The sequence below is a fragment of the Colias croceus genome, chromosome 6 (assembly GCF_905220415.1).
Source record: "Colias croceus chromosome 6, ilColCroc2.1".
Classification (NCBI taxonomy): domain Eukaryota; kingdom Metazoa; phylum Arthropoda; class Insecta; order Lepidoptera; family Pieridae; genus Colias; species Colias croceus.
Genome location: NC_059542.1, coordinates 1 through 115,704, shown reverse-complemented (window position 1 = coordinate 115,704; position 115,704 = coordinate 1). Strand labels below are relative to the sequence as shown.

Below are 115,704 nucleotides of genomic sequence, written 5' to 3'. Positions count from 1 at the left end.
GTTTAAGTAAAGCGCGACGTTTATCCAGTCTTAATTTCTTCAAGCGTGTGTTAAGAAGATGCGATGTTTTTCTACAATAAGCCCATAGTCCTAGGTCCACGTTCAACACCATTTTAACTGTGGTACTGCTAAGGCCCATCTGCAGTGCTAACTGTTTTCGATTTCGGACCGGACTTTTCCTTATTAGCACCTTTATTGCATTTATCACTGCCGTCATCCAAATCGTACGACATAGACCACTTCTATTCCTATCTTCTACTCTTGAATCTTACTGAAATCGTTTTATACTGCAATAAAAAAATATCTGTGTTATTTGTAAATTTTAAAGCAAACTGAAAATTTCTCTTGGCGCGTAGCCGCTACGATGCAGAGCGAGAACAGCGACTCCTGTCTTCTTTTTGCGTCCACTACATTGTAACAAATACGTTATTCTAATAAAATGTGTCGTTTTTTAACGCGTCAAATAATAAAAAATCATACGTGAAAAAGAAATTTGCGGTAAACATTAAAAATTAGAAAATATAACATGATGACGGAACTTATGACCAGACTAGTTATATATATTTTAAATATCTCAATTTATATTCATATACGAGCTATGTTTTAAATTCCCGTTTGACTCAATTGGTACTATAAAATCCAGTATTATTGTACGAAGAAATAATCGCAAAGATTATTTACCTATATACGGGTAACAAATCGTTCCTGGAACAACTAAACATAATTTTTATTTTCGGTAAGATGTACCGAACTTCTTTCTGCGAACTACTTTTCACGGCAGAGATAATTATTCACAACATCACAACATCAAACATATTACAGGCATAATATGCCTACTAATTTTATCTTCATTTTCTTGTTTATAGAAACATACCCTATACCTACATTATAAAATATGAGTTATTGCATATATGTGTTAACAGTTAAAATAGATAAGATAAAGTTGAAAGGCATGTGGCAATGTGCTATGGGCAATGTGGCATGTGCCCACGATTCGTGTAAGTAGAAAAGGAATGAATATAAAATTCTAAGATAAATTCTTCAGCCACGTGTCCTTATTTGCAAATAACTTAAAACGACCCCGTTTAATATTCCTCCACAAATTGTTCTTCGACCTAAGGAACAACAAGAAAAGGAAAATAATTATAAGTCAGGCTTTGGTTCGCAATCAGAACAAGGCGTAGGCGCGGGAAAATGAAGCCCGAATACTTACCAACAAATATGTACCTACTTCTTCCTAGGATTTTTTTTGTTCAACTTCAACTTTGTATTTGGAATAAAAACAAACCAGAAAGCTATCTAGCTAAACGTAGACCTTTATAAGAAAAAATTCTACAAAAAGATTCGGTCAATAGTCGTTAACATTAACGATGATTCTTGTGAATTCTTGTGATGATGATTTAAAATAATCAATATTAATTTTAATATAACTGCGAACGCAGAACGAGTGATTTTGCTATTGTGGGTAACAAAAATAAAATTTATTAGAGTTTAACCAAGAATCTATCACATACTAATTCAGAGCAAATTAAGAACGCTAATTGAGGTTTTATTTATTGGCTCTATCTCACTTTGCGGAGTATGTATACTTTTCACGTAGGTATATAATAAAAAAGCCTTAAATCCAATTACATAATAATATGTTAAAGAGATGTATATGTATATTAATATACACTGAATCAAAAAATAATAATAACAACGTAAAATTAAACCTATCTACATATTTTTGTGAATTTAAGTGGGTAAGAAATATCGGCAGAAAACTTTTGAATATCACGTACGGTACATGGTACTGTGGTGGTACACTGGTACTACGTATAAGGCCAGATTAGCATATAAATATGTAGTTTTATAAGTTGAAAGATTTTTTAAATTATCTAACTTCTGCTAACTAATATTCGGTGCAAAGAATTTGAAGACTCACTGTAAAATGTCTGTGGCGATGTTACCTATTCTTGGTACCTTTATTGAACTCATAAACACAAAGCCCTTTCAAAGCTTTTCTAAAGGAAATCTACAATCAGCCACATAGAGCTGCAGGACCATCAGATAAATTACGTCACTTATTCCATTCCGGTTCGCTCGCACTCTCGCCGTCTCAACACATTAGGTTCAATTTATTTGGATTTTGTGTTTTTTAATCGTTTTTGTACGGTTTACGTATTACATCGAAAGTGGACTGTATTTAGGTCGCTATAAATGCTGCTAATGATGCTATGATATTATGGGACAACTGGGAACACTTTAATGGCTGCTAATAATTATATACGATTTACGCGGATTCGAGCGGATAGAGCACTCGGGCGCTGCTAAGGGTGAACTGCGCTTTTCGGCCGGCTCGGCCGTCGCACGATAATACTGCTGAGGCAGCTTGACCTCATTTACGTTATTGCTCAATTATTGTAATATGTAATGTAACTATGGATAATAAGTAATTTAAAATAAAATATTTGTTCGCTGCTCGAACATGCTCCCGAGGCCCACAGAAGATATATATTAATTTTTTATAAGTCTTGAAATGTTTATAATGCTTAGAGATTATATTTCCACCACCGAGTCACTTATTATAGCAGAGCGTTTGTTAGCTATTGGCGATGTCGACCTATCGCTCCTTTTAAAACGCGCACTTGCCCATCGTCTGAGTCTGTTTTGTTCACATGACGCTACTTCACTGGTACACTCTCCCCGCTCGGGTAAGGGAGACGCACGAACACTAGTAACACTTTTTTGATGCACGCACACACTAGAATCGACACACTCTTGGGGTATGGTCCGGGACTGAATAGTTTGTTGCGCTGCTGGGACGCTCTGCTGTTGGGCTCCTGGGAAGCTCTGCTGTGGAGTCGCTCGACTCCTTCGCCACCACACGAAGAAAAAGATGCTTGCTAATATTGTTAATGCTAGTGTTCCATATGATACGGCATATTGGTGTAGGTCGTGTTGCGAAATACCTAAGGTATCCGTTTCATCGACAGCGTTTTTCATAATTCTTATTTTCTCCCCAAGAGATTTTAATGATGTATTGATTTCTTCGTTGTCAGAGTAGTTTGTGATAGGCAGAGCAGAGTTAATCAGATTGTGGATGGGATTTAATTTGGTTTCTAATATGTCCGGTTTCAGATATAGCTTGTTTTCAAGTTGCTTAAATGAGTATAGAGTGATATCATGTCCCTTTATTATGCATTGTTTACTCAGTGATATAAGTCCGGCCTTGCTGACTTGGCGCGACTGTATGTCATTATCACATAGAATACGTATGTGTGCAGTATCGCATTGAAAATATAAATATGTAGTTAGATCATGTAATTGTATCCAATTACTTTTACAGCTGTTTATATTGTATTCACATTTGTTATTTTTTATTTCGCAAAAACGTTCATTGTTGCTAAAACTTATTATGGGACCATGCAATTGGCAAAAATAAATATCATTTTGGTTTTGACATGCTTGTAGTTCGGCTAGGGTTAATGTTATGTAGGCATCTCTCTTTATGTTTATAGAAATATATTCCGCTATTGGTTTTATGCTTATCATATTGCTGTTAACTTGCTTGGGTATGGGTATCAGTCTGTATAGTTGGAAATTGTCCCGGCTAATCAATGGTATGAGGATTTCAAATATAAAAAAGTTTTCGGTAATTCTAGCTTTTACTTTTATTAATTTATAGATTTTATATAGGTCTGTATGGATGTTTTCTATTGGTAACGTCACGTCCTTGGATATTTGGCTGGATATAATTTGCAGCTCGTCGCGCAATTGTTTCGGTGACAATAAGTGTACATTTATCTGGCCGTGGTAAATTTCAGTGGTAGTGTCTAATAAAGTATCTTGAATTCTACGTAAGTTCTGAATTAAATTGTTGCACGCTATTGCTGATAAGGTTACTTCCTGAATGGTTTCAATTTCAGATTGGATTATATTTGTTTTGTTGTTTAAGATATTTAAATGTCTGTTAAACATTTTGTACTGGGTTTCTATGGTTTTTTCTGTTCGCTTTAAGATGTTAAATTCGGCTTCTAGGACCGATGTTTGGTTCTTCCAAAGTTGAGTTATATGATTTGCGTTATTTTGAATTAGCTCGATTTCCTGTTCATATTTCTCAGCAAAGCTTTGATCAAGTACTCCAAATAATGAATTAGCCACTGAGCCGACCGCATTGAAAAGACCGCGCCGGGTTCTTGACCGCGCGTCGAAATGCTGATTCAGTAACAGCTGGTTGTAGTATTGGAGTTCATTGTAATCGTGACGTATTTGTAACAAGATAGTCTGGCAGTGATTTGATTCATTCATGTTAGTGCAGGTTTTTTCTAAGTAATCCGATAAAAGTTCCGCTGCTTTGTTCCCTTGCCAATATGGAGACATGTCAAAATATGCAACTATCTTCCATTTGTCTCTAGCTAGTTGCATTTCACCCATCGAGTCAAAGTATATGGATAGATTGCTTTCAAGCAGTTTTAACTTATATTCCGCTGTAGAGTAGGATAAAATGCTCATAAAAAATATTAATGATAGTACGACGCTTACAAGTTTTGAAGGAATATTTTGTCTGATTCGACATTTCTTTCTTTCGCTTTTCAATTCGCTGCTGCTGTTTTGAATGATTGGACTTTCCTTTCTTTCGCTTTTCAATTCGCTGCTGTTGTTTTGAATGGACATATTATTATTTTGCTGATAATTGCTTTTTTCTTCGAGTGGTAATAATGATAACTTTACTACTGGCCGCTTTAAGATCCCATTTTTTGTTTTTAATGTAACGACTCTTACCAACCCGTCGCTTCCTGGATGGGTTTCTACTACTCGGCCCACTGGCCACTTCCCGGCTGGCATAATATCATCGTGAATGGTCACTAAATCCCCTATTTTAAGGTTCCTTTGAGGTTCTAACCATTTGCTTCGAACGGTCAACTGGCTGAGATATTCATTTTTCCAACGTTTCCAAATATCATTAAAAGTTTTATTTACTAAGTACCATCTAGTCCTGGCATCATGTGCTGTTTCTATTAGAGTATTCTCCGCTCGCTGATTTAAAAAATGTGAAGGTGTTAAGAAATCTAAATCTTCTACATCTTCCGTAATTGAACATAAAGGCCTTGAATTAAGGCATCCTTCTATCTGTGCAAGGATTGTGCTGTATTCTTCAAAGGTTAAAGCTTGCTCTCCCACTACTCTTTTTATATGCTGTTTTAGGCTTCTTATCGATCTTTCCCAAATTCCTCCTGCGCTAGGCCACGATGGACAATTCCAGTGCCATTCTATCTCCATTTCAGTGATTTCTTTGTAAAAACTATCGCTAAAATTGCTTATTAATTCATTATATTCTTGTTGTATAATTTTATTTGCACCGACAAAGTTCGTGCCATTATCTGAATATATATGCTTTGGGGTTCCGCGTCGTGCTGCCATGCGTCGCAGAGCCGCTATGAAAGTTGTGCTGCTGAGGTCGGAAACTATCTCTATATGTACTGCTTTCGTAACCATGCATATGAATAACGCTATGTAACCTTTTGTGGTTTTTACTCCTCGACCTTTATTAATCTTGACGTTGACGAATCCCGTAAAATCAACTCCTGTATGATAAAACGGAGGAGCTGGATTGACACGATAGCTAGGCATATCTCCCATTAGTTGATGTAATTTTGTAGGTTCTCGCTTCTTACATGTGATACAGGTCCGAAGTGTCTTTTTTGTTGCTCGATATCCTTTGATTATCCAGTACTTTTGCCTTAAAATTGAAATAGTAATTTTTGCTCCACCGTGAAAAGAAAGTTCGTGTGCTTCATTTATAAGTAGTTCCGTTAAACGCCCGCTATATGGAATAATTATTGGATGTTTCATATCTTCGCTGATGTTTGAATTTTTTAAACGTCCTCCAACTCTTAAAATACCATTTTCATCTAAAAATGGATTTAAGCTTAATAATGCACTATTAGATCGTAATTTATTGTCCTTTTTTAATTGCTCTAAATCAGCTGAGAATTCAGTCGATTGAACATATTTAATAATTGCTGTTTTAGCTTTTCTCACGTCTTGTAATGTGAGATACGTCGGCCTTTGTTTTAATGACGGTGTAATCGCTCGTAATATCCATGCTAATACTCGTACTAATTTTAATAATGAACTATATTTGTATAATAAATGATCTATTATGCTTGATGTGTATTCTTTTTGAATAATATTAACTTGTTTTCTTATTTCTAAATTTGTCGTATAATTAGTGTGCTGCTGCTTATTTTTAAAATCTGAACTTAATAACCATCGCCACCATAATAAGTTTTCTTTTAATTGTAATGCTGTTTGACCTCGACTCGCTGCGTCAGCTGGATTTTCCTTCGTTTTTACATAGCGCCATGATTGAGGTTGCATTGTTTCGTGAATTTTCTTTACCCGATTTGCTACAAAGGGCTTCCAACGGTCGGGGTTTCCGTTGATCCAACCAAGGGCTACCATTGAATCGCTCCAACCATAAATTTCAACTTTTGTGCTGCTGATGCTATTTTTTATTTTATTCATTAACTTTGTTAATAACTCCATGGCACATAATTCTAATCTAGGTAACGATACTTCTTTTTTATTCGGTACTAATCTGGATTTTGCTGCTATTATTATAGTTGAGATTGAGCTATTTTTTACGACTCTGGCATATACGACGCATGCATAGGCTTTTATTGAGGCATCGCAGAACCCATGTAATTCAATTGTGCTATTCTCCTCACATTTATACCATCTGGGAATTTTAATACATTTTAACGTATTTAGCTCCTTTTTTATTTTTATCCATTCGCTTTTTATATCTTGGGAGACTGGATCACGCCATTCAAGATCTGCTTGTAACCATACTTTTTGAAATAAAATCTTAATTTTTGTTGTAAGTGGCGTCAACCATCCTAATGGGTCAAATAGCTTAGACATTTCCGATAATAATTCTCTTTTCGTTAACTTTGCTGAGTATTCATTTATTACGCTATCATAGTCAAATACAAATACGTCACTAATCGGGTCCCATCGTAGGCCTAAGGTTTTCGGCGTGTTTTCCGTTTTAAACATAAATGTTGATTGCTCGTCTCGTTCTTCGCTGATAATGTTTTCAATAAGGCTCTTATCGTTTGCAATCCATTTTCTCAAAAGGAACCCTGCTCCGCTAAGTACATGATTCACCTCCGCTATTTTTTGCTGACCTTCGCTAATTGTGTGTGCTCCCGAGATGTAGTCATCCATATAAAACTCTTCTTTAATGCTTTTTGCTGCTTTTGGGAAATTATTTTGCTCATCTTGTGCTAGCTGATTCAACGTCATAATTGCTAAGAAAGGTGCTGCTTTCGTTCCGTAAGTGATAGTTGTTAATTGATATGCTTTTATAGGCTGGTCCGGGCTTGATCTCCACCATATCTGTTGAAGTTTTTGGTCTTCTTCTTTTACTAATATTTGTCGATACATTTTTTCAATATCAGATGTATAGGCGTAACGGTATAGTCTCCAATTGATAATGATACTTTGTAAATCCTTTTGCATATTGGGTCCCTTGTGCATAAGGTCGTTTAAGCTGTAGCCTGTCGTGGTTTTAGCTGATCCATTAAATACGACTCGTAGTTTAGTGGTGCTGGATGCTGCTCGCTGTACCCCATGATGTGGTAAAAAACATTGTACGCTTGAATTTAATGCTGCTATTTTCATGTGTCCCAGTTGTATATATTCGCTCATAAATTGCTTGTATTGCTCTGATAATTCATGCTGCTTATTAAGTTTATTTTCTAAATTCATAAATTGTGCTAATGCAAGTTTTTCAGACGATCCCAATTTTTGTAACGCTTGATCCTCCATAGGTATGCTTACTTCATAACGCCCGTTTTTTAATCGCTTTGTAGTTGCTAAGTAATAATCTAAACATTGCTTATCTTTCGCTGACATATCATTTTGCTCCTGTATATCCTCTATTTTCCAAAAATCTTGAATCTCTTGTATGTGATTCAAAATAACGTTGCAATGGAAGGTATTTATGCTGCCTCCACATAATAACCAACCCAATTGCGTCTGCTGTGCTAGTGGTTGTGAGATTTCGCGGCCTCGAATGATCCCATCTAACATAATGTATGAATAAATATCTGCTCCAAATAAAATATCTACTGCTCGGCTTTTGTTAAATTCTGGATCTGCTAAGTTTAAGTGCGCTATACATTTCGACCAGCCGGGTTTTTCAAACGATCTATTAGGTAGATTTTTTATAAGATTAGTCATGATGAATGTATCGACGTTGAAGGTAAAATTGTTATATATAGATTGGCAATTAATCTTGAGTTTTCCACGACAGTTGTTTTCTTGGCCCCCTACACCAAGGACGATCCCTTTGCTTTGTTGGCGTTTTAAGCCCAGTTGCTGTGCTGCTCGTTCGGTTATGATGCTAATTTGAGACCCTTGGTCGATCAGTGCTCGCATTATGTGCTGTTTGCCATCTTCAGCTGTTACCTTTACCAATGCGGTGGCTAAAAGTACTTCAGAATCATCTTGTTGAGACGTATTCGCTTGATTTTTGGGGCTGTAATACACCTGTCTTTGGGTGTTGCTACTCATCAATTTTTTATTTCTAAAATTCTCGCTAGCTTGCTGCTTAAAACATTCGTGTAATAACGTGTGATGTGGGCCTGCACACACATGACACCGTTTATTCGAAGTACATTGATTCCCATTGTGATCAAAAATGCAATTAATGCAGAAACGTAATTGCTTAACCGTTTGAAGTTTATTCATAAAAGGTAATTTAATAAATTGTGGACAGTTAGTGAGCGCGTGTTCGAAATTGCATAAGGGGCATTTTTTCGCTGAGGTGTGCATTGACGTCAGTGACCTCTTTACTTGGCTATTAATATTAATTCTATTAGAATTAATATGTATAGGTTGTCTGTTCGTTGCTAATAATTGGTTTGATGTTCTGTAATATCTTTGTTCTGATGCTGAATTTTGGTTTCTTCGTGATGATTCAAGCGATGTAAATTTGTTCTCAAGGAAATCCAAAAATTCTTGTAGTATAGGGAGCTCTCGAGTACTTTTTAATGATTCTACGTATTCAGAATAAGTTTCGCTGTCTAATTTTTGTGATAATAAATGTACCAATAGCGGATCCCAAGTAGTTATATCTACGCCTAGGTTCTTTATAGCGTGTAAGCTTTCTAATGTGACGTCATGTAATTTCTTGATTGCTATATATGATTGCTGTTGTATATTGGGTAAATTGAGAAATATGTTAACGTGCGATGTAAAAATTAGCTTCTTGTTATTAAATCGATGATTTAGGATGTTCCAACAAACTAAATAATTGTCGGAGCTGATAGGCAAATGCTGTATAAGGCGCTCGGCTTCCCCGCTTACTTTAGCTTTCAAAAATTGCATTTTTTGCGCGTTCGATATTGATGTATTTTTATGTATAGTTTCATTAAAAAGGTCTTTGAATGATACCCACTGATGATAATTGCCAGAAAATGTCGGTATATCCATCTGCGGAGTTGATTTATCTCTATGACTTGTTGCACACATTTTCGAATTTATAGCTCTCTTTGTATTGATATATATTTTTTCATGCTTAGTAAAATTAATTTCGTACGCTTCATCTTCCTCTCCAAGTTCACCAACTATCTCCCAATGTAGATTTTCCACCGCTGTCCATCGATTGTGGAGAATACGAAGAGAGTCTTCATATTCCCACTTCTCCTCCAAATTATTCACATCAATATTGCTCACTGCTCTGATGAATGCTTTAAAATTGACTTCCTGCTTCCGTGATAAGTCATCTAATTTGCTGTTGGTCCCCCGTGATTGAAATGTTGTAGACTTAGGCGTCGCTTGCGCTTCTAAAGCGGATCCTCCCGCTTTCGGCTCTAGATGGGCTTGCTTTTGTAATAAAAAATTATCATATGCTTCACTGATTGCTTCCTTTGTTCTAATATAAATGTCGTGAATGTTAATAAATTCTTCCCGCATAAAATATTGATGCTGTGTCGATTCATATTTTAAAAGCTTTTCATGATTTTTCTGGCATTCATCCCATAAAGATTCTAATATATCTAAACGCTGTCTGCAATAGTCGATACTCTTACGCTCTGCACTATCTTTTTTAAAATTCGCTAATAACCTCTTTATTTTGTCCTTGATCTCTAGTTGGACCGTATATAAAGCTTCCATTTTAATATAAAATAATCAAACGGTAGAAATAAAAAATAAAATGGAAAATTCTTACTTGGCTGTCTCGGATACGGTCGACGTGGCTACGTCCCCGGATACCTTAGGTTGCTTGCTGCTGCTGGCTGACGTGGCGGTTGACGCGTGGCGGCACGTGCTGGTGACGTAAGCAGCTGGCTTACGTCTCGCTGGTTGTTGATTCCTTGTTGCTAATTGCTGATGGCTATTTGCTGCTTGCTGATTGCTAGATGCTAATTTTCGGTCGCTGCTTGTCTGTTGCTAATTGATAGTTGCTGATTGCTAGATGCTGATTGCTGAATGCTCGATGCCAATTGCTGGTCGCTTAATGCTGATTGCTAGATGGTGATTGCTGGATGCTAGATGCCTGATACTAAATGCTAGTTGCTGGTCGCTTATTGTTGATTGCTAGATGCTTGATGCTAGATGCTAGATGCCAGGTGCTAGATGCTAGATGCTAATTGCTGGTTGCTAGATGCTAGTTGCTAGATGCCTTTTGCAGTTCACGGATGCTGATTGCTACTTGCTATACGCTGGTCGCTGAATGATGATTGCTGATTGCTACTTGCTGTATGCTGGTCGCTGATAGATAATTGCTAATTCTGCTATTCTGTTAATTTCTATCCCGCTCGAATGCTGCTGCTAGATATTCTGGTAGGGGTTTTGCTGCTGGATGGCTGTACTTTGCTCGGGGCGATATACGTGGCGACACGTGGAGCTGACGCAAGCTCTTTTATAGCTTGAAAATGCTGGATTTTGTCTCGTAAAAATGCTAATTTTGGCTGCTGTTGAATTATATGCTGCTTGCTTGTTGCTAGTATGCTAGTTATAAGATCATATGCTGAATAAATATCACGGGGGAAGAAGGGACACGTGGATTTCCGGTTCCACGTCACACTTTACACTCGCGACGCGGCACACTTTTTATACGGTAATCCGGCTCGAAAATGTACGGTTTACGTATTACATCGAAAGTGGACTGTATTTAGGTCGCTATAAATGCTGCTAATGATGCTATGATATTATGGGACAACTGGGAACACTTTAATGGCTGCTAATAATTATATACGATTTACGCGGATTCGAGCGGATAGAGCACTCGGGCGCTGCTAAGGGTGAACTGCGCTTTTCGGCCGGCTCGGCCGTCGCACGATAATACTGCTGAGGCAGCTTGACCTCATTTACGTTATTGCTCAATTATTGTAATATGTAATGTAACTATGGATAATAAGTAATTTAAAATAAAATATTTGTTCGCTGCTCGAACATGCTCCCGAGGCCCACAGAAGATATATATTAATTTTTTATAAGTCTTGAAATGTTTATAATGCTTAGAGATTATATTTCCACCACCGAGTCACTTATTATAGCAGAGCGTTTGTTAGCTATTGGCGATGTCGACCTGAATAAATATCACGGGGGAAGAAGGGACACGTGGATTTCCGGTTCCACGTCACACTTTACACTCGCGACGCGGCACACTTTTTATACGGTAATCCGGCTCGAAAATGTACGGTTTACGTATTACATCGAAAGTGGACTGTATTTAGGTCGCTATAAATGCTGCTAATGATGCTATGATATTATGGGACAACTGGGAACACTTTAATGGCTGCTAATAATTATATACGATTTACGCGGATTCGAGCGGATAGAGCACTCGGGCGCTGCTAAGGGTGAACTGCGCTTTTCGGCCGGCTCGGCCGTCGCACGATAATACTGCTGAGGCAGCTTGACCTCATTTACGTTATTGCTCAATTATTGTAATATGTAATGTAACTATGGATAATAAGTAATTTAAAATAAAATATTTGTTCGCTGCTCGAACAGTTTTTATGCAAGGGTTGGATATTTTTATTGGTCAGCGATCGCGCATCTGATTTATGAGTATCGTAAATTGTATTATTTTATATCGGCACCTACCTTTGTGGTAAGTCTGGAGTTCAAGGTTTACCAGAAGCTACAATAGCTATTAAATTACAAGTGGGTACGTAAAATTTTTTACTAAGTTTTAACTATATATGTATTGATATCTTCTGTTGACCTATAGATAAGTATGTACCTATATTTAAATTCAATAAGCGTGAAAACTTAAACAGACTCCCTTGTCAGTAAGTATTGCATGTATATTTGAAGCAGGCTACCTGCCGAAGGGGCGGTTGGACGGCGCGGCGATCGGAGCAATTTCAGCTGATATCTAAATTGCCCCTACTTGCATATACACGTAACAATTATTAAGGAGCCAATTATGGGTTCAATTCCAATATTACCCCTGCGGCAGGTGGGTGGGTAGCAGGCCTTATGCAGCATTAAAACATTAATTGAGGATGTAAATAAATAAAAACCACTTAGTTACATCAGAAAATAGTTTTTAATCTCATTCATTCACATTAGTAAAACATTTATAACAACAAATATAAATAACTTCGAGATACATAAAAGCTACAAAATTCCACGCAGTAATCACACGAATCACGATTTATATAAATTTCATGAATAGATTCAAAATATACTTTCGGTGCCGTTTGTCCGAGAAAGCCACTTTTCGCGGTACCGAAATAGTGAACAAAAATTCAGCGTTATTTAAAGCTAATGGCTATTGCTATATTTTTGTGTAAACGATTATTTTATCCCATTCGATAAAAACAATCAAATCGAAAAACAACTATAGTTGAACAAAACAATTAAAAATCATAAATATCAGATAATTCGTAACTACTGCAGTACACTATAGTCGTTAGTTCACTTAAATGGCACAATAAAAATTTTTAGTGTAGATTATTAAAGCGAGACATGAACTCTATATTTTTTTTTATATATTTTACATACCTCTATCAGTTCTTGTTAAAATTTAACCCTATGATATTTTGAATTAATTTACATGTATGGTATCTCCAATGAATATTTATATTCTGTACCATATTATAAATTTATCTAAAAATGACTATTAATTATTAATATTCTCTCTCTCTCTCTGTCTCCAGCTTTTCTCCGCCCACTGTTGGGCATAGGCTTCTCCTAAGGTACGCCATTTAGATCGGTTAAAATTGTCTAATTAATTATTAAATTAATATTGTCTAAGGTTAATCACGAAATATTATTGTACCAATATAAAATCGGAAGTTTACATTCTATTCAAGTATCGGAGATCGCCTAGGGGGACCTGAGAACTATCAGGCCTCGAAAATGAATATCATTTCTTTCCCAATAAGTCATCGAGAAGATCTTGATTACTCATATTCGCATCGCCCAGTAAATTACTTCTGCTTTCAACTCTGGAGTTGCGGCGACCGGAAACTGAACGTTTTCTCGTGGACGGTACAGATTCTGTAAACACGTGATCGGTTAATAATTTAAAATTGTTATTCAATTCCGACAGAGCCTCGTCCGGTATGTCGCCTCGAGCGTTGACCAACTCGTTCATCTTATCGACCGCGTGTAGCTGCTCCACTAGTTTGTCGCTGTCGAACCTCGATTGACTCAATCGCTTCATGTGGACGTCGATGACCTTCGAACTCTTTTCTATGTCCTGAAAGATGTCTTTACAATATTTATCGACAGATTTTCCAGACAGCTTCCGTTCCGCGGCGCCACTCTCGCGTCTCGGCCTGAACTCGTCCACGTCGTCCCCGGGGCCACGATCGCTCGTCCCGCCCGAAATCGTCGCCGCATTCGACGTCTCAAAAAATGAAACCGTCGAATTCCTCCTGCCCCTAGATTTGGGACGCTCGATATCCTCCACGACGCGCTCCTCGATGGCCTCATCGGTCGACTTTCTCCTTAATGCGCTCGGTTTACGCGACGGCGGCTGCTCGTTCTTTATAATTTGATTCATTAGTTGCGTTTTCATCAGCTCCATTTTCTTCTGCACGTCTTCCGGAGGAGCGCTCGCGAGGTCTACGTCGTCGACGATGGCGAGGTCGGCCATGCCGTCCTGCACGGTCTTGGCGAGCTCGAGGATGTCGGGCGAGCGGGCGGTGTGTGCGGGGGGCGCGGGGGGCGAGCTGCGCGAGCTGGCCGTGAGCGCGCGGGAGGACGCGAGGCGCGAGCGCGGCTCGGGGGACGAGCCCGTGTCGTCGTCCTGCGACAGCGCGCTGCTCACCGTGCGCGAGCCCTCGCACAGCTTCGCCAGGAGGCTTTGATCCATCTGTTGACAACCGACGATTGTATTGAAAATATAGTACGGGAGCTAGCAACGTTTAAAAAAAAGTCATTTTAGTATAGTTGGGTTTTTGATATACTGTTTCTCTTGCTATTTCGGTTAGAGTCCGGGCTGTCTGGCTGGCCGCAGTGGTTGCGTTTATTAGTGCGCATCTTATCTGCACAGGAAAATATCCTTAATTTAAAGTCATTTTTTAACGCGTAATTTTTAATCTTTTGCCTTTAGATAGATCCATCAGACATAATTTTTTTATTGCAAGACGTTTTTTTCGTTGTAAAATAGGTGCCATACGCAATTTTTATTTCAAAATAACTAAAATGTCATCAAAATAAGTGAAATTACATCAACATAAGTCCGCTTAAAAGGTAAGTAATAACTTTATTATTTATATTATATTATCCTTTTTTAATACTTATATTGAATAATTAGTAAACTAATATTTTTAATAGATGGTTTCATATTTATTACACTTTTGGGTATAAATATGAATTTGATGATATTTGTATTTTCTAGTGTTTGATTTTACGCGAGTATTATACATTTTGAAATTAAAGACTTGGGAAAATAATACAATGAATAAATCGCGTTTAAAATCCGTTAAAAAGTCTTTAATTTCTTGGTGATATTTGGTTTTTATCAAGTTTACATTAACGTCCTATTTGAGGTTCGTTGGGAAAAAGGAGGCGATATGGTAGATTGTTGCAAAAAAACTGTAAATAGTAAAATGAATATTATATATAGTATAAGTAACACAGTGATTACTTATCCTTCACTGGGACTCATGTTGATGGAATTTCACTTATTTCGATGATATTTTAATTATTTTGAAATAAAAATTGCGTCTGGCACCTATTTAACAACGCAAAAAACGTCTTGCAATAAAAAATGTATGTCTAATGGATCTATCTAAAGGCAAACGATTAAAAATTACGCGTTAAAAAATGACTTTAAATTAAGGATATTTTCCTGTGCAGATAAGATGCGCACTAATAAACGCAACCACTGCGGCCAGCCAGACAGCCCGGACTCTAACCGAAATAGCAAGAGGAACAGCATATCAAAGAACCAACTATACTAAAATGCTCACTTGTCAACGTTGCTACCTCCTAGAATAATATTGAATAAATCTATACATATAATAAATCTGTAGAAGGGTCAATTCTGTACATTGAAAATATTGAAAAAATAACTAGCAGGGGGTGTTACTGGATCGATACCAAACCCAAATATGTGATTAAAAAAATTTTTGTCTGTCTGTCTGTCTGTCTGTCTGTCTGTCTGTCTGTATGTATGTGAAGACATCACGTGAAAACTACCGGTTCGATTTCGATGAAACTTGGTATAATTATACCTTATTATCCTGGGCGTAAAATAGGATACTTTTTATCCTGGAAAAATACGTAGAAAAAAAATTAATCTCAATTTTTCAGTTATCCATAGACGTTGTTCTGTAGTAGGTACCGCGAACACACGTTGCGTATTATTATAGACCTAGACGTATTTGTGTCCAATAGATATTTATAAGATGTCATTGTCCGAGTTACTCAAAATGGAGAAATAAACCATCCACGCAAAGACCGACATCCGCGCGGACGGAGTCGCGGGCGGAAGCTAGTATTGAATAAATGTGTACGATGTTAGTATTTCTTTTTTAATTCAATCTTTTGTATAATGAAACGAATTTTCTTTACGGCCACCAGATATCATACATTAGATATAATGACAACTCGAATAAGATATAAAAGATATAGGAATTTCTCGTAAATTCCCATAATTATTATTTCCCGTATTTACCATTAACGAATAGATGGAATACAATAAGTTTTAGATAACCAGAAAGCACAACAAAACCTGGTAACGCAAAATGCTTCTTTGATACTTACGCTCCTGTCGTCGTTAGTTCTATTGCTACCTTCTTTTGAAGGCTTGCTCAGAGGTCTAGCGAACTGAGGAATAGCCGTCATTTTAGTTGGGGACTTACTGCCGCCCCCACGACTTGCAACTGTACTGATCATTTTTTCTTTCATCTGAAAATTTATTTTTATTCGTAAATTAAATATATCTACAATTATTTTAATTGTTACACAAACATAGCAAATATAAACACACCTCAATTATAGTCGATAGCTTATCAGCGTTGCTTATGGCAAGGTCGAGATCGTGTCTTGTGTCTTTATGTTTATTGATCTCGTTCTGAAGTTGGTGCTTAAAATTCTTCGCCTCGAGTGCGATGCGTCGCTGCAACATGCTGATGGTCTCATTCTGCTGTTGGACCTTCGCCGTCAGGTCTGCCACTTGATTTTGGAGTTTCTCACGTTCGAGAAGATTTCTAAAAATGAAGTCATAAAGTTGAAAATAAATGTGGTGTTGTTTCCTATGCAATAATGCTTCCTCCTAATGCAATAATTTGATGTGCAGTGTATTTAAATTTTAAATGTATCAGCAACGTAGACGCACTTGTCCTTGCTGAGGTCGAGCAAGTGCTGGTGCTCGTCGCGCAGCTGCTGCAGCTGCAGGTCGCGCTCCTTGAGGCGCGCGCTCGCGTCGCGGAACTGCGCCTTGAGCTGCTTGTACCTGGCGTGCTGCACGCGCAGCTCCTCGCTGTGCGCGTTCAGCACCTGCGGCAACTCCGCATTCGAGTTCTCGTATCTAAAAACCGAGCGTTAATAGCGTTAACTTCAGCATTATTTTAAGCACGTTCCTGTTGCCGAACCGTAAGCCCTATTAAAAAATTTACATCTCTAAGACGATTCCTGCCAGACGTATATTATGTAAAAAGAAATAAAAGCGATAGTTAGTATTGAAAATATCATATAACAACACAAAATCACCTTTGTAAAGCTATTTCCTGTTTCTTCTGAAGAGCGCGCAGAATTTTATTTTCGTTGCTTAGCTCCTGTAACATATTAACATTACGTATTATAATAGGTAGTAGATAAGTATATTAATTAAGATAAATCATAGTTATATCTTAGGTATCTCATGATGCTAGTAGTATCAAGTATGTAGGTATTAAAAGCCATAAGATGAATTGAAACTCTATGATAATTATGTGAATCATGAATGCGTTTGGATGAGATCTGGAGCGATATTACACAAGTGTATGGCGCGCACCTGCAGGTGGTAGTGCGCGTCGGCGAGCTGGTTCTGCAGCTGCTTGACGCGGTGCGTCTTGGCGGAGAGCACGCGCTGCGCCACGAAGCGGTCGCGCGCGGCCATGTCGCCGGCCCCAGCTCCCCCCGCTCGCCCCGCTCCCCCCACACCGCCCGCTCCCGCACGCTTGCGCTTCGCCAGCAGCGTCAGGCGCGAGCTGCTGCTGTACACACTCTCCACCGAGCCCCTTCAACCAACCGCGCACGTACTTCAATGTTCTGATGCGTTACTATTTCATCTATCTAGGTACTACAAATGGACATGCGCATAAAAAAGAGCGTGAGTGTCAGAAGTGAAACTTCTTTTTGTAAAATGTACAACATACTATAACACTGCCAAAGGCTACAGAATAACACTAGTGAATATATTCTTCATTTTAGTATGTGTCTACTTAGTTCAACATTAATTGATTATATACAGACCGTATGGTGTTTCACAGCTTCAGTATATATTTTGTTTAGCTTTAGCTAAAGCTATGAGTTAAAATTACAAAAATGATGTATGATAATGTGCGTCAAATTAATGTAATAAATAAGTCCTAAGCTAAAGGCTCAAGTAGGTATCAAAAACATTATCAGTTAATGATGAAATCGGCTGTTTTTCAAAATGATAAATAAGGATACTAATTTTGAAGTAATGATAACAATTTCTTACGCAAAAAAATTCTATGTAACTAACTATATGTATGTAATTAATATTTTGTATAAATTTAATACCTATCAATAAAAATAGCTAACCTTTGGTTTCGTTTCTCTTCTGGCACTAAACTTAACACTGACATATTGTATATCTTATCAGTTCCTCATTTTCTACGTTATTAGAAAAATCCTATCAGAAAGTTTGCAAAAGCTTGGTGTTGTGCTTGCGTTGCTATGGTAACCAATAACACGTCAAATCGTTGCTGACAGTTGTTCAAAAGTGTTTTCCTCGACGTCTCTATGCCTCACCCACTTATTGGTGGCTTTGTTCGCAAAAAGGTCATCTCTGTCATCTGTGGTCATCTCGCATGAAAATATATAACAGCACTACCAATCTATACTAATATTATAAATCCGTAGAGTTTGTTTGTTTGTTAGAACTACACATCTCAGGAACTACTACTAGTCCTATTTGAAAAGTTATTTTGGTGTTAGATAGCCCATTTATCGATCATCAATCATCATCACGCTAAGATCAACAGGAGCGGAATAATGCGGGTAAAACCGCGGTGCACAGACAGCTATTTAAAAATTTTAAAATTACTCTTCAGATCCTCAATAATAGATAGTAGAAAAAATTTAATGTACCACCCTATTTTTTAAATACAAGCTAAATACCTGTGCTCTAAGCCTGTGCTAAATACGAATTATGAATATCAGGTTGATACCAGGATAAATTATTTATATTACAAGAAGTTATTCTTTTCATCTACAGTAGTGAAATAAATATAAATTTTGGAGGAAATATTTAATATTTCATAAAATCCTGATGAGAGAAATTCTTGGTCGTCTGAATTCTAATAGTTTTTCTTGAAATCGTTCCAGTAATCCAGTAATTTAAGAGTTTGTTTCATATAAAAAATCAAATCTTTCCTCTATAAAACCGGGTGATATTCGATATTCAATATGTCTATACGTAATATACTATACACTCTGTGGGGTGCCTTTCAAAGTCTCCGAGTATGTTATGTTCAATGTGCACATACCTAATATGACGTAATTTTGTGATCATAGGTCTCACAGACTGGTAATATGAATACAGGTGCAGTTGGAAATAATTTAAGGATATGAAATAAAAACACAATATTGGTAACAAAATAATATACTTAACATCAGACTGTACAGGTTACTTTTATTTACATTTTTTTACATTGCTTTTTAAACAGGCTATTGAAACAAACCGAACTTTTATTCTATTACATAATATATCTAATATATAAAAATCAATGCCACTTTTCGTTGTAATTCCATAACTCGAGAACGGCTGAACCGATTTCGATAATTCTTTTTTTATTATATTCCTTGAAGTACGAGGATGGTTCTTATGTAGAGAAAACGTAAACATGTACCACGGGCGAAGCCGGGGCGGACCGCTAGTTATATTATATAATTGCTGTTAAAAAAAAACTATAGCTCAAATCATTAATCATGCAATGTACAAAATTCTTAATTACATACAGTAATCCAAAATTAATAATGCGCATGCAAATCTTCGCTAATTGTCGTATTTCCGAAAACACTCGAATCATTGAATCGTAAGAGCCCTAAACAACGAACTTGCATTTTACACCTTGTTCAAAAGAAATAGCCAATTCACGGTCATACACAATCAAAAACAAATCGGGCGGTAGGTGACGATAGCCTGTCAGTCAAAAAACTCAAAAATCCGTCAGATGTCTTTAAAATATTGGTGGTGACTGCACGTGTTCTCTCTGTGTGGAATTATATAGAGCTGCTATTACGTACCCTTCTTGGTTTTGTTTTTAAAGGTGAATTGAATTAATCGATGAAATGATTTACACAGGTGATGGCAGTAAGGAAAGTGAAAATGAAGAAGAGTTCCGATGTATCTAAAATGTCAGAAATAAAGATAACCCCTGATTTTGATTGTTTTTATTTATTTTTTTGTAATTGTCATAATATTGAAGAATGATAAGTACTGTAAATACTTTTGAACTGAGATTTTAATGATAAGATTTACATATATTATATAGTTTAATTAATATAAACCTGTGTTTGAAAACCATACTTTATACAATATAAATTTTGAGTTATTTTAACTTTCTTTTCTTCCATCATTAGGTACACCAGCTTCAGTAAGACACTTTAAAAGTACTATACAATTTTCCAAGTAAATCAATCCAACAAAGATAATATATTCGCAATCGTGGGGTTATACTCGCTATTTACTTACAAGGAATTATCGAAACAAAATCGTCACTTACCTACAAATACATGTTAATCTCTTTTAGCACAAAACATATAATTTGACTAAATTATGCATGAAGAAAATGCATTTAACCGCTCTATATAGATATCATCTTCGGACGCTCCGAGAATATGACAGCTGCCGAACAGTGACGAAGATTTCTATGTGCATTATTACTTTTGGAGTACTGTACATCCTATATTATGTACATCTAATTATTTAAATTTTTATGACATCAAAATAATGTTTAAACAAGGATAATAATTCAATATAATTATTATTAAAATATTATAATGTTTAGCTTGATAAAGTAATACATAAACATAAAACGGTCTTTTTAAAAGCCATAACTTAATTAAAACAATGCAGTATGAGGGTTATAATATTAACTAATTTCAGCAATCAATCTAGTCTAAATATAGTTTTGAAGGCCGGGGTTGGATTGTCCATGTACATGGAATTTGTTCCATTGTTCTATGTTTTTAATCAGTTAAGATACCAAAAAACCAAAGTATACTAAAAATATACATAAATCGTCGTTAATCTTAACTTTTGTCGGTCAGCGATCTGACGTAGACTACATATCACTTTGTACAGTGTTTAAACACTGAAATATCAGAATGGAATGGTTTTCAGATTCTATTTTACATTTAAGTGGTCTATTGGCAGGTACATGATAATCGTGTGAGCGGGAAATGTAATGTATTATTGCAATTTCCACGCCGTTCCGCTCTCTATAAGAAAACGGCGATTTGGAGATTTGAACGAGATTACCGAACAGAAAAAGAGCGACCGCACTATAGAGTTATAGACCAGGGTTTAAAAATGATAAAAAGTGAAAAAATCGCAGTAGGATGTAACCCATTAGAAAAGGAGGAAAATATGATAAAAATGTAAGGAAAAATAAATTACGGTGAATTCGAGTTCGGGAAGTGGGAGGGGGGAAGCTTTTTAAGAGAAAAAAATGGTCTCTCTCGATTTCCGACAAAACTACAAGTCCTACGGAAAAATTTTCAATGGTAAAGTTGTAGGTAATAAAAAGATGTACAACTTTTGTATTAGCAATTTTTTCACATAACCTCAAAATTTAGGTGAAAAATTCAAAAACTAAGTTTTTGGTTTTTTATTTTTATCTACTTCAAAATTTTTTTTTTTTTTCTACGAAATTTGGTGGAGACTTACTTTATTGTGTCCCAAATACACTGTAATTTATTTGATGGGTTTGATGGGTGGGACACTAATGGGTTTCATCCTACTGCGATTTTTTTTTTGTTTCAAAAATTATCAGCACTACTAGAAGAATACGTATGAATTTGTTATTTAAGTACTATTTTTTTTTAATTTTAGGGCGCTAGGCCGCGGGCGGGTCGGGCAGCTGGTTCTGCTGGCGCCACAGGCGCGCGTACAGCGAGGCGGGGTCGGCCAGCAGCGCGCGGTGCGAGCCGCGCTCGGCCACGGCGCCGCGCCGCAGCACCAGGATGAGGTCGGCGTCGGCCACCGTGGCCAGCCGGTGCGCGATGCAGATGGACGTGCGCCCCGCCGTGGCCGCGCGCAGCGCCTGCAGGATCGCCTGCACACCACACGGCGGCTACAGTACACAGCGAGGGGAGCGGGGAGGGCGGGGCGGGAGGGGGCGGGGCGGTACTCACGTGCTCGGTGAGGCTGTCGAGGCTGGAGGTGGCCTCGTCGAACACGATGAAGGGCGCGTCCTTGAGGATGGCGCGCGCGATGGCCACGCGCTGCTTCTCGCCGCCCGACAGCTTCAGCCCGCGCTCGCCCACCTGCGTCTCGTACCCCTGCCCGCCGCGAACGTCGCGTTACGGGTCATATTATGTTATAGACTACAAGCCCGCATAGGAAAAAAATATGGGTCAATTGAACCACCAGGGGACATATCTAGAACGATAGAAGAGCATAAAATAATAAGATTCTTCCACTATGCCGTCACTTGTAAGCTGTCCAACTGAGTGCAGATGAGAATTCAAAAGTACAGGTAGACTCGGTAAATTTTGGTCATATATTTTTGTACGGCATTCTTAACCATCGATAGATCCATTAAAAATAATAAGAAACCACTCAGTGCCGTACAAAAATGGTGGTCTACAAAGTCGAAATTTTTATTTAATTTCCGAGAGTTACCGGGGGTAAATTTGGCCATGTACGGCATCTGTGTCATACTATTTCAATACTGCTTTTAATCCATTACTCCGCAACGCCGGACAAAAATCATGGAGACAAGGGGAAAAAATCGAGAGTTGCAATCCCCTCTCTTTCACCACTCCAGGGGGTCATTTGACACAACACGAAATAAATTTATTTTTAAAGTATTTTATCGTCGTCGTTCGACGAAATAAATTTATTTTTAAAGTATTTTATGCATAGATAATATTTTTTCATGTGCCGTACATTTTCGTTGGTTCAAAGGGGAAAAATCTGAAAAAGAAAAAAATCCGTATAACGAAATGTTTGCTTTATATTTTGACTAGCTGCTCCGCGCGGTTTCACCCCCGTGGCCCCACTTCTGTTGGTCGTAGCGCGATGATATATAGCCTATAACCTTCCTCGATAAATGGGCTATCTAACACCGAAAGAATTTTTGAAATCGGACCAGTAGTTCCCGAGATTAGCGCGTTCAAACAAACAAACAAACTCTTCAGCTTTATAATATTAGTATAGATAATAAAATATAAATATACATTAATATTAAGAAGCTCGAGGTGGTTAATTATCACCTTGGAAAGTCGGAGTCAGGTGGAATGGACTCCGTTAAATTGATGAACTAATAAAGAAGCTATGAACGAAAATATGTGAATTATATGCAATCAGCCCATGAATACAGGTAAAGTCACAAGCAAATGCTAGTAATATATACATAATTACGTAGGCAGATTGTTGGCGGCGAACCTCAACTCAAGGCCAGACTGAAAATCAGCGCTGTAGTACTCTCGAGTCAAATAGCATAGCTGAGTCTGGGCCTTTTGTCACAAAAACACGTTTTTTTTATTTTCTTGTTTTTTTTTTTATTATTTTTTTTTTTTCAATTTTGTTAATATTAGGTTAAGTAGATTTTAAGTTTCTTTGTATCCAAATTATTGTGGCAATAAATACATTCATTTCATTTCATTTCATTTCACATATTCAAAATGTACAAGTAAAGGGCTTTCAAATGATACCAAACACGGCATATTTATCTTAACTTTAATTTTTTACTCTGTATGTTCTGTCCGCTAGAGGGCGCCACATTAGATTTTGTGAAACCCCATATAGCCTTTAGCTAGCTGGTCGCTGGTTATCCAGTGAACAATTCAGACGCTTCTAATGATATGTCATTTGTCGAATTCTGATAAGTAGTTTAGAAGTTACGAGGGAATAGATGAACATACATACATGACCTGTCAAAATCATAACCCTCCTTTTGCTTTGCCGAAGTTGGGTAAAAATATGTTAATGCCGTACTGTATCAAATGGCCATATAGCACACTTAAAATTGTAGCTTTCGTCGCTTTCATCAGCCTAAAAGATGTGGTCTGCACAAAAATGTACGGCATCATTTTTTCCTAATTTATCTATGTTAATACTATATTATAAAACAACGAATAAAGTGTAGTTCATTAATCTACGATGTTTAAACTTTTACAAAATTTCTGTTTTTGCATTTCTCTATAACTTTTTTTAGAACGGTTTCTTTTGAACGGCAATACTATAGTCTAGGGTTGTTGAGGATTCCTCCTCCGCTTCCTCATAATGCGGAAGTTCCGCAATATTTTGGGTTCCTCTTCCGTTACCGCATCCTCAAAATTTAAATAAAAAAATTCCTCTTCCGCTATCGCTTCCTCAAAATTGAGAGGAAATTAATGAGGATGCCGTATCTACGACAACGCACTCGCTGCAGCGCGATGCCGGGCCGCGATCCGATCGGGCGGAGACTCTATTCGACTAGGTTTTATTCGTATGTAATGTATGAAAATCCATAATTTACAATAGATTTTATTTTCATCTCAAACCTCTGTTTGACCCCTGTCAACACGGTTTTCTTCCAGGGCGTTCAACCATGTCTAACCTTTTGGAATACGTCAGCGACATCAATGAAGAGCTCGAAAAACAAAATGAAATTCATGCTATCTACACAGATTTCTCCAAGGCATTTGACATGGTTGATCATAGCCTTCTTGTCCAAAAGTTGTACCACGCAGGTATTTGCGGCTCTCTGCTCAGATGGTGCGAATCATATCTTCGTAATAGGTCCCAATTAGTTATACTCAGAGGTTACAAGTCAGTCGCTCGACCAGTACCCTCAGGTGTACCTCAAGGCTCTCACCTCGGTCCTCTCTTTTTTTTACTATACGTTAACGACCTAGGTGCCAACATTACGTCTAAGTACCAAATGTTCGCCGACGATCTCAAATTGTATAGGGTAATAAAAAACCATGAAGATACTTTAGCATTACAAAACGATATCAACAGCATTACATTATGGTGCGCAAAAAATAACATGTTCCTTAACGTATCTAAGTGTTATCATATGAAATTCACAAGGAAACGAAATCCACTTCATGTAACTTACTCTATTGATAACATTCCAATCGGTGAAGTCACGAACATCCGCGATCTCGGTGTTGTGGTGGACAGAAAAGTCGACTTTCGCGAGCACATAGACTCGGTAGCAACAAGGGCCGCACGCCTTTCGGGATTCATCATTAGACAGACCAAATTCTTTAATGACTCTGAAGTACCAGTATTGCTTTTTAATTACTACGTACGATCTCTCCTCGAATACTGTAGCCCTGTGTGGAATCCTACTTATGCCGTACACATACAGCGGTTGGAACGGATACAGAAACAATTCCTGTACCACCTAACTTTCGCTCACAACCTTTGCCGTAACCTAACGTCTTATTCTTCTAGACTTATGCATTTTAAAATGAAATCGCTTGAAAGCAGACGGACCCTTTCTGATATCGTGTTTCTATACAAAATTATAAATGGTAAAATAGATAATTCTCAATTATTGGGAAAAATTAGCATACATGTACCAAGGCCATTCAGCCGTCCCACTAACATGAAAACGTTTAGTCTTCCCTTTTGTCGTACAAACTACGCTCAACACTCGTCATTGCACCGCATGTGTTCAGCTTACAACGAAATAGTATGTAATAACGTCGATATATTTAGCGCATCCCTAAATTTATTTAAAAAATTAGTTTCCAAAATTACATAAATATTGTATTTAAATTGTTCCATAATGTTATTTTTCTAAATTATGTTAATATTGTAATAATGTAATTATATGTATTCGCGTACATTATTGCAGGCTGTGTTCACCTCTAGAAGGTCTAGCACCTATTACTTGTGATGTATCATAGAATAACCATATCTATTATTTTTGTAGTGCTATGTCCAGTTTGGTGGACCTATTAAAAAAAAAAAAAAAAAAAAAAAAAAAAAAAATATCTCGACAAAATCTAATCGATTTGAGTCACTTTTTTTTACTGAGATAGATTAGGTTTTGTCGAGTAATATGCCTAAGTAAACAAAATCATATCTGAGTCCGACTCGTGACTCTAAATAGTATGGTATAGGCTAGGCTTTGTAAATTCGCGATCGGGCGAGCGAGACCATGCCACCCGCGCTGTTACTTGCCTGTTTTTGCATATAATATTTTTTTTCCAATTAATAAGCTCGAAAACTGATGGACCAATTAATATTTTTATTGAATATGAATATTGAATATTGAGTAAGATGCTTTTTTATGACAAAGGGGCAATTTTCCTAGTAGTTAAAATATCAATATTCAATAATATGTACATACAGGAGAGTGGCTTTTGTTCTAATTTTTTAATTTTTAATTTTAATTATAATTTCCTATCATCCTCGTCCTCATCCGCTTCCTCTTCCGCTTCCTCATCCGCATCCTCTTCCTCAAAAAAATATCCTCATCCTCATCCGCATCCCCTAAATTTGCGCGTGAAAATTCCTCTTCCTCCTCCTCTTCCTCATAATCACTTCCTCAACAACCCAATACTATACAACAATTGAATTTTACAATATCATGTTTAAAAAAAAGTTCCCGTACAGGGTCAAATGACCTTACAGCTCTTTATATCAAGAATTCGATGAAATTAAGATGATTATTGGTATACATTTAAAAGAACAATTATTTTTTGACGGCATTGCTTTTAATAGTACTTTTGAGTGCTTAGATAATGTTTTGGAACCGAAGCCGTACTTCTACTTAGTCAAATGACCCCCTGGAGTGGGGAAAGAGAGGGGATTGCAACTCTCGATTTTTTCCCCTTGTCCCCATGATTTTTGTATGGCGTTGCGGAATAATGGATTAAAAGCAGTATTGAAATAGTATGACACAGATGCCGTACATGGTCAAATGACCAAATTTACCCCCGGTAACTCTCGGAAATTAAATAAAAATTCCGACTTTGTGGACCACCATTTTTGTACGGCACTGAGCGGTTTCTTATTATTTTTAATGGATCTGTTGATGGTTAAGAATGCCGTACAAAAATATATGACCAAAATTTACCGAGTCTACCTGTACTTTTGAATTCTCATCTGCACTCAGTTGGACAGCTTACAAGTGACGGCATAGTGATGAATCTTATTATTTTATGCTCTTCTATCGTTCTAGATATGTCCCCTGGTGGTTCAAATGACCCATATTTTTTTCCTATGCGGGCTTGTAGTCTATTATTCATAAAAAAAAATATGTTATAAGAAAACAAGAATTTTTTTTTTGAAGTTATACTTCTTTTGGCGCGATGAAGAAAAATGATGAGAGTGAATTTTTACGATGCGCGCGCACACCGACACCTAAATTTAACAGCATGAAGTTAGTTCTAGGTCGTATGAAAATTGATAACTATGTTCAAATTGTATATTCTAGTATTTTTCTTCCATACGCCAAAGAAGTATAACTTCTAACGCGTCTACATAAGTAAAACGCAGTTCATTAAAGAAACGAATCTTCAATGGCGGCGCTTATCATTCCCTCTCGCTTACACACGGCCGTACGGCATGCAAAAAAAAAAGGGAAAAGTAAAATCACTAAAATTTATTTGATTTTCCCTATAATAGTTTTTATCATGAATTTACAATGACAATTATGTATTTGCGAAAGTAAATAATGTTTTATTGGAATTTGACAAAATAATATGTTCTTTGGGAAAAGTTGTTCAGTTTTATGGGCTCATTACAAGTATTATGGGGATTTTGTTACATTCTGTGTACGTAAATATGATAATTCATATAAATACACAAATACCATAACAAAAAAGTTTGTCAACAAACAATTTGAAATAATTAATAAAATAATTATCCATTTACGTTATTTTTATTTTCTTTTTTGCTGACCTTAACATATGTCAGTGTCAGCTTTGGCCGCCATTGAAGATTCGTTTCTTTAATGAAACGCGTTATACACACACTCTTTTTGAAGTTATACTTCTTTTGGCGCGATGGAGAAAAATGATGAGAGTGAATTTTTACGATGCGCGCGCACACCGACACCTAAATTTAACAGCATGAAGTTAGTTCTAGATGGTATGTAACTATGTTCAAGTTGTATATTCTAGTATTTTTTCCATACGCCAAAGAAGTATAACTTCTGAATAAAAAACTCCCATTTGTGTATCGCTTTGAGTTTAATTCCTTCCAACAAACGTTAAGATGACACAATACGCAATGAGCAAGTTAAGTACACATTACTTTCTTTAGCACAGGTATTATATTATTAATTACAACACATATTTTAATATTAGATGTGTTCAATACTCAGACGCTAAGATGACACAATGACAATGCATATTACAATTCGCGTGAACAAAAATATAAAATAAAGTGACGGTAGGTCGTAAACATACAGCCCACCAAGGACAAATTTTCACAATTTTCCTTAATACAACTATACCATACAAACGTAAATACTTACGAACATCTTAGCGAATTTAACATCAAAACCAAAAATACAAAATAAAATATTACCACATACATAACTAGTAAGAAATTACTAATATTCGTATTAGTTTCTATAAAGAACAAAGTATGAGGCTTAAGACAGACAACAGAAAAAAAATTATCATTAGTTGCTAACTGGCAAAAAACACAATTTAGAAACAGGGCGTTTAATTACATTGTTTTTACATTTTAAACTGACAACTCGCGTAATTCCGTCCAATCCGGGATGTTTTTCAACTATAATACCATATAACCATCTTCCAGGTGCAAGATCATCCTCTACCACTAATACTAAATCTCCAATTTTCTCATTCTTTTAATTAGTCTTTTACAGAGTGCAGTAACGCGGAGTAGTCTTCTCAAAGATGAAAAGCGTGAGTATATTTCTTCTTCGGGATCTGCTTCATCACTGTGAGTATTAATTAAACAAATTTTCATTTTTCTTTCTTCTAGATCTGTATCTTCTATTCGACCTCTTGTAAAATTTATATCCTTTTCTTGCAGCCACTTCGGCCCTTCCTTCCAGAGTTGAACATCCCATTGCGTACTGCCACGCGATGCACAATCTGCAGGATTATCCTTGGTAGATACGTGTTGCCATTGCTGCGGTTCCAGCGAAGTAATAATCTCCGACACACGGTTGGCGACAAAGGTTTTCCAACGACTAGGTTGTCCTTGAAGCCAAGCGAGCACAATTTGTGAGTCGGTCCACGCATGAATAGAAGATTTCTCCATACCCATGGCTTGAGACACTTCAAGTAGCAGTCTTGTGAGTAGTACAGCTCCACAAAGTTCCAATCTCGGAATCGAAACTTGTTTAATGGGCGCTACCTTTGTTTTGGAAGCAATTAATGCAACATTACTTTCCCCATTGGAATTAACTACTCGCAAGTACACAACTGCCGCAAATGCAACATTTGAAGCATCGCAGAAGCCATGCAATTCGCGAACTTTATCATCATTATTGATGTTGATCCAGCGTGGGATACTAAATTTGGTAAGTGTATCTAATTCACTTCTATACTTGAGCCAGTCCTTCAGTAATTGTGGAGGAAGTTCATCATCCCACTCAATTCCCGAGAGCCATAATTTCTGTATAAAAACTTTGGCTGAAATTATTACTGGCGCAAGCCAACCAACAGGATCAAATAATCGAGAAATTTCTGAAATAACTTTTCTTTTTGTTACAGGAGGAGAGAGTTGTGGAAGTTTTACTACGTATTCAAATTCATCGGTTCTTCTGTTCCAGGTAAGTCCTAAAATTTTCATGATTTCATCTATTTTTAGTTTCAGGTTTTCTGCTTGATCTTCAACATCTTCGTTAATTTCTTTAATTATTTCTTCGCTATTACTGCTCCATTTTTGCAAGACAAATCCACCTCCTTGTAGAAGTTGTGTTATTTCCTTATAAATTTGCTTACCTTCTTCCACAGAAAAGCAACCCGACATAAAATCGTCCATATAAAATTCACGAAGTACTCTTTCAGCAGCCAGCGGATACTTCACCCCATCGTCGTGTGCAACTTGCTGTAATGATTTCACAGCTAGATAAGGTGCTGAAGCCGTACCAAAGGTAACTCGTAAGAGGCGCAGATGCTGCAATCTTTGATCTGGATCTTCACGCCAAACAAAACGTTGAAAATTTGTATGTAATTCAGATATTTTCACCTGTCTGTACATTTTTATAATGTCAGCGACAAGACAAATTGGATATTGACGCCAACGCATTATAATGTGACGTAAGTCAGGTTGTAGTGATGGGCCTACCATAAGTTCGTCATTCAATGTGATGCCATTGGTTCCTGGACAAGAAGCGTTGAAGACAACTCAGACCTTGGTAGTATCCTTATCCTCTCGGATCACTGCATGGTGAGGTAAGTATACAGCATCAGCCGAATCTTCTTCATGAGATGGCACAGTTTCCACGTGACCTAAATTTTTATATTCTTTTATGACAGCAGCATACTCAGCCTTAAGTTTAGGATTCTTTAATAAACTATTCTCGAGCCGATTAAATTGTTTTATTGCAATAGCCTTTGAATTACCATATTTGCAATTCGGATCATCGGTTCGAAATGGTAAATGTACTATATAGCGTCCTGAACTATCTCTCCTAGTAGTTGATGAGTATATATTCTCACATTTAATTTCTTCCTCCGTAAGAAGTGATTTATCAGAGGCAAATTGATCCGATTCAAGCTCCCAAAACTTCTTCATAAGTTCGTATTCATCATTTTGATGAATATGATTGCACCAAATAGTGCTGGAACTCGATCTGGATTGAATTGGACCCGATAGAATCCAACCCAGCTGTGTATTTTGCGCGATTAATGCACTGGGTGAATTCTTGATCAGACCTTCAAGCAAAATCTGACCATAAACATCTGCTCCAAGGAGCATGTCAATTTTATTTGGTGTTGAAAAGAAAGGATCTGCTAAAACTAATTTAGATACTTCAGGACTAAGATTAACAACAGCATTCCTTTCCGGAAGTACTGAGGTGAGCTTATTGAGCACAAAAGCTTGGACGCAAATTTTAAAGTTGCAATGGCGTGATTCAATCTCAATTTCTACCCTCGCTTTAGAGGCAACAGAACTTGAGTGGTCACTACCCAAACCAATAATGGAGCTTTTGTGTGGAATCTTTCTTAGCCCGAGAAGTTGAACAGCGGCTTCAGTCAAAAATGAAGCCTGCGATCCTTGATCAATGAGACATCTTAACGTGATCAATGAGCCTGTGTGTGACCTGGCATTAACTAATGCGGTGGCAAGTAAAACTTGTCCACTGAAACGTGAAAAGCAGGCTCTGATATTATTAATATTTTTTACCTGTGTTGATGTAGATGCTGTTGCTTCCTTAGCATCTGGTTCTGCCTCACTCATTTGAGGCACCGATGGGAGCGATACATTTTTGGGATGTAGTAAAGAATGATGTTTCTTCTTGCAAATACGACACCTGGAAGACTGGCGACACGAATATACATTGTGACCTGCACCAAGACAATTAAAACAAAGATTTTGTGATTGGACAAAATTCCGTCGAGTATCAGTTATTTCTCTTGAAAAACTTTTACAATTTTGCAAATGATGATCATCAGAACAATAAATACATTTTAAATTTGAAATATGAAACGCTTTCGGAGTAACATTAGTTCTATATTGTTGACTATTTTGTTTAGCTACCTTAGGATCAATAAATTCTAATGAACGTGAACGGATTTCTAAAAATTCTATAAATTCTTTATATGTTGGTAATAAATTACAATTTTTACTACTTTGCAGTTCCCACTGCTTACGGGACTCGGAATCTAATTTTAAACTTACAATATAAATAACAATAGTGTCCCAAGTACTTACAACTATTGACAAATTTTTAAGTGCAAACATACATTCATTAGTAGTATCTAAAATTTTGCGTAACGCTGTAGCCGATTCAGTTGTCACAGTTTTTTGATTCATAAATTTCTTTAAGATACAATTGGCAAGATACTTTTTGTTGCTGTACCGATCCTCAAGCTGTTTCCAACATAACTTATAATTTTCTGCAGTTATTGGTATGTGTCGCAAGAACTGTTCCGCTTCTCCAGTGAGTTGACATTTTAAATAATGTAAGCGTTGAACGTCATCCAATGTAGGGTTACTATGTACCAATGACAAAAACAGGTCTCGAAAGCTCGTCCATTCTGCATATTTCCCGGAGAAATGTGGGATAGCAATCTTTGGTAATTTAAAACCTTGTTGATTCGAATCTGTAGCTGTGGTGCTGCCATCTGCCGCATGATGTACATAGGTTGATTTAACAGTTAAATTAGCTCGAGCTTCCCGCAACTCATACTTATAATCGATATATTGTTCTTCACAATTGCCATATGTATCAGCTTTGACATAAGTAGTAGCATTCAATTTATCACTTTCCGAAACTTGAATAATTTGCGTGTGAGTTTGCAAAAACTGAGAATAAAGTTCCTCAAGCGCATCCAATCTTGTCGATAAATACGCATCATTCGCTAAACGTTCTTTAGGCGATTTCTTAAAATTAGATCTAGCTTTTGTAATTCGATCATATATATTGTTTTGCACTTTAATATAAGATTCCATCTTTTACAATAAACAAAATTAATATATAAAAAACTTTATAAAAATCTCAACGTGAAATACCTATTTGAAATATGTAATCTAATAAATCAAATATATTTACTATATAAAATCCGAAATAGTTTTATAAATTCAATGTTCATAAAGTGACAATTACTTATTCACAAATTATAATATTTAAGTACATAATTATTTAACTATTTACTTAATGATCTAAGATAATTGTTTTTTAGATTCAGCTAAACACGTAACCTTGAACTATCTAACAAGTTCACATTAGGTACATCAATCTTTAAAGTACATATCAATTATTTTGTAATAGCAATTAGCAAGTTTTATATACGATTTACACTTAAAGTCCCAATATATTAAAGTCCAATTATTACGATATTATCTCGAATGTACTCACGGTTTGTCCACTTATTTACTCACTCACAGCACTTATACACAGAATAACCTCCAGGTGCAGATGTGAAGACACGAAACACGATGATAGAACACCCAACTCGATGTCACGTAGTCGTAATCCACCAACCATTACTTCGATATTGCCGTAACTCCAAAGCCAGTATTCTCCAGTATCGTTATATATTATATCTTATATCATTATATCCGGCTCGAAGGACCATGAATAAAAAACTCCCATTTGTGTATCGCTTTGAGTTTAATTCCTTCCAACAAACGTTAAGATCACACAATACACAATGAGCAATAATTTAAGTAACACATTACTTTCTTTAGCACAGGTTTATATTAATTACAACACATATTTTAATATTAGATGTGTTCAATACTCAGACGCTAAGATGACACAATGACAATGCATATTACAATTCGCGTGAACAAAAATATAAAATAAAGTGACGGTAGGTCGTAAACAACTTCTAACGCGTGTACATAAGTACACACACTCTTTTTTTATTATTTGTATAAGAACATAACAATCATACATGATTTAATATAACAAAGTTCTAAAATTCATTACGACGCGACCACACAACATGTTCTATTATTAAAAAAAGAAAAAAAACTACGTGTGGCACTCGGGGACTGCCGCGGTAAAGCTATTGCATGCTATGCCTTCAAGCCACACCTCCGCCCGTCGGAGTGGGGAGCGTGAGGTTTTTTCGTTACGGAATTTCTCGATTCGGTCCCCGCGCTCAAGGCCCGCTATAGAAGCTATGCAATAGCTTAAAACAGCATATAAAAAAGAAAACAAGCCTCACGCAAATGAACTAACTAATCTTAATCTCAAAATAATAAATAAAGCCCACATTCCATTATAAACTTAGAAAACTAAATAATTTAAATTATACATAAGTTACACAATAGCTACATAAAATGATATTTCTATAAGAATAATAATAATCAATTAATTAGGTAGTGTCAATTGTCATGCAAATTCATTATCTGTACCTTAGGCCACGTGACGACGGAATCGTGCAGCTCGGCCATCTTGCTGGCGCGGTACACCTCCTCCGCCGACTTGCTGAGGTCGCCGTAGTGCAGGTTGTGGAATATCGTGTCGTGGAACAGCACGCAGTCCTGCCATTTATTTTTAATATGTAATTGTTATAAACACAGTTCTTATGTATTTTGTTTTTAACAATAATACGAAAGCGACGTACAGTCGCCAAGTGAATTATAAACGTATCGCAAAGCTGACAACCGATAAGACAAACCTGCGGCACGATGGCGATGCTGCGGCGCAGCGAGGCCAGCTCCACGCGGCGGATGTCCTGCCCGCCCACCAGGATCTGCCCCGACTGCGGCTCGAAGAAGCGGTACAGCAGCCGCACCAGCGTCGACTTGCTGCAACACACCGACGGGATCAACGACACAAGTACGAATCGCAGCCAATCCGGCTCCGAAGATTTTTCGCATACATTAGAGACAAAAAATACGTAATGTGAACATTAGGCGAACGAATAGAGGCAAAAGCGTTACCCGCTACCGGAGCTGCCGACGATGCCGATCTTCTGGCCGGCGGGGATGGTGAGGCTGAGGTTGTTGAGGATGGGCTGCCCGTTCACGTACTTGAAGCTCACGTCGCGGAACTCGATGCTGGAGTCCGCCTCCACGCGCAGCGGCGGGGCCTTATCCACCTCCTGGGATATACAATTTTTATTTTGTATAATATGTACATGTATGTATGGAGGTTTGAGAAATTTGAAGAAAAAGTCTGCAATGAAATCCAGCGTGAATTTTTAATTGTTCAAATCTCGTGTGATGTGTGGGGGGGGAGGCGAGTGACGTGTGTTGCGGCGTGTCACGTGGGGTAAGGCGTGTGACGTGTGGTGACGCGAGTGACGTGTGGTGACGCGAGTGACGCGTGTGAAGTCACTGACCAAACTTAAAATGTGTTTAGTTTAGTATAAGAAATGTGATCGAATGAAATAAACGTGCGAGTCCGTACCCGCACGCGCGACTGCACGGTCATGAGCGTGAACATGGTCTGCATGTCGACGAGCGCCTGGCGCACCTCGCGGTACACGGAGCCCAGGAAGCCCAGCGGCACCGACAGCTGGAACACCAGCCCGTTCACCATCACCAGGTCGCCCACCGTCATGCGCCCTGCACACACCGCCCTCTCAGTGCCGAGCTCGACAAAAATTACACGTCACACTTTTACACGTTTTACTCGTTAGTAATGAGCTAGCCGCGTCCCGCGTTTTCGTTTTCGCTGAAAATCGATGAACATCAGTTCAAAATTCGTTCAAATAAAGAGAGATCGGCGAGAACGAATAAACAGAGAGACAAAAATTATAAGAAATGTTTTTTCACTGTATGTATCGTTTGTAGGTCCGCGTGCATTCAGTAAAGCGAGGGTATCTCAGTGTGACAAGGCGTCGGACCGTGCGCGATCTCGTTGGCGGCGAGCAGCATGATGGCGCTGAGGCCGGCGCTGAAGATGGCGTGCTGGCCGAAGTTGAGCAGCGCCAGGCTCGTGGCCGTCTTCAGCGACGCCGCCTCGTAGCGCTGCAGGCTCTCGTCGTACTTCTGCAGCTCGTACTTCTCGTTGCTGAAGTACTGTGCGCACACGTAACTCGATAAATATCATTTATAACTGTGCAAAATACACACACATAGGCCGGCGCAGATATGGCGGAGCGCAGCGCAGCGCATTATTCATTGTCAAACTACTATCGATAATAATACATATTATTTTAGGTACGTTTTAAGCGAAAGGTAGGACGCTGAGCTTTTGAATATTGTTCAAAAGCACAGTTACCTTTTTTGAGGACAATGTCGATAATAGTTTTGACAATGAAAAATGCATTGCGCTACGCTCCGCCATATCCTTACGGATAATACACCTCTTTCAAAAAGAATACAATACTAAAATGTAAGTAAGAATGTAAATTGATATGCAATTCGTTCACGTACACGACTTTGTTATATGTTTCGTTTACCTACATAATGCTATGGTCTAGTGCCGGAGCAGCACACGGGGCGGGCCTCACCTTGACGGTCTCGTAGTTGATGAGCGAGTCGACGGCCTTGTTGCCGGCGTCGTTCTCGGCGCGGTTCATGTGCACGCGGAACTGCGTGCGCCACTGCGTCACGGCCAGCGTGAAGGCCGCGTACACGCCCACGCAGCCCAGCGCCACGCCCGCGAACGCCAGCCCGCCCTTCAGGCCCAGGATGGACGACACCAGCGCCAGCTCGAACGCCGTCGGCACGACGTTGAACACCATGGCCGACAGCACGAAGTTGATGGCGCGCGACCCGCGGTCGATCGTCTGCGCCGGGCGTCGAAAGCATTAGCATTCGGTGGGATACATGAGTGTACACTAGAACGTGCGCAAGCGGTACGGCGCACCTTGGATAGCGCGCCGGTCTGGCGGCCCAGGTGGAAGGCCAGGTCGAGGCTGTGCAGGTGCGTGAACACGTTGCAGGCGAGCCGCCGGATGGAGTGCTGCGCCACCTTGGCGAACACGGCGTTGCGCAGCTCGTTGAAGCCCGCCGCCGTCGCGCGCGCTATGCCGTCTGACGGACGTTATTAATTCGACGTTATTTAAAAAAAAACAATCGCATCGAACGCAAATAAAACTTTTCAATTAGAAGAGTGATTCGATTCAAATAGCACGTGACGTGTGCTATCCCGCCTCTGCCGTATGCGGCGGGAGGAATTGTCTAGGTGATGGGACTTTAATGAACTTACACCCGACCAACAAGCTGATGACGCTGGTGGATATGGCCTCGGGAACCGTAGACACGCCTAGGAGATTAACTTCGTCGACTGCATACTTGAACAGGAAGGGCACCATCACATTCATCACCTTGGCTCCGAAAAGCAGCGAAAGTGATATCATCACCCTGTTTCTTATCATTGCGTTGTCCTGTGACCACATGTAAACGTACAACATAACTTTATTGTCAACCAAAGAAGTTCCAATAATATTCATAGAAACAAACAATCTGATAACGGATTATACTATGAATGATATATCTTAATATATATATAAATCTCATGTCACAATGTTTGTCCTCTTCGCACACCATGTGCAGTTCGATCCAACTTGAGAGATAGGATAGTAAACATGTAGGTACCACGGGCGAAGCCGGGGCGGACCACTAGTGGTAATGTTAAATACAATATGAGCCATGTTTGTTTCTTGCTAATGCGATAATGGCATATGAATAACTTATAAAAGATTATGAAAATATTGTAATTAATTGCAATCTCTGTATAATCACAGTCAAAAATTGTTTACTTTAATTTACATATTAATTGCACCAATACTTTGCTATTAACAGGACATGTTCTATAATATAGTTTGTAAAGAACAAGTTTACCTTTGGCCACACATATTCCATCATCCCCCGCACCATATCCATCCCCGTGACCGGCTTGGCATCTCCCAGGTTGATGTCTTCTCGAGACAAAACAGAAGCACCTGGATGAAAGCAGTCTCTCTTTTGGATACCTAGGGATGGGATACCACATCAGGACTCCTTTAGGAACTGGATTCAATCAACATTGAAGGAAGGAAAAGCGGGCAAACTAATGTGAGGGGATGCAGGAGGAGATCTGCTCAACCAGGCATTAATAACAATACACATGAAATGATTAGAAATGCAAAAAACAAACTATTCAAGCAATACCAAACTAACATTTCAAATGATTATAAAACTACAGAATATACCTACTTAGCTTGATAATTATTACAACAATCAATACATCACTTGAAGTAAGAACTTATATGAGAGTGATGGCAGTTCTACTGTCTACTCTGGACTCTGTACTATTGTCTGAAGTCGGTTTAAAATGCTATAAATATTCATTGGTTCAGACAAAAACAATGAAGCGTGAATTCACAAATAATTCATCTTTATTTTCAATATACAGTTTTCACTATTCCAAAATAGTTCAAACATTAAAAAATCTTTTTAATACAGTATAGTTTCAATATAAATAAAAAATTGATAATATGAACACAATTTTGGAACAGTAATTTCAATATTAAAATGATAATTGGTATTCAAATATTGACTTGGTTATTTTAACATGTAATAAATATTTACAAGGTCAAGTTGGATTGCGCAATAGTAGGTCAAGCTAGTGATTTAAAAGTGAATAAACATACAGGAACCTTAAAACATACAGAAGTTAAATGCAAATCATATTTTTTAATGTTTTCTTACCAACTGGAATTTTCCCAGTTTTAGGCTTATTGGCGAGAACCGCTGCCAGCACATTTTTGGCTGTATCTTGTCCACCTGCATTACTTGGAGGTGATGAAGAATAGTACTAAAACCGAAAAAAAAATCCACTGCTAATTTTCATAAAAATAGTTAATAATTTAATTGAAAGAAGACTTTATCCACTGTTTTATTCACAACGTACCCTATAATAACTTGAGGCGACACATTGTTTACAAACTATATTTAATTGCGGCTTATTATATATCAACAATCTAGTGCTTGAAAAAGCTTTTATAAATTTTTTGTGATTTTTCAAAATTTTATCAAACCTCCGATTTGACAGCAATGCAGCCGCCATGGTTGCAGGCTGCTGGCTGACAAATACTGACAAATGACATTAGAACTGCGTAGGTAGGTAGGTACCAAGGTAGGTACCAAGAAGCTTATATCTAATACACGTAGGTACCTATTTTTCATTTTGGTAGGTACTTGACGTACTTGAATATTGTTGCCTGATTAGTTAATTTTTTTTGTAAGATAAAAAAATAAAAGAATTCTAGTGAGATTACTTCTTAGATCATTAAGTAATGGATAACACTCGTAGGCGTTTCCCCTTTTGCCGAGGTATAAGATTATTTGAATCGAAAATAATGCTTTCATAAAAACTACTTGCGTAATCGATTTACGATTACAAACACTCTGCGTATTCGTAAAACATCGAAAGAACGTCTGCGAGTGCTCCGCTAAAAATGCCGTTTTGTGCTGTCAAGTCTTGCAGAAATAAGTCAAACACATCAAATATTTAAAAAGATGGAATAACCTTTCATTTGTAAGTATTTTTTTATTTTTTTTTACGTAAATATCTATTTAAATGCAATTTCTAATAATCGTCGATGTATAGTTGAGAGATATGATCAAGACAAATAATCGAGTCATATTTACTCGATAGTTATGTGACAACCCTACGCTATATGTAATGTGAAGCGCTGACGGTGTGCTTTCGTTCGTGAGAACGTTTTATTCCTTTAAATTATAATATTAGAATAAAAACATATTGTGAAGCATCGTGCTCATAATAACACGTATAATGTAATTTTACTTTTTAATTAAAATCATTTAAGAAATATGATTCTTTTTATTAATTCACTGGAAAGTGAATTTAACTGGCGCAGTCGGTAGGATACTCGGGTCGCCCGGCGGGAAGATATCCGAAATAAATATCGGTTCCGAGGCCCCGCGCGGCCGACCGGTTTTTTTTAAAAACCCAAGCGAGTATCCAGAACATCAGCAGTATCCAGCCATCGATACAGAAACCATGTTAATGTGAGTTGCACAGAATTATTTTATTGTGTTGCTTTCCTATATTATATTCCTATATTAATTTTAGAATAAACCTTCACGATTTTCCATCCTAGGAAATCCCGGGGTACCGAGGCTGTTAATACCCAACAGTCCTCGAGAAATAGTTTAGTTGATAGTATTAGAAGTATTGATAGTTTTAATATGTCGTTTGACACGGAGGAAATTTTTAAATGCTTAAGGGTGGTCCCAGATTTTGATGGTAACCCCCATGTATTAACAAAATTCATTAAAATATGCGACCAATTAGTTATTATAACCGTACATTATTACTATATAAAATTAGGGTTCAACATTTAAACGAAAAATTGGATAAGGCATCGTCCTTGTTAGAAGCTTTGTAAAACGTAGATTGATAAATGGTTTAGGTTCTATACAGAATTAGCGCAATTCCTAGACTCCTTAGACGATAATATTAATGATTTACTTTTAGTAATAAGAAATATAGAGGATAGTTTAGCTTTTATGCGTACATCGCGAGCGCACCATGTTATGTTAGGGATAGATATATTAAGTATTATATTAGTTACTTTACGTTCCTTTTACGATTCAGAACAAATTATTAATGTAGATCTCCGCGAATAATTCACACTGGATCATACTTTAGTAAAAATAGGATAGTAATTATATTAAGATTCCCCATTATAACTCCTCACACTTTAATCGTACAAATCATATCATCATACCTCCCTATCCCTATATAGCAACCAATAAAGATATTTATGTGCACATAGAGGCTGAATGCCCGAAGTTCAATCGAAGAGCAATCGGTTTCTATGTGAAGTCGACCCTAAATCATCATACAAGAAGTTCACCCGACTGTATTGCAAAACTCATCACCACGCAAGAGATATCCAGCGACTGTGAATCCACCTGCCTAACATTAACTAAGCCAGCAATGGAGAAATTGGACGACAGTCACTACATCATTATTTTTCCTCATCTCACAAAGGTTAAATTATCCTGCAAGCGTAAGGAATAGCTTCATCTCCAAGGCAGTTTCATAGCAACGTTACCTACAAACTGCTCTCTACGTACTGACGACCTCACTATTACAAATATTAATAATGAAATTAAAGATACACCTACAAACATTTTAATTGCACCAATCAGTAATATTCCGACGAGAACGCTAAAAAACCTTGGGACTGCACTCCATCTACCATACGACAATACCACTTTACATCTTTAGCTACTGAGCGCAGCGGCCACTTCAATGTTCCTGTGCTATCGTCGCTACAAATCAAAGAAAATGAATATTCAGAAAACACAGAAAACATCAGCCCCAGAAGTTGATCCTGCCGCAACATTTTCACTCAATGTCCTAAAATAGTTGCGGATCTGCGGGGGGAGGAGTTATGTGACAACCCTACGCTATATGTAATGTGAAGCGCTGACGGTGTGCTTTCGTTCGTGAGAACGTTTTATTCCTTTAAATTATAATATTAGAATAAAAACATATTGTGAAGCATCGTGCTCATAATAACACGTATAATGTAATTTTACTTTTTAATTAAAATCATTTAAGAAATATGATTCTTTTTATTAATTCACTGGAAAGTGAATTTAACTCGATCATTGATGCGGCCCCACGAGACTATTATGGAAAGAAAATATACAAATTTAATCTTTATGAATTAAGAGATAAGGTTGAATTTAAAACGCGATAATGAACCGCATTCTTTGCGAGACTATCTTGTAAAGAAATACAAATTTAATCTTTATGAACTAAGGGATAAAGTTGAATGTAGAATGCGACATTGAACCGCACTCCCCACGAGACTATCTTGGAATGAAATACAAATTTAATCTTTATGAACTGAGTGATAGAGTTGAATTTAAAAACTTGTCGCTTAAAAGGTCGTAAATTTTTACGACTTTCGTGACACAAATTATTTTTGTGAATGTATGATTGTGTTTCATAGTGTGAGTTACCCTCCCCGCACCAAAATCAGCAGAAAGTTTAGTTAGAACATTTGCCAGCGTACTCCATCCATTACTTAATGATCTAAGTGAGATTACCACATCATTACAGACGGGCATAGAGCCTATTTTCCAATTACAGAGCGTAATGCGACTCAGTGGCGCACAATGCCGAATTATGCTGATGCTTAATTGGAACGCGAATTGCACCAGCAGGTTGCGCTAAGTTCAGTGTTGAAAAAAAAAATATTCATAGCCTCGTAACGCCCAGATACCTATTAAAAGGCATGCAGCTCGATAGTGGTACCGGCCCAAGCTGTTATCCAACTTTATGACATAAACGCCCACGGTACCTTTTTAAAGGTATCTGACAGTATCTGATTTGAAAACGCCATAACATTTTAAATTACGCGCCAAATCTAATAACTGTTTTTTATCCGGCTACTGGAAAGTATGTTTTTGTCTATGGTTAAGCAATAGTGCCAATAGAAAAATAAAATATATGTAATTTCCGGCGAAAAGTCTGGCCATCTTGACTGACTAGAGGACGTGGTAAGTTCAATCCATGATTATTGATGCAATCTTAGGTTTTTAACTGAGAGTATCTTACTCTGCTTGTTGACAAATAAGTAAATATTATAATTACATTTAGATTTACGCGAAAATAAAGACTATGCGTGTAAAATCTGTGCCTCCAGTGAATAAGGGAATAACTCAAAAACAGCACTTTTCAGGAGAGACAAAAAACTATATATCAACACTAAATCTTTATAACTTCAAATTTTTAAGCTTGTATGGGTAAGATATGATGTTAGACTTTAGTTTTACATATAAACAGATATTGTAACAACCCCATAAATATACTTTTTTCGTGATTTTTTGTAGTTGTGGCCTTATGAACGAGTACTTCATGGAATAACTCAATGTATTCACATAATTTTTTTTTTGCTCTTTGCAATATAACGACTTATGCCCTAATGTACTATGTTCATAATCACATAACACGACTTATATTATTGCCAGCTTTGGTTTTATAGAAATGATGCGACTTATTATGCTTGAAATTTGTGTACTTTATGACTCAATTGAGGCCTTTTAGTGGAACAACCATGCACATAGCTTGAAAAACGAATAAAATCAACGGATTTTTTATCGTTATTAGATATAATAAAAACAAAATAACATTTAGGTGTTTATATGCATTTAACCCTAGAAGTCCAATCTACGTAAATTTGACGTACACCGCGGCGAAATATCTTTGTCTTTTCTATATTTACCATCGAATCGCTTCGAAATCCAGAACCAACTCATTAGCCGTCGAGACCTAGCAGTACATAGTTGGCTCATCCCGGTAAATTCCCCTATTTTGTAGTAAAGAGGATGTTGTACGTCATTTTGACGTATAATTGGGCTTTTCGTATTTTTTACGATTGTTTCAAATTTTTTATTTTGTGATTTATTTGAATATTTTTATTCCAAGTCACGTTTTACATGATATAGTATTATATACTATATATTGAGTATAAAATAGGATCCAGAAAACTTTAATACTAGGACGAAAAACATTCAATTTTAGTAAATGACGATTATTGTCCTCCGCTGGATATTTGGACTCCAAGCAAGAGAATTGGGTGGCTGAAGATGTTGTCCGGAGAAAAACCGAATATGTATGTCATGGTGGTTATACATTGAGGATACAAGCACTATAAAGAGATAAGAGAAGCTCGAAAACCATATATTCCTGTATGTTCAGTTACCTTACAGGGAAAGTTATAGGTGGTCAGTGGCGATATTTTACGGCATGATATTATGGAATTTCAACAATTTCTATATCATATAATATCAAAATAATATAGATAAATAAAGAAAATACAATGAGCCGCAAAGATTTTATGAAAAAATTAAGCACAGATTTGAAGGTGCCTTGGATCAATACGAGTGCAAGTGGCACGCACTTTGAAGTATCTTGACAAATACAAGACTAGAATTTTGACAATATCCCAATTTTTTCAAAATATGTGGTACCAGAGTATCCATATTATGTTAACGATAATGCAGGGCCAAAAAAGTATCGATATTGCGGATTTTTTTTCCTATAAAAAAGGCAAATCACCAAATTACAATGGCTAAAACGCAATATTCATAATAATTGTCAAGACCGGTTATAAATTTTTTTTCTATACGACTATAATTATATTATTATTGTAGTTAGATTAAATTAAAAAAAAAGATTAAAGACTAGTTATCTATATATATAAAAGAAAGTCGTGTTAGTTACTCCACTTATAACTCAAGAACGGCTGAACCGATTTAGCTGAAAATTGGCAGGGAGGTAGTTTAGAGCCAGGAGAAGGATATAGGATACTAAATACGTACCACGGGCGAAGCCGGGGCGGACCACTAGTATTTTATAAAACTTACCCAAATATAAGAAGAAAATGTAAGTTTAACATTTTTGTTGGCTTTTTTTAGATGATTCAATTATCGTTCTGTATTTATATAAACAAAGAGTATAATATTAGCACTTAATGTGTTAATTAAAACTGTATTTTTAATATCTATTGCAAAAAATAGTTAATTTCCATAGAAATATTATTAGTATCCCAAGTTAACTGATAAATAAAAAAAAGATTGAAAAATATTATTAAGCAAAAAGGAATAGTGTCCGTTGTTTCCGTGCAGTATTCAAATAGACCAATAGCAACACGGCCTTAATGCGAAACTGTCTCATGTCGTCACTTGAACCAATGACACTAAGAGTTGTTCCTTTATGCTCATGTTAGAAAAATGACACATCTGCGTTTATACTAAAATAGTGTTAGCACGGATGGAACAAAATGAATTAAGTCTTTATTCAAAAAGTATAACTACACATATGTCTTTGTGTTCGTGGGTTATTTTGACTCGAGACGAATAGTTCCTTTGCGATTGCCTAAAATGATGGATAAGGTAACTTATACCGTTTATCACACCCTACTTATACCGTTTGGGTCATTCGAAAAACTGGGTTAGGATGCAGCTAGAGATATGACCTTTTGATATGTTGTGTATTTTGACGAGCTGAATCCAATGGTGCAATAAAAACCAAAGGGAATAACTCGTCTTACTCCCTTATTCACTGGAGGCACAGAAATAACCTCGTAAAATCTGGATACCTTTTAGAAGGTATAAGAGTATTAACATATTATTGGATTTTAAAAGGTATAAGGGAATAAACCACTAATCAATTTGATTTGCCTTTGCAACTTATGATTTAGACCGTTTTCTCCTTCATAATATAAAGTAAATTATTTAGTCTGTTACAGAATCTTTTAGTACCTATCCTTTTCAGGTAACCCAAAGAGAGATGAGCAAATAGATGAAGCTTAAATCAGTCAGATATAGAAAAGTATGAACTATTTGGAGATGAGGATTACAACATAAACCAAAACCAAGAAAGCTCTTCCAGTTCTGAAGAATCTGAAAATAATAGTTTTTTTTATTAAAAACCAACTCTTATTTCCAAAATTAAGTATTTAAAAGTTCTATAGAAATATTATGTCAATTTACCTACTATCATTCTGATTTTAAAAGGTATATGGGTTGCTATTATATAGTGTTTTTGGGTCCAATTTAGAAACTTGTTAATTTTTGCTTCTGTCATCTGTTGGAAGTGGATTTCTTCTGATAGAAATCGTAAAACACGTGATAAACTAGCCTTTAAAAATAATAAGTACAGAAAATAATGATCATATTGTTCAAAAATTGATATTTTTTTCTCAGATTGTAAGTGTGAGATATATAAATTTATAAAGAATAGAAAAAATTCGATCACGAGGCGGGACTCGAACCCGCATCCTTCGCGCCATTCCGGGGCGGATGCCTAACCAACTCAGCCACTCGTGACCCGCCCGAGTAATCGAATTTATTCTATCCTTTCAGTTTTATGTGTCCGGGACACACCGCGCGCCATCTATTGAGAGATTTAACAACCATCTCAACCAATATGAAGCACTTTTCAGTGAATACAATATTGTAACGATGGAACACGACCTTTTTCTTGAATTTATATTTTTTGGTTTTTATGGCATTCAAATGCTTTATAAATATAAATTTATAAAGAATAGAAAAAATTCGATCACGAGGCGGGACTCGAACCCGCATCCTTCGCGCCATTCCGGGGCGGATGCCTAACCAACTCAGCCACTCGTGACCCGCCCGAGTAATCGAATTTATTCTATCCTTTCAGTTTTATGTGTCCGGGACACACCGCGCGCCATCTATTGAGAGATTTAACAACCATCTCAACCAATATGAAGCACTTTTCAGTGAATACAATATTGTAACGATGGAACACGACCTTTTTCTTGAATTTATATTTTTTGGTTTTTATGGCATTCAAATGCTTTATAAATATAAATTTATAAAGAATAGAAAAAATTCGATCACGAGGCGGGACTCGAACCCGCATCCTTCGCGCCATTCCGGGGCGGATGCCTAACCAACTCAGCCACTCGTGACCCGCCCGAGTAATCGAATTTATTCTATCCTTTCAGTTTTATGTGTCCGGGACACACCGCGCGCCATCTATTGAGAGATTTAACAACCATCTCAACCAATATGAAGCACTTTTCAGTGAATACAATATTGTAACGATGGAACACGACCTTTTTCTTGAATTTATATTTTTTGGTTTTTATGGCATTCAAATGCTTTATAAATATAAATTTATAAAGAATAGAAAAAATTCGATCACGAGGCGGGACTCGAACCCGCATCCTTCGCGCCATTCCGGGGCGGATGCCTAACCAACTCAGCCACTCGTGACCCGCCCGAGTAATCGAATTTATTCTATCCTTTCAGTTTTATGTGTCCGGGACACACCGCGCGCCATCTATTGAGAGATTTAACAACCATCTCAACCAATATGAAGCACTTTTCAGTGAATACAATATTGTAACGATGGAACACGACCTTTTTCTTGAATTTATATTTTTTGGTTTTTATGGCATTCAAATGCTTTATAAATATAAATTTATAAAGTTTTATCGAGTCCCGCCTCGTGATCGAATTTTTTCTATTCTTTATAAATTTATATTTATAAAGCATTTGAATGCCATAAAAACCAAAAAATATAAATTCAGTGTGAGATATGTTTTTGGTCATTAAAATTTTGGAAGACATGTATTAATCCAAATATTTATGTTCATTGTTTTTTGTAATATAAAATAAACCCTATATTGTCTACCGCTAATCAATAATTTCAAAAATACGAATTTTGCGAAATCGGGTTTTGTAATACATTAAAGCCCATATGCCTAAATAAAGAATAACGAATTTGGGGTTATTTAGTGTCTCAAAACCTTCCACTGACATACAAATACATGCAGAAAAAATCCCACGCTCATACGGAAATAATAAGGCACTTTTTTTAGATTTCATCACCTCTGGGTCCGCACCATGTGAACCTTTTAAAAGGTACTTGGGCTGCAAGCCAATGTTTGGTAAAAATAGCCTGGGCGTTACGAGGATAGAGTTAGCAATAACCTCATTAATGTGTAAATAAAGTGGTATGTATAATAATTGGTTGAAAACTATTTACGGTTATTTTAAGTAATTTGGATTTTGATTAATTCATTAACATTTTTTTCAATGTTTGTACCTTCATCCATACTTATATTTATTTTTTTAACACAATTTGAATTAACTTTGATTATATAGAAAAAACTACAATAAAACGAAAGCTTTAAAATTTTTTTCCAACAATTAATTATTTATTAGTTAAATCGATTGCACGCATCAATTCTTACTTTTAAGTGTGCTCGATTTTGCGAAGCGTTGCTGTAGTTGAAACATTCAACGTTAGTTAGTAGATCACGAATATAATATAGCATACTATATACATTTCGATTACACTTTCTCTAAGATTTTTTTGAAAATTTACGAAAATGGTCCATTTTTGAGTTAACTTTAAACCACTATAGATTGAAAACTCATGAATATATTTTTTAAATTATTATTTTAAATAATTAACAATAGTCCTGTAGGGCGATAGACCCAGTGGTGGGCTGCGTGGCTAGTGTTGGAGGGATTTTGTTATAAAATCAAACTAAAATGAACACTAATTAATTTATTGCTAAAATCTCTGCTATTACACTTTCACTTGTTACTTAATTGTTACTGTTATTGTTAATTGTTATATTATATGTTAATTATTATGTTATATGTTTAATGTTACTGTTAATGTTAATGTTACGCGTCGCGACGGTAATATATTATTTTGTGGACTGTTGATTGTGGACTGACTTAAATTTATGTTAAACGCCGCCCGCGATACCTAGTATTGCTGACTAGGGTGTTTTGGTGGTCATTGCACCGAACATGCTCCCGGGCGACAAAGATGAGTGTGAGATGAACATGTTAGAAAATGGTACAAGGGTTTAAATGATTCAATGATAAGAGATATTAAGGACTTTACAAATCGAAGTAAAGTTAAAAAAAACATAGCAATAAAAATAAGCTCAATTATCAAGTCGTGTCAGTTTACTCATAATTTCGCCGCTTCGCGCATTTCGATGTGTGTGTGAGCCGTGCACGTGTAGTAGTAAGACTCAATACCTAAAATTGATGCGCGTCAATTTGTAAATACGTCCTTAAATATGTTACTAATTATTCATGTTTGCTTAATCTAAAGTAAAGTGTAAAATATGAAATCTTAAAATCCTAAATGTATATAAGTTAGATCTAAAAATGGAATGTTAAATTCTTAGAGTCAAATATAAAGACTTAAAAATCCTAAATGCATGTTAATTAAATCTAAAAGTGCAATTTTAAATTCTTAGAGTCCCTAAGCACACACTAACACTATCACTAACACTTTCTTCACAAAATAGTCTCATCGTCTGTTTATTGTTTTATGTTGCTTGGCTATAAGGTCTTCGGTCCGTTGCAAAAGGTTATATTGTGCTTCAATTACAGATGTCTGATTTTTTAATAATTCATGTACATGTCTATTGTTTGCGTGTATTTATTCTATGTCCATTCTATTATATTGTTCCGCGAATCGCTCGTCCAATACGCCGAATAGAGTGTTTGCAACATAACCCACACCATTGATAAGGCCGCGCCGCTGTCTCGCGTGCCTGTCGCGTGCGCCTGGCTCACGTGCCTGATTCAGCAAGACGTCGTTGTAATACAATAACTCCACCTGTTCATGATGTAATTGTGCTAGATTTATATGACATCGTGCATTATTGTCCATACTATCACATGATTTTTGTAAATGGTACTTTGTAAACTTTTCGGATGCTTCCACACCTTCCCAGTAGGGTGACTTGTTGTAATACGCTACCATGGTCCATTTATCTTAAATTATTTACGTATCAGCCACAGAATCGAAATATAGTGACTGATTATTTTTAAATGCTGATGTTGTATAATTTGCACTTGCGGCAGTTAAGATATTTAAAAATAATAAAAATGAAATTGTTAGGGATAGGAAACTTTGTGAACCTTTTCGTGAGCTGTTTTTAAATTTGTTGATGTTGATCTTTGTCTTCTGTTATTTGTTTTTCCGAGCTTACCGGTAAAAGTGATATTTTATTGCAGGGTCTTTTTATTAACCCATTTTTTGTTTTTAGCGTTACTACTCTAACTAACCCATCGCCACCTGGATGTAACTCGACCACTCTTCCCATAGCCCATTTTCCTGCTGGTAAATTATCGTCATGAATTATCACTATATCATCAATTTGTATGTTATTTTGTTGTTTTTGCCACTTTGCTCTTGCCGATAATTGAATGAGGTATTCTGACTTCCATCTTTTCCAGATATCATTCGAAAGTTTTGTTACCAGTTGCCATCTCGTTCTAGCGCCTTCTGCTGTTTCAATGACCGTAGTACCAGCTCGCCCGTGAAGAAAGTGTGCTGGTGTAAGGCAATCTATGTCTTCCACACTCTCAGTTAGCGCGCAAAGCGGACGAGAATTTAAACACGATTCTATACGAGCTAAAAGCGTGCTGTACTCCTCAAATGTTAATTTTTGATCGCCGATTACTCTCTTCAAATGATACTTGACACTACGTACTGCTCTTTCCCACAAACCTCCAGCTGTAGGCCAGGCTGGTGCGTTAAAATGCCACTCAATTTTCATATCGGTTATTTCTCTGTAGAAACTGTTGTTGAATATAGATTGCAGCTGTTCGTATTCCTCTGACATGATGCGGTTAGTTTTTACGAAATTTGTACCGTTGTCGCTGTAAATATGTTTAGGTGTTCCTCTTCTAGCAGCCATTCGGCGTAGGGCTGATAAAAATGCGGAGCTTGTGAGCTCCGACACGATTTCTAAATGTATGGCTTTTGTTACCATGCATACAAATACTACTATATAGCCCTTTGTTGTTCGTACAGATCTCCCTTGGCTGGCCTTCACGTCCACAAATCCTGTATAATCCACCCCTGTATGGTAGAATGGAAGGGCGGGGTTACAGCGTGAATCTGGTAGATCTCCCATAAGTTGGTTTTTTAACTCCGGATTCTGTTTACGACACGTTACACAGCTTCTTATTTGTTTCTTCGTTGTTTTGTATCCCCCCAAAATCCAAAATTTTCTTTTTAATGTAAGTATATAATGTTAATTTAGCGCCTCCATGGAATGTAAGACGATGAGCTTGATCAATTAATAAATATATTAATCTATGATTATGCGGGATGATTATCGGATGTTTAGTGTCGTAAGGTATAATGCTATTCCTCAACCTTCCCCCAACACGTAGAATGTTGTCCTTATCTAAAAATGGATTAAAACTTAATAATTTGCTAGTTGAACTTAAGCGATTATTTATCTGTAAATTATGTAGATCATTATAAAATTCAGTTTGTTGTACGTGACGTATTATTCGTAATTTTGCTGCATTGCAATGTAATATGTTTACATGTAGGTCGATGCTTGCTTTTCGGTGTCAATGCTCTCTGTAACCATGCTAAAATTCTTGTTATTTTATTAATTGAATTATATTTTTCTAATAACTTGTCAATTATGCTTTCTTGAATTGTTGTTATAGGTACCGATACGTATGTTTTTGTTTCATGGTTGGTTTCGTAATTGTTTTTACTAACTATATTTTCCAGATAATTATGTTGCGATAGCCACGATGGACCCTTCCACCATAGAGATTTATCCTTTAATTGTGCAACTGTTAGGCCTCTACACGCCGCATCAGCTGGGTTCTCTGCACTTTTCACATAACGCCAGCACTCAGGCAACATTACTTCTTTAATTTTCTTTACACGATTCGATACAAACGTATTCCAACGAGCTTCATCCCCATATATCCATCCTAAAACGACCATAGAATCACACCATCCATACATCTTAATATTATTTTCATTATAACATGAAATAACTTTTAACATTAGCTTTGAAAGTAGCTGAGCTCCGCATAATTCGAGTCGCGGTAGTGATACGGACTTGTTGTGTGGTACAAGTTTTGTTTTCGAAGCGATTAAAACAGTTGAATAATTATTTGTTCCCTTTTGAATCCTTCCATAAATTGTTGCTGCGTAAGCCTTTATTGATGCGTCACAGAAACCATGCAATTCGATGAGACCACCCTTCGAACAGCCTATCCGACGTGGTATATTAATACTGTTGATGTTTTCAATATCCGCTTTTAACTTAAACCATTCACGTTGTATATAAGTTGGTATGACGTCATCCCAATTGAGCTTTTCTTGCCATACGGATTGAAATAATAATTTTAATTTCGTGACTACTGGGGCTAACCAGCCTAATGGGTCAAAAATTTTTGAAATTTCAGCCAGGAGTATTCTCTTCGTGATTTTATTTGTGTTATTGAATTTAATGTTGCAATTGAATGTAAACATGTCTTCTGACGAGTCCCATTGTAATCCTAACGTTTTAGTGATCGCTTCGGCTTTAAAACTAAAAATGTTTGTGTCAGCATTTTGTTCGTTATTCAGACTACTTAATAATTCAGATTCATTCGATGACCATTTCCTTAACGTAAATCCACCTGATTTCAACAACTAATTTAATTGGTAAATTTGTTTTGACCCTCTTCAATAGTGTGTGACCCATGGAGCAGGTCATCCATGTAAAAGGACTCCATAACTATATCTGTTACTTCTGGAAATGATAACTTTTCATCCGTTGCTAACTTCCTTAACGTCATCATAGCCAAGAAAGGTGCTGATTTTGTGCCATATGTGACTGTTGTTAGTTGATGTTCTTGTAAACTTTGCTCCGATGAATCTCTCCATATATTTTTTTGAAATCGTTGATCTTCTTCGTGAATTTTGATTTGCCGGTACATTTTTTCGATGTCAGCAGTGTATGCGTATCGAAATTGACGCCATTTTAATATTAGTTTTTGTAAATCTTGTTGTAAATTGGGCCCCTTACACATAATATCATTTAAGCTTTTCCCTGTTGTTGTTTTCGCTGAAGCATTGAATACCACCCGAAGTTTTGTTGTGGTGGATTCTTGTCGTAAAACTGAGTGATGTGGTAAAAATATTTCACTTGGTAAATTACTTGTTGATCGACGCATATGATTTAATTGTTGATATTCATGAATAAAATCTCTGTATTGTTGTGCTAGCTCCGGTTGTTTGTTGAACTTCTTCTCTAAATTTTTGAATTGTGCTACTGCTAATTCCTTTGTTGACCCCAATTCTTGTTCATACTGTTCAATAAATGGGATTCTTACTTCATATCTTCCATCTGTTAATCTTCTCGTTGTTTTGTTGTAGAAATCTATACATTTCTGATCTTCTGTTGATAATTCTTCTGTTTCCGTGATTTCCTCAATTTCCCAAAATTGTTTAATGTTGTCCATGTTTGTTAACACAATGTTGCATTGAAAAGTATGCACGTTACCACATAAAATCCACCCTAAATGTGTTTGTTGAGCGAGTGGTTGTGTTGTGCAGTCACCTCTGATGATCCCTTCTAAAGCGATTGTTGAGTAAATATCTGCTCCAAGCAATAAGTCCACTGGTCTGCTTATATTAAAGTCCGGATCTGCTAAATTTATTTTCTTTATGTAGTTCCATGCTGGTTTTTCAAATGTTAAACTTGGTAAATTTTTGATTAAATTGTTCATTATATATGCTTCTGTGTTGAATTCAAAATTGTTGTGTATCGACGCGCATTTAATGTTAATTTTTCCCTTGCAATTGTTTTTGTTTTGTCCAACCCCGAATATAACCCCATGACATGCTTCCCGTTTCAACCCCAATTGTTGTGCACCGTTTTCTGTTATTAGTGATATTTGTGAGCCCTGATCTATGAGTGCTCGCATAGTTATATATGTACCATTGCTGCTCCGTACTCTTAACATTGCTGTTGAAAGTAAAATTTCTGACACATCATTTTGCGACACGTGTGACATGCCGGCCCCGTTTTTATTCGAAGAATTATTGTTTAGTGTTTTGTACATTACCGGCCGTTTTGAGGTCGACGATCGCTGACTTATTGCATCATGCAAAATCGTATTATGCGCTCGGTTGCATATCCGACACCGATGAAATGATGAGCAAGGCTTTCCATTATGAGAAAATAGACAATTTATACAAATGTTGAATCTATTCAATGTTTTAAATTTAATTTCATTCGGTTGATCTAAAAATGTCTTGCATTTGTATAATCCATGTTCTAAATTACAGAGAGGGCAAGTTATGTTAATCTTAGATGATAAGTGATATGTTTTCATAATGGGTTTTGGAGAGTGGCGATTTCCAGAGTAGTTGTGCTGGTTGACTTGATAGTTGTTATTTCTCACATAATTTGGTAGACGATTAACTTCCTGAGAATATGTTGGATAGAAATTGGGCTTTATATACGAAGGTTTTTGACTGACAGGTTCTTGAATTTATATTTTTTGGTTTTTATGGCATTCAAATGCTTTATAAATATAAATTTATAAAGGATAGAAAAAATTCGATCACGAGGCGGGACTTGAACCCGCATCCTTCGCGCCATTCCGGGGCGGATGCCTAACCAACTCAGCCACTCGTGACCCGCCTGAGCAATCGAATTTATTCTATCCTTTCAGTTTTATGTGTCTTAAGGGACACACCGCGCGCCATCTATTGAGATGATTTAACAACCATTTCAACTAATATGAAGCACTTTTCAGTGAATACAATATTGTAACGATGGAACACGACCTTTTCTTGATCTTTCTATCAAGAAAAGGTCGTGTTCCATCGTTACAATATTGTATTCACTGAAAAGTGCTTCATATTAGTTGAAATGGTTGTTAAATCATCTCAATAGATGGCGCGCGGTGTGTCCCTTAAGACACATAAAACTGAAAGGATAGAATAAATTCGATTGCTCAGGCGGGTCACGAGTGGCTGAGTTGGTTAGGCATCCGCCCCGGAATGGCGCGAAGGATGCGGGTTCAAGTCCCGCCTCGTGATCGAATTTTTTCTATCCTTTATAAATTTATATTGACAGGTTCTTGTTTTCTTCTAGATTGTTCTAACATTGTAAATTTACTCTCTAAATAATCCAAAAAATCTTGTAGGACCGGTAGCTCTCTCGGTTGTTTTAATGATTCCACATAATCGGCATGAAATTGGTTGTCTAATTTGAGCGCTAAAATATGTACTATAATGGGGTCCCAAGAGCTTATGTCGACATCTAGGTTTTTAATTGCATTTAAGCTCTCCTTTGTGGCATCATACATTTTCTTAAGTTGTATTAGCGATTGAATTTGCATGTTTGGCAGGCCTAAAATCATATTCATATGTGATGCAAATATTAGTTTTTTGTTTTCATATCTATGATTCAAAATGTCCCAACAGGTTATATAATTCTCCGAACTTATTTGTAGGTGCTGAATCAGGCGTTCAGCATCGCCCTTGATTTTGCTCTTTAAATATTGCATTTTCTGTGCATTAGATAAGGTGGGGTTGACGTGTACTATTTCATAAAATAAATTTTTAAAGGAAACCCATTGTTGATAGTTGCCCGTGAATATTGGTATGTCAACTTGAGGTGTAATATGTTCTCTGTGGGATACAGACCACAGCTTGGTGTTGATTGCTTCTTTGAGGCGGTCAAAAATACCTTCGTGATGAGTGAAGGCATTTTCATACTCATGGTCTTGCCCATCCAAAATACTATCAATCTCCCAGTGCAGAGAGTCTATTACGCCCCATCGCGAGTTCAATTGCTGTAGTACATCCTCAAATTTCCACTTAGTTGTTATTTTTTCTAAATCAATGCTGTTCACTGTTCTCATTAAAGCTTTAAAATTAACCGCTTGCTTATGCAACATCTCTTGCAATTTTCTTGACTTTGAAACGGGTGCGGGAGAAATTGCACCTTGTTCAGCCTGTTTATTTGTTTTGTAAATGCCCTCCATGATGTTGTTAGTTAAAAAAATAATGGAACGAACTCACTTGTTCTGGAACTCTCAACAGCTTTACAACTTACACCCACTTAATTATTGTTCACTCACTGTTACTCACAACACTAGCGCGTCAGCCCGGCGGCGCTGACTCTCAACGAGATACGAGAGGCGTAAATTCCCGAATCCCGTGATCCCGCTACGATAGCTCGAAGGACCAAAATGTAGGGCGATAGACCCAGTGGTGGGCTGCGTGGCTAGTGTTGGAGGGATTTTGTTATAAAATCAAACTAAAATGAACACTAATTAATTTATTGCTAAAATCTCTGCTATTACACTTTCACTTGTTACTTAATTGTTACTGTTATTGTTAATTGTTATATTATATGTTAATTATTATGTTATATGTTTAATGTTACTGTTAATGTTAATGTTACGCGTCGCGACGGTAATATATTATTTTGTGGACTGTTGATTGTGGACTGACTTAAATTTATGTTAAACGCCGCCCGCGATACCTAGTATTGCTGACTAGGGTGTTCGGTGGTCATTGCACCGAACAAGTCCATTGTTTACGATTCAATAGTTCGTACAGTGAAATAGTTGCATGGGGGAGTGGAGGGAGTATTCAAAGATGGCGAGTTTCGATATTTCAATATATTATGTATTTCTTAAAATTTCGGACTCAGTGGATCTATATAATATATATCAGAAGTCAGATTGAGGTCCGCAATTTTTGCAAACGTCTCCACTGCTATATAGTATGCTATATATTCGTGATCTACTCAATAAGCTCTTTCATTTGATACCCCACACGGCATGTTTTGGAAATTTTTATTTTTTTCTTTGTATGCCATATTTAATTACCGGGGTGCGGGCAGGGGGACCACAAAACTGGTTGGCAACATCTGTCTATAAGATGTCTGGAATTTATACAATATATATCAGAAGTCAGATTTAGGTCCGCTATTTTTGCAAACGAAACTCCACTGCCCTCTATATTACTATACTCTTTGCTCCACTGAGAGTCCGGTCTACTAGAGGTAGTGCGCTCGGGGACTAACTCTTACTTTTTTCGAAATCGGTTAGTTAATATAAAGTAATATCACAGTATTACAATATTATTTCCTACAGTAAGGAAACGCCTTTGATGCCGCGCGATGCCGCCGCGGCCGCCAGCTTAGGTACTTACGCTGCCACACGAAAATATGCTAGGGTTGCAACAAATGGGAAATAAAACAATTGTGATTATTAATATTATGTTCATTTTTTCATAATTCATATATTCAAAATAATTGCGATTATTAAATCTGATGTAATTATTTGTTCATAAATATATAATTACATATAATGCACTATTAAATATTTACGTGGACACTTTATTTTTGGATGTTCTTAATTGTCTAATATTATAATATAACATTTAACTAAGTAATGCATTCGCATTGGGATGTACAATCTGACAAGACAAGAATGAGAACAACATATACACAGCTTTGATTAAAATTCTATAGATACAAATACAATCTATCTTAATATCTAAATAACTTCTGGGATTTCGATGTAGATTTACATCAATTATTATGCCACTCCGTTTCTCTGTGCAAGTACATTCGTCGCCATACTGTAGGAAATATTGTAATACTGTGGTAATATTATATTGACAAAAAAAAGTGTGACATCCTTAGAGCGTTTTCACATTATCCGATCCGATATCGGTATCGGACGCCGATACCCGATATCCGATACAATTTGCTCTTTCACATTATCCGCTAAAATCGTTCCGATATCATCATGAGTGTTGCCAGAAATTTTAGAGAAAACTAAACAAAATTGCCGTATTGTACATTTTTTTTTTATTAAAAAGGTATGATTAAAAAAATTCAATTGATAGATCGTAGTTAGTAGATACAGTAAAAATTTAAAATAACTACGTTAAAACGACTTCAAAAACGGAAAAGTAAAATATAAAAAAGATTTGATATTATTTATTACTGCATATTATTTAGCTGATGTGCTATTTACTAAATAGTTTTAATATCGGTACCAATCCTCCTCCTTTTTTGAAGTCGGTTAAAAACAAAGCACTCAATCGGTGACCCAATGACAACAATACAATAAACAGCACAACCAAAGCACAACCAACACCCGAGTAGGAGGAGGAGCGAGGTAAAATGAGTAAATAAAGATGATAGACACTAATGTCTTGAAGATACGGTTGAATTTAAGAACGTAATATATTTTTGTTTACTTCAGTTCAGCCAATTGCCGTTTATTTTAATACGGTATTAGAACAGCTGCCCTATAAATCGTATTTTTAATACCTTTAAAATATACTTAAATGTATGTTTTCTTAGTAAAGGTTTAAATTAAAGTAAAGGATTTTTTTTACATTTTTTTAGCGTCCAATGAAAATACACAAACTAGTGCTTTTTTGCTGTTGGTTTAATGCCTTTTCGAAAATTGAGTTGGCAACACTGAACATTATCGTCCGACAGCTCACGGGCGACCGATTAGCGCTGGCATATCGGTGTCGGCTCTGATAATTGATATCGGACCGGACAAGGACATCCACACGCTGGCTGTTTGTCACAAACACCGCAAACAGCAAACGAAGTCCCAAACACCAGCCACAATCACCCAACACAAACAGCCATCCACACGCTTGGCGAACGTTCATAACATTCCAAATCGGCAAACATGGCGGACGACGACCTTGTGGCAGCAATTACTTTCGGGTTGACATATTTTTATTATAAATTAAAGTAAGAGAAAGAAAAAAGGAAAAAAAGAATGCATCATTAACCTTTTGCCGATTTTTGTGATCGGCATCTTTGGAATTCCAGAGACATGGCTCATTTTGATAAGCCTCCAAAAATGTCAGAATCGTAGGTGCTGACCAATCAGATATTTTTTAGGCTTTGCGCGCCAACGAAAAAGTGTAGCAAGTAAATACGTCCGCCTCCCGCAAGCTGGCGCGCATACTGATCGCTGCCAAACGTGTGGATACGTAGCAAACTGTTTGCCAAACATCCTTTGATCTGGCAAGATAAACCGACACCGATGCCGAACACGTTTGTCGTTGTTTGTGTTTGTGTTGGGCACAACACAAACACAAACAACGACCTTTAAAAAACGACCTTCAACGACCTTTAGAACCTCACAAAATATAAACAGTACCTATGTAAAACTAGCCTCATGAAATTATGGGGTTCAATAGGTCATTAGTTGTTTGCTTTGTGAAAATAATTATATTATTCAAATTAAAAAAGTTATATTTTTGGAATAAACATTGTTCTATAAGGGAAAATAAAACAATTAAGTTTTCAGTCAACCTAAGAACTTAATACATCTTTGTAAATAAATTTCTGGACTGTCTGCAGAACTTGGCACACATTTAGATCTCATTTCTTTTTTTGGCAAATTAAGTCAACGATTGAACTCGGCTCCAATTTTTACATTTATGTTTTTGGTGGGATATCATTACTTTTGTCTTTTTGTACAGAAAATTACTCTGCAAATTTGATTTACTGAATAAGTATAATACTTTTTATATACGATTTTTTTTTATTTTTTTCTTGCGGTTTCTCTGTATGGTTTGTTTAGTATTCATCATCATCATCATCATCATCAGCCCATATACGTTCCCACTGCTGGGACACGGGCCTCCTATGAGGGTACAGGCCATAATCCACCGCGCTGGCCAAGTGCGGGTTGGCGGATGACACATGTCGTCGAACTTTTTAATTCTTCGACATGTCGGTTTCCTCACGATGTTTTCCTTCACCGTTCGAGCAGTGGTGATGTTACAACATGCGCAGATAAATTGAAAAATCAATTTATTTCCTGCGCGCTCGCCTGGTCTCGAACCACGGACTTATCGATTCGAAGTCCGAGGTCTCACCACTGAGCCACCACTGCTCTTGTTTAGTATTATTTTCTATATTTTCTTGTATGTTAAGAATGTCAGCGCACATTTTTTTTTTTGCCCCGTCATTATCTGCAATTTTTTAAACTCGTTTTCTGTTTAAAAGATTACATGATTTTCTAAACATCCAGCGTGAATTTGTACAGGTACACACACTATTACCAAGATGCAAAGATTGTTGTAGAAGAATCGTCGCCTAAAAGGCCCTACTCACGGTTCAACACAACCAACAATCTGCTGAAACAATTTGTTGCAGTCGCGATTGAGCGTTCTCTACTCACGATTCATCCAACCCTCAATCTGATGACACAATTTCATTCCGCGATTGCTTGCCACAACGTGTACACGTCACGTTGATGCCTGGCCTGATGCTAAACCTCAACGCAATAATACGCATTATTAATGGATCTACTAATTTATGAAATATAAGATAATTATCTTTGTAAAGCTTGTATTTTTTCCAATTTTATTGATAGATTTCAAGGGCTATAAAGTATAAACGGCTATAAAATATAAACATCTTCCTCAAATATGTAAAAATGTCTTTCCCGCGTTTATCTCAAAACCGCCATTTTGCGATTACTGCGCAGCGCGATTGAGTCGAGATTGGAGCAATCACAATACTCACGTTTCAACACGCACACAATCTGCTGAGACAATTTGTCGGGTTGCTTCCGCGCCGATCCAGTACGCAACATGTTGGGTTACGCCCCCAACGTGCCCTCAACTATACTATTCACGACACAATCTGTCAGCTCACTGCAGATTGTGTCAACAGATTGTTACTGAAATTGAATCGTGAGTAGGCTACTTTAGCCTACTCACGATTCAATTTCAGTAACAATCTGTTGACACCACAGTTGACACAATCCGCAGTGAGCTGACAGATTGTGTCGTGAATAGTGTAGTTGAGGGCACGTTGGGGGCGTAACCCAACATGTTGTGTATTGGATCGGCGCGGAAGCAACCCGACAAATTGTCTCAGCAGATTGTGTGCGTGTTGAAACGTGAGTATTGTGATTGCTCCAATCTCGGCTCAATCGCGCTGCCGTTACGGTATTGCCATAACGCGATCTTGAAATTTTACTCTAAACGCGCCTAAAGATGTTTCACTTATATATTAATATTACGCAAATTAAATCATTTCGACCTTCGACGAAGCCTTCTTCCATTACACTGAAATTAAAACTAAACTAAACACTCATAAATAAAGAATAAATAAATGTGAATATGTAGGTAAAATTATATATTATTTTAACTGTTTAAATTTTTTATTAGAACTTTCTTTTATTTTACGTTTAATAACAGTTTTGAATAAAGAAATCATGCAATCGAAGTAGGTACCTAATCCGCCCTAGCGATACTAGCGCGAGTGAGTGACGAGTGTGATGTCAGAGGCGCATCGAATCTACAGATCAAAGAATATACCTACTCTCTAACGAGAGCTACAGATGTTTCGTGCTAAAATATGTAACTTCAATCAATGACCTATTATACTAGTAGACGCGGCATACGCCAACATCATTGCACTAAAAAACAGCGTAATTAATACATACCTACTTACTAACGCATTATCACCAATACAGTTGTTCTCTCTTTCACTCTCACGCACGAGACATACATGTAAGTACTTCGTAATAACAACTGCCGATTAAAATACAAAAAGAACGTCCAGCCACGACGCTGAATGGTGCGTGACTAAGTGAAACTCGGGCACTTACCTGAGTTTTTTCTTGCCAAAATAGAGAGCGGGTAACGTATCTACTCTTTTATATATCATAGACTTCAATAATCTATATCTCAGTCATTTATTGATGGATTTCATAATTTTTTTCGGCCACTGATTAGTTTTGATCTATTTTTTAAGACTAGTAAGGTGAATATAATATTTTCTATTTTTATAAGTAAACTTTTCCATTTTTCCAAACAAACAAAATTAATGTCATTGAAAAAAAAAATTAAATACCTACAGATAAATTTAGTATTTTCTGATTTTTTCCTTTGTACACTCACTATTACCTAGTTGATTACAAAATTTGAACTTTCTAGGTCATCTGGAAGTGGGTTAGGTTTTGTATATAGGATCTATGAGTCAGTCAGTCTTAAAAATTGCGATTTTTGGATATTAATATCTACGCAACTGTTTAATCTGTATTTATGAAATTTAAGATTCTTGTTTATCTTGAGGTCTTCTTGATATGTACCAAATTTGGTTTATTTAACTTAAATAGTTTTCGAGTTATAAGGGGGTGAAAAGTGGCTCGAAATGGTTCGTGTAAATATACAGTATACACACGGCTGCTGCTCGCCAGTTCTCTTCGCTTGAACTCGGCTTGACACGCTGCCGCGTGTCTAGATCTCTGTACCAAATTTCATGCAAATTGGTTCAGTAGATAAGGCGTGATTGAGTAACAGACAGACAGACAGAGTTACTTTCGCATTTATAATATTAGTATGGATGGGAGTCATACATCATACATGTATGACTCCCATACATCTTTCAGTTGTGCCAACTGCCAATCTGTGGTGCCCCGTGCCTATCGTAAAGGATTAAAACGAAAAACTCAATCACGCGCGGATGAAACCGCGGATCGCAGCTAGTACAATGATTATACAATAGGATTTAGATAGTAGTATAAATAAAATTTGCTGCCTACCAGTACCAATACAATATCTGCCAGGGAAACCATTTTAAATTAATCTAATGTTTAAGAGATATACTAAAACAGTCAGAAAGAGAATGAAGTAAAGTGTTTCAATAGGTGGTGTTTTGTAGCACTACCCTCTTTCAATTTATTTATTTGTACAGATTTCATACTAAAGGAAAATAAATGAAATTGACTATATTTCTATTTACATATCTAACTTTTAATAAACTTTTCTAAAATTCTAACATATTGACACATAAGTTGTATACAGTTATTGAGTATATTACACTCATCAAAATTCTGTAATTTATCTAAAGCATACTCCATATCAACTAATTTATTTTTCACAAATGGTTTGATGAAATCAATTAAAACTCTATCATAAGAACAGATAGCTGCAGAATACAACAACCTACTCACATTAACATCTTCATTATAAAAATATTTAACGACTAAAAGTAAACCGTAAAAATTGAAACTCAAACCCCTTCCATCGATATACAAATCCTTATTGAGACCATGATTGCACATAAAATTACACTGTTCTTGTGAAAGCTTTATATCTCTAGAGCTGCAGAATAATTTAATTTTTTCAAATTCAAATTCAACATAATCCAAATCATTTGAAGGTAAATAAAAACCATACTCAGTAATAAGTTTCAAATTATAGCTATCCCCGTAACATATAAACACTTGGGAATATGCTTGGAAGTCATTCTTAGTGTATATTGAAAAGCGCACATCTGAAAATATATCCTCTTTTAAATTGACTAAAGGTATGTTTTCTATTTCCTTATTGACTAATAGTCTAGTTTCATTTATACAATTGGCACTATGATTTATCATATCTAAGAACGGACACAGTGAGATCCTGGTGTTATCATTTATAATGGATAAAATAGTATTTTCCTTATTCGTTAAATTAATCAACTTTGATAAATCCATGTAAACACATCTAGTGTTGACGGTAAAATATGCCCATTCATAATTAGATTTTGTAAAACAGTTTGAAAATTTTTGAACATTTTTCTTAGTACTTTTGGTGTTAACCAATATGTTCACAAAAATATCAAACGATCCATTTATTACACTTTTTTGGTTTTCAATTACTGTTAAAATTTCAGGATTTAAAAAATTCTGTACATTTTGCTTCAAAAAATATGGTACTGTATAAGTATGTGGTAAACTTCTTAAATAGGTATGCCACTTTGAATTGCTATCTTGCGACTTTATAAACAGTAAATAAAATGCTAATAACGACTGAAATGTTACACATTGCCTATATTCCACTAAACATTGCTTATCATTATCCAAAAATATACTATTAAAATCTACATCAATTAACAAAGTTGTAACATTAATAGTGAGGTTCAGAGGTAGATTAACTATTTCTTCTCCTGCCTTAATTTTCTTCTTTGTCAGCACTCCACGATCGCTGTCTTTGAACACTGCTAAACTAAGATTTTTACTTCGCTGAATGCCACATTGTGCCAGCCAAGAATTTAATGATATCACTTCCCTGTTTTCGTTGCACGTATGGAAGTTGTATTCTCGTTTATGTTTTCTCCAACGACCAGTTCTACCCATCACTACTGTTAATTACTCTTAGTAACTTCCACTTGAAAATGCCTTTTTGGTGAAAATAAAACTCCATCGAAATCTTTATGCCGATTACCGATTAACAACATACATATTATCATTAGAGAATGAGAAAATAATAACTCATCATATTATTTTTTCTTCATTCGATGCTATGAATAAATTAGAAGTTAGAACTAGGACGTATCATTAAACGGGGATCAACGGGGATGTAATTTGGTTGGTAAATGGCAAAAATGGGATGTAGGTACTTGTTTTAATTATTTATTAAACGCTCTACAGAAAATAACGCTAACGAAAGTCGAAACATTCCTGTCGTGTTCCTGTCATTGAACGAAACCTACGTTAACTGTCAAGTGTCAAATAGTTGTCGTTGACAGCGACCCTACCAGCCTCAGAGCAATAAACCTAATCAAAAGTTAATTCAAATTGTGTTAAAAAAATAAATATAAGTATGGATTTAGGTACAAACATTGAAAAAAATGTTAATGAAATAATCAAAATACAAATTACTTATAATAACCGTAAATAGTTTTCAACCAATTATTATGTATATTGCTCTGAGTGTATGTATATTAGTCAGTTCAATAAAGAAACGAATCTTCAATGGCGGCCAAAGCTGACTTTGACAGATGGTAGGATCAGCAAAAAAGAAAATAAAAATAACGTAAATTGATAATTATTTTATTAATTATTTCAAATTGTTTGTTGACATACTTTTTTGTTATTGTATTTGTGTATTTATATGAATTATCATATTTACGTATACAGAATGTAATAAAATCCCCATAATACTTGTAATAAGCCCATAAAACTGAACAACTTTTCCCAAAGAACATATTTTGTCAAATTCCAATAAAACATTATTTACTTTCGCAAATGCATAATTGTCATTGTATGATAAAAACTAATATAGGGAAAATCAAATACATTTTAGTGATTTTATTTTTCCCTTTTTTTTGCATACTGTACGGCCGTGTGTGAGCGAGAGGGAATGATAAGCGCCGCCATTGAAGATTCGTTTCTTTAAAGAACTGACTAATACCACTTTATTTACATATTAATGAGGTTATTGCTTCTTCTTTGTCGATTCACTCTTGGCAGAGTGGTCGTGGTCACGTTGAGACGTCCACATCGGTGGTAGAGGCGTACACAGCTTTCCGCACGATCTCCCGCCATCTCTTCCTGTTACTAGACTGTCTGGCGCAGTCTGATACGCGAATTCCTACAGCAGATTTCACTTGATCGGTCCAGCGCATTGGTGACCTGCCGCGCGATCTGATTCCTGCCACCTTTCCTTGTACTACTAGCCGCTCAATGGAGTTGTTATCTCGCCTAGACACGTGTCCAAAGTATTGCAGTATGCGCGATTGTACTACGGTCGATAAACGCTGTTTGATGCCGAGCTCTTGGAGTATGGACTCGTTGGTGCGAAACTCTGTCCACGATATCCCTAGCATCTTCCTCCAGCACCACATTTCTAGAGCGTTTATCTTCTCTTTTTCCAACTCGCGCACTGTCCACGTTTCTGCCGCGTAAAGAAAAATGGGGAATACGAGTGTTTGTACGAGCTTGACTTTTGTGGCTTTGGTGATATTACGATTCCTCCACACTTTTCTCAACTTCTCCATCGCAGTTCTAGTTATGGCCATACGTCTTTTTACTTCATCTACGCAGCCGCCGTTGTTTGAGATCAAAGCACCAAGGTATACATAGGTCGGAACCACGTTGCAGTTCGCAATCTTTGTCACTTCGGGCGAATTGTCGTTGGCGCGGTCTACAATCATAATTTTGGTCTTAGAACGGTTTATCTTTAACCCAAACGTACGGCATACGCGCTCCATTTTGAGAAGCAATTCCTTCATACGGGTTATTGCTAACTCTATGAATATTTTTTTTTTTCAACACTGAACTTAGCGCAACCTGCTGGTGCGTTTCACGTTCCAATTAAGCATCAGCATAATTCGGCATTGTGCGCCACTGAGTCGCATTATGCTCTGTAATTGGAAAACAGCCACTACTATAAATACTGTAAGTCTAAAGTACCAACCCTAGCGTTATCACCACGTTTCTACTCTGTACAAATGTCTAATGCTAGTGTGAGTGTCCAAAACGATAATTTATTTTGTATGGAGTGTCCGGGGGGCGGGGTGTGCTATTACGGTACAATTTAAGTAGGTACACTATGTTTTTGCATTGAGCTATTATTACTACGTAGAGTAGACACCACGAAGAAAATCTGTGCGTAATGCATATGCGTAACAAAAACAAGATGGAGTAACTTTCTATAGTAATTTTCCGATTTTTAAAAATTCGTAACTCAAAAACTAAAAGTTTCCTCAGTGTGAAATTTCAGAATTAGGTTCCATAGGACAATAGCTAACCACAATAAAATTTACGACTCTCAACTCCACGCCCTATAATGTACAGTTTTACCCTAACGGCTTCCCTTTCAGCACACAAATCTCTATCAGCAGAGACTATTTTATTGTTTCTTACTTTTTAGTGTGTTTTAGTTTTTAAACTTTCTTTTTATTTATTTTATTTGGTGTTTTCTTTAAACCTGCCAGTATATGAAACATAATTTATATAATAACAAAAAGATAACAAATTAACTTAGTTTGTTATATATCAATGGATTCTATTCTATTTCAAAGTGTGTTCATCAAAAGCTCGCAGACGTCTTGTCTTTTCTATAACATCTCCTATAATATGTTGTTCTTAGCCAGTGTGTACATATGCTTAAAAAACAGAAATAAAGACATTCTTCAAGAACTACTCTACTTTTTTAAGATTGATGTAAAAATAGAAGTATTAAAGATCTAAGCACACACAATATAGTGACAGACTTATATACACAGCTTATATATATATAAAAATAGATACACTGTAATAAATTATTATATTCCATATTACTTTGAACTGCAGCAGTTAACTTGGTTCCTTTGAGTTAATTTAAAATAGTATCTATATAATACATAAACAACTATAAAAGGTCAATATTCATTTATTTAACAACACAGCGTCAATATCACTGTTAACTTTGAAAAACCTTCATGCACCAGGAAACTTGATTGATATGATCAATAATAATTTTTGGATTTGTTCACCTAAAGCATTCAGGATGTTCTTTCATTTCTATAGCTATGCCTTTTTCAACAAGTGGGGCTGTAAAGCGATCAAAGGTTTGTCCACAACACACATACACTGGGCGCTGCAGTTTAGTGGCAAGGCGTCGAGCCAGACCCGCGGCACTGCTCTCTTCTCCCAGGAGTGTAGTCACCAGCGAACCGCGCTCCTGCGGCATTCCTAGAGCCATTTCAGTTAGCACTGCCTTGTCACCGCCAACCCACACCAAAAGTGATCCTTCCATGCATAGCACTGCTACTTTACATATAAGTTCGCCGCTCCATACTTCAAAATCATGTACTTTCCATTTGCTTTTACAATACTCAATTTGGTGTTTTGAAGTTGTTATGAGTGGCGATATCGTTTGCATACCTACTGCTTAAAAAAACTTTGTAAATAATACCGTAAAACTATGAAGTATGAGAATTATTATTTATTCAAATTCTATTCCTGTCAGTGTCATGGGCATCTCGATGACATTTAAAGATTCGCAATTCATATTTTTTTAAAGACACGCATACCTACCAATGAAAACTTAGCACCCCATCAATGGAATTTTGGGTCGAAAATAACCTTGATCTATAGGTAATAGGTCTCCGTTAGGTCCTTTAAGGTCCCACAATTTTTTCGTTAGGTCCCCTTTAGTTTTTTTTTAAATATTTTTTTAAATTTTGGGTATTAAAAAAAATACACTTTAGCACCCCATCCATAGAATTTTGGGTCAAAAATGACCTTAATCGATAGGTCTCCGTTAGGTCCTTTAAGGTCCCACAATTTTTTCGTCAGGTCCCCTTTAGTTTTTTTTTAAATATTTTTTTTTTATTTTGGGTATAAAAAAAATAACACTTTAGCACCTCATCCATTGCACAATTGGCGAATTTTATCAAAATCGTATTCTTTACCGTTAGGTCCGTATAGGTCCATCATTGAAATTGTTAAATCATTTATTTTATTAAAAATAGGTGAAAAGGACTATAATTATTATTTTATAATTTTAAAAATTATATAATTTAACAATTTCAATGATGGACCTGACGGTTTAGAATACGATTTTGATAAAATTCGCCAATTTTGCTATGGATGAGGTGCTAAAGTGCAATTTTTTTATACCCAAAATTTAAAAAATTATTAAAAAAAAACTAAACGGGACCTAACGAAAAAATTGTGCCAAAGGGTTAAAGTGTGATACAGATTATAAATGACCAATGAGTCATGACGTTTCCAAGCCGCCCGCGCCATGACCTTTTGACGTTACTACTTTTTATTTCTCTAACCAATCAGGTTGAGACATTTGTATTTCATTCTGTCCTATTCGTTACAATTCTTGTCGTGTTTATGAGCTATTGGTAAATATGAAAAACTTATTCATGTACTATCCAATAAGCTACGAGTTCATCGGATAAAGAAACTGGAAATATAGCATACAAAACGTATAACCAGCGTCAATTTCTGAAGTTTTCGTCGTGTGCGACGTGCGTTCAACGTTTGCGGTGACTGGGTCGCCGGCTTTTATAATTGCATGAAAATTAATAAATAATATTTAGATAGTAAGTTTTTAAAATGAAGTACTTTCTTTTGCTCGCAGTGGGCGTCCTGTTATTAGCAGGTAAGTTATCATCATTTAAAAATTATACAGTTAGAAAATTGTCGACGTTGATCATTATTATAATAGCTACACAAATTTTCTACAGATCTTTGTAGCGATTTGGTTAAATTGATAAGTTTAATGAATAAAGGATCTAAATTAATTGTAACTCTCAGCAATTATTATAATAAACTGATTAAACTTTCACATTTTTGTAAAGATTTAGTTCACTAGAACATTCCTGAATCGTAGGGATGGTTTTATCGTCGTCTAAATTAAATGTGTACAAATACGATGTCTGTCTGTGTGTATAGGATGGTCCCATGGGCAAGAGGATGGTATTGGGGTGGGCACCGTGGAGGAGGTTACTGTCGATGCCGATCTCGGCGCCTCGAGAGAAGGATCCAGAACTGGTTAGTTCTTATTGTTATAACTATAATTTGTATACTTATTATTTATTATATTATATGACTTTCTATACACAACATTACATTCTTTAAAACATACATATAACAATCATTGTTAATATTTATGTATTGTTGGTGAAAAATCATTTAATTTAATTTTATTTTTAATAAAACTTATGAAAAACCGATTGAATGTAGGTCAAAAGTTCCAAAATTTGAAGAAATACCAATTTCGTGATAATTGCTTATCAGGTTTATAGAGTATATCTGTATCTATCAGGATTATAGAGATTTATATAATAACAATATCATAAAATGATATATTGTGGTTTGATAAAACTCAAAAACATTGTTTTAGAAATTAAAATTCTGAAAATGATTGAAGGTTCTTATAGTTGTTGTTTTAGAAATTAAAATTCTGAAAATGATTGAAGGTTCTTATAGTTGTAGCATTCAACTTATAAATTGAGTGCAAAGAAATGATACATTTTTTTTCTCTAAAATCAATCAATAGTTAATAGATGGATAGTATATCATTAAAATAAATCATCAAAAACTTGAATTTAATAGTCAAGATAAGGTTATCCTTATTCAAAAAATGATTTGTATTTTAAGTTAACATCGCTTATAGCTGGCATCTGCAGCCAACACTCTAAGCCTTTCCTTGAGCCAGGCGGAGTCGCAGATGTGATGGTGAAGCCAACTGGACTCATGCCAGCGCCCACCGTGCTCACACCACCACCCGTACCTGCATGAATAGTTCATTGTTATCTCTAAACCAATCCATACTAGCCTTCATTTAGATTACATTTAATGTGTTGTATCAGTATGAGTGTTTTGCAATGGTATCTAAAGCAATTAAAATGTGTAATTACCTAAAAACAAAAAGAATATGAACTACGTACATTCTTGAATTTTTATATTGACTCATTAAACAGTTTAAATAAATATATTGTATTGTATATATGTATGTACATATCTGCTTATCTGTATTATTTCATATACTTAAAAAAAATGGATTGTAAATTTCTTCAAGTTAGTCTCAGTCAGTATGTTATTTATTTTTGTTGCGTTTTGTGTGCAAAAGGAAAAGTAATATGGACAAACTCGTGTGATGAAACATGCGACATGGGGTACTTGTCCCTTGGTCCCAAGCGGAACATGTCGGACACGCGAACGAGCGCGCGCGCCTCCCGCGCCGCGCACTCCTCGCCCTCCGCGCGCCGCTGCAGCTTGCCCGTCACCGTAGCCGCTGAAACGACAATATTATATCCTTTGCCATCGCTCTTTTGTTTTTCAATTATTATTCATAATATGCGGCAATTTTTTTTTTGGTCTCATTATTTGCATTTTTCTTCTTTTAATCCCTTAAATATTATAATTTTTTTTAGTGAAATTTGATTGGTAGGAAAAAATTAATAAAATTAAACAGAACAGACTGACGGTTTCTGAGATATTTCCGTTTAGAAGTTGAACTCACGTAAAGCGAGGGGTTTAACGGCCGAAATGTGAGATCGGCCGAGTTCACGCTGTGCAGCAAACCGCAGCTTGAAAGAGCGCGGGTGCAGCGGGGGCGCGGGGGACGGGGCCGCGCCGTGCACCGCCTCGCTCGCCTCCCTCGACATCGCGACTGACGAGCCCCACGCGACCGACCGACGATACATTGCTTTCGTTTGATCGATAACTTTTTAAGATTAGTCTCCATGACGACATATCTACATTTATGAAAACAAATATTCTTGTATATTATCTTTTTTATTTAAATAAACACATTGCATTGCAATTAAATGAAGTTAAATGTGGATTATTTATTGCAGATGCGGAAGCCGTGCTTCGGGAGGAGGAGGCGATTTCGCCGGACACGCTGAGCGTCGCGCAGCAGAGAGAGATGCGTGAGCGCGCTCAGAACTTCACTTTCCAGACTGAAGTCAACCGTATGATGAAGCTCATCATCAATTCGCTTTATAGAAATAAGGAGGTAATAATCTTTTTACTAAATTATTTTTTCTCAAACCGACGCTTTCCCTCACTGTGCATTCACTCAGTTTATAATATTTTTCAGATTTTCCTGAGAGAATTGATCTCGAACGGCTCGGACGCGTTGGATAAGATCCGTCTTCTGTCGCTGACTAACCGCGACGTGCTGGACGCTACGAACGACCTCAGCATCCGCATCAAGGCGGAGCCCGAGAAGCGCCTGCTGCACATCATAGACACGGGCGTCGGCATGACCAAGAACGACCTCGTGCAGAACCTCGGCACGATCGCCAAGTCCGGCACGGCCGACTTCCTGTCCAAGATGCAGGACAACGAGAAGCAGAGCAACAGCCAGGAGATGAACGACATGATCGGCCAGTTCGGCGTGGGCTTCTACTCGGCGTTCCTGGTGGCGGAGCGCGTGACCGTGGTGTCGAAGCACAACGACGACCGCCAGCACGTGTGGGAGTCCGACGCCAGCGCCTTCAGCGTGGCCGAGGACCCGCGCGGCGACACGCTCAAGCGCGGCACGCACATCACGTACGTTTCTGTTATATGTTAATACTATCTATAATAGAAAACACGTTTGTTTTATTTTTTTCAGTCCGCTAACTGGACGTTCCAACATTTTGTGAAAATAGGTACAATCATAATCTTAATGACATTTAGTTGGACGGCCTACTAGGAGCGAACACAACATGCAAACAATTATAAACCTACACTTGTAACAATAAAAATTGTTGTAGGTATATTCGAAAAAAAAAACACGTCTATTGTATGGGGACCCCCCTAAATATAATATAGTTTGTTATAGCGTTGTTATAGCGGCAAGGGAAATACATCATTTGTGAAAATTTCAGCTTTCTAGCTTACACGGCTTATGACATGAACATTGAACACGCAAGTCACAAATGTGCCACCCCTAAAGCGTTAACATACATTTGCACTCTGTACAAATGTCTAATGCCAGTGCTACTGTCAAAACTATAATTTTGTATGGAGTGACCGGGGTTGCAGAGGCTTAGTAATGCCCGTTTTACCCTTTGGGAACGGGACCCTAATTATGTGTTTTCGCTTGTTCTTTCTTTGCCTTTGCACTCAAAACTGTTTCTGGCTAAGGGAGGCGGCCAAAATCACTTGCCTAAAAGGTATTTGGCCTATTAGTATTCGTTGAGATCGATCGCGTATCGGTAATGTGCAATGGTATAACCGTCAGGCTGCACCTGAAGGAAGAGGCCGCAGACTACCTGCAGCCGGACACCATCCGCGGGCTGGTGAAGAAGTACTCGCAGTTCATCAACTTCCCCATCTACCTGTGGGCCTCGCGCACCGAGACCGTGGAGGAGCCCGAGCCCGAAGCGCCCGCCGACGGAACGGACGCCGATGAAGACGCGCAGGTTCTTATCTTCTAACTTATTCTACTCTGCTTTATAGAATAATCCTATCTTATCCTTCTAATATTATAAATGCGAAAGTTTGTCTCTGTTTATCTCCGATCCATGTATGTATGTTTGTTACTCTTTCACGCAAATTCTACTGAACCGATTACAATTAAATTTAGCACACATATAGAGGGTAACTTGAATTAATGCATGGTTTTATCCCGGAAATCCCACGGGAACGAGAACTATGCGGGTTTTTCTTTGAAAAGGCGGGCGAAGCCGCGGGCGGAAAGCAAGTAGTTAATAAAATTACTGATAATAGAATATAATATAAAAACTCAATTATGAAGGCAAAATATTATGTTAAGTATGTATTTAAGTCTTAACTAACATCAAATAACTATGGAACATACGCATATTACCTTCTCAATCTGCCATTATCATTTCGTCGCATGTCACGTAGGGCGGCTACTATTTTAGTGATAAATACTAACTCATTCATATATTCACGTGCAGGTGGAAGACGCCACCGAGGAGAAGAGCGAGCCCAAGAAGACGGAGAAGACGGTGTGGGACTGGGAGCTCATGAACGACAACAAGCCCATCTGGACGCGCAAGCCGGCCGAGGTCGCGGAGGACGAGTACGCGCAGTTCTACAAGAGCCTGACCAAGGACTCGGCCGCGCCGCTGGCCCGCGCGCACTTCGTGGCGGAGGGCGAGGTGACCTTCCGCGCGCTGCTGTTCGTGCCGCGCGCGCAGCCCGCCGACTCCTTCAACCGCTACGGCACCAAGACCGACCACATCAAGCTCTACGTGCGCCGCGTCTTCATCACGGACGAGTTCAACGAGCTCATGCCCAACTACCTGGCCTTCATCCAGGGCATCGTCGACTCGGACGACCTGCCGCTCAACGTGTCGCGCGAGACGCTGCAGCAGCACAAGCTCGTCAAGATCATCAAGAAGAAGCTCGTGCGCAAGGCGCTCGACATGCTCAAGAAGATCCCCGACGACGAGTACGAGCACTTCTGGAAGGAGTACTCGACCAAGTGAGTGCCGCCGACCGGCCCGAAAATTATTCACTTCTCGCGTTCGAATTTCCGGTTTTTATTCCTGAATCTTTAATCGTCCCATAAAAATCGCATATTAACATGAAACTTGTCGGGCGACAGCGTGAAGCTGGGCGTGATCGAGGACCCGTCGAACCGGTCGCGGCTGGCCAAGCTGCTGCGCTTCCACACGTCGGGCGGCGCCGAGCAGACCTTCCTGGCCGACTACGTGGCGCGCATGAAGCCCGGCCAGAAGCACATCTACTACATCGCCGGCGCCAGCCGCGCGGAGGTGCGTGCGGTGTGCGTGCGGTGTGTGTGCGGTGCGTGTGCGGTGCGTGTGTTGGGCAGTCGAGCAGTTGTGAGACGTGCGTTGTGTGCAGGTGGAGAAGTCCCCGTTCGCCGAGCGGCTGGTGCGGCGCGGCTACGAGGTGCTGTACCTGACGGAGGCCGTGGACGAGTACTGCCTCTCGTCGCTGCCCGAGTTCGACGGACACAAGTTCCAGAACATCGCCAAGGAGATCTTCGACCTGGAGGAGGGTGAGTTCTCTTCCGCGACGCCCGTCCGACGCGTCCTATATTACCGATTTGTCTAAGGCGAGCGAAAATAAGTTTTGTATCCGTCTCTTTTATTAATTTAGTTTTTTGGAAGAAATCGTTACGAGTGCCGGAGTCGATTTTGCTTAGATATACCGAAAACTATAATATTCACTCGTATCGTTCACTCACAATCGACACTAATTCTCTATCCTACAAATTATTGTTCTCTCACATGTGGAGTGGAGTCATTTTAATAGGCAAAATTTGACATCTATCAGTTTTATGTATATAGAGACGTGACCTGCATAAAAACGTCGATCAATCGATACGCATTTGAAACATATGTCAATTTTAAAAATCATCAGGCAAATCCCTGTCCCAGTAAAATATTTTCTTTCGTAAAATTAAGGAGCAAAATAAGAAAGGTATCTACATAGTTGAAAAAAATTACATTTGTTAAGGTAAAGTACACCTTAACAAATGTAATTTTTTTAGGTAATTAATATAAAAATAAATAAAATTATGTTTTATTATAATCACAATGCATTTATTAATATATGGTGATATTTATTCACAAGTAATCATTGAATTGGATTTAAGATATCAGCTTTCGATTTTTAGAGTAAGATCTCTAGTATTTAAAAAGAAAAAAGGTTAGCTGACGCAACATCGTAACAACGTCAGTCGTTTAAATCAGAAATCATTCATTATGTTTAGAATGGTTTATTAGTTAAATCAAATCTTCATGGTCATCATTATTGTTGAAAAGTTCAGCAAGCGAACGACTGACGAAACGAAATAATGCATTATTTATTTCGTCGAACTGTCCAATGTCGCCTATCGAAATGACTCCACTATATCAGTCGATCGGACGCGTTCGACACGTACAGTAACCGAGTCGGTCGCGGCAGGTGAGGCGCAGAAGGAGCAGCTGGAGGCGGCGCGCGCGCAGTTCGAGCCGCTCACCAAGTGGCTGGGCGACAAGCTGGGCGCCTACATCACGCGCGCGGCCGTGTCGCGGCGCCTGGCCCGCTCGCCCGCCGCGCTGGCCGCCACGGCCTTCGGCTGGACCGGCAACATGGAGCGCCTGGCGCTCTCCAACGCGCACCAGAAGGCCGACGACGCGCAGCGCAAGCACCACCTGGCGCAGAAGAAGCTGCTGGAGATCAACCCGCGCCACCCCGTGGTGCGCGAGCTGCTGCGCCGCGTGCAGGACGACCCCGACGACCCGCTGGCGCTGCACTCGGCGCGCACGCTGCTGCGCACGGCCGCGCTGCGCTCGGGCTACCTGCTGCAGGAGGGGCAGGCCGTCGAGTTCGCCGACTCCATCGACAGCATGCTGCAGCGCGCGCTGGGCCTGCCGCCCGACGCGCAGCCCGACGACGAGCCCGAGCCCGAGCCCGAGCCGAGCGCCGAGCGGGACGACGAGCAGGAGGCCGAGCGGGACGGCGACCGCGACGAGCTGTGAGCCTCTCTAGTGCATCCCTTGTCTGAATAATAATATTATGTACAAATAGTGACGCACGATTTCGACGAATCGAACGGTGATACACCTCAAGAGACGGCCCCTCTGAACTTTACAATATTCAATTCAAACTGCATTATTTTATATGTCGATCACGTATGTTTTAGTTTCGCCGAGTGTTTGAGATGAAGGATGTACGTCCGTTTACGACTTTATTAATTATGTCGCTGTGAAGACTGCATTTTTTTTTTGTATTAGTGTGCACGAGTTGAGAAACTTGTGAAGTGTAAATAAATTATTATAATTTATTATTAGTTTGTTTTATTTGACTACCGAAAAGTTGAGGGAGGGAGAAAAAAAACATGAAAGGGAAAATAGACTTAGGTCTAATCACTGTTGGTGGAATTGACTACATAAAACAACCATGAAATCTTAATTAACATAATTATTATAGATATTTTACACTATAGAGGACAGTCTTTTTATAACTCAAGAACATCTGAACTGATTTATTTGGATATACAGGGTGTCCCACTATTGGTATACTAAGCGCGAAGGGACTTGTAGTTTTGCATACACTGATCACGTAAAAAATACCTAAGAGGCTGACAAGACCCAATTTTGTTACCAGTAACAGTGATTGCGCTCTCGTTTACTCCCATACAATTGGACAGTGTGCGAGACCGAGAGCGCAATCACTGTCACTGGGCGGGGCCAGGGTCGTAGAAGAAAATAATAAGAAAATATGTGATTTAAGGAAAAGTGTGGGTCACATGAGAAATATTACTAATAGAGGTACAGGTATGAATATGTTGACTTCGTGTTTTAAATTGCAGACCCGTACGTCAAAAAAATAAAGACATAGAATCATTTAATGGAGATTTTAAGACCAATCTTTACAATTATTTTTTATCGAGCCGATTTCGTCGATTATGTATCGAGTCCGTCCACGGTCTTCGAAATATGATGAATATTAACATATATTTTTTTTGATGGGCTAGATAAATATCTTTTCTTAAAAAAAACTGCTCAAATAACTTCAATTTTAACAAAATTGGGTCTTGTCAACCCCTTAAACAACAAAATTACATCAAAAAATTTTCGCTAAATTTTTCCTGAAAATCCATGTTTTCTTCTCTAGCTTCGCTCAGCCAGCATATACCGCTTCGATAATGTGAGCATTTTGTCCATGAAAACATAATCTTAAACGATAGCTCCAAGAAGCTTATATCTATAAATATATATATAAATAAATAAATAAATAAATCTAATACACTGGAGATTGCACTATGACCATTGACTTGTCACAAGAAAATATAACCTTGAATGACGTCAGTGTCGTTTTTTGTCTCTTTCTGTGGGTGACCACACTGGTTTGTATATTCAGGATTTTTCGAAATAGAAAAAACTAAAAATCATGGTCTATAAATAATAACGACATATATTTTTAACAGCATTAATTATCAGATGCTGTTTACCAAATTGTAAGCTACTCAGATCTTCTTTTTAAACGCGTTGCTTCGACGGGTCAATTTCAAGCCAAAATCATCAAAGACAAGTGATAACTGCGTTAAAAACAACCGACTTCAAACTTGCACTTGCAAAATTTACAAATACCTACAGACAAAAATGCTCATAAAATAAAAACTACTGGGCCTATCCGAATAAAATTTTTATGGGACCAATTCGACACCATCCCGCATCGAACAAAAAAAGAATCACGCAAATCGGTTCAGAAACCTCGGAGTAATCGGTGTACATACATAAAAAAAAAAAATACCGGCCGAATTTATAACCTCCTCCTTTTTTTTGAAGTCGGTTAAAAAACTGTTTATAATAAACGCCTTGCACAAATTTCAGCTAACTTCACAAAGTTTATTTTTCAAAAGGTACATATTTTTTTCTGGGTCGTAATCCTCAGTAATTTTACCCTTGATGGGCACATATATTTCTTTTTATTTTACTTTTTGGAAAGCTGAAATACCTAAAACAAAAAATATGAGGTAAGTTAAAAAAGTATAAATTTCAATGTAAAAACGAACAATCTTATAACTACATGTGAGTGCAATACCGATGTCGAGTGTTGTTTCATTACTAGTAAAAATCTTGAAAATGGTGTTCTAAATTTCATCATAATATTGTTATTATGTGTCTTTCTAAAACACACAGCGTTGGATGAAGAAAGCAGTCTATGAATCCTATATATCTCTATGCAAATTGGGTCACCTTACCAAATATCGATGGATCTTTCACCTCACTAGCAAGAGCGCGTCCCTAGTATGGCATCTGTCATCATCGCCTTTGACGCGCTGTCATCTTCCAAGCTCCATAGCGTTTATGAATTCGTGCGCAATAACATCGCCACAGAGAACATCGCGCAGAATATAATTCTCGAATTCGAATATATATAATTATAATTCTCGAATATTAAGTGTGATAAAACACACACGCGTTAAATTTTAGTGTTTTTCTAGTGAAAAACGGAATTAGTTCCAATACGAAACACAAAAGACCACGTTGTCGGAAGGAAATTCGAAAACCGGTGCTTTGGTATGTATAATAGTGGCGGGAACTCTTTTTCGTCCTCGGAGGACGAGAGAAGTAATGGTTCGTCACTGCCCAAGAGACCGGGAGACGAGAAATTCCGTAAGTACAATCAAACTTGTCAGAACATGTCCGGACTCGTGCATAGATTTTCATCCAGCACGTGGCATACATTTCACAGTATTTGACACAAATACATCAATATTTAGATGTAGGTAATTAATAAAACACAATGCATGCCTATAATGAGATCACTACATTATCATCGGGTTTCTTTATCATACACAGGCACATTGGTTACTGTGTCAAGTATTGCTTTTAACCAGACTTGTGAAATAGCGTTAGGCTACCTAGGTAGAAGGTTCTTAGGTATAAGGAATCCACCGTGATCCCCTCTGGCTAACGAGCCCCAGCACTCAGCAGGTAGTGAGGCATCTCAATCACTTAGACCATTCAATTGTAACTACCTCAACAAAAGTGAGTACCTACTACTTAGTGCCCACTGACTACATAAATAATTCAAGACAATTAAGATGTACTTAGATTTTAGATAGTTAGTTACAAAACCTGTCTATCACAATATTCTAAAGAGAAGAAATTGTTAATTAACTATTTTAATATTATTTCAATATTGATACATGTCACATATAGATTTTACATTACTTATTATAGGATATGATATAGAGTGTATAATATGAGCAACAGTCTCACACAATATTCAGTAAGAGCTACTTATTACTGCAAGTTGAGATTACCTAATTTATCTTATGGTAAATAATTCTTAACATAAGGAGCTTATTTTCATAGCCAATTGATACCAGAATAAGCTTTGATTCTATGGGTACTTATTTGAATAGTAGTGAAAAATCATAAGAAATAGACATTGCAGATTATAAGAGGTAGATATGTTTATATACATTATCATCATCAAGGACCCATATTTACTGTATCCCCGAACAGTTGAATGAGATCATTCTTGGTTATAATGTTACTGATGATAATGTTGTTTATCTAGTTCCTTTCTTACTTAAGTGAAAGAGCTTGCCTTAAAATTAACACTCAGGTGTGATAACAATTCTATAATATCAACAGTAAAGTAACCAAAATCTTTGTATTTTTTATTTGTATCTTCTACAAAAATATGTACTGAAAATATGTACAAGGCGTCCTTAGCCATGATTAGCTTAGTATGGTTATGCTGAAAGAACTGTGTCCAGAAAGACCCAGAAAAATATATGCCATACTTACATTCAGATATGCTTCTGGCAATAAGAGCTGATGGCTCCGCCAGGTTGATATTCAACCTGAGACACCTAAACACCTAGGTATTAACCAGGTAATTTTGATACAGATCACAGATTATAACGGTAATTAAACATTTTATCATTTTACAAAGCCAGGATTGTCTTGTAAAATTAGACATCATTGGTAACAGTAATGAGATTCTCACAAGGTCAGGATTGGCTTGTACAATCAGGCATCATTGGCCTATTTTCTGCCTGCATATGGCAGCCATTTCAAATGGTCGCGGAGACCCTACAGGCTGGAGGTGCCCTCCTTCTGTTTTATTTAAGCTATTAAGTTTTGGTCTATTGAGACCGTTGCAAAATTAACTTCACAGGTCTTGTAGACTGTGAGGATTTTGGAAAAGCTTAATTGGCACTACAGCCACATAAAGTGCCTTCTGATTTAGTTGGACAATTATCTTTTGGGTCTACCATGACTAATCCAATTTAACTTCACAGGTCGCGGAGACCATGGAGGTTTTGGTAAAGCCTGATTGGCAGGACTATTCCAATTCAACTTCACAGGTCGCGGAGACCATGGGGGTTTTGGTAAAGCCTGATTGACAAGACTATTCCAATTCAACTTCACAGGTCGCGGAGACCATGGAGATATTGGTAGAGCTTGATTGGCACTCCAATCACAAAAAGGGCCACAGCCCTCTGATTTAGTTAAACTATCAGGATTATTCTAATAATTTAACTTCACAGGTCTCGGAGACCATGGAGATTTTAGTAAAGCCACAGAATGAGCTACAGCCTTCTAGTTAGACAATTATCTTTTCGTCTACAAGGATTGTTCCAATTAACTCTACAGGTCCCGGAGACCATAGAGATTTTGGGAAGGCAGGTTTGGCACATCAATTACAAAGTGTACATTGTAAGCCTGGATACTTGTGCCTCATGTGTAATACTATAGAAATGTCTGTGTTATTGCCAGTCCCAAAAGCCTCAAAGATAGAGCATACTGTGGTAGTCATTAAAAGGACCATGTCTTGCACTAAATAAGAGTTGCAGACAGTTCTAGACATCTAACACTGAGAGGACTGTACAGTTGTCGCCTCCAGGTATTTCTCTAGAGTTTCGCGCACAGCAGACCAAGAGAGAAAGGCTTTCCCTCTACATGCTATACAAGACTTAAGAGTTGTGGAAAAGAAACATAGACAGAAATGTAATAGTATTTGTAAAAGAACAAGTTTCTCACTTCCTAACTACAGATACCGCGGATGCGGGCTGAGTAGGACATCTGAACAGTACTTACCTGTCAGAGAAATGAAGAGGGAAGCAGGGGACTTGGCATTAGAACTTCTGACTTAGATGTCGTGTACCAGATATGCAATAAAAGTGCTTCTGAGTAAATTGCAAGGGGGGCACATCCTGTAGCCCAAGCTATCAATCAGACTTTGGTCGCCCACATACAAAGGTTGCTGACTCTCTTAGCTCTTACAACTGAGTAACTGTACCTAGCCGAAAAGTTGAGAATAACTCTTGGCACGCTTCCAGGACGCCTAAGTGGCCTTTGATTTAGATTGCCTCTCAAGAAATCAACCTGTACCGGAGTGGCTTCTCCTACCTTGTACAACAGGAAATATAATATTTCGGAAGCTCCTGATATGGACCATTTCGCTACCCAAAGGAATGCTTTAGTGCCAAGGCATATTTGCCAAAGCCTGCTCCGAATTTTGCGACATCTGCAGTCGTTGATGGAGCTGACGCCTAGACTGAATATTCCCTTTCAAGGGTAATCCTCCAAGTGCACTAGCGCACCTCGCACCCCGGGACCGGGGCAGATACATAGCACCCAAGGGTGGCTTATGGTTGATATAATAAATAATAATAATATACGGGCATTTCTCCGCAACTCAATGTCAAGCGCCTAAAGATGGCTTATGGTTATTGACTATTATGGTTATATATGGTTATTGACCCGGAAGTCATGAGCACTCAGACCATTGGTGAATGGCCTTACGGCCTTATGGCCCCCCAACTGCTCAGTCAGAAAAAGGGGGGGGGGGAGGGGAGAAAACAGCCCATTGTAAAGCAAAGGAGAAAGAGCAGTTAAGTAGTGGTGCCCCTCCACAGTGCCAACATATGACCCTCCAAGCAGGAGGTGACTTTCATAATGCAATGCTAAAAAAAAAAAAAAAAAAAAAAAAGAATGCATGTAATCTAGTACACAGGGATTCTATTTAATTGGCTTAAGTCTATCATAAGCAAGCTCAACCTGTTCATGACATGAACATGACTTCTGAAAACCTCAAAATACAGTTTTTTATCACAGCAAGATAAGATTATAACCTGACCAGAATTTGGATACTAAATGGATACAACAACACATTATCCATCAGGTGGTCGGTTGTGAGGAAACTCAGACACATAGATATGCCCAGTGACCCATGTGGAAAGGTTGGTTCAAGTAACAAAGGACTGATTTTCAATCTTAAAAGTAGATAATTGATTCTTATCTAAATTATATAAAGGGGCGGACCCTTTAACCTTGCAACACAAACCTTTATCTCTGGCTAGTTAAGGTCCCTCCAGATCTTAAAGACAGTAAACATAGCAGCCCTGTCCAGCAGTGGCTTCAAGAATGTGGTAAGGGCACCAACCCGTGGAGGCAGTGGAAGGACCATACAGTCAATTATAAAAGTTTTACTGTCAATCAGTCAATTTAGCCAGTGCCAGTGAGTCTGGTTTACTTTAAGGTAACCTGAAACTGTTTAATTTATTATTTAATTCAGTGTAATTAATTTAAGATCATAGTAATGATCAATGTGTAACAAACATGCTTAATGCTTAAGGTACAGTTGTGTTAACATTGCTTATTATAGTTATTTTATATACAGATGTTATTTACTGTAGTATTTAGCCTTAGAGGCTCCATTGTTTATCCTTGGTGACATTGATCTTCCTTTGAGTTATAATTTTTAAAATTTTATTTTTATGTTATTATTTGAACTTTGATTTGTATCAAAGATATAGAGAAATAATTAAGCAGTTCTTAGGTTCTAAGACTTAGTTCATTAGTATTGGCTTATTGAGAAGATTATCTGAGGAGAATAATTTAAAATTTAGAGGATACCTATATGGTTAGTTTTTACAATATGAAAGAAAAACAATTTTTGTTGTTATTACATAACCCCCTTGTATTGTTTTTAGAATTTAAAATATAACTTTATTTTACAATACAACAGGTTCATTTAACATTCTGTAAGGAATGAAATTTAAGTTGTTAATACAGCACTTAGGTATTACAATATTAACAAGATAATTTATTTTCAACATAGCGTTTGTATGTCTTTCTTCACCAGCAGATATCAAACACATCTTCATCCAACGCTGTGTGTTTTAGAAAGACACATAATATTGATGTTTTGCATTAAAACAAAACATGTATTATGTGTCGAATAAAACACACAGCGTTGCAGTTTACTGCTTGCTGATGAAGATGCTATGGAGCTTGGAAGATGACAGCGCGTCAAAGGCGATGATGACAGATGCCATACTAGGGACGCGCTCTTGCTAGTGAGGTGAAAGATCCATCGATATTTGGTAAGGTGACCCAATTTGCATAGAGATATATAGGATTCATAGACTGCTTTCTTCATCCAACGCTGTGTGTTTTATTCGACACATAATACATGTTTTGTTTTAATGCAAAACATCAATATTACAATATATTCTCTTCACTATCCATAAAAACTCATCATGTTGTCATCATGGTCTTAGATTACAAAATAAAGTACAGATGGAGCATGACAAAGAAAATACGAAATCAAAAACAAATACGTCGCTGCACCAGTGCTATAGCGCATATAGTGTCATGAAATATGTCAAAAAGGGTTTGCAATTTTAGTAAAAAAATGCTGTCTTGTGATAATAAAACGCTGTAAAATTTGTTCCCGAAAACAAAAAAAAGATGAAACATCGTTTCACAGGTTTTCTGTAGATTATTTGGCTGATTTATTTCTATAAACGAATAATAATTTTACAGATATGAAGGAATACAAAACTTCAACGTATGTTGCCAGTATTTTGAAAATGAATTTGCCATTTTTATTGGTAAAACGGTAAAATGGTTAAAAGATCTTCAGGGTAATGCTGTTGGATTTTTCGATCGTGAATGTGATTATTTGTATAGTGCACTAAAGGTTCATGATCATTATTAGATTATTTTAATAAGCATAATACATTATTTTGTTACTTTTATAAAGCTTAAAAACGTCATAGTCATTTTCGCTAGTGATTTAATTTATGTGAACTCCATGATGAAGTTAAAATGTCCCGTATTCTCGACTGAAAACTACCGATATTCGCATTCATATATTTGAAAAATAAAAAATAATTTAATTATTATAGTTAATATTGAAACTTATTTTTATGTGATTTATTTAATTAAAAATTGAATATATTTATTTTGTCCTTATAATATAACTTTAGTAGGCAGGTTCTTTATATAATAAAAGAATTTTTACAACATTATAAAAAAAAATATCATAAACCCGAAATTATATTAAAATAAAAATTAAAACTTGACTGCTCATTTATGTGTATAGCCTACGTCAATATCGCCACTAACATAATAATTCAGATGATTGCAATGAAACCTCACATCTCAAAATCGGTCCAACGGTTTATACTGCAGTGCGTGTCAAAGAAATATTATACATACATACATACATAAACTCGAAAAACATAACCCTCTTTTTTCCGTAGTCGGGGAAACATTTGGGAAATTTTTCAATATCCGGTAACATTACACGCACACAGAAGCACCGTGTACGTACAGTGCAGCGGCGAAATGACAGCACACATAGCTTTATTGAAAATGACGATAAATCATTCGGTTTAGTTCGGCAACGCTCCATCTGTCTTTTATTTTGTAATCTAAGATCATGGTTACCTTACTTGTTAATTTTGTTTATTGAAAACTTGTTGAAAAATGATAAAGTATTAGGAAAATAACAAATTTAACATGACTGCTTTCTAAAATGATGCAAAATTTTACAATTTTTGCCATTGAAATGATTCTAAACAGGTAAATGCAGGAGTATTGAGGAATATTGTAAATAACGTAAATATACACTTGCCCTTAGATTACAAAATAAAAGACAGATGGAGCGTTGCCGAACTAAACCGAATGATTTATCGTCATTTTCAATAAAGCTATGTGTGCTGTCATTTCGCCGCTGCACTGTACGTACACGGTGCTTCTGTGTGCGTGTAATGTTACCGGATATTGAAAAATTTCCCAAATTTTTCCCCGACTACGGAAAAAAGAGGGTTATGTTTTTCGAGTTTATGTATGTATGTATTTGTTTGTGTATGTATATGTATGTATTTCTTTGACACGCCCTGCAGTATAAACCGTTGGACCGATTTTGAGATGTGAGGTTTCATTGCAATCATCTGAATTATTATGTTAGTTGCGGTAGTGACGTAGGCTAAATACATAAATTAGCAGTCAAGTTTTAATTTTTATTTTAAAATAATTTCGGGTTTATGATATTTTTTTTTTATAATAATATTGTAAAAATTCTTTTATTATATAAAGTACCTGCCTACTAAAGTTATATATGGACAAAATAATTATATTCAATTTTAAATTATGTAAATAAATCACATAAAAAAGAGTTTCAATATTAACTATAATAATTATATTATTTTTTATTTTTCAAAATATGTATATGAATGCGAATAGCGGTAGTTTTTAGTCGAGAATACGGGAAATTTTATTTTCATCGTGGAGTTCACATAAATTAAATCGCTAGCGAAAACGACTATGACGTTTTTAAGCTTTATAAAAGTAACAAAATAATGTATTATGCTTATTAAAATAATCTAATAATGATCATGAACCTTTCGTGCACTATAAAAATAATCACATTCACGATCGAAAAATCCAACAGTATTACCCTGAAGATCTTATAACCAATTCACCGTTTTACCAATAAAAATGGCAAATTCATTTTCAAAATACTGGCAACATACGTTGAAGTTTTGTATTCCTTCATATCTGTAAAATTATTATTCGTATAAAGAAATAAATCAGCCAAATAATCTACAGAAAACCTGTGAAACGCTGTTTCATCTTTTTTTTTTGTTTTCGGGAACAAATTTTACAGCGTTTTATTATCACAAGACAGCATTTTTTTACTAAAATTGCAAACCCTTTTTAACGTATTGCATGACACTATATGCGCTATAGCACTGGTGCAGCGACGTATTTGTTTTTGATTTCGTATTTTCTTTGACAAGGGCGACGGGCGGTTGTCATGCTCCATCTGTACTTTATTTTGTAATCTAAGCACTTGCCTGTGAAATTCTATGCCAGAATTTGGTGTCCAAACACTTCTGCAATTTTTCAAAATGCAATACATTATTTATATTCGGAAAATATTTATTAAATACGCAACAATATTAACTTAAATATTCGAAGCGACGCAATTTTTTTGACACTTATGCCATATTGTCAAAGTAAGAGTTGCTACAATTTTAATAAGGTAACTACCCATAATCAGGGAGTATCGCTTTTTAATAATTGGTCCAGATACTTATTTTATTTAGCATAAATAATAATTGTCTCATCCAACAATGCTTCTGAATGACGTTGTTGGCAATTTATCAACAAACTCATGTACAAAAACTAACCTTTTGCACAGAATATTACGGCATTCATAGTAGCCTTGGGAAAACTTCGTATTAACAGTGGCAATGCCAAGTTAGGTGTGAAAGTGATAAAACACAACAATTTTCTTGTTACACGTCAAATGTTCATACCGAAATCTCCAGTGTACTTATAAGATATAAGCTTCTTGGATAGCTCACGTGCTGGTAGCAAAGCTGGTCGGGTTGCCTGTTAGGGGTGTACCCTCTTGGGCGTACCACAATATACAGATACATACTGTAAGGCAACTTCATACAAAACGTCCGAAATGGCTCACGCACACAAGCAAGCGTGTTTACGAGTATCCGGGTATTGAGGGGGATCGATAGTAGCGGGTGACACATCCACAGATTTTGAATGACAAAGATACATAGTATAGAAAAAAGTTTGTATGGGTTGGTAATATTTTCGACGTGTGAAAAAAAGTGATGTCAATGATACACTTCACATTAAATAAATATCGATTGTTTTTGTAAGGGACTTTTTGGGTGATAAATGTAAATATTGACATGTATAATAATTAATAGACAATTGATCTAAACTATAATAATTAATGTTTATATAAATTTTTTTTTCTGATTATGCGGAGCTGTAAAAACTATGTTTGCATGCCAATGTAACTGGCAAATGTGTTGTACTTTCCTTATTGTAATAACTTGTAAACCACATTTGAGCAAATAAAGATATTTATTATTATATTATTATTCAGTTTGTAGCCCTTTCAATAAATATATTTGTAAATACCGTATCTAACTACAAGTTAAAAAGATACTATTTTTTAAATTCTATAGATATGGCAGCATGAGTTTTAAATTATGTTGACATATTTTCTACCAAAATGATAGCTACAATTAATAGTCACTATTAGGAGTCCAGTCTGTTTAAAGATCGCATCTATTTTTAACGCAATCTAGAAGAGCACAAAAATCAAAAAAATGGAAACCTTAAAAAAATCTTGTTTAAATTTATGTGCATAATTACGTAAAAATTAGAGAATTTCTTGATTAAATATTATTTTTATGATGATGTTAGTGGCATCCACTTTTTATGATTTGATATAAGGTTAATTTATACTTTTTTATCGATACGTGACGTCACCACTTTGTCAAGCACTAAGCCTGTCAAACTATTTTCTTTTAAAAGGTGGAGGTTCTATGCTCGTATAATAATAATTTATTTTTGCATATTTTGTGTTTTTTAACTTAATTTAATTTATCGTTTTAAAAATAATTTAGTAGGTATACCTACATACAAGTATTGCAAATTCTGGTTTAAAATAATTATTGAATATATTATGTATAATACAAATATCAAGCATTATAAATAATTTAGGTACATTAAATAGCCTTCGGCGTCCATAACAACACAAGATTTCGAAATATAGCACTGATAAAAACGTATTTACTTTTACAAGGTGTATTAATTCGGATTGTTTCTTCTTGTAAATTCATATTTAGGCTACACCATTTTTGTATTTTAACGGGTTTTAATCTCAAAATTACCACAAAATCAACTGTGAAAAAAAGCAAACAGAAATATGTACAGGCCGAATTGATAACCTCCTCTTTTATTTTTGAAGTCGGTTAAATATCAAAAAAGTAAAAAAGGTAATGCAGCTATAACAGTGCTTACGTCATAATTTCATCGCAGGGGCTTAGTTTCCTAACTGTATGTACGTATATTATATCTGTCAACTGTGTCCCTACTATTATGCTGTTATACGGTTGATAATATTTTTATTTTGCTATTAGTTTAAAGTAGACATGGTTCCATTAGTTCAGTAATTCAGCATAAGTTCAGCATACTATCCATTCGATTCGAGTTGACAGCTCGCACCCTAAACTTTTGTGTCCGTCATCAAAGGTAATATAAAAAGAGGATTAAAGATAAAACAAATTAGTTTGTAACAAAATTATATTAATTTCTTTATAAAAAAATTTACAAAACCCATTTATTCTTATCTATATATCGTCACTAATAATTAATGGAGTTGTTACAAGGAGGCTAATTATTATTATTAATTAACCGCTATAAGATCGAAGACAATTTATTTTATAGCTTTAATAATTGTGAAATCTAGTTTCTAAAAATGCAGGGTTTGTACTATTTATCAGAAGTTAAATAAAAATACGCATAATATGTAGGTAACATAAAAAATACATTTGAATTCAGAACCTATCCTTTTTTTGAAGTCGGTTGAAAAAATATATTATTAACATACACATGTTGTCCCACTATCGGTATACTAAGCGCGAAAGGACTGGTAGTTTTGCATAATACACTGATCACGTAAAAAATACTTATACAAAAAAATTACGTCAAAAATTTTTTGCTAAATTTTCCTTAAAATCCATGGTTTCTTATCAAACTTCGCGCAGCCGGCATATACCGCTTCGCTAATGTGAGCATTTTGTCTATGAAAACATAATCTTTAAAGAAAGCTCACGTGCGGGTGGCAAAGTTGGGCGGGCTGCTTGTTAGGGGTGTACACATAGTTTTAAGAATTCATCTATTTGAAAAAAAAATGCTTTTGGAATTTTATAAGTATTTTTACGTACTCAGCGTATGCAAAACTATAACCTTCTTTGAGCTTAGTATACCAACGGTGGGACACCCGGTATATAAAAATATATTTAATAATATGAAGCTGTGCGCTGAGACCTCAGGACGACACAAATAAACCAGCTAGAATATTTTTCGATGCGATGATGATGCCCAATAAAATACTGTAGTGGTTTACTAACCCGTATTTTAATAATATTTTTAACATGCTGTTATCAAGACGTGAGAAAATAAAACTAATTTAAATTCAAACTTTTAAATAATATAATATACTATTTATATTTTTATATTTTTTTAAAGAATAGGAAAAAATGTATATTTATACACACCATTGTTATAAAGCATTTGAATTCTATAAAAAACTAAATTGATATAATATAATATGTACAGGTCCGTCTGACACCGGCACGGGGCACTTCGCCGGTGTCGGCGCCAAGGCTGGCGAGTGGCGAGTCTCACTCGGACCTGACTGCTTTTTATTATAACTTGCGAATCTGCTATCGTTTTACGATCATTGTTATAATATAGTAGTTAGAAATTAGAATTTAAGTTCTACTTAAATATGTAAATCTATCGTTTGTATAGGAACATACTAATTCATTTATCCTACTATTGAAAAGAAACTGAAGGTTTTAAATTAACAGTTCATTGAAATACAGAAATAATTTAAATAAAAAAAAGGTGTGTACTTATGTACACGCGTTGGAAGTTATACTTCTTTGGGATATGGAAAAAAAATACTAGAGTCTAGAATATACAACTTGAACATAGTTACATACCACCTAGAACTCACTTTATGCTGTTAAATTTAGGTGTCGGTGTGCGCGCGCATCGTAAAAATTCACTCTCATCATTTTTCTTCGTCGCGCCAAAAGAAGTATGACTTCAAAAAGTTTGATCTCACAGTAAACTCCGCAAAATTTCATTCCCGTTCAACTCCAGGCGAGATGCGGCATGTTTTTAATTATTTCGCAGAAGTTATAAAGATTTTTTAAGAAAATATTATAACGTAGGTACATAGAACATAGAACTGTCTCTTTCATGATCAACTTTCACCATCGATTCGCAACAATTATCATTAATCTATCTATCTAATACGTGTACTGTCGGCGCCGCTTCGCTCTAGTAAAAAATTATATTCGTATTCGTTTTTAAATGAACAAACTAGCAGACTGGGCGCGAACGGGACGGGCGGCGCGCGTCACACGGGCAGCAGCGGCGCCGCGGGGTTGCGCAGCTTGGCGCGGTTGTAGGCCAGCACGCCCAGCAGCGCCAGCGCCATGCCCAGCAGGTTGAGCGGCGGCGCGGGGTTGCGCAGCAGCAGCAGCGACGCCAGCACCACGGCGGCGCGCTTGGCGGCCGACGCCACGGCGTAGGCCAGCGGCGACACGCGCGACAGCACGCTGAAGGCGGCCACGGCCTGCAGCCACGCCAGCGCGCCGTCGGCCGCCAGCAGCGCGGCCGTGCGCGCGCCCCCCGCGCCCCACGCCCCGCCCGCGCCCCCCGCCCCGCCCGCGCCCCACGCGCCCAGCGCCGCCGCGCCCTCGCTCAGCGCCCACACCGGCACCACCGGCACCAGCGCGATGCCGCTCAGCATCTGCCAGGATTTGCAATTGTATATTAGAATTAATAGCGGTCTACGGCCGAGAGCGCTCGTTTTACTAGGGGTGTGATGCGATTCGATCGGTATGCTTTCATAGTGAAAGAATACTGTTATTTTATATTTGTATTTTTTATGAGTACAAGTATGAGTAAGAGTAAATCGGGACCCTATTTTGGTTGCCACCCATTATATTATGCTATCTCATGAACCATTATAGCAAGTGATTTGAAAATTTCAGAGAATATGTCGTTGGAATATGTAATAATAATATGTATTTCTGTTCCGGTATAACAACAATAGACCGGGAGATAGTGGCAGAAATTATGTCGCAACGGTTTATGAGCGCACAAAAAAGTGTATGCCCAGAATTTTTTTAAGAATATTAAAGCCAGTACGTATCAAAACTAGTCTTTATTATAATATCTATACTAATATTATAAAGCAGAAAAGTTTGTTTGATTGTTTGTTTATTTGAACGCGCTAATCTCGGGAACTACTGGTCCGATTTGAAAAATTCTTTCGGTGTTAGATAGCCAAACGCTAAGACCAACAGGAGCGGAGCAATGCGGGTGAAACCGCGGGGAACAGCTACAAGCTGTAACATATTACGTAACATATTTAACTACTATATAAATTACTAATTTATATAGTTAAATATGTTACGTAACATATTTAACTATGTATAGATATAAATTATGTATTACGTAATGATGTAACGAAACAAGTCGCATTTTGAAAGAATAAAATGATAATGGAAATAAATAAATGTTTTACCGAACTTAAATTATAAAATTGAAAACATGGACGTATAAAAAAGACGGACGCCGTTTTACGAACAAAAAACGTGAAGCCACCCTAGTAAGCTAGCGATCGTGTAAAGACAATAAACACGCACACACTCTCACTATAGTAAGCTTACTACGACTAGCTAGTCGGCCGCCATTACGTCGTGAGCTACCGACTGATTAATTCAAGTACATATATGTATTATGTATACTGTAATCGTATGAAGCATGTTTCCTATTTGTTTGGTTATAAACTGACATTTTATTTTATTTTAATAATAAATAAGGAGACATTACCTCTCCTCCCCCCAATATTGGTTGAACAAGTTTTCAAATATTTTCCTTTGGTTTCGCGTCCAGTGGTTGATTCGACAAAGCTAATTAGTAATTGTATTTATGCATAGGTTCTAATAGTTAGAGTACACACAAAATGTATAGCAAATTGAAAAATAAAAATACTGCATTTTGCATCTGGCATTCAACCTGGCACACACACATGGATGTGCCGCCGCCATTACTAGGCTTCACTCAATGTTTAGGCGATATTCCGTCCGTCTTTTTTTATACGTCCATGATTGAAAAGTAAAAAAAAAACAATTCAACCATTTGTACCACGCTAATTTCTACACAGTTAATCGTCGTCGCGTGGTGCAGCCATTTACGAAAATCTCCATGCTATACTAAGACTATTGGACGGCTAAGGCTCTTTGGACGGTCCTAAATGGCCTAAATGGCCATACCGCCGAAAATTATCAATTATTTTTTGCCGCCAAAAAAATGACCCAATAATTTCTGTCACTATCTCCCAGTCTACAAGTACTAAAAATAATAAAATAAAAAATGTTGTGTGGTTTTATGAAACCACGGTAAAAGTGAAACTGTTCGAACGGTTCCGAACACTACTTTGTGTAGCGCATGTCGCGTGTCGGTCGGCTGCCGAGTAGGTATACCTACTCGGCAGCCGCGATACACGCGACATGCGCTACACAGACCAAAAAGTTTGAGACGATGTAATAAAAGTTTCACTTTAATATTATTTATGCTAGCATTCGAAAAATTTGTACAATTTTTTTTTACTTGATATTGAAAACAAAATATAACACACAGACACTTGAAATATTCACAGAATCTCAAGAATATTTATAAAAAAAAAAATAAAAAATATAAATAATTATTTACTATAGAAAAACAAGTATTTTTTTAAGAAGCTCTGACCTGCAGAAGGCGCAGGTGGTGCACAGCAGTGTCGCGCATGACGCGCTTGGAGTAGAGATGCTGCAGGCTGAGCAGCGCGGCGGCGGCCAGCGCGGCGCCCAGGCCGAGCCCGTCGAAGTGCAGCTCGGTGGCCGAGGCCAGCGCCACGCCGGCCGCCAGCAGCAGCAGGGCCGCCTGCACGCTGCGCGGCGCGCGCTCGCCGAACAGCGCGTAGGCCAGCCCCGCCGTCCACAGCGGCGTCGTCGCTTTCACTGTCCCCGACATGCACCATTATATGTTGAGTACCCTGCCTCTCCCGTGTGTATGTGGCGTATAAAAGTAACAAAATGGCTACCAACTTAACATAAGGGTCAGATTTCAACTTTTTCTTTAACAATATTAATTTGTTTATATAAATTGAATACAAATCTTTTATGTATATAAAAATGAAACCCGTGAAATCTGTGCGCATAATATATGTATAAAATGCTTTATGCTGTTTATTTAAGATTCAGCATTGGAATATATTAATGTGTAATCTATGATTTGTGATAGAACTTAGACATTTTTTATTACAAACTAGCTGTAGCGCTTCACCCATGGGCAAAAGCAAGTATTTATATAGCTTGTGTTATACTAGTACATAACACTGCCAAATATCATCAAATACATCCTTCCATCCTCAAAAACTTTTTAATGACATTAGTAAAATAATAAAATAAAATTAGTTGACCTTGACAACTTTTTTAACACATGAAATGAATGTTGAAATATTTGACCTTTTGTTTCTTTTGGTGCATCCAATATCAAGAAAGTCTGTCACTAAAATTAAGCTGTATAATTTTTGTCATTTGGAAATTGAAATCTGTTTCGACTGGAATAACAACAGTGTTAGAGTAATATTGTCATTGTTATTCATATCTAAAGAATTTAATATTTACCATACATATGAGAAATTAGAAATGTGTGTTAAGAAAAACCAGTACCTAATATGGCAGAAATATGTAAACTGTACATCCTCACCTGTATGAGCATACGAGATAGGCACTTTCCATATGGAGACTTGTGAAAACATAGTGGTAAGGAATTTGGCGAAGGCCAAGGGCACCAGGACGCGCCAGTAGAAACGTAGCGGGAAGGAAGGCGCGCGCCGCACACCGGCCACAGCGAACGCGGGCGCGCTGTACACCACCGTCGACAGCAGCTGCACCAGCGTCACCGTCACGGGGAACGGGAACTCCGTCAGCACCAGCTTGCCCACCACGTTGCTCGCCGAGCTCAGGGTGTACCACGCCGCGCACAGCGCGCCCACGATCATTGTCTCCCGCCTGGCTCTCATTTTGCACCCACTACTATATATTTTCTTTGCTGCTACCTACTGCGTCTATCACGTTTCATTGCTGCTACACAATAATCTTCCAAAATAAATTTTATCTCTGTCAGATGACATGAGTTGCATAATGCTATGCCAGTCTCCGAATTAAACATTCATTGAATTATAGAAGTAAAAAGGCATGTTTCAGTTTAAAGACGTTTTTCATTCATAAAGTTCAGTATATTATGTATTTAAAAATAAAACGACACGCAACACGAACGGCAACTGCCAACACCTGCCAACTATCAAGCATCAGCTGTCAGCCTGTCAAAGTCAAGCACTTCAAAGCACAGAGCTTCAAAGCAAGTCAGTAGAAGTAGGAAGTAGGTACCTATACCAAGAGGTATACAAAGACACGACACGACAATGCGACAACGTCATGCAGTTTACAGCTAGATCATAAGATTTATTCTAAAACTAAAAAAAAAACGATATAATATTATATGACATTATTTTGTGATTTTACTTTTTTGAAATTTAATGTACCTACACTCACCCAATGCAATTAATATCACAGAGCAAGTAATATAATATAAAGTAAGTACCTAGGTACTATAATATAAAGTAAGTACCTACCTAGATTAATATGATCAATGATGTCATGTCACCAGTCATGTCCACAGAGCAAGTAATGTCATGTCACTTGTAAGTAGTAATTTGTGTGTGAAGTTTTGAGTTACACAGATGTAATTGTCAAACTTAGTAGTATTTAGAGAAAGTTTTTAAAGATATACTTTGTAAGTTTGTTTCAAAACTAAGAAAGTTTATTTTTCATTTATGAAATAATTCCTAAATACACCCAAAAAACATTTTCAAGGTTTTGTGACTTTTAAATCATAAGTGGATATGGAAATTATCACAAAATTTCACTATAATTGAGGATATAAGAAATTATCTCTGATATTCTTCATTAGATTTTATGAAGAAAGTGTTATCAGTTAAGGAGAACCTCTACGGATCCAGCAAGTGAGAATCAAAGTTGTCAATGAAGTTATTAGACTACTAGCTAGCTTTGCAGTTTTTCGTTTCACTGTATTAGTTTGATAAATAAGCAAGTATTCAACTACTAATTATTGTTGTCATTTGTAATTTTTGGGGTAGTAGTCATGTTAAAGAACTTTAGAGGCTATTTGAAACAAATTAATTTTTGAGAAAACAGTGGAAATCTCTTTCCTGTTTTCAACATAAAATTTTTGTCATCATGATCATATTTGAACACTAGAGGCTAACCCATTTTAAAATAATTATAATTTCCACCTTTCCAAAAAATATTATCTTCTATATTTACATATTATTCCTTTTCGTACCTTTATTTGTGTTTTGTTGAACATCAGTCAGAAAATGTGTATTCGCTGAAAACAGTTAATGTACAGTGACTTGATATCTAGATGTAACAGTTTTAAAGGGGTGCAAGTATAGCTCATTCAGAGAAAAAAAAAGTTAACATAACCCAACCAGTCAAAATATTTGAATTTTATCTTTTTTTTATATTTACAAAATTCATATGGAAAACGATAAAAAGTAATAGAAACATATTAAATATATATATATATTATATATTTTTTTTTCTGGTTATTTCGATAAATTGTTATATTATAAAGCTGAAAAGTTTGTTTGAATGCGCTAATCTCAGGAACTACTGGTCCGATTTGAAAAATTCTTTCGGTGTTAGATAGCCCGTTTATCAAGGAAGGCTATAGGCTATATATCATCGCGCTAAGACCAATAGGAGCCGGAGCACAGCTAGTGTATAATAAAATCATTAAATATCATTGATAACTTAAATTATACACACATCAACAAAGTGTAGGGATATTTGGTATTGCATCAAATATCTCATTGTAAATGGAAGAATTATAGCTCATTTTAAGGTCTTTAATAAAAAATAAAAATACATATTTCATGATTATTTTAAATTTTCCTAAAAATATTAATTTTTCTCACCAAATTGGAAACTTGGATACTAAGGATCTTCATTTCTTTCCAGAAAACTATAAATTTTGACTAAAATTGGCCATTTTTTTTTCCAATAATTTAATTACAAATAATCAGTGTTGTCAGCATTTATATTATTTTACCGACAATGTCGGTAATTTTGACTTATAATTGAATATGAATGTCCTATTGCGGCATGAGGTCCTGTGTACTTTGTAAGTGTTCGTAAAGTTATTGAGCCATAGTTAAATTTTGCGGTTAAGGACTTAATTCAGTACCTACTGGGGATGTGGCTGTTATTATTATAGTTTATTTTTGCTGTTAGTATTATAGTTTCCTAATTCCTAGTAAGTAGTATACATAAAAATTTGACTATGTATGAGTAAGTTATATCCCAAGAGCCAAGAGTAATATGTTTTTAGTAGGTTATTTCATATTTGTTACACTTTTAGGTAGTAACGTGAATTCGATATGTTAGTTATTTTTTAAATGTGTCTGGCAAGATGTAAAAATCATGAAAACTGTCCGGCTCTTGAGGTAACATCTTTTTATACGTCCCCAAGTAACATATATAAAATTTAGCTTTTAAAGTATAATTAAAGTTAGGTACTATTTGATACACCTTTACTACCTGTTTCCTGCCAAAGTAACCACAACCCAAACTTGATAGTCGCTGGTCATTCTTAACTGTATAGGAGACATATACAGAGAAACTTTCAACTTTTATAAAATAAGAAATGTCTGGCCGTCGTGGGCTCTATTATAGTAACATAAAAAAAGAAAATGCATATCTGTAATTTGCTCTAATATTCTTGCGATATCACACATGACACATTATATTATAATATGTATTCTAATACCACATCATTTAGTGGAAACTGCCTTATTTACAAACAGAGTACAATTTTTTTAACATACTGATATTAGCATCACCTGTTTGTATGTAACCAGCTCCTTTAGAATCAAAATATAGACCATATTTCATCATGATGTCTTTGAGTTTGTTTTTAAACTATATTTATTATTTGATTCTTTATAACTTTTTATTATCATTATATTATATTGTATTTTTATTTTTAATTGTTTAATTTATTTTTTAAACGCTTTAAGAAGAAACGCAAGAAGCATTGAACGTCGCGTATTCGGGCGTAGGGGAAGAGCGCTCGTGGCTGCGGTGATGCGGCGATGGCATCGCGGCGCGTGACGCGCAAGTGGGAGGTGTTCGCGGGCCGCAACCGCTTCTGGTGCGACGGGCGGCTGATGACGGCGCCGCACCCGGGCGTGTTCCTGCTCACGCTGGCGCTCATCTGCGGCACGTGCGCGCTGCACTTCGCCTTCGACTGCCCGTTCCTGGCGGCGCGCGTGTCGGCCGCCGTGCCGGCCGCGGGCGCCGCGCTGTGCGCCAGCACGCTGGCCGCGCTGCTGCGCACGGCGCTGTCCGACCCGGGCATCATCCCGCGCGCCGCGGCGGCCGAGGCGGCGGCCGGCGCGCCCGACGCGCCCGAGCCGCCCGGCGCCGCGCGCCCGCCGCCGCGCGCGCGCGAGGTGCTCGTGCGCGGCCGCCCCGTCAAGCTCAAGTACTGCTTCACGTGCAAGATGTTCCGCCCGCCGCGCGCCTCGCACTGTTCGCTGTGCGACAACTGCGTCGACCGCTTCGACCACCACTGCCCGTGGGTGGGCAACTGCGTGGGCAAGCGCAACTACCGCTACTTCTACGCGTTCGTCGTGTCGCTGTCGTTCCTGGCCGTGTGGGTGTTCGCGTGCGCGGTGGCGCACCTGGCGCTGCTGGCGCGCGGCGCCGGGCTGGCGGCGGCGTTGCGCGCGAGCCCCGCCTCGGCGCTCGTGGCCGCCGTGTGCTTCCTGTCCGTGTGGTCCGTGCTGGGGCTGGCCGGCTTCCACACGTACCTGGCGTCGACGGACCAGACGACGAACGAGGACGTGAGTGTCGCCCCGCCCCTGCCGCACCTCCCCCCCCCGCCCTCCGCCCGCGCACTCACCGGCCGCTCGTGTTGCAGATCAAGGGCTCGTTCTCGTCGCGGCGCGGCGTGGCCAACCCCAACCCGTACTCGCGCGGCAACGCGTGCGCCAACTGCTGGTACGTGCTGTGTGGCCCGCTCGCACCCAGCCTCATCGACCGGTCAGTTCGCTGCACAAGCGCCATCGCGTCCGTTTCATTTGTCTAGTGTTTTCTTGCCACGCCCGAATACATCCTTTCTTAAATATATAAAACATTTGCACTTTCACCACCAGAAATAGCGTTAGATACGTCCTTTATGAAACGAGTCTTTAAGTCATGATAATTTCAAATTCAAAATGATTTATTGTGATTCACAGGTTAAAGGGTTATTACATTTTATGAGGTGATCCGCTGTGATCTGCCGTGTGGCGTACAATTTTTAAAAATATTTTACATAGATAATTAATTATTGTTAAACAGATTTTGACTCAATGATCTAGTTTAATTTCACTTTAATTTCAATTACAATTGACGGAGAAACGGCTTTTTCTGTACTATGAAACGCATTTTGATGCTATTTTCATCATCATCACTATAGATGGATGGATTCGACGGATTAAATTTTTAATTTTATTTTATTTGTATAAAATAATTTATATTTATACAGTACCTATTCTATAGATACAAAAATTAATCCCTATTTCCCCCGGGCACAGCATCACGCGTGAACGTCTGAACCGATGTGTAATGTGTGTACTTACACAGTACACACGCTGTTTTTTTTTTGTTATTTTGTTTGATTTTTTCTAGTTAAGGATCCGTGTTGAAAAGAAAACTCGGATGACGTTATTAATATTTAACGATAATACTAATTCTACTGAACGTTAGACACAACAATTTTTGGCTTTTTTTGTAGTAAAACCCAGATCTCCGCACATATTGAAGAGAGTCAAAAATATAAATTAATATTCTTAATGTGATTCGAGCAGACGAGGCGTAGTTTCCGGTGACGGTCGCGATGAACTACCGCCGAGCTTCGCTGGGGCGCTGTCCGCGCAGGCATTGGGCGCGGCCCCGCCCGGCGCGGCCCCGCCCGGCGCGGCCCCGCCCGGCGCGGCCCCGCCCGGCGCGGCCCCGCCCGGCGCCGACCCGCTCGGCGCGCAGCCGCTCAGCGCGCAGGCGCTCGGCGCGCAGCCGCACTCGCCCGCCGCCGCCGCGCGGGCGCTGCAACCCTTCGCGAACCACTCGCACGGTATCTACTCCGATCGAATTAGCGTCGATTTTGTTGTTTTATATTAGAATCGATATTAATGATAGAATGAGTTTATCGTCCGTCACAGGTTCCGTGTCCGGCAGCTACACGAACCTGTTCGAAGTGAGCGAGAACGCGCGGCACGCCTACATGAACTGCTCGCTCGATCTCGACCCCGTGCCCCTGCAAGGTTCGTATGCGCCGAAAGTATCCACGGAGAGTGTTTCGTCAGATATCTGCCGAATATCGTTCACACGCGAACCCTGTCTCCCCGCAGACGTGTGCGTGAGCGGCGCGGGGCCGGGCGGCGCGGCGGTGGCGGGCGGCGGCGCGCTGAGCGCCTCGCGCCTGCGCCTGCTGCACGACACCACCATGATCGACGCCGCGCTCGACCTGGACGAGCCCGACCCGCCGCCGCACCTGCCGCACCAGCCGCACCAGCCGCACCCGCAGCACCAGCCGCACCACCAGCAAGCGCCGCACCATCAGCGCGCGCCCCACGTCGCGTTGGCGCTGTGACCCTTTGCCCCGCGAACACTTCGCATTGTAAATAAACTTCTTTTAGGCCCCAATAAACCGATAACGACACGCTAGTTCTTTTATTGCTTTCCCTCCGTTCTATGTTATTATTAATTATCCCGATTCAGAGATGATGAACGGGATTACGATAGCTAGAATGACTCACGCACAGATTCATACAATAGTCGTGATGTGACGGCCACACTAGTGCTATAAAATTACTAGGTACGTAATTTTAAGAAAAAAAACTGAATAATAAGCACGTATAAGCCCCGCAAGTTGATATTGCGATGGAACCTTGTCACAATAACAGCCGCGTGACATCATCCGCCGAAACAAAGTAAAGATAGCAATAAAAATTTTAATAAAAAGTAAATATGTTTATTCTAAGAAATTTCGGCACCATAAAAAACTAGTTTTGTATGCTGCTTATAAAAAAAACAAAGATTACAACCCTTAAGTATGTAACTAATAATTGTATTGTTGATGTGTAAATATGAAAATATTTTTTAATTAATGTTATGTAATTATAAATTACTAGCTTACCGCCCACGGCTTCGCCCGCTTCGTCTTAAACCTAATAAATTATACACTAAAACCTTCTTATTGAACCACTCTATGTATTAAAAAAAATTGGTTGCCTGTAAAGTCGGTATACGGGTGAAAGTTTTACGTGACAACGACTTTTTATGTCTGTCTCTCTCGCTCTTAGGCGGGCTAACCATGCCCGAGTGGAAGGGACGCGTGCCTCTCACTCGCTCTCATTGTGAGCGCATAACGTGAGCGAAGCGTAATAAAGTTTCTTGAAGTGTCACCCGGCAAACCAATTTATATTATCTCAAAAATAAAACGATAATTAGCGAGGGCTGAATTTGCGAACGGTACTGACGGGTCAACGTCGACTAGGTACGTCACCAAGATGGCCGCCAATCGCAATATCAACTTGCGGGGCTTTATAAATCGTAAACAAAAAGCATGGTTTTAAAATGCAACAATTGTTTGTTTAGGTTAGGTTAGGTTAGGTTAGGTTAGGTTAGGTTAGGTTAGGTTAGGTTAGGTTTTTTTTTTTTTTTTTTTTTAAAGCACCCGCCATCTCAGGGTGTTGTGTGCTTTCCTCTGGATTATTGTCCAGAGATGTTTGTTTTTCTTTAATCAAATAAATACCAACAATTCTTTATTCACATTTTAGGCCTAAATTAGTACAATTAAAAGTAAAATTACAAATTAACAATTTACAATAAATTTCCAAAATAATAATAAGATACTAAAATTAAATATTACCTTTAGAACTTACATTAATTAAAAACATTACAAAAAAAAATAATAAAAAAAAAGAAATAAAATAAATTAATACAATTAAGAGTAAAAAGTACAATACATCTAAAACTTACATTCATTAAAAACATTACAATAAAAATACAATTGAAACAGTACGGCACAACAATAAAACTTAACCCTAACATCACAGCTTATCACAGTTTCGTTTATTTACCACCCCAACAATGTAGTTACAATATACCAGGAATTCATTCCTCATTTTGTCCCCCAGGGCCGCAGGCAGATTCTCACCCGTCATCGCGATGCCCAATTTTTGCTCAATAACATATCTATCTCTTGCAAAAATCGGACACTCGAGCAACAGGTGAGAAACCGTCTCGTCGACTCCGGGCTGACACAGACACGATGGATTCTCCTTCAGCTTGAATCTGTTCAAGTAGAAGGTTCCGTACTATTTTGTATGCAGCAGCAGCGCTTGGGAAAAAGAGCTTCGTGCCTCCAGCCGTCTCCCCCACATCGTATCTCCGGTTAGGTTAGGTTAGGTTAGGTTAGGTTAGGTTAGGTTAGGTTAGGTTAGGTTAGGTTAGGTTAGGTTCCCGTGTGGAGTTTCTGGTCTCCCATCGGGCGCGTCCTCAGGTGGCGGATAGGGGGAGGCCCTCCAGATATGGGGGGTACCGGTTGTCTTGCCGGCGCGGACCAAAACCAGCGTGGAGGAACTCGAGGGCTGCCACGTCCTTGTTGCAATTTCTGCTTTGCAGAGAATGTGCTGGGTTCATATTCGAACAGTGCTGCTTTTGCGGCGAGGTATGGCAACCAGTGGTTGCGGATGTTTTAGTCCTACTGGACGACGGGCTGCTCTGCAGCGATGGATGGCGGTTGTATCAATCGCGGCGCGGCGGGCTGGGCGGCAGGTTTTCTGTTGCCTGGTTAGGGGCTTCGGCCTCCCGTCGGGCAACCTGTTATCCGTCGTAGTGTTGTTGTCACGTCTAGCAGCTACGACGGACCAGGGGGCTTGCCTTAATCGGCTGGCCTGAGAGGAAGGACACCTCATCAAAAACCCTCAAATCCGCGTTGTAGTCCAGCGGCGTGGAATTCCTGTCCTTCTTGGACAGTTTGGCTCGGGAGAGCGTGAGCTTTTAGCTGTGTACACCCATGGATACCGCCCGACCTCCATGGTGTAAAAGGGTTATCCGGGTGCAGGGGGCACCGCCCGGTTGGACGTTTTATATCCCCCATACTCGTGGGAACAAAAATGTCCTTTAACTCCGAAATGATCAACGACGACTCTGGCAAACACACAATTGACCCTGAAAACTTTTACGATTTGGAAGACACTGACGGAAGTATGTCTCCAGCGCGTGTCGAGACAAGGCGGGGCAGGGCTGTGCTGCGTTCAAGCTCCAGCTCTGTCAACAGCATTAAAGAAAAGGATGGAAGAGACAGGCTGTGGCGGAAGCGGACGCTGGACACCAGCTGTTCAGGTTCCGACACAGATGGCACAGGGGTTTTTACATCCCCATTTTTGAAGACCACCTCAAAAAGAGGGAAGGGCCGCCCATCGGGTTCAAGCGCCACTCGGCGTGAGGCCACATTTGATATGACGAGGATGCGTAAGATGGAGTTGGAGGCGCAGGCCGAGAAAGAGGTTGCTGAGTGCGCCGAGCGCATTGAAGTGGCGCGAGCTAGCGCTCCTCTCCCTCCCATCCCAGTAAAGTTGAACACATCTGAGGATCTCAGTCGCCGCATTGCCGATGACCTGGCTGCAATAGAGAAGGTGTTGACCAGGTCATCAAATCTCAAGGGCACTTTCAAAAAGACCTTGAAGATAGCCCACGATGATATTGAGCAGTCGGTGGCACAGTTGGAGAAGCGCACTGTGTCTGAGGAGACGAGATTGCTGCAGGCAGCCAATTCCCGCCTCCAGGCGGAGCTCGACTCCCTGAAAAGGGAGCTCCAAGAGGTGAAGGCCCCTCAGGGCTCGTCGCTGCCTGTTCAGCCCCAAGATTCAGACTCCGATCTGGTTGCTGTCATCTTGCGCCAGGTCGGAGCAATGATAAACGCGAGATTCGAGGCCCTAGAGGAGCGTCTGCTGCCGGCCAAGCGCATAAGACTTCTGCTGGCGGCGGATAGCAGGAAAGCGACGAAGGCGGCTGAAGAAGAGATGGCCGAAGAACTTGCACCGTCCCCTCCATCAAAGGCGAAAACATACGCAGGTGTTGCGGCAACATCGAAACCAGGCAGACCTGTGCCTGGGCCCGCAATAAAGAAAACCTCGAAGCAGGCAGCGGTCCCAGCGGTGGGGACCGAGGCAACCTCGAAGAAAAACAAGAAAAAGAAATTGGAAAAGGGGAAAGAAACGGGCGTCGTGCAGCCTGTTCCGGCGGGTTCAAAGCCCCCCAGAAAAGATGGCCTCCCGCAGCAGCCGTCTAAGGATGGAGAGTGGACTGTGGTTGGAAAGCGAGGAAAAGGAAACAAGGGGAAAGGGAAGAAGCGCGCGGCTAAGTCCCGCAAGAAGTCGCGAAAGCTCCACGCTCCGAATTCCTCGGCTGTCGTCCTTACCCTGCAGCCGAGTGCGAAGGAGCGTGGCGTAACCTACGCCGGTGTTTTGACGGAGGCGCGGCGTGAAATAGACCTCGCCGAAATTGGCATCAGTGCAATGCGTTTTAAGCGCGCCGTCACTGGTGCCAGGATACTAGAGATCCCCGGTGCTTCCAGCACCAAAGAAGCGGACTCCCTTGCCGCCAAATTGCGGGAGGTCCTCGGTGAGGATAACGTTAAGGTGTCCAGGCCGGTCAAGTGCGCAGACTTGCGAATCACTGGCCTGGATGACTCGGCCACAGTCGAGGACATTGCGGCCGCGGTCTCGCACGCAGGGGAGTGTACCGCGGAGCATGTGAAGTGTGGTGGCCTGCGCGCGGGCCCCCGAGGTGCTGTATCAGCCTGGGTTAGTTGCCCGGTGTCTGCGGCGAAGAAGCTGGCGCAGGCGGGGCGCGTAATGGTTGGGTGGGTTTCGGCGAAAGTATCTCTCACTGAGCAGAAGCCCCTGCGCTGTTACCGCTGCCTGGAGTTGGGCCATGTCAGCGCCACATGCTCCTCGTCGACGGACAGGAGTGCCACTTGCTTCCGCTGCGGTGAAACAGGCCATAAAGCTGGTGGATGCGATGCCGCCTCCGCTCGCTGCGCCCTATGCACGGAGGCAAAGCTACCGGCAGAGCATCGGATTGGAAGCGCAGCCTGTAAGGCCCCGAAGCCTAAAAGAGGCGGAATGCGGAAGCAAGATGGCGCTCGAGTCCCATCGTGCTCTGCTCCGGTATCTGATGAGGTACCACAAACGGAGGCAGCCATGGAAACGCAGTAATGGCCCCACTGCGTTTCCTACAGGCCAACATCAACCACTGTGCCAGGGCTCAGGACCTTTTACATCAGAGTCTGGCAGAGTGGGGGATTGACGTGGCGGTAGTGTCCGAGCCATACAATCTGCCCCCCCGGGATAACTGGGCGGGCGATCTGGATGGCTTGGTGACGCTAGTTGCTCAAGGCGTCACACAGCTTGAGCAAGTCATAAGGCGGCGGGGATGCGTCTCGGCGGTTGTCAAGGGTTTCACCGTTGTTGGGGCGTACTTCTCGCCGAATCGCTGCCTCGCCGATTTCGAGCAGTTCCTGGTTGAGTTGAGGGATCTGCTAGACTTCGCACAACCTCAATCTGTGCTTCTGGCCGGGGACCTTAACGCCAAGTCGGTGTCTTGGGGCTGTGTGGCAAGTGATATACGTGGCTCAATACTCGCTGACTGGGCAGTTGCGTCGGGACTGACGGTTATTAACCGTGGAGCAGAATTAACTTGTGTTCGGCAGAGGGGTGGATCCATTGTAGATGTCACGTTTGCGAGCCCCCCTCTCGCTCGTCGTATACAAGACTGGAGGGTTCTTTTGGACGTGGAGACGCTCTCGGATCACCGTTATATCCGGTTTAGCGTCTCCACGCCCTCAACGGCTCCCAGTCAATTCCCCCCTGGCGATTGTCGTCCGCGCTGGGCACTTGGTAGCCTCGATAGGGAGCTCCTCATTGAGGCTGCCTTAGTGCAGGCTTGGCTCCCGTCGCAGCAGAATGGCAGCGTAAACGTAGAGGAAGAGGCCACTTGGCTTGCTGAAGCAATGTCAAAGGTGTGCGACGCGAGCATGCGGAGGGTGCGGTCGGTTCCACGTAGGCGCCAAATGTACTGGTGGTCCGCCGATGTTGCCCAGCTGCGTGCTTCATGTGTGGCTGCGAGGCGGGCGTACACCAGGCACAGGCGCCGTAGGCGGCGTGACGAAGATGAGGAAGCGCGGTTATACGCCGTCTATAGGGACTGTATTGTGTCTCTGCAGGACGCAATCAGAAGCGCTAAGACCCGTGCATGGGAGGAGATGCTTGAGAGTTTGAACCGTGAACCCTGGGGTCGGCCGTATAAGAGGGTGAGGCAAAAGCATCGCCCTTGGGCCCCGCCCCTGTCTCAAAGTCTCGAGCCACGATTTCTGGAGCAAGTGGTGACGTCCTTGTTTCCGGATCGGGGAAGACATTCTCCCCCACCGATGGCACCCGCGATGACTGCGCAGGAGGAGCTCAACAACGAAAATGTCCCTCCAGTCACTCGCAACGAGCTCGCTGTGGCAGTAGAGCGCCTAAAGGCGAAGAATGCCGCCCCCGGCCCTGACGGTGTTCCCGGGCGGGCTTGGGTGCTGGCGCTAGAGTCACTTGGACCCAGGATGGAACAGCTGTTCACGGAATGCCTCCAACAGGGCCAATTTCCCCGTAGGTGGAAGTACGGGAACTTGGTCCTGTTGCAGAAGGAGGGACGCCCGCGCGACTCGCCCTCGGCTTATAGGCCGATCGTGCTGCTCGATGAGGTGAGCAAGCTCTTTGAGCGCGTCTTCGCAGCTCGCCTCATCGACCATCTGGAGGGAGTGGGGCCGGACCTAAGCGAGAACCAATTTGGATTTCGCCGGGGACGGTCCACTATCGATGCGATTGCTGAATTGCGGAACCTCGCTGATGATGCGGATAATGAAGGCGGAGTGCTTTTGGCGGTGTCTCTTGACATCGCCAACGCATTCAACACTCTGCCATGGAGCTGCGTGATCGAAGCGCTCCGCTACCACAACGTGCCCGGGTATATGGTACGCTTGTTGCAGTCCTACTTATCGGAGAGGGCTGTGGCGTACCCCGCGCGCCGTGGATGGCAAGAAAAGGAAGTGACGTGCGGTGTTCCACAGGGCTCGGTTCTTGGGCCCCTTCTGTGGAACATCGGCTACGACTGGGTCCTGCGTGCCACTTATCTACCGGGTGTCAGCGTGCTTTGCTACGCGGATGACACCCTGGTAACTGCACGCGGGGCCTCGTATAGGGAGGCAGCCCTTATTGCGACCGCTGGTGTGGCGGAAGTTGTGCGCCGAATCAGACGACTTGGCTTAGAGGTCGCTCTCAACAAGTCCGAAGCGATTTTGTTTCGCGGCCGTCGAAGGGCGCAGGCTGCTGGTTCAGCTATCCAGGTAGGTGGCACGTCCATCGGCGTCGGTTCCACCTTGCGCTACCTGGGCATCGTGCTGGACAGCCGGTGGACATTTGTGGAGCACTTTCGTCGCCTCGCTCCCCGTCTTGTTGGGGTGGCCGGGGCACTTGGAAGTCTGCTCCCGAATCTAAGAGGGGCTGGGGGTGCGTGTCGTCGTCTATACACCGGCGTCATTCGCTCCATGGCCCTTTATGGTGCGCCCATTTGGGCCGACTCTTTGAGCGTCCGTACCCGACCCTACTTGCGTAGACCGCAGCGGGTCATGGCGCTCAGAGTCGTGAGGGCATATCGCACAGTGTCCTTCGAGGCCGCGTGTGTCATGGCTGGGACGCCCCCGTGGGACCTGGATGCCGAGATGCTGGCGGACGTTTATCGCCGCGTCACCGCGTCCAGATCGCATGGAATTAATCCATACCTGGAGCAAGTCCAGCAATGGAGGGCCGATGCTCTCGAGCGGCGGTTCAGGGAGTGGGAACGCCGGCTCGAGAGGCCCAGCGCAGGAGCGAGGACGGTCGAAGCCATCCGACCGGTCCTACGCGAATGGTGCGACAGGCGGCATGGGGCAATTACCTTCCGCCTGACACAGATGCTGTCCGGACACGGCTGTTTCGGGTGGTACTTGTGCAAAGTCGCCAGGCGGGAGCCGCAAATGGCTTGCCATTGGTGTGACAGTCCGGAGGACACGGCAGACCACTCTCTCGCCGTGTGCCCCGCGTGGTCCGAGCCCCGTGCTCGCCTAGTCGCAGTCGTCGGCCCTGACCTCTCTCTGTCTTCCATAGCTCGCGCAATGGTTGGCAGCGACAGGTCGTGGCGCGCGGCTATCACATTCTGTGAAGATGTGATGTCGCAGAAGGAGGAAGCAGAGCGAGTCCGCGAGGGAGATCCCAACGCAGATCCTATGGGTGCCGGACGGTGGAACGGGGACATAATCCATCGTCCGGTGCGGTGAGGCGGCGTGAGACGTATTCCGTTCACGCCGCCCCCCAGGAAGGAGAAACTGGCGAACTCAAGCCAGGCCTTAATCGCGATGGGCCTATATAAAAAATAGGCTGCCGCTGACGGGGTTGCGGAAGTGGTTCGACCAAATACCCGCGACCCTGCCAATACAGCGGAGTGACGGAACACAGTGGAGTTTAGTCGGTAGTCGCCGCATTCTGCGGTGTGAGTCCGACATAACCCAGGGCCCTTTCCCCGAGCGCTCTGGGTATGCCTAAATGCATTCTCCACTATAAAAAAAAAAAAAAAAAAAAAAAAAAAAAAAAAAAAAAAAAGGTTAGGTTAGGTTAGGTTAGGTTAGGTTAGGTTAGGTTAGGTTAGGTTAGGTTAGGTTAGGTTAGGTTAGGTTAGGTTAGGTTAGGTTAGGTTAGGTTAGGTTAGGTTAGGTTAGGTTAGGTTAGGTTAGGTTAGGTTAGGTTAGGTTAGGTTAGGTTAGGTTAGGTTAGGTTAGGTTAGGTTAGGTTTTTTTTTTCTTTTTATAAAAGCACCCGCCATCTCAGGGTGTTGTTTGCTTTCCTCTGGAATGTTGTCCAGAGATGTTTGTTTTTCTTTAATCAAATAAATATACAACACTTTTATTTATTAATACATTAGGCCTAAATTAAAATTACAATTACAAATATTATGAAGTACAAATTAACAATATCCAATAAAAATTTAAAATACAATATATACTTATATTACAATTTACAGTAAAATTTCCAAATAATAATAAAATACTACAATTAAATATTACACTTTAAAAACTTACATTAATTAAAACATTACAATGAGAAGAAATAAAACAATACGGCACAACACTTATAAAACTTAACCCTAATATCACAGTAGCTTATCACAATTTCGTTTGTTCACCACCCTCACAATTTGTTGACAAAATTCTAAGAACTCGTTTCTCGTCTCGTCCCCCAGGGCCGCAGGCAGATTCTCACCCGTCATCGCGATGCCCAATTTTTGCTCAATAACATATCTATCTCTTGCAAAAATCGGACACTCGAGCAACAGGTGAGAAACCGTCTCGTCGACTCCGGGCTGACACAGACACGATGGATTCTCCTTCAGCTTGAATCTGTTCAAGTAGAAGGCGAATCCACCGTGTCCAGTCAGTGCTTGTGTGGTGTGGTGAGTGATGTTTATTTTCCGAACTATTTTGTATGCAGCAGCAGCGCTTGGGAAAAAGAGCTTCGTGCCTCCAGCCGTCTCCCCCACATCGTATCTCCTGTCCCATTCCCCGATCGTATCCTGTCTCAAGATACGCTTGACGAATGAAACAGGACACAGATCGTAGTCGGGTTTCCTCTTCGACCCCAGAGCGGCCTCCTTGGCTAATTGGTCCACTCTTTCGTTCCCCCTTAGCCCTGCGTGCGCCTTAATCCAAAACAGAGCGACCTCCCGCCTCTGCGAAGCAGCTTTTCGGAGGGCCGCCCTTGTTTGCACAGCAAGGGGGTGGGGGGAACCGAGTGTGACGGCCTGGAGGGCCGATCTGGAGTCGCTGAAGATGCCGACCTTCGGCACTCCACTCTTGCAGGCTCTATCTACTGCTCTCTGGAGCGCTAGAAGTTCGGCCTGGTAGACGGTGCAATACGGCGGCAAAGCAAGCTTGACGGCCCTCGTCTCGGCCTCCCCCTCCCATACGGAAAGGGCGGCTCCGACTCGACCCTCAATCTTGCTGCCGTCCGTGTAGATCCTATGTACGTGGCAATTAGCCACGTCGGAATACGAGTCCTCGTCCACCAGCCCGAACCCCAGCCCTTCCTGCTCTGCCGGATGTGGGTCCTCAATCGCCGGAGCCATTCTTTCCACCTCCCTGTCTCCCAACGCTGGGTGCGACACCCCCTTCTTGATCCCATATAATCTCGAAACTTCGAGTATTCTGAGGTCAAGGGGGAGTATCCCAGCCAACAGCATAGCTGAGTTCAGGGAGACGGTCCGATATGCTCGGCAGATCTTTTGGGCGAACCCCCGTTGTACGGTGTTCAGCCTTTTTTGGACCCCCATCTTTTCCACGGTGGGTGCCCACGCTGCCGATGCATACATAATAGTCGGTTCGATAACAGCTACATATATAGTTCGGATGATATCTGGGCTAAGTCCCCAACCAACTCTGGCTGCCCTAGCTAAGAGTTTGTACCGGGCGATTGCCTTTTGGCATACCGTCCCGACGTGGGCGTTAAAGGTGAGGCCGCTGTCAATTGTAAGGCCTAATATCTTAATCTGAGAAAAATATTTAATTTCCACACTTCCCATAGCGAGCCGTGGCACGTCATATTTCAACCTCCTCGTGGAAAGGAGGGCACAAGTTTTATGCGGTGCAAATTTTAGTTTGTTTTCCTTTCCCCATTGATCTATTGCGTTTAGGACACGGTTCGCTTTAACTTCTATTTCAAGTGCTGTATCACCCTCGAACACCAACACAATGTCGTCGGCAAACGCCTGACAGAATACTTTCATCTCCTCTAACATCCATAGCAGAGGGTCCAGCAAGAGGTTCCACAGGATTGGTCCGCCTATGGACCCCTGCACGCACCCCTTGCTGGTCCCCCTACTCACTTGCACACCCGCATATCTAACTTTCACTCCCCTTTCACTCAGGTAGCTGCTGATCACCCGCCTCACGTTCCCCGGGCACCCAACTTCAGCCAACCGCACCTTTATGGCTGGCCACCAGGCGCTGTCGAAGGCTCCCTCTATGTCCAGCGATACCACAACAGAAATCTTCTTCTCCTCCCTCATATTTCTGATGTGGTTCACTAGTCTATAGAGGGCGTCCTCGGTGCTCCTCTGTGGCATAAAGCCATACTGGTGGGGGCTTATTTTGGGCAACAGGTAAAACCTGAGTCGGCCGACCAGCATCTTTTCGAAGATTTTGCCGAGAACAGGTAAGAGGCCGATCGGTCGATAGGCTTTCGGTACCCGGTATGATTCCCTGCCCGGCTTTCGCAGTATAACCACGGTCGCCCACTTCCACTGTGCGGGGAAGTAGGCGGCAGAGAGGCATCTGTTGAGCAAGGCAAGGAACCATCCCGGGTTACAGTCTACAGCGTGCTGACAGATGTCGGCCGTGAGGCCATCCGCCCCGGGGGCCTTCTTGGGGTTGAAGGACCTCACGGATCTCTTCAACTCCTCCATGATGAAAGGAGGGTCGTCCGGGCCCGCCGGTGGTTCGGTGTCCAAGGACTCCGCACACCGGCGCACCCGACGATGGCCCTCACTTTCACCACTTTCCTGGTCCTCGGGGTAGAAGGTCTCCGCCAACAGTTCTGCCGAGCTCCGGGCATCGAGGGTCTCACCACCCCTCGAAAGGGGCAGATCCTCCTCTCTCCCTGTGGCTCTACTAAGCACCCTGTAGATGCCCTCCCAGACCCCCTCCCTATCCTGTTTCCGGCAAAACTCCTTCCAACTCTTCTCTTGCGCTTCTTTCACCGCCTTTTCATACATCTCTCTTTCTTCCAGGTACAATCCAACCACGCGGTCTCTGCGATCAGGTGCTGCGTTTCGGATCCTGCGTCTCCTCGTGGCCACCTGCTTCTTCATCTGCGCGAGCTCATCATTCCACCACGACAAGGTGAATTTCTGCGTGTGTTTTTTGGTCGGCATTGTGTCTCTGCATGTCTGTGTGATTGCTTCAGTGTATCTGTCTATTGCGTCATCTATTTGTTGTGTGCTGTGTATTGTGTCTATGTCTTGTATAGTTAATTGTCTGCCCGACATCAGCTGGGTCAGTTTCTCATGAAACTGAGTCCAGTTTGCCTTGTGTGTGTTAAATATGCGTGTAGTTCGTATTATGTTCGTGCCTGTGGATTTATGTTGTCTGATGCCGAAGGATATGCCGTTGTGGTCCGAGCTCGTGAGACACTCCTCAACCCTCCAGTTGTCCACTCGGTTCAGCAGATCGTCGGAGCACGCTGTCACATCCACGTAGCTGGAGTACCTTTTCCCACCTCTGATGGTATCGAACGTAGGGATGTCCCCGGTGTTGAGTATGTGCATTCCCATTTCTTCCAGTACAGCAGACACGTCTCTTCCTCGCGGGTCTTCCACTTCGCCACCCCACCACGGGCTTTTTGCGTTCGCATCGCCTCCCAGGACCATCCTATGGATATCCAGCTCTCTCCCTATCCGCCTAAGATGGTCCAGGTAGAGCTCCACTGGCTTATCGGGCTCGAAGTAGAAGGACACTACAATCATCTCCCAGGCTTTGGTTCTGAGGGTGGCCACAACGATGTTGTTACTGCTAAGGCGTGTATGTAGTTCGACATCCAGTGTGTCGTCGAGTACCACAATACACGCCTTTACTGCGCCACCCCCTTCCCCTTCGCACTGGAAGATCCTCACTCCATTGTATGTCCTCATACTTTTCGCCCCACCAACATAGGGCTCTTGTAGCAACGCTACGCATGCCTTACGCTTGGTGGCTTCGAGCAGTAGCTCCCTTGTGGCGATTTGGCTCCGCTGGAGATTAGCCTGCAATATTCGGTACTGGAAGGACTCACCTTGGGCAACCCTAGCAATACGCTACCGCCGATCTGGCTAGAGCGTCCCACTTCTTTCGTTCAAAACATTCACGATCAAAGGCGCTGTGCTCAGCGCTACCTTTCTTGGCCTTAGTGCAGTTAATGCACTGAGGCGCTTCTCCCCGCAACCACTTGTCGCATTCAGTCCTCATATGAGGACCAGCGCAGTGGCTGCATCGGTCCTTCTCTTCCCTACACACCCGCCTCGTGTGCCCATACCCAAGACAGCGCGAGCACTGCACTAGGGGACTTTGATCCATTACTCTCACTCTGCCCAACCCTATGTGGGCGTATCCCTCATTCATCCATCTTCTCCATACCTGTGGGTCCGCTCTTACCACTACGTGGTTTTGGAGGGGGTTCCTAGCTTTCATCACATATGCTATCTCAACATTTCGCTCTTCCCCCTTCAAGCCCTCAAGTATGCCTGCGTTTTGGTTCTTCAGCGCAGTGATGAAGTCAGCAGTGTCACACTTCATCACATCCCTGAAGACCAGAAGGGGGCTCTTATTTCTAACATCTTCCACTACTAGTCCCTCATTCTTACTCAGTCTTTCCTTCACCTTGACTCTTTCTTCCTCATTCGCACAGCCGACGACTACCCTTCTATTCTTAACCTTTCTTACTCTCTCCACCTTTACCCATCCGTCCCTTGCATCCACAGTCTTCCTTATCTTCTCTAGCACCTCATCGCCTGTCTCTTGTTCGTCTTTGGATGACACCATGACTGAATGCAGCGCCCTTGCTTCGGGGAGTTTCTCAATGACTCCCCTCGAGACAACGCTCGCATAAGTCGCCGTTTTGGCGACAGCCATGTTGCCCTCCAGAAGCGAACTCAATCTCTCCATTTTGCTTTCACTTTCCTTCATGCTTTCTGTCATCTCTTTCATTCTAGTCATCATTTCTTTCATTCCTTCAGTTAAGTCCACACTGGAGCCAGCATCGGATGGCGGGGGGGGATGTATAGGGTCCCCACTACGCCCTCCACTACCAGCCCTGGCATTGGTGAGTTCAATTTCCATCTCTTTTATTATGTCATACATTCTTTCCAGCGCCAGTATAACCCCATCTTTTATGTCAGTTTTTAAATTACGAGACTCTCGCAGATGGGCTTTTCCTTTCATCAGACAGGCTTTCCCTTCTGCAGTCCGACTTGTCATAGTTTTAGGCGCTGCTGTGGTTGCAGGCTTTTTAGATTCCGAAATTGTGAACGTGTCACTGGCACGCCTCTGGGGAGTGTGGATCATTGCGACGACTTAGGAAGAAGAAAAAAAAAAAAAAAAAAAAAAAAAAAAAAAAAAAAAAAAAAAAAAAAAAAAAAAAAAAAAAAAAAACCCTGTCAATAGTACTTAACTCTATCAGGCCTCCCAATAGGGGAGACACCTGTCAATAATAAAAATAAAAATGAATCACAGTTAGATATTAATATCTAGGTAAATAAATCAAGCTAGTCAATAGTAAAAAGTCAAGTCAATAGTATATAGTATAGTTGTATATATAATATAGTCAAGTCAATAATTATAATATCACAGTAAAATATTAAGTGATACTAAATTATTATTTATTATTTAGTATCTAGGTCAATCAATAAAGCTAAAGCTAGTCAATACTAACAACTCCTTAGTAAAAATAATATTCAATAATATTAATAAAATTGAATACAGTAATACTAATTATAGAATTGTAAAAATTGTTTAAGCTAGTCAAGTATACTTTCACTGCGCCTAGCAAAATAATTAGCAAAGACGCTGATGGTCATAAATTATTTGATAATGTATTCAATTTTACAAATAACTGATGAATAATAAATAAGTAATTATAATATTGTGTTGTGTGTAATGGAACGGTCCTATCAATAATAATTGTAATTTAAAGTTTAAAAAGTCAATATTTGTCAATATTTTAAAATGAGTAACACATTTTGTTCAATATAGATAATATTTATAATAAAAAGTTTAGTAATTGTCTTCCAGTAGAGGAGTGCCCACTCAATACCTATAAAGACAATTACAGTTTTTAGAATTTAAATTACTTAGTTACTCAATAGTAACTAGTCTCATATGTCAATAAATAAAGATAGTTAATAGTAAAAAGTAAGATCAATAATACTTAAAACTATCAGGTGTCCCAATAGGGGAATCGCCTGTCAATAATTAAGGATAAAAGTAAAATAAAAATAAAATAAAAAATGAAGTTAGTTAATCACAATATTAATATATAATATAAATAATAAAATCAGCTTCACTTTTTTGAGCTAGCCAATAAAGTTCCCAAAGGGGAGTGTCCTGTCAATAGTACCTAGTTTAAAAATTTAAAAAGTCAAATAGATAATAGTTATTCAATAGTAATAATTAATAAAATTGTCCCTCAATAGGGGAGTCGCCTGATAATTTACCTAAAATTATTGCCTCCCAATAGGGGAGTGTCTTATCAATATGTTGTTAAAAAGTCAGATTTATAAAATACAAAACAATAATAATTAATAATAAGGTTAACTATAAATGGGCATTGATATATTGTATTGAATTTTATGAATAATCTTATGATTGTCCAAACTATAAATTTAGATTAAGTTTCTAAGTTCAAGTAATAAATATTGGATAATTTTGGCTACTTTTATTTTTAAAACTAGTCAATATAATGAATACATGTATGAACAATAATAAATATGAATAATAAATAATTAGTAATATTATATTGTGTTGTGTGTAATGGTCCCTAAGCACTCAGTATAAATAGCTTATTCTAACAGCTACACCAAAAATGATGTAGCTGGTCTATAGATACACTTACAGTTTACTGATATACAATCCAGAATATAATTTAAATTAAATTGAAAAGATAATATAGGTCTAAAAACATTCATCCACCGCCACGTGATTGTTGTTTTTGTTCATATGACACCCGTGACCTACTTAGCTTTTTCTTCCAAGATACGTTATAAGAATTTATAAGCTTTGTGTAGGAGGGTGTATAAAGTATTTGGGCACACAGTTCAACACAAAACAAGGTGTAAGCGAAAGGGGGAAAGTGCAGTTTTGGCGGAGAAAGTTTCTGTTTATAGGTTAAAAACACTTTTGTGTCTAACTTCGCCAATTTAGCTCCGATTTCCCCGGAACAAAAACCAAGGGCTTTGTTTCGATAGGACGCGTCTATTTACACCATTATCTTTCACCATACACTGAGTAAAGGGGGATTGCCACCGCCCGGCTTACCAAAAATTGTTTGTTTTACTTGATTTTTGAGTCCTAAAAATCCCAAAATTTGCACAGACACTTGTATCACCAACACACACAACACTGCAGTTCCGGTTCGCGAAGTCCCCGATATAAATCGGGACTTCCCAGCGACGTCGTACTTTTTGTTAAATTCGCGAAAATTTCTTTTGGTGATAACTTTTTACTGCCTGACTCGATTTTAAAACCGTTTTCGCGTCCGTATTTGTTGTTTTTGCGCGCATCTATCGGTATATAACACTAATGTGTAAGTCGGAAAAATACCACTTTTCTAAAAAACAATGTTAGGAGCGATGCGATTTCGCTGTCAACGGGTCGCGTTCGGGCGGTTAGGTTAGGTTAGGTTAGGTTAGGTTAGGTTAGGTTAGGTTAGGTTAGGTTAGGTTAGGTTAGGTTAGGTTAGGTTAGGTTAGGTTAGGTTAGGTTAGGTTAGGTTAGGTTAGGTTAGGTTAGGTAGGTTTAGGTTAGGTTAGGTTAGGTTAGGTTAGGTTAGTTAGGTTAGGTTAGGTTAGGTTAGGTTAGGTTAGGTTAGGTTAGGTTAGTTAGGTTAGGTTAGGTTAGGTTAGTTTAGGTTAGGTTAGGTTAGGTTAGGTTAGGTTAGGTTAGGTTAGGTTAGGTTAGGTTAGGTAGGTTAGGTTAGGTTAGGTTAGGTTAGGTTAGGTTAGGTTAGGTTAGGTTAGGTTAGGTAGGTTAGTTAGGTTAGGTTTAGGTTAGGTTAGGTTAGGTTAGGTTAGGTTAGGTTAGGTTAGGTTAGGTTAGTTAGGTTAGGTTAGGTTAGGTTAGGTAGGTTAGGTTAGGTGGTTAGGTTAGGGGTTAGGTTAGGTTAGGTTAGGTTAGGTTAGGTTAGGTTAGGTTAGGTTAGGTTAGGTTAGGTTAGGTTAGGTTAGGTTAGGTGAGGTTAGGTTAGGTTAGGTTAGGTTAGGTTAGGTTAGGTTAGGTTAGGTTAGGTTAGGTTAGGTTAGGTTAGGTTAGGTTAGGTTAGGTTAGGTTAGGTTAGGTTAGGTTAGTAGGTTAGGTTAGGTTAGGTTAGGTTAGGTTAGGTTAGGTTTAGGTTAGGTTAGGTTAGGTTAGGTTAGGTTAGGTTAGGTTAGGTTAGGTTAGGTTAGGTTAGGTTAGGTTAGGTTAGGTAGGTTAGGTTAGGTTAGGTTAGGTTAGGTTAGGTTAGGTAGGTTAGGTAGGTTAGGCTTAGGTAGTAAGGGTTAGGTTAGGTTAGGTTAGGTTAGGTTAGGTTAGGTTAGGTTAGGTTAGGTTAGGTTAGGTTAGGTTAGGTTAGGTTAGGTTAGGTTAAGGTTAGGTTAGGTTAGGTTAGGTTAGGTTAGGTTAGGTTAGGTTAGGTTAGGTTAGGTTAGGTTAGGTTAGGTTAGGTTAGGTTAGGGTTAGGTTAGGTTAGGTTAGGTTAGGTTAGGTTAGGTTAGGTTAGGTTAGGTTAGGTTAGGTTAGGTTAGGTAGTTAGGTTAGGTTAGGTTAGGTTAGGTTAGTTAGGTTAGGTTAGGTTAGGTAGGTTAGGTAGTTAGGTTAGGGTTAGGTTAGGTTAAGGGTTAGGTTAGGTTAGGTTAGGTTAGGTTAGGTTAGGTTAGGTTAGGTTAGGTTAGGTTAGGTTAGGTTAGGTTAGGTTAGGTTAGGTTAGGTTAGGTTGAGGTTAGGTTTGGGTTAGGTTTGGGTTAGGTTTGGGTTAGGTTAGGTTAGGTAGGTTAGGTGTTAGGTGGTTAGGTAGGTTAGGTTAGTTAGAGGTTAGGTTAGGTTAGGTTAGGTTAGGTTAGGTTAGGTTAGGTTAGGTTAGGTTAGGTTAGGTTAGGTTAGGTTAGGTTAGGTTAGGTTAGGTTAGGTTAGGTTAGGTTAGGTTAGGTTAGGTTGGTTAGGTTAGGTAGGTTAGGTAGAGGTTAGGTTAGGTTAGGTTAGGTTAGGTTAGGTTAGGTAGGTTAGGTTAGGTTAGGTTAGGTAGGTTAGGTTAGGATAGGTTAGGTTAGGTTTAGTTAGGTTAGGTTATGT

At 39.0% G+C, this 115,704-nt stretch overlaps 10 protein-coding genes across 11 annotated transcripts; 2 read left to right on the top strand and 8 right to left on the bottom strand.

The window, feature by feature from the left end:
- Nucleotides 1-2,538: 2,538 nt before the first annotated feature.
- On the bottom strand, nt 2,539-11,806 carry LOC123692590. The gene is made up of 3 exons (XM_045637353.1): nt 11,588-11,806; nt 4,765-11,026; nt 2,539-3,141 (listed from the first exon to the last, which is right to left on the bottom strand). Exons 2-3 carry the CDS (start codon nt 10,168-10,170, stop codon nt 2,539-2,541), a joined length of 6,009 nt encoding a protein of 2,002 aa, XP_045493309.1. The 5' UTR covers nt 10,171-11,026; nt 11,588-11,806.
- Nucleotides 11,807-12,784: 978 nt separating this feature from the next.
- On the bottom strand, nt 12,785-18,401 carry LOC123692544. The gene is made up of 7 exons (XM_045637299.1): nt 18,238-18,401; nt 17,462-17,687; nt 17,179-17,243; nt 16,805-16,996; nt 16,457-16,676; nt 16,231-16,374; nt 12,785-14,332 (listed from the first exon to the last, which is right to left on the bottom strand). The coding sequence occupies exons 1-7, from the start codon at nt 18,279-18,281 to the stop codon at nt 13,379-13,381; spliced, it is 1,845 nt and encodes a 614-aa protein (XP_045493255.1). The 5' UTR covers nt 18,282-18,401; the 3' UTR covers nt 12,785-13,378.
- A 2,481-nt stretch (nt 18,402-20,882) lies between these two features.
- LOC123692207 (iron-sulfur clusters transporter ABCB7, mitochondrial) lies at nt 20,883-38,488 on the bottom strand. 2 transcript variants are annotated; one of them, XM_045636908.1, is made up of 13 exons: nt 38,322-38,488; nt 38,120-38,225; nt 37,271-37,401; nt 36,636-36,813; nt 36,294-36,460; nt 35,935-36,213; nt 35,326-35,500; nt 34,887-35,044; nt 34,418-34,578; nt 34,153-34,282; nt 33,887-34,015; nt 22,057-22,203; nt 20,883-21,977 (listed from the first exon to the last, which is right to left on the bottom strand). In XM_045636908.1, exons 1-13 carry the CDS (start codon nt 38,475-38,477, stop codon nt 21,759-21,761), a joined length of 2,136 nt encoding a protein of 711 aa, XP_045492864.1. In that variant the 5' UTR covers nt 38,478-38,488; the 3' UTR covers nt 20,883-21,758. The 2 variants fall into 2 exon arrangements, with proteins under 2 accessions (XP_045492864.1, XP_045492865.1); XM_045636909.1 differs by having other exon boundaries at nt 37,271-37,347.
- A 9,919-nt stretch (nt 38,489-48,407) lies between these two features.
- On the bottom strand, nt 48,408-50,753 carry LOC123692589. Its single transcript, XM_045637352.1, has 3 exons — nt 50,499-50,753; nt 49,040-49,917; nt 48,408-48,642 (listed from the first exon to the last, which is right to left on the bottom strand). The coding sequence occupies exons 1-3, from the start codon at nt 50,751-50,753 to the stop codon at nt 48,408-48,410; spliced, it is 1,368 nt and encodes a 455-aa protein (XP_045493308.1).
- A 680-nt stretch (nt 50,754-51,433) lies between these two features.
- On the bottom strand, nt 51,434-52,240 carry LOC123692588. The gene has a single exon (XM_045637351.1). It carries the CDS (start codon nt 52,238-52,240, stop codon nt 51,434-51,436), a length of 807 nt encoding a protein of 268 aa, XP_045493307.1.
- A 9,297-nt stretch (nt 52,241-61,537) lies between these two features.
- Nucleotides 61,538-63,307, bottom strand: LOC123692797 (SET domain-containing protein 4). The gene has a single exon (XM_045637593.1). The coding sequence runs from the start codon at nt 62,924-62,926 to the stop codon at nt 61,553-61,555; it is 1,374 nt and encodes a 457-aa protein (XP_045493549.1). The 5' UTR covers nt 62,927-63,307; the 3' UTR covers nt 61,538-61,552.
- Nucleotides 63,308-67,422: 4,115 nt separating this feature from the next.
- LOC123692891 (endoplasmin) lies at nt 67,423-74,780 on the top strand. Its single transcript, XM_045637739.1, has 9 exons — nt 67,423-67,673; nt 67,967-68,065; nt 69,877-70,037; nt 70,122-70,576; nt 71,253-71,433; nt 71,935-72,464; nt 72,588-72,756; nt 72,848-73,004; nt 73,916-74,780. Exons 1-9 carry the CDS (start codon nt 67,628-67,630, stop codon nt 74,470-74,472), a joined length of 2,355 nt encoding a protein of 784 aa, XP_045493695.1. The 5' UTR covers nt 67,423-67,627; the 3' UTR covers nt 74,473-74,780.
- LOC123692892 lies at nt 68,544-69,882 on the bottom strand. The gene is made up of 3 exons (XM_045637741.1): nt 69,540-69,882; nt 69,167-69,311; nt 68,544-68,807 (listed from the first exon to the last, which is right to left on the bottom strand). Exons 1-3 carry the CDS (start codon nt 69,721-69,723, stop codon nt 68,675-68,677), a joined length of 462 nt encoding a protein of 153 aa, XP_045493697.1. The 5' UTR covers nt 69,724-69,882; the 3' UTR covers nt 68,544-68,674.
- A 13,572-nt stretch (nt 74,781-88,352) lies between the features above and the next one.
- LOC123692806 (solute carrier family 35 member E1 homolog) lies at nt 88,353-92,719 on the bottom strand. Its single transcript, XM_045637601.1, has 3 exons — nt 92,131-92,719; nt 91,129-91,379; nt 88,353-89,122 (listed from the first exon to the last, which is right to left on the bottom strand). Exons 1-3 carry the CDS (start codon nt 92,444-92,446, stop codon nt 88,727-88,729), a joined length of 963 nt encoding a protein of 320 aa, XP_045493557.1. The 5' UTR covers nt 92,447-92,719; the 3' UTR covers nt 88,353-88,726.
- Nucleotides 92,720-93,116: 397 nt separating this feature from the next.
- LOC123692787 (palmitoyltransferase ZDHHC18) lies at nt 93,117-98,214 on the top strand. The gene is made up of 6 exons (XM_045637577.1): nt 93,117-93,448; nt 95,528-96,355; nt 96,433-96,554; nt 97,364-97,472; nt 97,759-97,820; nt 97,917-98,214. The coding sequence occupies exons 2-6, from the start codon at nt 95,603-95,605 to the stop codon at nt 98,143-98,145; spliced, it is 1,275 nt and encodes a 424-aa protein (XP_045493533.1). The 5' UTR covers nt 93,117-93,448; nt 95,528-95,602; the 3' UTR covers nt 98,146-98,214.
- The last annotated feature ends 17,490 nt before the right edge of the window (nt 98,215-115,704 follow it).

Coding starts and splice junctions, on each gene's coding strand:
- LOC123692590 (XM_045637353.1), bottom strand. CDS start 10,170: ATGGAAGCTTTATATACGGTCCAACTAGAGATCAAGGACAAAATAAAG. Junction 3,142..4,764: donor ATCCAGGAAGCGACGGGTTG/GTAAGAGTCGTT, acceptor TACTCATTTAAG/CAACTTGAAAACAAGCTATA.
- LOC123692544 (XM_045637299.1), bottom strand. CDS start 18,281: ATGTCAGTGTTAAGTTTAGTGCCAGAAGAGAAACGAAACCAAAG. Junction 17,244..17,461: donor ACGCGCACTACCACCTGCAG/GTGCGCGCCATA, acceptor AATATGTTACAG/GAGCTAAGCAACGAAAATAA. Junction 16,375..16,456: donor AGCTATCGACTATAATTGAG/GTGTGTTTATAT, acceptor ATAAATTTTCAG/ATGAAAGAAAAAATGATCAG.
- LOC123692207 (XM_045636908.1), bottom strand. CDS start 38,477: ATGGCGGCTGCATTGCTGTCAAATCGGAGGTTTGATAAAATTTTGAAA. Junction 36,461..36,635: donor CATCAGCTTGTTGGTCGGGT/GTAAGTTCATTA, acceptor AACGTCCGTCAG/ACGGCATAGCGCGCGCGACG. Junction 21,978..22,056: donor TCGACAGCCTCACCGAGCAC/GTGAGTACCGCC, acceptor TGTGGTGTGCAG/GCGATCCTGCAGGCGCTGCG.
- LOC123692589 (XM_045637352.1), bottom strand. CDS start 50,753: ATGTATGGATGGTGTGATTCTATGGTCGTTTTAGGATGGATATATGGG. Junction 49,918..50,498: donor ATAATTATCTGGAAAATATA/GTTAGTAAAAAC, acceptor TGTCGTAAACAG/AATCCGGAGTTAAAAAACCA. Junction 48,643..49,039: donor TTACATCCAGGTGGCGATGG/GTTAGTTAGAGT, acceptor ATCATGTGATAG/TATGGACAATAATGCACGAT.
- LOC123692588 (XM_045637351.1), bottom strand. CDS start 52,240: ATGGACAACATTAAACAATTTTGGGAAATTGAGGAAATCACGGAAACA.
- LOC123692797 (XM_045637593.1), bottom strand. CDS start 62,926: ATGGGTAGAACTGGTCGTTGGAGAAAACATAAACGAGAATACAACTTC.
- LOC123692891 (XM_045637739.1), top strand. CDS start 67,628: ATGAAGTACTTTCTTTTGCTCGCAGTGGGCGTCCTGTTATTAGCAG. Junction 71,434..71,934: donor ACGCCGATGAAGACGCGCAG/GTTCTTATCTTC, acceptor ATTCACGTGCAG/GTGGAAGACGCCACCGAGGA. Junction 73,005..73,915: donor GATCTTCGACCTGGAGGAGG/GTGAGTTCTCTT, acceptor CGGTCGCGGCAG/GTGAGGCGCAGAAGGAGCAG.
- LOC123692892 (XM_045637741.1), bottom strand. CDS start 69,723: ATGTATCGTCGGTCGGTCGCGTGGGGCTCGTCAGTCGCGATGTCGAGG. Junction 69,312..69,539: donor CGTTAAACCCCTCGCTTTAC/GTGAGTTCAACT, acceptor TTGTCGTTTCAG/CGGCTACGGTGACGGGCAAG. Junction 68,808..69,166: donor TCGCATGTTTCATCACACGA/GTTTGTCCATAT, acceptor CTATTCATGCAG/GTACGGGTGGTGGTGTGAGC.
- LOC123692806 (XM_045637601.1), bottom strand. CDS start 92,446: ATGAGAGCCAGGCGGGAGACAATGATCGTGGGCGCGCTGTGCGCGGCG. Junction 91,380..92,130: donor TATCTCGTATGCTCATACAG/GTGAGGATGTAC, acceptor TGTCGGGGACAG/TGAAAGCGACGACGCCGCTG. Junction 89,123..91,128: donor ACCACCTGCGCCTTCTGCAG/GTCAGAGCTTCT, acceptor AAATCCTGGCAG/ATGCTGAGCGGCATCGCGCT.
- LOC123692787 (XM_045637577.1), top strand. CDS start 95,603: ATGGCATCGCGGCGCGTGACGCGCAAGTGGGAGGTGTTCGCGGGCCGC. Junction 97,473..97,758: donor CCGGCGCGGCCCCGCCCGGC/GCGGCCCCGCCC, acceptor GAAGTGAGCGAG/AACGCGCGGCACGCCTACAT. Junction 97,821..97,916: donor CCCGTGCCCCTGCAAGGTTC/GTATGCGCCGAA, acceptor CGTGTGCGTGAG/CGGCGCGGGGCCGGGCGGCG.